Here is a 144,179-nt window from a genome sequence, read left to right on the forward strand (position 1 = left end):
ACTTTCCTACAACTTGTACCCATTTCCAGCATGCAGATGATCCCGGGATAGGAAAGCTGGTGGAGTGTGCGGTGCTGGAAATGTTCTGGAGATCTTGTGGTCCAGGTGGAGCTGAAGGGGTGAGCTGGGCAGGTTTGGACTGACTGTTGGCGTGTCCCCTGATGTCCCTGTCTTGTTGCACCCATGCCCTCCCCCCCAGCAGTGTTGGGAGCACCCTTTATGGAAAGTTGTACATTTAACTCTGCTAAGCTGTGACTGTTCAGTCTTTATAGCTACAAGCTGAGTGTAATCATGGCCACTGCACTCTGTAAACCTACTCTTATGATTTCAAGGGACGATTTATTATTCTGGAATCATCCGCAATTTCTCATGGACTCCCCTTCTTGGAGCATGATTGCTAATTCAACAATTGAGTACATAAAATCCATTACTTCTGTGAAACCTGTGGAGGTGTACTGCAAGAGAGGTAGGAGAGGAGGCGTCCTGGCACGCCTTCGGAGGAGAGGGTTCAGAACAGCTCTTCCTTCACTCCACTTGGCTAATGTCCGTTCCTTATCTAGCAAAATGGAGGATCTGAGCTTACTTTGTAACATGAGATCTGATATGGCCAATTCAGCTGCTCTTTGCTTTACTGAGACCTGGTTGAATGAGACCATCCCTGATTGTAGTCTGGATCTACCTGTTTTTGTTATCTACAGAGCTGACCGTGATTGTGTAGCTTCAGGTAAACAAAGGGGGGGTGGGGTATGTCTCTACATCAACACTAGCTGGTGCTGTGATGTTAACATACTGGGAAAAGGTTGCTCTCCAGATCTAGAGTACCTTGCACTCAATTGTAGACCATTTTACTCTCCAAGAGAGTTTTCATCTATGGTTCTGGTTGCAGTATATATTCCCCCTCAAGCATCTGTTAAAGCTGCTATTGGTGAATTAGCTTGCAAAATATCAGAATGGGAGAAAGGATCTCCAGAAGCATTTGTGATCGTAATGGGGGACTTTAACAAAGGAAAACTCAACCTGGATCTCCCCAAATTTACTCAACATATAAACTGCTTCACGAGAGAGAACAATATGCTTGATCACTGCTATACAGTCATAAAAGGGGCCTACAGGGCAGTGAGGAGAGCAGCAGTGGGCTTTTCAGATCATTGTCTAATTCATTTAATTCCAGCCTACAGGCAAAGGTTGAAAACATCCAAACCTACAGTTTATACAAAGAAGACATGGTCTGAGGAGGCAAAATTGCAACTACAAGCATGCTTTGAATGCACGGACTGGGAGGTATTCCAGGAAACATGCTCGGGTCTGGATGAATGGGTTGATGCAGTGTCCTCATATATCTGTTTTTGTGAAGACACGTTTATTACATCCAAATCTGTCCACTTTCGGGGAAACAACAAGCCGTGGTTTACAAATAAAGTCAGGTTGATCCGTAAAAGAAAAGAGGAGGCTTATAAAGCAGGCGATATTACTGAATTCAAGAAACTTAGGAACTCGCTATCTAAAGAGATCAAGTTAGCCAAACACGAGTATGCAAAGATTCTGGAGGAAAGGTTCTCATCAAAAGATACTAGATCTGCATGGAGAGGATTAAGAGAGGTCACCAATTATATTAAGCCACCCCACTATAGTGAACCCCAGCAGAAGTCTGGCAGCAGAGTTAAATGAATTCTACTGCAGATTTGAGGCAAGCTCTACACACAGTGGCTATTCATCTCTAAGCTCCTCAGTCTGTTCATATAAAGATCATTCATTGTGCAACACCCAAGTAGTGATCTCCGAGGCAGAGGTGACACGCATCCTGAAGGGACTTAAGGTCAAAAAGGCACCTGGCCCTGATGGTGTATCTCCAATGTGTCTGAAAGTATGTGCTACCCAGCTTGCCCCTATACTGACAAATATATACAATGTGTCACTGAAAGAGTGCGTTGTACCTCAGTGTTGGAAAAGTTCCACAATTATCCCTGTCCCCAAGAAAGGGGATCCTCTGAGTTGAACGACTATAGACCAGTAGCACTCACATCTGTAGCTATGAAAGTCTTCGAAAGAATTATGATGTCCCACCTGTTAAAATTCACGTAGAAGCTATGGGACCCGCTTCAGTTTGCCTATAAGGAGAATCGTTCGGCAAACGACACTGTCAATCTGGCACTGAAGTACATTTTGGATCATACAGATGAACTGCACTCATATGCCCGGATTCTTTTCATGGACTTTAGCTCAGCGTTCAATACCATTGATCCGAATTTACTTCATAAGAAAATGGTAGCTCTTGGAGTCCCTCTCAACTTATGCTTGTGGATTTATAACTTCCTGACTGTCAGGATACAGAGTGTAAAAGTTGGACCATTCACTTCGGACACCTTGGTCACAAACATCGGGGCACCTCAGGGGTGTGTTTTGTCCCCGTTACTGTTTTCTCTCTATACGAATGATTGCATCTCTTCAGCAGACTCAGTAAAAATCTTGAAATTTGCCGATGATATGACACTGATTGGTCTCATCAGGGGAAATGCTGAAGACTTGTATCGGAGTGAGGTGAAAAGAATATGTGACTGGTGTAAAGCCAATAATCTTGTACTCAACACTAAAAAAAACTGCTGAGATGGTTGTGGATTTTAGGAAAGATAAGCATGAGATACTTCCAATCTACATCCGTGACGAAGTGGTTCTTAGGGTCACAGAGACCAAATTCCTTGGTGTTATCATCTCTCATGATCTTAAATGGGGGAAAAACGTGGATGCTGTTATAAGAAAAGCACAACAGAGGATGTTCTTCCTGCGTCAGCTGAAAAGGTATGGTTTGTCTAAGAATCTGCTGATCTTATTCTTTATTGCTGTCATCAGATCTGTGATTTGTTCCTCTCTGATAGTCTGGTATGGGGGAGCCACTGCGCATGACAAACTCCGCTTACAAAGGACTTTCAGAACAGCAGAGAGAATTATAGGTTCCCCCTGCCTAAAATCCAGGATCTTTATGATAAGAGTATTCGATCCCACGCATTGAAAATTTCATCCGATCCCTCTCACCCGGGACACTCCTCATTCCAACTACTCCCTTCAGGACGTCGCTTCAGAGTCCCCAAATGCAGCACCAACCGCCATATGAACAGTTTCTATCCACTCTCTGTTCAACAATTAAATCGTCATGTGTAGACTATATACTGTATCTGTCTTGTTAGATGTTACTTGTTGTATCTGTTGTTATATATTATGTTGCCTCTTTGCCACAAAGAATTCCTTGTATATATGTAATATGTACTTGGCGATAATAAATAAATTTGAAATTTGAAATTTGAATTTGATTCAGGAACTGATGCCAGAGGAGCCCCGACCAAGTATTGAGTACATTTACTGAATATACACTTCAGTAGGCCACCTTTTCGGATTTTAAAATAATTTTTTCAAGCTGGTGTCATAAAGTATTCTAATTTACTGAGATAATGACTTCTGGGATTTCATTGGCTGTAAGCCATAATCATCAACATTAACTAGAAATAAACACATGAAATAGATCACTCCGTGTGTAATGACTCTATATAATATATGAGTTTCACTTTTTGTATTGAAGAACTGAAATAAATTAACTTTTTGATGATATTCTAATTTTGTGAGATGCAGCTGTAGATTAGTGACCCACTGACTACTCACCTCCCACTGTTTGGTAGAAATGATTCAATGCCGCATAGTGAAGTCATCACCTGATACAAATACATTAGTGTGAAGATCTCTGTTGAAAAAAAGTATTATATAAGGTTCGATCAAATAATAAAATGCATCCAATGATGGTTTCATTATCAGACTTGTTTCTAATAATCATAAGCAGATATGAAGAAGTCACAGACATTTTATAAAGCACCTTTCTACATGACCAGTCCACCGTGGACTATAATTTACAATCCTTAGATGTTGAAGAGCCACAATTTAAGAAAAGGGTGTCAATACTTTTGTCACACTTGAGCTATTAGCTAACATACCAGCAAGGTCAGAGACATAATGAGAGGGATAATCATGGAGCCTTTAGCACTTTTTACTGCATATGTAGAAACTTAGAGAGTTTACACAACATCCTAAGTGTCTCCTGACAGGTGAGGATACCAGGACCAGTCACCCTCAGCAGTCCCCATTTGTCAGTTAGCCTCTTATCAGTCAAAATCAAAGAAGGAAACTTCCTGACACAACAGGAATGGGATGACCTCACCGGTGATGTTCACATGGGATAGGGAAGGACTTTCTCATCCTTCTGGAAGATTTAGCCTTTTGTGTAAATGAATCTCTGGATTTTGAAATTTTGCACTTCTTCAGATTCTTTTTAATACCATGCCTGATGAAGAGACCCAAATTGTCTCACAAGCTTGCTTTACAACATCAGTTATTTTATTTTTGTTAGCCATTAAAAGGTATTATAACTACAAGATTATTATTATGTTTTTCCAATTTTCAATAGATTTTGAAATAGTTTAATGAATAGTTTGGGGTGGAAAATACATAGATCACTAAATAATAGAAGAAGGGCAGCATGGTGGCTCAGTGGTTAGCACTGCAGCCTTGCAGCGCTGGAGTCCTGGGTTCAAATCCCACCAAAGACAACATCTTCTAGGAGTTTGCATGTTCTCCTAGTGTTTGTGGGTACTGCAGTTTCCTCCCATATTCCAAAGACATACTGATACGGAATTTAGATTGATAGACCCATCGGAGACAGTGATGATAATGTGTGCAAACTGTAAAGCGCTGCGGAATATGTTGGCGTTATATAAAAATAAAGATTATTATTATTAAGAAAACAGCACAAACTCCCCCCAAAAATGTACTGCTCCACATCGTGCTCCCTTGACAGTATTTCTTTCCAGTGGCTCTAGGAAAATTCTGAATTTGGTTCTTAAAATGTCTTATCTGTATAAATTAGAGAGGAACAGAAAAATTCAAGCTCCTCTAGTCCTACATCCTGTCCGGTCCACTATGGTAGCCTGACAAGGGCAATCTTATTTTCTCCTGCTGGCATCCTTGGCCAAGTATTCTGGGTTCTTCTTGTGCTTGCTAGCCTCTGCAATGTCATGATGTCCTGAAGCCCAGAATTGTGAGTTGAGAAGTGAAGACAGCACTTGTCCGGCTGCCAAAGTGATTTGAACGCCGGGCAGTGGCAGTGCAATACTTTTTGATCAACTTTAATAAAAATCATCATTAATATTCTTACTTTTCCAGACTGTTAAGATGTGATTTACTTATTTATTTTACTCATCTGTATAGCGCCATTAATTCCACAATGCTTTACAGACTTCAACATCACTGTCCCCATTGGGGCTCACAATCTAAACTCCCTATAAGGATGTCTTAGGAATGTGGGACTCTGGAGAACCTGGAGGAAACCCAAGAAAACATGAGAAGAACATACAAACTCCTTGCAAGTGTTGTCAGTGGGAGTTAAGGCCCCGTCTCACTAATCAATCTCGGTAGCGAGATCGCTGCTGAGTCACAACTTTTGTGACGTAACAGCGATCTCACCAGCGAGATCGCTGTGTGTGACAGCGATCAGCGAGCGGCCCCCCTGCCGGTATCGCTGATCGCTGGAAGAAACCTCTGGACATTTCTTTGGTCGCTGGTCTCCCGCTGGCCAGCACGCATCGCTGTGTGTGACAGGCGGGAGACCAGCGATCAGGTGTAAAAAACAATAAAAAAATAAAAAAAATAGTTATTCTCCGACGTCGCGTTCAGCCATCCTGCCTCTCTCCACGCTCCGGTCCCAGTGATCCTTTGCACGAATGACCGCGAGACTTTGTTATCCCTCGAGACCGTGACATCTCGCGGTCATTCGTGCAAAGGATCACTGGGACCGGAGCGTGGAGAGAGGCAGGATGGCTGAACGGGACGTCGGAAGGTGAGAATAACTATATTTTTTATTTTGATTCTATTTTTTACAGCGATGGCCAGCGATGCCGGGCGCTCGGCATCGCTGTGCTGATCGCTGGTGAAGCTGTCTGTGTGACAGCTCACCAGCGATCACATAGCGACTTACCAGCGATCCTGGCACCTTGAGATCGGTGTCGGGATCGCTAGTAAGTCGCTTAGTGTGACGGGGCCTTTACACCCAGGAATCCTGTTGGAACAGGTCCTAACCAATGAGACACAATGCTGTCCAACTATGATCCCAAAGTATGTCTTTAGTCCAAATGCTATAAGTTATATTAGTCTCTAAAGCTAATTTATGTTTGATTGGGCTAATATAATATAAACAACACTTTTAGGCTCTCTTTACACATCTGTTTTTTATGTCCGTATGCAATTCATTATTTAAGGACTGCAAATACAGACATAGGCACACAATTGCATTCAATGGTGGTGCGCACACATCCGTGTGTCATCAGTGTGACACATACCATCGCCTGTGAAAAAGTAGTACAGCTCCTGGTGTTTCCAGGGGCCAATTTCTGAATCCAACTCCCATCATCCTCACCTGGTCTCCCTGAGATCAGTGAGCCCAGGCAAGACTGATGACAGTTGTAGTCAGCAAAAGCCATCTGTATCTAGCTGTTACGGTGTGGGAAATAAAGGAGGAACCTGGAGGTGGACCCTCTGGGTCACGGCTCCAGAGCCCCCGAGGGCGAGCCGACCAGGTGAAACCCACCCCCTATACAGGGAGCATTAGGAGCAGGCCCCCGAGGGATGGAACTGTAACAGCCGGAGCCAAAGGGATGACCAGGGCTAGAAATAAGAGAGTCTGTGGCGAGGAGGGACAGAGCCCAGGCGCACGGAGGGACTGCAAGAACTAAGGAGAATAGAGACAAGCAGGACCGGGAGCATTAGGGCCAGACGGAGGCTGGTGACTGTGGGTGAGAGAGGAAGGAGAGCCCGGTACGGACAACACACAGAGCGGACGGATGGATAGCAGAGGGTAATGGACCAGAGAGGCACTAGGAAAAAGACAGAGACACTGGACAAGGCAGGTGAGCCACGGAGCAGAGAAGCTACTGGAGGCAGCGCAAACAGGACAGCAGAGTAGCGCAGAGGATACAGGGACCTGAGGAGAGCGGAAACGCTAGAGCAGGAACAGCGTCACCGCAGAAGATAATCAGGCATCTTACCTGACAAGATGCCTTGCTGAAATAGCCGGTGGGCGCCGCCATGTTGTGGGCGGAGCCACTGCGTCACTGCTCCCAGAGGTCCGAGCGCCAAGAAATAGAATAGACCGGCGCAGGCGCGCAGGAACGACGACGGGGAGTCCGGATGTCTGGAGCGGGGACGCGACGTGGAGCAGGAGCGCGCCGGGAGGCGTGCAGGAGAGCAGCGGGGCCGCGCTGGTAAGTATGGCCGGTAGTGGGCATGACACCGGTAGGGGGCATGACACTAGCGCTAACTACAAGTGTCATCATTGTCGCCTGATATCCCAGCGATCAGCGAGACCAGGCGATACTGATGATAGCTGTAGTCAGTGGCCACCCTCTTTGTCAAGAGTGTATTAAATAAATAATAAAAAAATGGCTTGGGGTACCCTGTCATTTTCATAAGCAGCTGAGGGAAAGCCAACAGCTGGGGGCTGATGTTAATATTCTGGGAAGGGGCCAATAGCCATAAAGGTTCCCAGGCTATTAATATTAGTTCACAGGTGTTTGCTTAGCCTTTACTGGTTATTATAGGAGAGATCCCAGAAAAAATGATGTGGGGGTCTCCCCTATATTTACTACCCAGCAAAGGCTAAACAGACAGCTGTGTGCTGATATTACTAGCCTAGAAAAGTAAAAGAGAAAAATAAAAATTGCAAAGTTATACTCACATTTCTGCTGATAATCCATTAATGCTCATTTCCTACAACGATCTGGAGGGTTTGGTGAGCAGTCACATCAGTGATGTGACCACTCTTCATGCCAACTGAAACACACGGAGCAGCAATGCAGTCCCCGAGTTACAAACTAGATTCGTTTTTTGGGTCTGTTCGTAACCGATATATGTATGTAAGTTGGAACAGGTCCGGGAAAAAAACAACTTATACTCATCCCTCTGAGCTGAGTATTCTTTTTTAACATCGAACATTCCTAACTAGGGGTGTATGTAAGTCTGATGTCTGTAAGGCCGGTTTCACATTAGCGCTTTTTAAGCGCACGCACGGCCGGGGGTAGCTCCGCCCCCGAGCCGGCTCTCTGCCCGGCGTGCCTGCCCCTTGCTTGTATCGCCGCCTACTAGCGGACAGCGGCGCCTGCGATCGGCGCACCCTATCTTTAGCATAGGGTGCGCAGATCGTGCGCAGGCCGTGCGCTAGTTGCGCTTTGACCTGCGCTGCGCACTTTTGACGGTGCGCCGTGCGCGCCAAAATCCGAAAAGTTTGATTTTGGCGCGCACGGCGCACCGTCAAAAGTGCGCAGCGCAGGTCAAAGCGCAACTAGCGCACGGCCTGCGCACGATCTGCGCACCCTATGCTAAAGATAGGGTGCGCCGATCGCAGGCGCCGCTGTGCGATAGGAGGCGGCGCTACAAGCAAGGGGCGGGCACGCCGGGCAGAGAGCCGGCTCGGGGGCGGAGCTACCCCCGGCCGTGCGTGCGCTTAAAAAGCGCTAATGTGAAACCAGCCTAAGTCAGGGACCGTCTGTGTATGCATTGTAAACAGATATAAACTAAAATTACCAGGCAGCTTCAATGCTACAACTGGTGTTTTTTTTTTAATTACATTCTAGGTCATTCTGCCCATGAATTAACTCATAAAAGAAACATCAAAAGATAAGACAGGACAAACAAGGCTTTTGAAGGAAATTCACTATTAGGAAATCTGCAGATTTAACTAATGCATTAATGAAATCAAAGCAACAGACAGACAAAATTGCAAATCAATTAATCTCAAAAACATCGAGAACAATGAGATAGAGAATGCTGAAGAATTTGTCTACAGAGCTGATTTTCCAACTATTCTACACTTTTGGTCACTTAAAATAAATCGAATGGGAATGTAAAAAAACACAGTTGTAGCAGTACAACCAGCAGTATTTAAAGAAGCTCTGAAGCTAGACTTGGCGCTTTCTCGGAGCTCCACGGCCAGCAAACCTGAACAACTTCACAGCTCCAGCTCCCTCTGCCTTTTCTGGATGGCTAGTCAGGTGATGGCGCGCATGCATTGACGTCATCGTGTACGCGCCGTTATGTGAGCACCCCAATGGCCATTGCCTGGAGACTAGAAGTGGAGCTGAGCCTGCAGGGGATCATCAGTGAGGTTCCATAAGTATGAAAATTTTTTTTGAAAATGAATTAAATGGGTGAGGGGGACTGCAAATTTTGAAACGGGGGGGGCAGCAAATGATTGTATTGAGCCTGGGTCATGGGGGACAGTAAATGATGATGAATTAAGGGTGGGGACAAGAAATGATGATTTGGGTGAGGGGAAGCAAATAAAGATAAATTGTGGGTGGGGGAGAGTAAAGGTCCCGTTACATTTATTGATGCACCAGGGATCCCGACCACGATATGGCCCGGTCAGGATTGCTGGTGCATCGCTAAATGGTCGCTAGTGAACTGCCAAACAGGCAGATCTCTCCAGCGATGCAGCAGCGGTCGGCGATCGATACTCCCCTCTCAGACGCGGTGATGATGACCGTCTTCCGCCCGCGTCCAGCAGGAAGCCGATGAAGAGAAATGGACCAGGCCGATCTCCCCCTTCACCCAATCAATAGGAGGATTGTGGCGTTGCAACCAGGGTATACCCAATACCAGTCCTGCAGGCAGATTATTCATAATGAAACAACTTAAATTTTCCACATGAGTGGAACCCACTTTCATAGAAAAAACTTCAGACATAAAACAAATCCCATCCCGGGTAAGAAGAGATGAATCCACAGCCACAATTTTAACAGGGTCTTTTAACCTGACTGTCCCTATCTTATTAAGAGTCACAACTTGGGCATGAATCAGATTAATGGAGGAACCACAGTCAACAAAGGTGGTGGTCATAACAGGACCGCCAGCAATTTCCAATTCAACCTGGAGCACCATTTTTGTACGTGAGAAAAAATGTACCAGGGAGTCTGAACAACCTCCTCGATTGTTGCCCAGACTCAGTCGTTTCTCTGATGGTTTCAATGAAGAAGGGCAGAAGGGGCAATTCCTTTTCCAATGTCCAGAGGCTCCACAGTAAAAGCATAGTACGTTGTCTCTACGGTGCCTTCTCTCTTTCTCCTTCACCTCCCATATACAATCTCTTGCCCGCTCGTGCCGCTTACACCTAAACAACATCTCTAGAATCCGCCCTTTTCTCACCATGGAAACAACAAAAACCCTCACTGTCGCCCTGATCCACTCCCGCCTGGACTACTGTAACGCTCTACTAACTGGCCTCCCCCTCACTCGACTCTCCCCTCTCCAATCCATCCTTAATGCAGCAGCCAGGGTTGTCCATCTGGCTAATCGTTTCTCGGACGCGTCCGCTCTTCGCCAGTCGTTACACTGGCTGCCCATTCATTACAGGATACAATTCAAAGTACTTGTTCTCACCCACAAAGCTATCCACAGGGCGGCACCCCCTTACATTTCCTCCTTCATTTCTGTCTATCGGCCTCACCGACCACTGCGCTCTGCAAATGACTTTCGACTAACCTCTGCCCTAATCCATACCTCCCACTCCCGACTCCAAGACTTCTCCCGTGCTGCGCCAATCCTCTGGAATGCTCTATCCCAAGATATTAGGACCATCCACAATTTGCATAGTTTTGGGCGCTCGCTCAAAACACATTTGTTCAGAGCGGCCTATCACATTCAGTAATCAAAGTCATTTTATGCTTGTGTGTGTGTAGCCCATTCACTATCTCCATCTATCCCCCACCCCCTGAAGATGGCTGGACCATCATTGTAAATACATCATTGTAAATACAAACCTGTGCTTTGTATCGCCCCCACCTCATTGTATATTGTAAGCTCCCACGAGCAGGGTCGTCTTATTTCGCTTTAATTATTGTATTGTTAACGTTATTACTTATGACTGTTGTGTTTGAAACTGTTCAACTGTAAAGCGCTGTGGAATATGTTGGCACTATATAAATAAAGATTATTATTATTCTCCTTAACCGAGACTGTCCCAACCTTCATGCGCTCAGATAGAGGTGCAGTGTCACACAATTTGGGGTACAAGGGAGACTCTTGTTGCATCATTCCTCTAGCACGGAGTCTCCGGTCCATACGGACCACCTGCATCATGGCATCCTCCAGGGTATCAGGAAGCGGATGTAATGCCAGAGCGTCCTGCAGACGGTCAGAAAGGCCCCTGCGAAACAACCCCCTCAGGGCGGCGTCATTCCAGGATACTTCGGCGGTCCAACGTCTAAACTCTGAGCAGAACCATTCTGCAGAGTGCCTCCCCTGTGTCACACTCATCACCATATCCTCAGCCAGACGCACTCTATCAGGCTCGTCATAGATGTGCCCCAGAGCCTCAAAGAACAAGTTCACTGACATACATTCAGGAGCAGAGGAAGACAGAGAGAAAGCCCATGCTTGCGGAGCCCCCCGAAGTAGGGAAATAATGACCTCCTCCATTTGGAACTCATCCCCGGAGGAGCGGGGCCTTAGAGAAAAAAAAAGCTTGCATCCTTCTCTGAAAGACCTGAACTCCTTTTTATCCCCTGAGAAAGGGTCGGGCAATTTGACCGGAGATTCGGGAGACGCTAATGACACATCTCTACCCCCAGAACTAGAAGCCCCTGCATCGACAGCCCCCTGCACAGTAACCACCAACTGTTGCTGGCTATGGGCCATGGTGCGCTGTTCCACATTGAGTTTATGGAACATTTGGGTCAGGTGCTTGACCTGATCAGCCAAAGCTTGTATGGGATCCATGAGGATAATACACACTTTTTTTTTTTTTTCTCTTCAGAGGAAAAAAAACCTGAAACAGTCAGTTATAATGTCAGGAACTTCGCACTGCACTTGCTCACTGAGCCAAAGATACCTGCGGAGCGGGCAGCAGTGGTGACTAGAGTTGAGCGACTTTTGTTTTTTTAGGGTCGCGTTTTGTTTCGTGAAACCCGACTTTTCCAAAAGTCGGGTCGAGCAAGATCGTCCGATTATAGGGAAAAGTCGGGGTCGTCCCGAAACACGAAACCCAATGTAAGTCAATGGGGAATAAAAGTCGGCAGTGAGAGGAGGACAGGAAACACACCTACAGTGCCCATTTGAATGCCAAAAGCATCAATTCTTCTTTCTTAAGCTTGTCAACCTTAATTAACTTCATAATACAAGTTACGCACTGAAAAATGGGGGTTATTTGGCTACAAACTGTGGGGGGGGAGGGCTGGCTCCAGGTTTTCATGTGCCCTGGGCGAAAGAGCGCCCCTTTAACACATACCACAACTCATCATGCTCCGATACGGCAGGGAAATAGCGGTATAGTACAATGAAAAATACCTCACTTTTTACATCTCATGACGAGGCCCATCTATTTCTCCATACAGAATCATTGGTCCCATATAATGTTTGAAACAGTATATGATGAGCTCCACATAATGCTACAGTATATGTTGGTCCCCATGGATGAAGCTCCACTGTCTTATGGGCCCAAATAATGGTCCAAACATAATGGGCCCCATTTCTAATGCTCTAGTGTATAATGGGCCCTGTAAATGCTGCTCCAGTGTCTGATGTCCACCTTTGGAATGTTCCAGTGTATGGTGGGCCCCATCTATCATTCTCCAGAGTATAGTGCTCCCCAAAAATTGCTGTCCCAACATTGAAAACAATCAAATAAGTCTCCTCGCTAGGGAATCCCTGTAAGTAAGTCTGGACAGGTGCTGTAGCTTGCTTAACAGCTCGCCAGCCGTTCTCACGCCCAGTATGGATTACACGTGATTGCACAAAGGTGAGAAAGGGTACCATATCCCCAGATAACATGTATGGATAGCGTACACATTCAAAATATATGTCTCAGGAGGCAGGCTCAGACGGTGTTAGGCCCAGTATGGATTGCACGTGATTGCACAAAGGTTAGAAAGGGTACCGTATCCCCGGATAACATGTATGGATAGCGTACACATTCAAAATATATGTCTATACAGCATGAGGCAGGCTCAGACGGTGTTAGGCCCAGTATGGATTGCACGTGATTGCACAAAGGTTAGAAAGGGTACCATATCCCTGGATAACATGTATGGATAGCGTACACATTCAAAATATATGTCTATACAGCATGAGGCAGGCTCAGACGGTGTTAGGCCCAGTATGGATTGCACGTGATTGCACAAAGGTTAGAAAGGGTACCGTATCCCTGGATAACATGTATGGATAGCGTACACATTCAAAATATATGTCTCAGGAGGCAGGCTCAGACGGTGTCAGGCACAGTATGGATTTGACGGCCCAGATTACACAGCGGAGGAGCAGGGAGAGGTAAAGATTGCAAATGCTGGGGCCCTGCCCAAGCAAGGGGGGCCCACTCGTGGGCGTGGGTACTGGCACTGGGCCCCTCATAGTTCAGCGGTGTGTCTGACGGCGGGTGTGCACCACCACCGTCAGAGACACTTGATTGCACTATGAGGGACCCTGTGCCAGTGCCCGCGCCTAAGAGTCGGCCTACCCACCTGTCCAGGGCAACGGCACTCGCACGGTGTCGTGCGGTAGGTGGTGACCCCGGCCATGGGGGGGAGGCAGCACAGTTAGGGAGTTTTAGAAAGTGGCATATGTTGATTTTGTACATTCAGCTGATGCAAAAGGCGAAATAGGTGAAGTACCAGGAAGAGGTGGACCAAAGCAAGCCATTTTTCTGTCATCAGGGGAAGGTGGGACAAAATCCTTGGAAACCCATGCGTGGTTCATTTTAATGAATGTTAGATCATCCACATTTTGGGTTGACAGACGGGTCCTTTTTTCTGTCAGGATTGATCCAGCTGCACTGAAGACTCTTTCCGATAGCACACTTGCAGCTGGGCAAGCGAGCTCCTGTAAGGCATATTGGGCCAATTCAGGCCAGGTGTCCAGTTTAGCGGCCCAATAGTCAAAGGGGAATGACCTGTGTGGGAGAACATCGATATGGGAGGAAAAGTAGTTTGTTACCATAGTTGACAACTGCTGTCTCCTGTCACTTTCCATCGATGCAGTATTACCAGTTGTGTGAGCGGTATTTGAAAAATCAGTCCACAACATTGTCATGAAACCCCTGTCTCCAACGCCACTTCTGCTGTGTGCACCACGAACACCTCTGCCAAGCTGCCCCCGGCCCGTACGGCTCGTGTGAGAACCATCACCGCTGCTGTGTGCTGGGAATGCCTCAAGCAACCGATTTACCAGAGTTGCTTGTTTATTAGCCAATATTAGGTCAAGGTTCTCCTGTGGCATGATGTTTTGTAATTTGCCTTTATAGCGTGGATCCAGGATGCTGGCCAACCAGTAGTCGTCATCGTTCATCATTTTGGCAATGCGGGGGTCCCTTTTTAGGATCCGCAAGGCATAATCTGACATGTGGGCCAATGTTCCCGGTGTCAATGATGCACTGCGAGTGCTGGGTGGAGGAGCACTTTCTGGCAAATCCACATCCCTCCAGTCACGCACAAACCCTGTACCAGACCTTGCCACGCCAACATTTTCACTTGCCCCACGAGATGCATCCTCCTCCCCTAAGTAATCATCCCCATCATCCTCCTCCTCCTCCTCTTCTTCCTCCACCTCGTCCAGGAGAGGTCCCTGAGCAGACAATGGCTGAATGTCATCAAGGATTCCCTCCTCCTCTTCCTCCTCATCAACATTGGCTGCAGACGCCTGCTCCTTAAGGTGCGTCAAAGTTTGCATGAGCAGACGCATAAGTGGGATGCTCATGCTTAGGATGGCGTCGTCTGCGCTTACCAGCCGTGTGCATTCCTCAAAACACTGAAGGACTTTACAGAGGTCTTTCAGCTTTGACCACTGCACACCTGTCAGCTCCATGTCTGCTCTCAAAGTGCCTGGCCGTGTATCCTCCCACAAATGCATTATGGCCTGCCTCTGCTCGCACAGCCGCTCCACCATGTGCAGGGTGGAGTTCCACCTTGTTGCAATGTCGATAATGAGGCGGTGGTTGGGAAGGTGGAGCAATCGCTGCAGCTTCTGCATACGAACGGAGTGTACAGGCGACCGGCGGATGTGCGCGCACAGTCTTCGCACCTTCTGGAGCAGGGCTGTTAACTCCGGATAATTTTTGACGAAGCACTGCACCACCAGGTTCAAGGTGTGAGCCAAGCAAGGTATGTGGCTGAGTTTTGAAAGGGCTATGGCTGCCACAAAATTACGGCCGTTATCACTAACTACCTTGCCTGCCTCAAGATGTACACTGCCCAGCCATGACTCAGTTTGTCGCTTCAAGTACTCGGCCAGCACCTCGGCGGTGTGTCTGTCGCCCAAACACATCATCTGCAACACAGCCTGCTGACGCTTTCCACTAGCTGCTCGATAGGGGGACACATCGTGTGCAACAGTGGCAGCTGCAGATGGAGTGCTCGTACGACTGCGCTCTGTGGACGAGCTTTCGCTTCTGGAGGAGGTGGAGGAGGAGGAGGGTCGAACGCCTACAGCCAACTGTTTCCTATACCGTGGGCTAGGCAGCACTGTCCCACCACCGCTGTCCCCTGTGGACCCTGCATCCACCACATTAACCCAGTGCGCAGTGATGGACACGTAACGGCCCTGGCCATGCCGACTGGACCATGCATCAGTTGTGAGGTGCCCCTTTCCGCTCACTGACTGCTTGAGTGCATGGACAATGCGGTCTTTCACATGATGGTGGCGGGCTGGGATGGCTTTGCGAGAGAAGAAGTGGCGACTGGGTAGATCATAGCGTGGTACTGCATAGGCCATGAGTTCGCGGAAAGCTGTGCTTTCCACCAACCGAAAGGGCATCATCTCAAACGAGATTAGTTTGGCAATGTGGGCGTTCAAACCCAGTGTACGCGGATGAGAGACTGAGTACTTTCTTGACCTACTCATAGTGTCTGGGAGGGTGAGCTGGACTTGAGAGCTGCATATGGTGGAAGTAGCGGTGGACAGGGCGGACTGAGAGAGGGTTGATGATGGTGATGGAGTTGGTGTTCTTTCTGATGGCCTAGAATCAGTATTTCGTTGATATAACAGTGGGATTCCCTGACTGCTGTGGTCTTGCAACGACACCTCAACATTTGCTGCTGTGCTAACCGGTGGGCTTACAGTGGGGGAAACAATGTAGCGTTGCTGACTACCTTCGTTGTGATCAGTTGCACATGTGGCACTTGAGGTTTGGTGTTGTGTCCACGCTTGCAAGTGCATGCTGGTTAAATGTCTAAGCATGCAACTGGTATTCAAATTTTTCAGATTTTTCCCTCGGCTAAAGGTCTTTGCGCACTTCTTACAGATAACCTTGGCCTGATCATGAGGATTTTGTTCAAAAAAGTGCCACACTGCACTCTTCCTACTTTGGCAGACATTTTGCGGCCTAGCACGCTGTGATCTTTTGACCCTCTGGACAAGCTGTCCAGCAACTCTTTTGATGTTTGGAACCTGTCTTTGGAGTGCTGCGGGCCTGCCAGATAACAGCTGTTGCGATGTCGATGTCTGCTGTGGATGCTCCTCATCTGAGCTATTGGAAGCAGCACCCTCTTCCCCCAATGGATGCCAATCTGGGTCAACAACTGGGTCATCCATCACCTCCTCTTCTATGTCATGTGCACCTTCCTCTGTGTCACCGTGTATGGTGGTATAGTGTGCGGGAAGGGGCACCTGAGTCTCATCAGGGTCAGAATCTGGCTCTGTACACTGCGAGGACAATGTAGTGCTCTGAGTGAATGTACCAGCAGAATCATCCATCAGCGGCTGTGCATCAGTGCAATCCATGTCAGATTCATCTTGGCCTGGGTAATTCACCATTTGACTTGATAATCCAGGCATGGTATGTGAAAACAGCTCCATGGAGTAATCAGTAGTATGGCCTGCGTCATCCTTCAATCTTGGTTGGGGTGAAGGACACAAGGAAAGGTGTGGTTCATGAACATGAGCCTCCAATGACGACTCAGTGCTTTTACTTTTTACAACTGAAGAAGAGGAGGCGATAGAGCTGGAGGCTGAGTCAGCAATGTAAGACAAAACTTTTTCCTGATGCTCTGGCTTTAAAAGCGGTTTGCCAACTCCTACAAAACTAAGCGTTCGAGGCCTTATGTAGCCAGACGATGACGCAGGGTCAGCACCTCCTGCATTCGGTCCTATTTTGCTCTTGCCACTACCATCAGATCCACCACCAACACCATCATTACCAGCTGCCAACCCCCGCCCAATTCCACGGCCTCTTCCACCAGCCTTCCTCATTTTTGGTAGAAATGTAGACAAAATCCAACAAACTATATAGTAATGTAAAACAAGGTACAAGGTGTCTATAGGGCAGGGGAGATTTTGAATTTCTGCACACACTTGTGGACAGTGGACACTTTTGGATTGTGTGAGGCCCACTGATATCTGAGCGCTATGTGACAGGCTCGATGGCACTGCTGTGACAAAAGTGACTAGAGGATAAGGGAGATTTTGAATATCTGCACACACTTTTGGACACTGGACACTTTTGGATTGTGTGAGGCCCACTGATATCTGAGCGCTATGTGACAGGCTCGATGGCACAGCTGTGACAAAAGTGACTAGAGGATAAGGGAGATTTTGAATTTCTGCACACACTTTTGGACAGTGGACACTTTTGGATTGTGTGAGGCCCACTGATATCTGAGCGCTATGTGACAGGCTCGATGGCACTTCTGTGACAAAAGTGACTAGAGGATAAGGGAGATTTTGAATATCTGCACACACTTTTGGACACTGGACACTTTTGGATTGTTTGAGGCCCACTGATATCTGAGCGATATGTGACAGGCTCGATGGCACTGCTGTGACAAAAGTGACTAGAGGATAAGGGAGATTTTGAATATCTGCACACACTTTTGGACACTGGACACTTTTGGATTGTGTGAGGCCCACTGATATCTGAGCGCTATGTGACAGGCTCGATGGCACTGCTGTGACAAAAGTGACTAGAGGATAAGGGAGATTTTGAATATCTGCACACACTTTTGGACACTGGACACTTTTGGATTGTGTGAGGCCCACTGATATCTGAGCGCTATGTGACAGGCTCGATGGCACAGCTGTGACAAAAGTGACTAGAGGATAAGGGAGATTTTGAATATCTGCACACACTTTTGGACACTGGACACTTTTGGATTGTGTGAGGCCCACTGATATCTGAGCGCTATGTGACAGGCTCGATGGCACTGCTGTGACAAAAGTGACTAGAGGATAAGGGAGATTTTGAATATCTGCACACACTTTTGGACACTGGACACTTTTGGATTGTGTGAGGCCCACTGATATCTGAGCGCTATGTGACAGGCTCGATGGCACAGCTGTGACAAAAGTGACTAGAGGATAATGGAGATTTTGAATTTCTGCACACACTTTTGGACACTGGACACTTTTGGATTGTGTGAGGCCCACTGATATCTGAGCGCTATGTGACAGGCTCGATGGCACTGCTGTGACAAAAGTGACTAGAGGATAAGGGAGATTTTGAATATCTGCACACACTTTTGGACACTGGACACTTTTGGATTGTGTGAGGCCCACTGATATCTGAGCGCTATGTGACAGGCTCGATGGCACAGCTGTGACAAAAGTGACTAGAGGATAAGGGAGATTTTGAATTTCTGCACACACTTTTGGACACTGGACACTTTTGGATTGTGTGAGGCCCACTAATATCTGAGCGCTATGTGACAGGCTCGATGGCACTGCTGTGACAAAAGTGACTAGAGGATAAGGGAGATTTTGAATATCTGCACACACTTTTGGACACTGGACACTTTTGGATTGTGTGAGGCCCACTGATATCTGAGCGCTATGTGACAGGCTCGATGGCACTGCTGTGACAAAAGTGACTAGAGGATAAGGGAGATTTTGAATCTCTGCACACACTTTTGGACACTGGACACTTTTGGATTGTGTGAGGCCCACTGATATCTGAGCGCTATGTGACAGGCTCGATGGCACAGCTGTGACAAAAGTGACTAGAGGATAAGGGAGATTTTGAATTTCTGCACACACTTTTGGACACTGGACACTTTTGGATTGTGTGAGGCCCACTGATATCTGAGCGCTATGTGACAGGCTCGATGGCACTGCTGTGCCAAAAGTGACTAGAGGATAAGGGAGATTTTGAATATCTGCACACACTTTTGGACACTGGACACTTTTGGATTGTGTGAGGCCCACTGATATCTGAGCGCTATGTGACAGGCTCGATGGCACAGCTGTGACAAAAGTGACTAGAGGATAAGGGAGATTTTGAATTTCTGCACACACTTGTGGACAGTGGACACTTTTGGATTGTGTGAGGCCCACTGATATCTGAGCGCTATGTGACAGGCTCGATGGCACTGCTGTGACAAAAGTGACTAGAGGATAAGGGAGATTTTGAATATCTGCACACACTTTTGGACACTGGACACTTTTGGATTGTGTGAGGCCCACTGATATCTGAGCGCTATGTGACAGGCTCGATGGCACTGCTGTGACAAAAGTGACTAGAGGATAAGGGAGATTTTGAATATCTGCACACACTTTTGGACACTGGACACTTTTGGATTGTGTGAGGCCCACTGATATCTGAGCGCTATGTGACAGGCTCGATGGCACTGCTGTGACAAAAGTGACTAGAGGATAAGGGAGATTTTGAATATCTGCACACACTTTTGGACACTGGACACTTTTGGATTGTGTGAGGCCCACTGATATCTGAGCGCTATGTGACAGGCTCGATGGCACAGCTGTGACAAAAGTGACTAGAGGATAAGGGAGATTTTGAATATCTGCACACACTTTTGGACACTGGACACTTTTGGATTGTGTGAGGCCCACTGATATCTGAGCGCTATGTGACAGGCTCGATGGCACTGCTGTGACAAAAGTGACTAGAGGATAAGGGAGATTTTGAATATCTGCACACACTTTTGGACACTGGACACTTTTGGATTGTGTGAGGCCCACTGATATCTGAGCGCTATGTGACAGGCTCGATGGCACTGCTGTGACAAAAGTGACTAGAGGATAAGGGAGATTTTGAATATCTGCACACACTTTTGGACACTGGACACTTTTGGATTGTGTGAGGCCCACTGATATCTGAGCGCTATGTGACAGGCTCGATGGCACAGCTGTGACAAAAGTGACTAGAGGATAAGGGAGATTTTGAATATCTGCACACACTTGTGGACAGTGGACACTTTTGGATTGTGTGAGGCCCACTGATATCTGAGCGCTATGTGACAGGCTCGATGGCACTGCTGTGACAAAAGTGACTAGAGGATAAGGGAGATTTTGAATATCTGCACACACTTTTGGACACTGGACACTTTTGGATTGTGTGAGGCCCACTGATATCTGAGCGCTATGTGACAAGCTCGATGGCACTGCTGTGACAAAAGTGACTAGAGGATAAGGGAGATTTTGAATCTCTGCACACACTTTTGGACACTGGACACTTTTGGATTGTGTGAGGCCCAATGAATATCTGAGCGCTATGTGACAGGCTCGATGGCACAGTTGTGACAAAAGTGACTAGAGGATAAGGGAGATTGGATTGCTTTTAAAAAAGCAGTTTGCGGAGCAGTGGTTAAACAGCAATGCCAGCCTGTCAGGAAGCCTTAGAAGGCAGCCCAACAACCAACACCACTGATACACCACTATATAGCCTCCCCTTGCACTGCACACACAGTGACTGGTGTGTTGTGCAGGCCAAATTGCTAGCAGCAGAAGCAGTTTTTTTTTCTTCTCAGCAGGACAAAAAAAAAAATTGGGATTGCTTTTAAAAAAGCAGTTTGCGGAGCAGTGGGTAAACAGCAATGCCAGCCTGTCAGGAAGCCTTAAAAGGCAGCCCAACAACCAACACCACTGATACACCACTATATAGCCTCCCCTTGCACTGCACACACAGTGACTGGTGTGTTGTGCAGGCCAAATCGCTAGCAGCAGAAGCAGTTTTTTTTTCTTCTTCCCTGCCTAACGCTCTCCCTACAGAATCAGCAGCAACCTCTCCCTATACTAAGATCGGCAGAAGTAAGATGGCGGTCGGCGTGCACGCCCTTTTATACCCCCCGTGACGCCCACCAAAGCAAGCCAATCACTTGCATGCCCTTCTGAAAGATGGTGGTGACCCGTGCCTATGTCATCACGTTGCCCACAGTGTCCGTGGATCCTGATTGGCTGAAAAAGAGCGCAAAACAAACTTTTGAAACGCGACTTTGGCGCGTAAGTCGCCGACCTCGTGGCCGACCTCATCCTAGGGTCGGGTTTCGTTTCATGAAACCCGACTTTGCCAAAAGTCGGCGACTTTTGAATTTTTTCGACCCGTTTCGCTCAACTCTAGTGGTGACAATGCATGCTCCAGGACCTGAAGCATGTGACTGCTGGGGGCATGGCCTAAGCTCCACAGAGCTAGGAGCTGCAACTCCTTGAAAGGTAACTACAGGACAATGTTACCAAGGGGCATAGACAGAGACAGAAACCAGATCAAGCCGAGATCAAAGCACGAGATAGCAAAACAGTACCAAAGGATTAGACAGAATGGATAGTCAGGACGTAGCAATAGATCAGAAAACCAGAACGGGCATTAGACGGTACAATAGGGGTAAACTGTAACGGAGTAACAATAGCCAAGCCAAAAGACAATAGTACCAAAACGAGAGACGGAGTACAGAGTAAAGGAACAAGCCGGGTCATACACGGGAAGCAAACAAACAACGCAGAGTACACGCACACCAGGGGTCAGACACACCAGAACAGCAGTATAACTGACAGAGAATGCTAGTTTGGAGTGAGTATAAATACCTCTCCCAGATCCAAAGAGAGGCCGGCAAAAGTTAACCCTGTGAGAACAGGACATTAACCATGTCCTAACCATGACATACAGTTTTTCATTCTGCTTCATAAAACTAAATAACATGTTACCGATGAACCTTTGGCATAAAATCATAAGAGTAATTGTACAGTAACCAGAATGGAGAGCACATGCTCAAAGAGAAAACACTGGATGTACATAGATACTCCATTGACGACTGAAGTCTTCAACACTAAATGTCTCCATGTACATTGGATTAACATAAGCCGAACCCACTAATAACAGAAGGCCACCCCCATATGACAGTCGATGGTCTAATGTGTATAGGGGCTCCAGGTGACTGATAGTCGTGAGAGATGTTGATCATGCATGTCCAATTTTGGATTACTGATCTCATTGTTCTCCCTGATATAAGCCACCAGCCAACTTGTCAACTGGCGGCTTTCTCATAGACAACACAGAAGCGTTTGGCCAAACAAGCACTGCTGTGTATGGCCATGTCAGAAGAGATAGCTGTCGAACGAACGAAATATGAAGCATCCTTTGGCCGAAAGCAACCTAATATATATGGCCAGACTAATATGTATGGTAGTTTCCTGAAAGAAGGATTTCTGATGTGAGTTACCTTTTGTTCTGCTGCAAGAAGAGTCTGGCAACAGTTCTCTCATAGAAAACACAGGAGTGCTTGGCTAAGGTGAAAGTTCCTGATGTGGAAGAGATAGCCATCAGCCGAATGATTAGGTTGTTTACTTCTTTGCTTTTTATATGATGTTGCCCTCCAAACCTCTTAATGGATATATCACTGTTCCCAGTATTTATTCTTTATACCACTTATTGAGATCTACCTACATCAGGCCAAGGCCATGATTGTAAAACAGAAGCCGCGGAGACACCATCACATGTTTCTCAACGCAAGACCTGGCTAGTCATTGCTTGCGTTGAGAAACATGTGATGGTGTCTCCGTGGCTTCTGTTTTGCATGTTTTGCATATTTCCCATAAGGGATGGGGCAGTGCTCTAGAATCACTGCGTTGAGAAACACGCGATGGTGTCTCCGCAGTGTTGGATGTTGATCTCCATGAGTTCATTCATCCTCATTTTCAAAGGCCATGATTGTGACTGTATTACCACAGTTCATTTTTCTGCTTTCTGCACTAAAGCACCAGTAAATCATTGTCTGCCACCAATAATAAACTCTTCTTTCCCTGTGGGCATAGGTGTAAAAGCTTACATGTGTGCATGGCCCTTGCAATATGATGAATTGCTTGTTATAGAGGTTTTTTGGAACGCAAACTCCTGGCTTGTTTTCAGTTGGCCATGTAGTGTCTGAGTTGTATATCCGCTAATATTTTTTTGGCAAAACTAGTTTTCTCTTTTTAATGGCCAGTCTAAACCGTGCTTTAAAAGAAGGTATCAAAATAAATTCTTGTTGACCAAGTACTGAAAGCGAGAAGTGTTCACTTCAGACGCTGGTGCTGGGCGTATGCTATATACTGCACAGCACGTTCTAATACCACTGAGAAGCTCATCGCCCTGCAATGTTTACTAACCTCAACCCTGAGGAAGTTTGCCCACTGTACTAGACAGATGTGAGCTGTCGGGGAAGAGTTATGAGCTTAGTCGGGAAATATTCCATTCTGCCTATCAATTATACAAAGCCCTCTCCTGCCCCCATACTCTTTGCAGGTTTGCATCTACGTCTCTTAATAACTTCAAAGCCAGAGGCAAACTGAGAACAGGTCACTACTTATAAAGCCCCTGTCAAAGCAATAACTGCTTTAACTGTTTGTGTTCTTAAGTGGAAATTTTCTTCCACACATGTTCCAACAAGCCTGGATAATTTCACTGACCAAAAAAAAATGTCTTTGCACATGTAAAGTTGTGATATATCATTGCCAATAAATAGTAAAGATTGAATCCATCATTTAATAATACAGATTGTGACAAAACAGCATTTCTTCTTAATTATGCCAGAGGTAAATTCAGTAGGTCCGGAATCAGAAACTGTTGTCTGAAGTATTGACTGTTCTTGTAGGTTACACTGATATTTCTAAATGGGCGAATGGCTAATGTTTTGCATCTTATATCAGCTCCTACAACTTATTGTCTGCTATCTTTGCAAGACAGTGATACAGAGTCATTACACAATGATGTTTTCTGATATGTTGATTACACATTGTATAGGCCAGTCAGTTTGTTGACTTGCAAAACAGAGGAGGAAAAACTATGCAAATACTATAATCAAACAATAGGAGTTACCGTCATTCACATCTTTCTCTTGACCTCTGGATGCTGGTTGAAGGACAGTTGCGAACTATATAAGGAGACTTTTTCCTTTGTTCCAAGAGACTATACAGGATTTCAGCTTAGGGAACCACAGCCCCAGCCAGAAGTACATGGGACTGCTTCATTGACCATCGCTGAAACCAAAGAGACTTCTTAAAGAATCCAGGTTCGGAGAATCAGGTAACCTGGCCACATACCTCACTGCTCTCAGCTTCCTAAGTTGGTCATTACCTTTTCTCTGTGGGGGCCTGCCAAAAGCGGGGAACCACTGGTGGGGATGGTCGGCCCTGGAAGCAGCTCTAATCTTGGCAAGTCAAGGGTTAGACTCTGTAATCTGCACCATCTTGGGTATTTGCTGGGACTGTTCTATTTGTTATTTACCTGTTTTGTGGTCAATAAATTATTGCCACACTGGTTTACCCTCACTCTGTGTTGTCTGAGTAGTGTTCTGCCCATGGGAAGAGAGAGTGGGCGCTCAGTGGTATGAGCCCTGGTCCATCCCGTCTTTCTAAAGACAGCTGTGCCAGTGTCTGAGAGCACCCACTGACCCTGTGTCTCTACACAGATTAATTAGATACAAAGGCAAAGGCGGAAAACTCAAAATTCTGCACTGTAATTCTGTCCAATATCTATATGGCTACAATTTCAGTACCATCTTTTATATTGTTTGCAGCCAATCTGATACACAAAGACTGGCACAATTTTGCACAAGTCACAAATCACAATTACTTTTTGTAAACATAGTACATAGTACAAAGAGGTTACGCTTAACTTTTCGATCCTGATATTATTTTCCTAAGGACTGAACATTTTGCCTCTCTCATAATAGCAATGACTATGCCACATACAGTATGTTTATAATCAAAATTGTCATTAATAGTGGCTAAAAGTTAATATTATTACTGCCATTGATATGGTCTGCTACTACTTTCCATTGCTTTCTTCTCATAAACCTGGAACTTCATCAAAACAATTTGCAATGTCCCATAATCAACAGATGTTCATCACCTTTTAATCACCTTTGACTTGAACCTGTTAACTTTTTTTTACAACTCTTTAATGGCTTTTTAGAATATTCACGCTGGCCGACTAAGGTGACCATATGTTTTTAATAGCTAATGGCTAAACACTCATAGGGAAGAGTTGATAAGAAAGTTTGCCTGTCCCACTGAAATCCGCTTGTTAGTGCTAAGGGTACGGTTACACTTAAAGATGCACCAGCGATCCCGACAACTATACGACCTTGTCAGGATCGCTGGTGCATCGCTGCATGATCGCTGGTGAGCTGCCAAACAGGCAGCTTCACGAGCGATCAGTACCAGCGAGGACGCTGGTTTCTAAGGTAAATATCAGGTTACTAAGCGGCGCGCGTCACTTAGTTACCAGATGTGTACCCTAGAAACCTGCGTGCTTGCGCCGGGAGCTGCGAGCACGCAGATTTCTAAGGTACACATCGGGTACCTAAGTGACGCGCGCCGCTTAGTAACCTGATATTTACCTTAGATACCAGCTCCCAGCATCTGCTTAGAGCGCTGAGATCCTCGCTGATTGTTGGCTCCCGCTGCCACGCGCAGCGATGCGCGCTGGCGAGCGGGAGAGCAACGATCAAAAAATTGCCCAGGACGATCCTGCACGATTAGCGATATCCGGCGGGGGGGAGGCAGTCGCTGATGTGTGTCACACCCAGCGAGATTGCTGGCGACATCGCTGTTGCGTCACAAAATAAGCGATCTCACTAGCGATCTCGCTGTGTGTGACGGGGCCTTTATGCATATGGGGGCTTCCAAAGGTATTGTCCAGAAAAAACTTGAATCACTTGACATGAACGGGTAGCACCCCCACTGACTACAGGTTGTGTTCGGTATTGCTGCTCTTCAACATTAACTTAAATGGAGTTGAGCTGCAATACCATACATTTTTATTACAATCTGTAGACTGGAATAGGGATGTTTTTGAAAGATGTGGAAAGTGACATGCATGACATGCCAGGGTGAGAAGGCTTATAAGCCATGCAATCCTCTGGGAAATTAAATATGCAAATTATCTCTTCAGAGAGGAAGAGGACTTAAACTCTAGTGCCACCAATAGGACGTACCAATTCTAAAAGTCAATATTGACATTTTAAAGAGCCTTGGCTTATGACTTAGGTTAAAAGCCAAACCAGACACATGTTTCAAGGTGTTGCCCCTCCTCAGTGTAAAGCATGAGATCTGATTTTTTTTGTACGTAAGGCCTCTGACGGGGGTCTAAGAGGTAATATTCCTCCTTATGGAAAGTGATATGCCTGACATGCTAGGGTAAGGAGACTTAGGCCATGTGCACACATTGAGTATTTGGTAATTTTTTTACCCCAGTGATCAAAGGAAAAGCATAATAGAAACATTTTTGGCTAAGTGCACATGTAGATTTTCGTCCTGTGGATTTTTCCGCGCAGATTTTAAGAAATCCGCAGGTCAAATGATTTCTTCCTTTTTTATTGCGGTTTTCCAGCGGTTTTTGTGCTGTTTTCCACTGCGGTTTTCCCCCTGGATTTGGAGAATGGAGCAGGTGGAAAACCCGCACAAAAGAAGTGACATGCTGCTTTTTTTTGGACCGCACAAAAACCGCGTGGAAAAAACCGCAGCGTGTGCACAGCGTTTTTTTTTTCATTGATTTACATTGTACTGTAAGTCACAGTGCGGATCTGCAGCGTTTCTGAGCGGAAAAATCCGCTGCGGATCCGCAGGAAATCTGCATCGTGTGCACATGGCCTTTCACCCACTCCTGGTTTTCGCTTACAAATACTGGGGTAAAAAACTCAGCAAATACTCAATGTGTGCATGTGGCCTAATAGTCATACTCAGTTTATTGTACAACATTTGTCTTTTCTCCTTTGTAGACAACAAATAGGTGGGTTAAATGAGATCTCTATGTGGTTTTTATTTTTTTTATTCACTTTTCCCAATATGCATTATTATGATTAAAAAAAATGTGACTTCTTTGATATTTTGTAGACTTGCTCGCTTTCTGTAGTTCCCCAAGTTATTACTCACACTCAAACAGAAAAATTATTTTACTTGGTCATCATATACAGTATGTGGCCAGACTGATTCACAACCAACTCCATTATGTCTTTTTTTTTTTGGTCAAGGATGAGCACTTGCAAATATAACAGCAGAGACTCCAATAGTGTAAGACATTTTCCTGCATATTTTATTAAAAATAACCTTGATTTCATCAGATTATTATCAGACAGTATGGTGGATATTTGTAGTCCAATTATGTTCCAGCACAGGACCATCTGCCCAATTTCAACTGCAGGAACACAGTGTTGCCTCCACTAGCAGGCACAGAGAATGATTTTAGAGATAGTAAAGAACAGACTTGTCTTGGCCTCCAGATATTTCACTGTGTTGCACAACATGACTTATGAGCGGTAAAAAGATTTTATAGAGCAGTTTAATGTGTCCTATCTTTCTTGTAGAACGATACAAAATCACAATGTTCCTTATACAATTCCTTATATATTCTTCTTAGTGTATAGAAACTTGCTCTATATAAATTGTTCATCTTTCTTTAGATTATTTTGGGTGTTTTGTCATACAAAAGCAAAAAATTATTAAGGTAAGTCAATGATTGTCGACTTCAATGATCGGAATCAAGAAAACAAAATTATATTTAGCATAATATGTAGTAGTGGAGTCTACACAGAATACTCTCGTATGAAAGCATAACTTATTGGAAAGAATCAATGGTTTCCATGAATCACACTGTGATGGGAGGAAACAGCAGTCGATGAGCGGACGGAGAAATTGGCACAAAAATAGACCTCATAAACCAGAAAAGTTTCATAAAGAGAGGTTTCAGCAAGTTGTACAAGAAGGGAGGAACTGTAAAACCTGACCAGGGAGTTGGACAAGATCCAGACACAGAAGCAGAGATAAGTAAGCCAGCAAAATGGTAGGAGGATAGAAATGTTGCAAAAAATCATCAATGGAAGCATTCCTAAACATCCAAGTTATAAAGTAATTCATGATAATCAGTATAAAGCATGCTATTCCTTTCTCAAACGTTGTTTTATGCCGGCCATGCACATTAAAGAAAATTTGGCCAAACTTGCTAATTTCGGAGGGATCCTTTGAATTTCTAAAACTTAACATGGCTAAAACAGAATTAATCATCTTTTCAATGTCTCACTCAACCTCCCCAACAGACTTATCCATCAAATTCAAAGACTTCCCACTCTTCCCAGTCCAGCAAGGTCGCTGCCTTGGGGTAATCCATGACTCTGATCTGTCCTTCAAACAACACATTCAAGCCCTTTCCACTTCCTGCTGACTCAAAGTCAAAAATATCAGTCAGATCCGTACATTCTTCAACCAAGACTCTTCAAAAACACTAGTACATACATGCCCTCATCAGCTCCTGCCTACACTACTGCAACCTCCTGCTTTGTTGCCTCCCCTCTAACACTCTTGCAACCCTCCAATCTATCCTAAACTCCACTGCCCGACTAATCCACCTGTCTCCCCGCTATTCCCCAGCCTCTCCTCTCTGTCAATCCCTTCACTGGCTCTCTACTGCCCAGAGATTACAGTTCAAAACCCTAACCTTAGCATACAAAGCCATCCACCACCTGTCTCCTCCATACATCTGTGACCTTGTCTCCCGGTACTTACCTGCACACAACCTATGATCCTCACAAGATCTCCTTCTCTGCTCCCCTCCTATCTCCTCTTCCCTTAATCGCATACAAGATTTCTCCCGTGCATCCCCCCACTCTGGAACTCCCTACCCCAACATATCAGACTCTTGCCTACCATGAAAAGCTTAAAAAGGAACCTGAAGACTCACCTCTTCCGACAAGCCTACCACCTACCGTAACCTCTGATCCACCATACCGCTGTACGACCTGCTCTTCTGTCACCTTCTGTATCCTCACCCATCCTTTGTAGATTGTGTGCCCTCGTGGGCAGGTGTTGTGGGTTCATTTTCCCCTTCACCATTGAGGTCTGATGAACTCCCTCTTCTGGTGAAGGAAGGTAGTGAGGCTGATTACCAAGCACCTGAGCAGGATGATGATGACTGGGTGACTGGAATTGCTGACTGGATATAAGACAGCCGACGCCCTTCTGCCTTGCTGGTGATTTCTCAGAGGGATTCTAGGAGACCAGTCTGATACCTGCTCCTCAAAAGCTAAGTTTTCTTCTCTGCTTTTTGCATTTGTGTTTTGGTTTTGTTTTGCTTTGTTTTTCTGGATTTCTGCCACTCACTGCTGGGGTGAGCTGAATTCCTTTTTGCTCTGTCGTCAGAAAATACCTGAGTACTGATATAGTCTTTTTGAAGCCTAGCGTCTTCAGGGCTTTTTTCCCTATCAGTCTGTTGGCTCTTGTTTTGATAGGGTTTTGGCAGATTGCAGACAGCAGCTTTTCTATCCTGTCCTATTTAGTTAGCTTGGGCCCCATCATTTGCTCAGCCTATCTTTCTATCTGTGTGAGTGTTTTTTCATCTTGCTTCACCGTCATTATATGTTGGGGGCTGCCTATTGCTTTGGGGTCTGCTCTGGGGCAGTTTAGATGTCCCTTTCTGTCTTTAGGCTATTTAGTTCTCCGGCTGTGATCGAAGGGTCTAGGGCACCGTAGGAACCCCCCACGGCTACTGCTAGTTGTTGTTGATAGGTTCAGGCGTCTGCAATCCGATAGCTGCCAACTTCTCTGGTTTTCTGGACTTAGCTAGTATTTCTGTTTTTGCCTCCTATGGTGACTCATTCATAACAGGCAGGGTCTCCTCCTGTACCAGTCGGTGACTCGTTTTGTTCAAGATTATTGTATTTTTTTGTTATGTATATCCTTTTTCACGTAAAGTGCCATGGAATAAATGGCGCTATAGCAATAAATAACAATAATAATGGACATGTAGGATTTTAACATGTCTGATCCCCTGATCTCAAGGAGATAAGATAGAAATGTCTTATTCCGATCTCCCTACTTAAAACACTTAGCCAAGCCCAAAATGTACTTCGATGATGTAGTCTTTATTAAAAAGGAAACTTTGTTAAAGCAAATATTTCATAGCTTTAAGGCTGTAAGAAGGAACCAGTCCATGAAGTTCAACCTATAACAATCATGGATGTGTTGACTTTGTGCGATGGAAATACACCAACGTTTGTTATAATAAAGCTTCAGTTTTAACAAAGACTATAACATCAAACTGTTTTGATTTTTAAAAGGTTCCATCAGAGAATTTGTGCGATATGTAAATCAGCAACCATTTGCCTTTATTTTTGCACTCTGCAGATAGCACTTTAATAAGCATCAATTTAAATGTCTGTTGCTGCTAAAAAAGATTGGGCATGTTGCATATTGATATATCTGATCCTTTGTTCCCATGTGGGATTAAACACTGTCATAGATGCAGCAGCCTCTTCTTCTCTCTACTTATCGTCAGTGGAACATTCTAATAAAAGATCCAAAAGACAACTTTTAAAGTTTTTTTTTTTCTTAAATATTGAGGGCACAGTTTGAGGAACATCAAGAGAATGAAGTGATGGCTCACCTGACCTCCATTACTGCTTTGTATGTCTGCTGCAAATCAGTAATACTGAGCTCTATCTAATCAGCATTATCAGACGATTGATTCATCAAGACTGGCGTTGTTCATGCCAGTCTTGATGATGAGATGTGCCGCAGTCAGACGCTCCTGATTCATGAAGAGCCTCACCCCTCTTCATGAATCAGGTGCATCAGGTGAGTGTCATGTACCTCTGTGTGTATGCCCGTTTCTGCCGGAGTAAGATTTGTGACTAAAGGTACCGTCACATTTAGCGATGCACCAGCGATCCCGACAACGATACGACCCGGTCAGGATCGCTAAATGGTGCATCGCTAAATGGTCACTAGTGAGCTGCCAAACAGGCAGATCTCACCAGCGACATAGCAGCGGTTGGCGGTCGTTACTTACCTGTCAGACGCGGCGATGAAGACGTCCTCCCGCCCGCTTCCACGCGTCGCTCGTCGGCGCGAGCAGGAAGCCCAGCAGGAAGCGGCCAACGAGAAACGGCCCAGGACGTTCTCGCGCGATCAGCGATAACCAGCGGGGGAGCCGATCGGAGGTAAGTATCACACATAGCGATATCGCTAGCAATATCGCTGCTGCGTCACAAAATCGGTCCTGCTTCGGGGACACGGCTCACTATCAATGTTGCTGTTGTGCCCCCAAGTCTTAGATGGGAGTAGTGCATTTACAGCCCACTACTCCTCTGGGGTCTGCTGTAGGATCATTAGTATCCATAAAACGGGCCCCAGCCTTGCGCTTAGAACTTCTAGGCAGGGTTCTCCTCTAACCCACGTCCTCTGTTCCCTTTTACTCCTCATGTTCCGTACTAGTCTCTCCTTCTTATGGAAAATCAGATTTCTCTTCAATGTCTTTCTCTTTCTTTCCTTTCCCGTGCCAGCAGACCCAGATCACTGTGATCTGCTGCAGCACTTCCTTCTTCCATCCCTCTCTCAGGGATCTTCTCTCCTCCACTCCAAGCTCACACACTCTGAACTGAACACTGAACACTCAACACTGAACACTGAACTGAAATCCTAAACCTTCATGCTCTTTTATGTATTCTAACTCCACCCGCCTCCCAGCATGTTTCGTGTTCCAAGCAGGGAGCCACCAAAGGTGCTCTGCTACACTCCAAGCAGGGAGCCGCAATGTGGCTTTGCTACACTACTTTGTGATGATGGGTGCAGGTGTTGGAGCATGGTCAGGAGCCTCCAACTTACCTGGATGGTGGGGTACCACACCTCAGGAGGAGGTGCAGTACCCCTGTGGCAACCGAACCCTCAGGGGCGCCACACATGCAATTGATTGGCTTGCTTTGTGTGGCATCACAGGGGCTATACAAAGGCGTGCACGTCGACAGCCATCTTACTTCTGCTGATCTCAGAATAGGGAGAGCTGCTGCTGCTGCTGATTCTGTAGGGAGAGCATTAGGCAGGGAAGAAGATACAAAAAACTACTTCTGCTGCTAGCGATTTTGCCTGTACAACACACCAGTTAGTGTGCAGTGCAAGGGGAGGCTATATTTTGGTGCATCAGCTCTGTTGGTTATTAGGCTGCCTTATAAGGCTCCCTGATAGCTGCATTGCTGTTTTCACACTGCTGTGCAAACTGCTTTTTTAAAAGCAAAAATACTTTTGATCCTCTTTTTTGCCCAGTTACCAAGCGTTCATTTTTCCACACTTTTGCGTGCAGCAGTCCTGCTTATTAGGCTGCCTACTGCCATACTTGGGACTGAGAGCATCATTGTCAGCTTGCTAAAATCTCTAGGGAGATTCAAATTCTCCCCAGTCCTACATTTTATACACCATCCTGTTATGAATGAGTCACCGTAGGAGGCAAAAACAGAAATACTATCTAAGTCCAGAAAACCAGAGAAGTTGGCAGCTATCGGATTGCAGACCCCTGAACCTAACAACAACAACTAGCAGTAGCCGTGGGGGGTTCCTACGGTGCCCCAGACCCCTCGATCACAGCCAGAGAACTACATAGCCTAAAGACAGAAAGGGAAATGTAAACTGCCCCAGAGCAGACCCCAAAGCAATAGGCAGCCCCAACATATAATGACGGTGAAGCAAGATGAAAAAACACTCACACAGATAGAAAGTTAGGCTGAGCAAATGATGGGGCCCAAGCTAACTAAATAGGACAGAATAGAAAAGCTGCTGTCTGCAATCCGCCAAAACCCTCTCAAAAACAAGAGCCAACAGACTGATAGGGAAAAAAGCCCTGAAGATGCTAGGCTTCAAAAAGACTATATCAGTACTCAGGTATTATCTGAAGACAGAGCAAAAAGGAATTCAGCTCACCCAGCAGGGAAAGGCAGAAATCCAGAAAAACAAGGTAAAACAAAACCAAAACACAAATGCAAAAAGTAGAGCAGAAAACTTAGCTTTTGAGGAGCAGGAATCAGACTGGTCTCCAAGAATCCCTCAGAGTAATCACCTGCAAGGCAGAAGGGCGTCGGCTGCCTTATATCCAGTGAGCAATCCCAGTCACCCAGTCATCATCATTCTGCTCAGGTGCTTTGTAATCAGCCTCACTACCTTCCTTCACCAGAAGAGGGAGTTCATCAGACCTCAATTGTGAAGGGGAAAATGAACTCACAACACCATCCAATTTCAGCCTGTTATATTGAGGTGTAATCTACACTGGGCCTGAGATAATAGTTCAGTGACCTCAAGTCTGTAGGGAGATTCAAATTCTCCCCAGTCCTATATAGACATTTTATACACCATCCAATTTCAGCCTGTTATATGGAGGTGTAATCTACACTGGGCCTGAGATAATAGTTCAGTGACCTCAAGTCTGTAGGGAGATTCAAATTCTCCCCAGTCCTATATAGACATTTTATGCACCATCCAATTTCAGCCTGTTATATTGAGGTGTAATCTACACTGGGCCTGAGATAATAGTTCAGTGTCCTCAAGTCTGTAGGGAGATTCAAATTCTCCCCAGTCCTATATAGACATTTTATACACCATCCAATTTCAGCCTCTTATATTGAGGTGTTATCTACAGTGGGCCTGAGATAATAGTTCAGTGTCCTCAAGTCTGTAGGGAGATTCAAATTCTCCCCAGTCCTATATAGACATTTTATACACCATCCAATTTCAGCTTGCTATATTGAGGTGTAATCTACACTGGGCCTGAGATAATAGTTCAGTGTCCTCAAGTCTGTAGGGAGATTCAAATTCTCCCCAGTCCTATATAAACATTTTATACACCATCCAATTTCAGCCTGTTATATTGAGGTGTAATCTACACTGGACCTGAGATAATAGTTCAGTGTCCTCAAGTCTGTAGGGAGATTCAAATTCTCCCCAGTCCTATATAGACATTTTATACACCATCCAATTCCAGCTTGCTATATTGAAGTGTAATCTACACTGGGCCTGAGATAATAGTTCAGTGACCTCAAGTCTGTAGGGAGATTCAAATTCTCCCCAGTCCTATATAGACATTTTATAGACCATCCAATTTCAGCCTGTTATATTGAGGTGTAATCTACACTGGACCTGAGATAATAGTTCAGTGACCTCAAGTCTGTAGGGAGATTCAAATTCTCCCCAGTCCTATATAGACATTTTATAGACCATCCAATTTCAGCCTGTTATATTGAGGTGTAATCTACACTGGACCTGAGATAATAGTTCAGTGTCCTCAAGTCTGTAGGGAGATTCAAATTCTCCCCAATACTATATACACCTTGTACCTTGTTTTACAGTACCATATTGCTGGTGGTATTTTGGGTACATTTTCCCAAAAATGAGCAAGTGTGTTGGAAGAGGCCGTGGAAGTGGGCGGGGGTTGCCAGCTGGTAATGATGGTGTTGGTGGTGGTGGTGGATCTGCTGGTAGTGGCAAAAGCACAATAGCACCTAATGCAGGAGGTGTTGAGCCTGCATCATCGTCTGGAGGTGTTGAGCCTGCATCATCGTCTGGCTCCACAAGGCCTCGAAGGCTCTCTTTTCTGGGAGTAGGTAAACACCTTTTAGAGCTGGAGCTTCAGCAACAATTTTTGGCTTACATTGCTGACACAGCCTCGAGCTCTATCACCTCCTCTTCTGAACTTTCAAAAAATAAAAGCACTGAGTCGTCATTGGAGGCTCATGGTCAGGAACCACACCTTTCCTTGTGTCCTTCACCCCTACCAAAAGTAAAGGATGCGGCAGGCCACACTACAGATTAGTCCATGGAGCTCTTTTCACATACCATGCCTGGGTTATCAAGTCAAATCGTGAATTACCCAGTCCAAGAAGAATCTGACATGGAGTGCACTGATGCACAGCCACTGCTATATTTATCTGCTGGTACATTCACTCAGAGCACTACATTGTCCTTGCAGTGTACTGAGCCAGAATCTGACCCTGATGAAACTCAGGTGCCCCTTCCCGCATACTATACTACCTTACATGGTGACACAGAGGAAAGTGCACATGACATTGAAGAGGAGGTGATGGATGACCCAGTTGTTGACCCAGATTGGCATCCATTGGGGGAAGAGGGTGCCGCTGCCAATAGCTCAGAAGAGGAGGAGGAGCATCCGCAGCAGGCATCGACATCGCAACAGCTGTTATCTGGCAGGCCCGGAGCAGTCCAAAAATGGGTTACAAAAACCAAAAGAGTTGCAGGACAGCTAGGCCAGACGGTCAAATTAGCACAGCGTGCAAGGCCTCAAAATGTCTTCCATAGTAGGAAGAGTGCAGTGTGGCACTTTTTTGAACAAAATCCTAATGATCAGGCAAACGTTATCTGTAAGAGCTGTGCAAAGACGTTTAGCTGAGGGAAATATCTGAGAAATTTGAATACCAGTCGCATGCTTAGACATTTAACCACCATGCACTTGCAAGCGTGGACGGACTACCAAACCTCACGTACCACATGTGCAACTGCTCCCAATGAAGGTAGTCAGCAATGCTACATCGTTTTCCCCACTTTAAGCCCACAGGTTAGCACACCACCAGCAGCAAATGTTGAGGTGTCGTCGCAAGGCCAAATCAGTCAGGGAATCCCACTGTTATTGCTACCAAAGATTGAATCTAGGCCATCAGAAAGAACACCAACTCCATCACCATCATCAACCCTCTCTCAGTCCACCATGTCCACCGCTAGTTCCACCATATGCAGCTCTCAAGTCCAGCTCACCCTACCAGAGACTGAGTAGGACAAGAAAGTACTCATCCTCTCATCCGCGTACACTGTGTTTGAACGCCCACATTGCCAAACTAATCTCGTTAGAGATGATGCCCTACCGGTTGGTTGAAAGCAAAGCTTTCTGCGAACTCATGGCCTACACAGTACCACGCTATGACCTACCCAGTCGGCACTTCTTTTCTCGCAAAGCCATCCCAGCCCTCCACCTTCATGTGAAAGACCGCATTGTCCATGCACTCAAGCAATCAGTGAGTGGAAAGGTGCACCTGACAACAGATGCATTGTCCAGTCGGCATGGCCAGGGCCGTTACGTGCACATCACTGCGCACTGGGTTAATGTGGTGGATGCAGGGTCCACAGGGAACAGCAGCGGTGGGACAGTACTGCCTAGCCCACGGTATAGGAAACAGTTGGGTGTAGGCGTTCAACCCTCCTCCTCCTCCTCCAGAAGTGAAAGCTCATCCACAGAGCGCAGTCGCACAAGCACTCCATCCGCAGCTGCCAGTGTTGCACACTCAGTGTCCCACTATCGAACAGCTAGTGGTAAGCATCAGCAGGCTGTGTTGAAGCTGATGTGTTTGGGCGACAGACACACCACGGAGGTACTGGCCGACTATTTGCAGCGACAAACTGAGTCATGGCTGGGCAGTCTACATCTTGAGGAAAGCAAGGTAGTTAGTGATAACGGCCGGAATTTTGTGGCAGCCATAGCCCTTTCAAAACTCCGACACATACCTTGCCTGGCTCACACCTTGAACCTGGTGGTGCAGTGCTTCCTCAATAATTATCTGGTGTTAACAGGGCTGCTCCAGAAGGTCCGAAGACTGTGATCGCACATCCGCCGGTCGCCCATACACTCCAGTCGTATGCAGAAGCTGCAGCGATTGCTCCAACTTCCCAAGCACTGCCTAATTACCGACGTTGCAACAAGGTGGAACTCCACCCTGCACATGGTTGAGAGGCTGTGCGAACAGAGACAGGCTGTAATGCATTTGTGGGAGGATACACGGCCAGGCACTTTGAGGGCAGACATGGAGTTGTCGGGTGTGCAGTGGTCGAAGCTGAAAGACCTCTGTAAAGTCCTTCAGTGTTTTGAGGAATGCACACAACTGGTAAGCGCAGACGACGCCATCTTAAGCATGAGCATCACACTTATGCGTCTGCTCATGCAAACTTTGACGCACATTAAGGAGCAGGCATCTGCAGCTGAGGAGGATGAGGAAGAGGAGGAGGGAAGCCTTGATGACAGTCAGCCATTGTCTGCTCCGGCACCTCTTCTGGACGAGGTGGAGGAAGAAGAGGAAGAGGAGGAGGAGGATGATGGGGATGATTATATAGGGGAGGAGGATGCTTCTCGTGGGGCAAGAGAAAATGTTGGCGTGGCAAGGTCTGGTACAGGGTTTGTGCGTGACTGGAGGGATGTGGATTTGCCAGAAAGTGCTCCTCCACTCAGCACTCGCAGTGCATCATTGACACCGGGAACATTGGCCCACATGTCAGATTATGCCTTGCAGATCCTAAAAAGGGACCCCCGAATTGCCAAAATGATGAACGATGACGACTACTGGTTGGCCAGCATCCTGGATCCACGCTATAAAGGCAAATTCCAAAACATCATGCCACAGGAGAACCTTGACCTAATATTGGCTAACAAACAAGCAACTCTGGTAAACCATTTGTTTGAGGCATTCCCAGCACACAGCAGCGGTGATGGTTCTCCAACGAGCTGTAGGGGGCAACATGGAAGAGGTGTTCGTGGTGCACACATCAGAAGTGGCATTGGAGACAGGGGTTTCATGACCATGTTGTGGACTGATTTTTCAAGTCCCGCTCACACGACTGGTAATACTGCATCGATTGAAAGTGACAGGAGACAGCAGTTGTCAACTATGGTTACAAACTACTTCTAGTCCCATATCGATGTTCTCCCTCACAGGTCATTCCCCTTTGACTATTGTGCCTCTAAACTGGACGCCTGGCCTGAATTGGCACAATATGCCTTACAGGAGTTTGTTTGCCCTGCTGCTTGTGTGCTATCAGAAAGAGTCTTCAGTGCTGCTGGCTCAATCCTGACAGAAAAAAACGACCCGTCTGTCGACCCAAAATGTTGATGATCTAACCTTCATTAAAATGAACCATGCATGGGTTTCAAAGGATTTTGTCCCACCTTCACCTGATGACACATAGGTTGCCAGAAAAATGGCTCGCTTTTGTCCTCCTCTTCCTCGAACTTCTCCAATTCCTCCATTTGCAGCTGCTGAATGTCCAACATCAACATATGCCATTTTTTAAACCTCCCTAACTGGGCTGCCTCACCCCCCCATGGCCGGGGTTACCATCTAGCGCACGCAACCGTGTGAGTGCCATTGCCCTGGACAGGTGGGTGGGCCGACTCTTGGGCGCCGGCACTGGCACAGGGTCCCTCAGTGGGGGTGCACACCCGCCGTCAGACACACCGGCGTACTATGAGGGGCCCAGTGCCAGTACCAACGCCCATGAGTGGGCCCCCCTTGCTTGGGTAGGGCCGCAGCATTTGCAATATTTACCTCTCCCTGCTCCTCCGCTGTGTAGTCTGGGCTGTCAAATCCTTCCCTGGGACTGCCACTACAAATTTGGTGAACTGATAGATGATGGTTAAGACGTAGCTATGCCCTGTCCTGCTGGCCAGGCTCTAGCTTCAGATGATCAATGGCTTCCATTTCTTATGGACGTCGACTCACAATGAGATGCAGTGGTGGTTTATCATCAGCTTTCACAGTTTTCCTACTCACAGACGTGTGACATTCCTGCCCACATTTTTAAATGTGCCCTCTCATGCCAATCCAATAGAATCGCCTACAGCCTGTGGCTTCTGTCTTTTGCACTCCAAAGTTACCTGACAGATCATGATAGGCAGTGAGGACCATGTCTACATCTCTCCCTGTGATCAAAATTTGATGGAGATGAGTAACGGTGATGGGATCAACGGTACTGCGATACAGCAACCCTTTCTTTACAAAGAACTGTTTTCGCTGTCTCCACACACAAAGTAATTGAGGGTCAGCATCGCCTCTGAGAATTCTCCCGAGAGTTTTTCCCCTGATTAGTAATTCCTAAATTTCTGCAATCACTTTTTATGTCTGTACTTTTATCCATCTCGTTTCCTCTTGCGGATAGTCTGGACTGTCTTACTGAGACAGAAATATATATGAAGATTTAAAAATACCCCAACAGTGTATACTGGTGTACGCTTCAAAAACATTTCCTTTTTTCTACTTTTTAGATTGTTGTCTAATCCGTACTGAGGCTGTGAGTGTCTTTGTCGGACTCCGGAAATAAACACGGAGATTTTAAATGTTTAAACTATACTATATGTACCTGTTATCCGGTGATACTGTACCCTTTCTCAACTTTCTGCAATCTTGTCAAATCCAAACTGTGCCTGAGACCGTCTGAGTCTGCCTCCTGATTACAGATGGGTGGTGTTTGAGTGGAACTGTTAGCCAAGTTCAAATTCTAGATGTTTTGGGCGGTGTTAGGTCCGTTCGTCGTACTACAACACTTTGATTAAAATTCGGCTGTTCGAGTTTCCGTTCGAGAATGTTTCGTTAAACAAAAGCGTATCTTTTTTTCACATTAATAATGGTTTTCAATGATAATAGACAGTTTTAGGGCATAGTAGCGGTGTCTGATAGCCAGCGGTGTAGTACACCTGTGAAGGAGCTACACCATGTGTGTTTCTATTAATTTTTTACCGCATATTGACCTGAAAATCCTTTTGGGCCTAGTAACTGTGCCTGCTACTCAGAAGAGGAGCCCACCCGTGAACCGAGCTATGCCGCCTGTTTATGAAAGAACCAGTTTTTGATTGCATTTACACCACTTAATACTTTGGGCCTAGTAATTGTGTATGCTACTCAGCAGAGGAGCCCACCCATGAACCGAGCTATGCCGCCTGTTTATGAAAGAACCAGTTTTTGACTGCATTTACACCACTTAATACTTTGGGCCTAGTAACTGTGTATGCTACTTAGCAGAGTGGGCCACCCGTGAACCAAGCTATGCCGCCTGTTTATGTAAGAACTGTGTGCTACTCAGCAGAAGAGCCCAGCTGTTAAGCAAGCTACAGCACCTGTAGTTTGGACACTTAATTTTTTCACATTCTTTCTGGAATGCCATTTAGGCCTAATTCTGGAATTACGGTTGAACTGTACTTACTGGGAAATGCTTGTTCGCGGGGGAGGAATTGTAATCCCAGATCCCCATCACTAACTGGGTTCAGTGTGTTATCCGCACCTGTAAGCGATACACGCTGGTCCTTTCATTGCAGCACGCGTGCAGCCTCGGACATGTAAGGGCATGACAGACCTGTTATTGGCCGATCTCGTGTGCCAGAGCCTCGCGTGTCCCTCCAGTAAGCTGGACGCGGACCGCGGGGGCATGCCTGAGTCTTGTTCGTTAATGGAATTAAGATTGCAATCTGTGCAGCTTTTTTGTGGATGGCATGGTTGAGGTTGCCCGTGTTGAGTCCAGTTAAGCCGCAGGCTCCACTCCTGGTGGTGCCCTTCTGGACATTCCTTTAAGGTTCAGCATTGCAACCATACTGCCCCCGGAAACCAAACACTTTTCCTGACAGTGACATTCTGGTCAAAGAGCGCGATGACATCACGTCTGTACGCCCTCTGCCTAAACAGTCCAAGTGCAGAGAGATGGAAGATGGGGATGACGAGGAGTCCAGAGTACAGGGATTCCCTAGCGAGGAGACTTATTTAATTGTTTTAAAGGTTGGGAGCAATTTTTGGGGAGCACGATACTCTGGAGAATGATATCTGGGGCCCACCATACACTGGAGCATTCCAAAGGTGGACATCAGTCACTGGAGCAGCATTTACAGGGCCCATTATACACTGGAGCATTAGAAATGGGACCCATTATATATGGAGCATTTTTTGGGCCCATAAGACACTGGAGCTTCATCCATGGTGAACAACATATACTGTAGCATTATGTGGAGCTCATCATATACTGTATCGAACATTATATGGGACCAATGATTCTGTCTGGAGAAATATATGGGCCTCATTACTCTGTATGGTGCACTATGCGGTGGCCATAATACTGTATGGAGTAATATACTGTCTGTTTTTGGAGCTATTGGAGAATTTAAAATGGATATCAGTCATGTGATGTAAGAATTGAAGTATTTTTCCTTGTACTGTACCGCTATTTCTCTGCAGTATCAAAGGATCATGAATTGTGTCATGTGTTAAAGGAGCCCAGTGACACTCTTTGGCCCTGGGCCCACGAAAATCAGGAGCCAGCACTACCCCCCCGCCACAACTTTAGCCAAATAACCCCCAGTTTTCAATGCCTAACTATTATTATAAAGTAAATTAAGGTTGACAAGCTTAAGTAATAATAATTGATGTTTTTGGCATTAAAATGGGCACTGTAGGTGTGTTTCCTGTCCTCCACTCCCTGCGGACCTTGGTTCCCCATTGACTTGCTTTGGGTTTCGTGTTTCAGTCGGCCTTCGACTTTTCACGATAATCGGCCGATTTCGCTCGACCTGACTTTTGCGAATGTCGGGTTTCGTGAAACCCGACTCGACCCGAAAAAAAGCAAAGTCGCTCATCACTAGTTTGAACACAAAAGTCACATACTTTTAACACAGCCTTAAAGTTGCACTAAAATTATGCAACGTTTCAAAGCTTTTTATGCCACAATGCTGGAATGAATGAATGAATGAATCTGGCCCAATGTGTGCACCAAAGTTTTATTCTGCTGATGAGTGGGGGGTACTAGTGGTCCGATCTGTGCAGATCACATTTTTATTGAATATTTTGAAAACATGCCATCCATAATATTTAATATTTTACAATATTCCTCCATCAGCGTTACTATTAATTAGCATACATGCATTTTCAGTGTAAAAATAACTCTCTACACTTCTCAAAATGCATCTATCATGGTGGCAATTTTAAAACCAAAGGAAAGGGATAGTCACCTTTTGTTTTCATATGGTTTGCCAGATCCCTGAAATGTTCCCTTGCATTTGTATATACAGTATATCCTGGATATGACATCACCATTATGTGGGCATCAAAACAAATTTCGTTTTACACAATCACATCATTACCAATGTCAATCATGAGTGCATGGACCACAGTGACATAAATGCCCATATGAACTATTTACACACATCATAATTAGATATTCCCTCAGTGTATTCATTGACAATCCACAAGCTTTAACTGTTTTCCTTTTGGTGATATATTGCCTGTAATGGATGTCACCACTTAATTCTCAGCTCATGTGCCTTGTACTCTTGACATGAAGAAATGGAGTGTAGGCTGGGGTTTCATTGGGTGTATCTCCAGTATTTATTGGCATGTCCTCACATCTGTGGATGAGCGTACGCTTTTCCACACATGAGGGCACACACCACACCCAGTTTTTACTAGTTTCTCCAGAGTTTCTCAAGTACACAGAGAACTTGGTCTGCGAGCATCAGGAAGTAATAACCAGAAAAAATGTTCAAGGGAAAATATTGATATAAATATAGTGGAGCTGCTACCGATGAGGTAGCTGAATTTCATCCCATACCTGACGAATGTAACTGTCTACATATCAGAATCACTGGCTAGATTCTAATGAACATGATTCAGTTCCCATAATTTACCTAAACCAAGGGGTCCATGCTCTATTGTTAAAGCTAATATAGGCATTGTGCTTATGCAGGACTGAAAAAAGCAGCTTATCAGGAGCTAAGAGGGAAGGGAATGGAGGTGAGCAGCCAGCAGCTGTATAGAAATCAATGACCTGGGTGAAAGGAGGCTGGGTTTTATGCGTTACCTCCTCTCCTTGAAAGTAATCCTTGGCCAGGGTCTTGGCAAGGTCTTGAGGTCAATTTACACCGACGAGCAGAAGGGTAAAAATGTTTTGAACTTTTGACTTTCAAGCTCCATATGTCACTATCCACTACAGCTTTGAACTTGAGACTACCATCATTTTATAGACAATCTTCTTTGCCATCTCATACATATATTTGATTTGCAACTATTTAGCATATGATTAGTTACGTAGATTCTTGTCATGTCACTGCATTGTTGTGCTGCTGAAAATATTCAATCAGGATGATTTTTTTTACCAATCATTCTTCCCTAAATGTTGTGCATTAGCGTGTGTAAAATGGGCATTAAGTAATCACTGATTGATTTGTTACATCACCAAATATTAAAAAAAGAAATCAGCTCATGTAAACCCACCAACGTATGGAACAATTACATCACATCTATGAACTAGGCCCAAAGTATTTGTGCAATACATTTATATGTTTCAAGCGAACCCCAAATGGGGCCACAGACTGCTATTACACAGACTGAGTTCAAATGAACTCTGTGTGCGTTTTTCTTTGAAAATGTCTACAAGAACAAGACAATCCAAAATAGGTCGTTATTACTAGTGATGGGCGAATGTGCTCGGAGAACGTGCTCAGATAACGTCTTATCCGAGCACGCTCGGGTGTTATTCAAGCATCTTGGGGGTGCTAGTATATTATGCTTGCATCTCTGCAGATGCTTGATTTATGGCTGTTAGACAACCTCAACACATGTGGGGATTGCATAACAAACAGTCAATCCCCACATGGGTTTAGACTGATTAACAGCCGCAAATCATGCAGCCGCAGAGACTTGAACATTATATACAAGCATGCCGAAGATGCTCAGATAACACCCGAGTGTGCTTGATTAAAACGTTATCTGAGAATGTTCGCCCATCACTAGTGGTTATCCAGACAAAAGCGTTTTGTGGTACTGATGTGATACTTCTCATCTGATATAGTTGTGAGAAAGCACAACTCTTAAAGGGGATCTGTCACCCCATTTTAGCCCTATCAGCTGCTGGCACTGCCATCAGGGGCTTATCTACAGCATTCTGTAATGCTGTAGATAAGCCCCCGATGTAACCTGAAAGATAAGAAAAAAGAGTTAGATTATACTCACCCGGGTGGGCGGTCCGGTCCGATGGGTGTCATGGTCCGGCCCTGCGCCTCCCATCTTCATACGATGCCGTCCTCCTTCTTACTTCTGCCGCGGCTCCGGCGCAGGCGTACTTTATCTGCCCTGTTGAGGGCAGAGTAAAGTACTGCAGTGCGCAGGCGTCGGACCGCTCTGATCTTTCCCAGCGCCTGCGCACTGCAGTACTTTACTCTGGCCTCAACAGGGCAGATAAAATATGCCTGCGCAGGAGCCGAGTGAGCAGTAAGGTGGAGGACATCATCGTATGAAGATGGGAGGGGTGGGATCGGACCGCAACACCCACCGCACCCCTCCCCGCCCCGGTGAGTATAATCTAACTTGTTTTTCTTATCTTTCAGGGTACATCGGGGGGCTTATCTACAGCATTACAAAATGCTGTAGATAAGTCCCTGATGGCAGTGCCGGCAGCTGATAAGGCTAAAATGGGGTGACAGATTCCGTTTAAAGCGCTCAGAACAATAGGTCCAGCTGCTGCTGCTTCCCTGATTGGCAGATCCAACCTGGAAATCTAAATGGTGTCAAGAGGTGGCTATGCTGCATTGCTGGCATTCCAATGTGTAAGAATGTCCACAATACATTTAAAGTTATAGTTGTGGCTTGTGGTTTTGTTGTATTGTGGAACCACAAAAAGATTTTGATTTAATGGTTTTCATGATGAATAACCTGTACTTTGAAACGTGTTTGAAACGGCATTACCCGTTCTATAGCTTTAAATTTATTCTAGTCATTCTAATGCATTGGAAAGCCAGCAACGCAGCATAAACTCCTCTCTATACCATTTTTTTTTATCTGTTCACATGGACATATAAACGCTTCCTAGGTTTCTGTTCTCATTCAAAATGATGGACGCTTTAAAAAAAAAAAAAAAAAGCACAAATGGAGTTCATTTGAACTTGGCTTGTGTCATAGCTCCATCAGAGATTCATCACATTTCTACAGAGATTCAGATGGAACTCATGAAAGCACTGCAGAAACATTGTGAATTGAGCTTAAGAAATAACAAAAAAAAGTTAATTAAGTCAATTACCATGAAAGCAGTGGAACTATCATTTCCCCCAAAGTGTTTCTGGAGCAGTTTTTCAACACAATAAGCCCGCCCTCATATTGTTCATGCTACTATGAGCATATTGCGTGGCCTAAACATGCTACAATGGTCTGCAGCACGTTATGTCTGAGCCCATGTAAAGGTATTGGAAGTGAAGTTCGTTGTATGCAGTGAAGAGACGGAGGCAGAGAAGGGGTTAACAGAATTTACTTAAACATGTTATTGACGTACAAGGGATACTCCGCACAGGGAGGTGAAATCAACAACAAATTGGCACAGGAGCACTGAGCGCAACAACAGAATTTGAACAAAAACACAATATTTGGGGAGAAGAATGTGTACGAAAGAGGTGACTTATTGCTTGAAGTTCTTGTTGGGGAGAGGCTGGAATATCTTCTGCCAGCGTCGTGGATCATGGACACTGTCTCTGGCTCTGTTACGGAGGAATGAAATGCACTGTCTCCAGACCGTGCCAATGTATCCAGACTTTCTTAGTTTGACTATGTTGGAATGTAGAAACTGTCTCTTTTGTTGATTCCTCTGGAATGGCGCAGAACATGAGCAGCATGCAGGCCTGCAGACCACGGAAGTGGGCGAACCTCTAACGGACTCACTATGAACAAAAGCGAGTAAGATTATCTTTCACTGGGAGCGAGAAGGACCTGATTGGTACAGGAACGTCCGGGGACAGCTCAGTCAGGACACACTCCATTGGTAAGTCAATCTGCAGAGAACTAGAGGATGCAGCGTTGGCAGTCTGAGCCAACCTTCTCCTTGTTCTTCTGTCGCCTTCCCGCCAAATCTCACCTGTTCCCGTGCTCAGCCCCTTTTATCTCCCCCATGCTCCCTGCTGTCCAGTGCAAAGGTCCTCCCCACCCAGATGAATCGTTCCCCGGCAACAATGGTGACAGTCCCGATAGTTTTGGCCCCAAAGTGCACAGGGATTCGCTGACTCTGTCCTGGCTCACCTTCTTACACTAACACTCAAATGGGGATGAACAAACCAGGAGAGATATTAAAACTGTGAAGAGCAGGGAATTTCCAAGAGGTCTCCACAGCCCAATGTCTGAACTCAGAGCAGAAATCTTCAGCTCTATTACCTCCCTGAATCAATCTTGGACTCGCCTACAGCAACCTTGTCAGAGTCATCAAAAATTAGATTACGAGCCAAGAGAAATGCCTTTACAGAGGCCAACTCCAGAGATTTCTCAAGCATAGAAAAAGCCCAGGCCTATGGATCTCCATGGAGTAAAGGCAAAATAATAATTACTTGTTGACTCAGAGGATACCGTATGTAAATAAAGTATAATTTACATGAAGCAGAAAAAATGGAGAACTTACTTTTGTTTCCGTCAAAGAAATCCAGCAATTTTACCTTAGGTTCTAACGTGGTATTCAGATGTCCTTGGTCACTAGAAGTGACTGAACATGCATGCTGCGGTTGATCCCTAATTTCTTCAACCTCCAGGGACAAGGCCTGTAGTTGTGCAGTCAAGGCGCAAACCAGATCCATACGGACGCCCCAGAACACTCTAAATGGACTGGCTATATTGTTATGACTGAGCTCTAACACTCACACGGCAATGAACAACACAAGGGAGATGTTAAACATGCACACCACAAGTTAATATAAAGACTAGGTGCTTCCCTAACCTGACTCTGCTTTGTCCCTGCCTAACCGCAAAGGTTGGCACCCTAAACTTATGCAATAGTGCCCATAGTCAACGCTGGTGGACCCTGAGTGCCCTTAACTGCATCATCAACTATACACAGAGTGTAACCCAAAATAACAACAAAATAATGTAGTGCACACAGTCAAAGGGTGAGACACAGGGCTAAAGATGTGTTCACAGTTATATATGAAAGACAGAAGAAAAAGAAAGGAACACATAAAGACCTTTGGTATAAGTGAAACCCCCCTGATCCTGAATGCAACAAAATGGGAAAAGTGCTGAGAAGAAGAACACGCAAACAAACTGCAGGAGAAGCTATAGAGAAAACCTCAGCAAGATAATCCTTCACTGGGGAGCTGGGACTCCAAATATCCATCTAACTTGGAATATAGCCAGCAAAGACTGCATGTGCCAGGAGAGTATAAATAGCTCCATCCCAAGCTGTGATAGTGGGTCGCCCTCCCAGGGCTGTGGGGTACTCCATTAGTATTCCTTGATTCACATCTTCCTGTGCTACCAATTGGTGAAATGTCAACACCGGCACCACTATAGCATCATTTATTTTAGTCCAATTCGCAGGGAATTCCCCAAGTATTGTGCTAACCTTCTCTTCTTCCTCTATGGGTTGGATGTTATCTAGTTCTTCCACTCTTTCCTTCAGCAGGTCAGGACATAGTTTCAGGTGATCTCTTGATATCGCTGCCGAGGTTTCTCCTCCATCTTTGCTAATAAGGCATACCTTGGTATTATCAAAGTTTGAGGGCAGAATGGTATAAGGTCCAGCTTCACATTGATCATCCAATTTGTGCAATCTTCTCTTCCTTTTTAAGACCTGTTCTCCCGGCGACAAAGGAACGGCAGGTGCATTTTGATTGTAAAGCTTTTCCTGCTTTTGTTTTGCCTGGGCTAGACTCTTTTCCACGCATTCTTGAACTCTTCTGTACTGTTGTTGTCTTCCTGTATCCCAGTCAGCATCTGGTGACGTTACTTGGGGCGTAAGGACTCCCATGTCCAAATCAATAGGCAGTTTACCAGGTCTTGCTCTCATTAAGTAGGCTGGGGTACAGTTGGTGGAATTCACTGGAATATGGTTGTAGAGGTCCACCAGATCTGGCAACTTCTCTGGCCACAGATTCATCTCCTCCAAGGGCAAAGTCTTCAGTAGGTCAATCACTACCTTATTCATCTTCTCACACATGCCATTGGTCTGTGGGTGGTACGGTGTTGTCCGGATCTTCTTACAACCATACAAGTTACAGAATTCCTGGAACACTTCTGCCTCGAAAGCTGGACCTTGATCTGTAAGCACTCTTTCAGGATATCCATGTGGTCTACAGAAGTGCTGTTGGAATGCTCTGGCTGCTGTCCTGGCTGTCTGATCTTTGTCAGGCACAACTACCAGGAATCTTGAGTAGTGGTCCACAATGGTAAGATCATAGATGTAGCCTGACCGACTTGGAACGAGCTTCACATGGTCCAGGGCTACCAACTAAAGTGGCTGTTTGGTTATTATGGGCTGTAGAGGAGCTCTCTGGCTGTCTCGATCCTTTCTGCGCAGGTTACATTATCCACACTCCCGGCACCATCTCTCAATGGCTTTCCTCATACTAGCCCAGTAGAACCTCTCTCGGAGCAATGCTTCCAACTTCTTCCATCCGAAGTGTCCAGCTCCATTGTGGTATGCTTCCAGGACCATTGATGCCTCTCTCTTTGGGACTATCACCTGCCAAACCAGCTCATGAGTGCGGGCATTGACAGCTTCCCTTCATAGATGAACAGCCGACCTCTTTCCTTCCACAACTGCTGGGTTTCTTCAGGAGCATCTGACTCTGGGCGTGAGTCAGCTTGCAACAGCAGCTCCTTCACCAGGCGGACTGCAGGGTCACTATCTTGCATTTCTGCCCAGTCATGATGGGGCAATGGATTCAGGGTGACCTCCTTCAAGCCAGACCGTCTGTTTCTCACTCCTTGAGCACACTGGACCGCAAGTGGCCGGTGGAAGGGAGGTAACTCTATTTCTTCAAGAGCCTCAGGCTCTTCTGCATCTGATAGGTTAGGCACTCTGGACAGCGCATCAGCTTTGGCATTCTTGTGCCCTGCCCGGTACTTGATGGTAAACTCATAGTTAGATAGCCAAGCCATCCATCGCTGTTCCAGTGCACCTAGTTTTGCAGTGTCCAAGTGCGTCAATGGGTTGTTGTCCATGAAGATAGTGAACTTGGCGGAGGCTAGGTAATGTTTGAACCTTTCGATGACAGCCCAGACTATGGCAAGGAACTCCTGCTTGAAAGAACTATAATTATCAGGGTTCCTTTCAGTGGGGCGCAGCTTCCTGCTGGCGTAGGAAATCACTCTTTCCCATTCTGTACCTGCGACAGTACTGCTCCTAGTCCCACATTGCTGGCATCAGTGTACAGCACAAAGGGTTTGTCATAATCTGGGTAGACCAGAACTTCATCTCCTATGAGAGCCATCTTCAATCTGGTGAAGGACCTTTCCAACTCTTCAGTCCATTCAAAGGTGGAATTTTTCTGTTTGGTCTTCTTGGACTGCCCCACCAGAAGATTTTACATAGGGGTGGCTATTTCAGTAAAGCCTTTGATGAATCTTCGGTAGTAGCCTACCAATCCAAGGAATTGGTGTACTTCATGAAGGTTGCTGGGTTTCGGCCAGTCCCGGATGACTGTGACCTTATCAGGATCTGGTGCCACACCTTCTGCACTGACTACATGACCGAGGTACTGCACCTTGGGCTTCAGGAGGTGGCACTTGGAGGGCTTCACCTTCAGGCCAAAATTGGACAAAGCTTCAAATACTTCAGCCAGGTGTTCCAGATGATCTTCATAGGTTTTGGAGAAAACAATGACATCATCCAGGTACAACAGGACCGTGTCAAAGTTCATGTGTCCCAGGCAGCATTCCATCAGCCGTTGAAAGGTTCCTGCGGCTGTGCAAAGCCCAAATGGCATATAATTGAACTCACAGAGACCCATTGGAGTGGTAAATGCTGTTTTCTCCTTGTCTGCCTCTGCCACCGGAACCTGCCAATACCCACTAGTGAGATCTAAGAAGGAAAAAGTAGTTAGCAGTTTTAAGTGCAGCTAATGATTCCTCAATTCTAGGTAGTGGGTAGGCGTCTTTATGTGTAATGCTGTTAATTTTCCTGTAATCAACACACATTCTCATGGTACCATCCTTTTTCTTTACAAAAACTATGGGAGCTGCCCATGGGCTACAACTGTCTCTGATAACGCCTGCTTCCTTCATCTCCCTCAACATACTCTTAGCACATTGGTATTGTGTTGGGGGTATAGGTTGGTACCTCTCCTTTATGGGTGGATGGTCTCCAGTGGGGATATGATATTGAACCCCTTTTGCCTGCCCAAAATCTAGTGGGTGTTTGCTGAATACCCGCTCATACGCTTGTGTCACTCTGTATACCCCATTCTTCTGGTAGGAGGGCGTAGAGTCAGTTCCCACCTGCAGTTGTTGGCACCACTCCTCCAGCTGCTTCACAGAGCCATTGTCCTCCACCTGATCGGATGAGACCAAGGGCTCTGCTGCCTGCAAAGAGACGTTATTGACAGTGAGCAGCTTAGCAACTGTGGCGTACCGGGGTATCGTGGCCTCCTTCTCCCCACAATTCAAAAGGCGTACAGGTACTCTCCCCTTTCGTACATCAACCACCCCTCTGGCTGTCAGGACAGTGGGCCTGCTATCGGAGTATACTGGTTCTACCAATGCCTGGTAATCTCTCCCTCTAAGACCTATGGCTGCCCGACACCAAACCAACATTTCACATTTGGGGGGTATTGCAATGGGGAAGGGATCACTCACTTCTGACTCTGCCAATTTCTCCGCCAGAGAGTTCTACCTGTTGTCTTTGCATCAGGGCTCTGATCTCCTTCTGCAGGACTCGTTGTTCACTGGAACCAGCAGTCTCAGCCACCTGTTGCAACAAGACAATAACCTCGGACAGACAGTTTTCAATTACATTGGTACCAAGAGTCATCATGGGATTACATTCATGTCAGTCAATATCAACAACTATCAGACCTTGAGACTCTAGCTCTACCCAACCCACTTTAACAGTAATTTCTTTACATCCTATCTGCGGCAAAGACTGACCATTACTGGCAACTACTGTCAGTTCATCAGTTGGGCCACGGGTAAGTTCTGAATCAGCCCAATACCTCTTTTAAAGAATGTACGGCATAGTGGTCACCTGGAAGCCAGTGTCCAGCAAAGCGTTCATGGGGATGCCGTCAATCACCACAGGAAGGATCGGTCTCCCTCCCACATACTTGGCTCACCATTTCCTTGGGCCTTGTGGTCCTACTCCTGCCCCAGGGGTTGCTCGTTTAAAGGACAAAATCTCGCAAGATTGCCGGCCTTGTAGCAGCGACGACAGATGGGACGTCCGTCCTGGTCAAAGCATTCGTTGTTCCTCCTTCGAAGTGGCGGGGTTCTCCTCCTCTGGAGCCACGGGACATCCTCTGGACTGGAAGCAAGCTGGATCTTTTCCTTGGAGGACACCTGCAGGGACTGCATGGTTTTGGTAAGTGCAGCCATCCCTTTGGTCAACTCCTGGACCTGAAGACGCAGCTCCTCAGTTGGATCTTTATCCAGAGTCTGTGCATCAGCCTCTGCAGGGATGGAAGGGAAAGATGTTGCTTCCCGGTGGTAAGTGATCGCTGGGTGCCTAGGGGGCGCTGGGTGGCTGTCAGTTGATTCCTGCAGTACCCGAATAGCCCTGTCCTTAAAAAATCAGCAAAGTCCAGATCAGGGTTTTGCAGGGTTATGATACGCGACTGTCCTCTGTGGGTACTGGATAGGAGTCCTTCAATGAACTGCTCCTTTAACAGCTTATCCTCCTCCTTCACACTGTCAGGTTCGACTTGCTTAACTGCTCACAGTGCCTCCTGCAGGTTGAGAGCATAGTCCCTTCTACTGTCCTGCGTTCTCTGCTTACACCCAAAGAACCTCATCTTGATTTCAGCTGCAGTGTGGGTGTCAAAGGTGCTTCTCAGCTTGGCCAGGATCTTTACAACAGTCTCTTTTTCAGTGTCCTGCCAGGCTTTCACTTTCTCTGCGTTGCACCCATTAGCTGTCCAATCAGAATATTCACTTTCTGGCTCTCAGACAGATGGTAGACTTTAAACAAACTGCACAGTCTCTCTTTAAATTCACTCAGGGTATGTGACTCACCCGAGTACTGCAGTAACCAGGCCGCTCCCGGTATTTAGGGCATAGACAGCGGCATTATGGAGACTGCTGCGGCGGGTGCTCCTCCTTGCGGCGCTGCGGGGTTGGCGGCGGAATCCGCCGCTGCATTGCCGTGTGGCGCGGACACTCTCTCCCCCCCCCCTAGTGGACATTGGCCAGGGCCGGGGGTTGTGTGAGCTCACCGGCGATCGCTTCGCAGGCCCGATGCTCTGGGCCGTAGGCCTCAGATCCTCCTCTTCTCGCGCACTGTCCTCTCTTCCCGCGCGGCACTTCACTTCTTTGCGCTCTGTGGCAGGCTCCTTCCACAAAGGCCTGCCCCTTTTTATTTGCGCGCGTGCCAAGCGGCGCGGCAATGGCGGCAATTGGCGCCAATTTCACACACAGTCTTTTACACAAACACAGTCTATGGCACACCGGACCCGGAGGTACCAGGCTCCGTAATCCTGTTTGTGACGCCAAGTTGGGTCGCCCTCCCAGGGCTGTGGGGTACTCGGTACCGGGCCGGTATCAGTGGGATGTGTCACAGCAACGGTGACCTGGACCGTGGCCCTGGGCGCCCAAGTAATAGGGAGATGTGAATGGTGGAATGTAGTTAGATGAATAGTTCGTGATGCCACCTGTGGTGTTTGGCAAGGGAGGTGGTAAGCCGACGCTGCAGACAGATCCTCTGGGACTGATGGTATGGTGCAGCAAAGATGTAAAAGCCCCCCACAGGTGAAGCTATAGTGCCAGGGCAGTGTAGATGTGGTCGGCACGGGGATGTAGCGGTGCCGGAAAGGTAGGAAGCAGACAAGACACAGCAGGGTGCAATTTCTGTACCTTTACTTGGTAACTGCAGTCCAGGGTCCTGATTACAGATGGTATTGGAGCAGGCTAGCCTGGAAGCAACTCCGGGATTCTCTCTCAGCAGATGGGCTGTGCTGTCTCCTTACTAGCGCTTATTCAAATGAAGTACTCCCAGTACTGAGTTACACTGGAGTTCCTCCGGACAGATGTTCTCAAGAACCTCACTTGCACGGCAGACAGCTGTAGCCTCTCACGGGGACTCCTCTCTCCTGGACTCTCACTATCCAAGCCGCTGTTGTGCCCTCAAGTCTTAGATGGGAGCAGGGCATTTACAGCCTCCTACTCCTCTGGTGTCTGTTGCAGGACCATTAGTATCCATACAACTGTGGAGAGCAGGCTCCAGTTCATGCGCTCTCTCCCAAGATGAGCCCGTCCTATCTGCTCTATCTCAGCGCTCCTTCCACACGTCTGCACACTTCACCCTCCGCAGACTAACTACTTACTCCTTCCTCTTGGCCCTCAGAGAGCACTCCTCCCCTTAATCCCGGTTCAGAGTTCCCCCTGCTGGCCTGGAGTGGAACTGTGTTGCATGCATAGATTGCCTGCGAGAGAGAGACCCATCACTGTCTCCAAGCCTGGAATTACCCTCCCCTGGAAGAAGGCAAGCCACTGTGGCGACCAAACCCCTGGGGGGGCGCCACAATGGCACAAGCCAAAACGAGAAAGTGAAAACACCTGCATAGAAGCAGCATAGCAAAGTGAAAATGAGCATAATCAGCAATTAGATAGAGACAATACAAACTGTGGTCCAACAGAGAGGTAAACTGACCCACAGCCAGAGGTCACCGAGTCTAGCCATGGCACAGCATATCTGGACTTTTCACCCATTGAGCACATCTGGGATATCTTTTGTCAGCAATTGCAAAGGAAGCTGCCAGCAGCAGAACTTGATGACTTGCCAAAGTGCATTCAGCATGGCAAAACATTCCTTTGAAAAACCATTGATTGCATCTAATGCGTGTAAGTGCGGCTATTCTTGTATATTACGCTTATACTTGATACTGAGTAAATCACATTTTTTTCAAATATTTTCCCTTTTTCATCATTTACATATCATTAACATGTTTATTTATTCTGTGATTTCCATAGCTCGACAACTTTTCCTTCTTTATATTGCAATTTCAGTTTTGCAGAGTGTATAAACATTTCTGAACTTCATTACTATCCTCATAATATAATTTTTTGATGTGTTATGGCAACATTGAGCAAATTATTTATTTAGTCACTCAATGTTTCTACCCAAATCTGTCAATAAAGCTGTATTTTTTTTAAAGCGCAATCACCCTGAAGCAGATGCTCTGTGCTCAGTTCTGACAGTGCTGTAAACTGGGATTGTTCCCTATGACTTTATAAATCTTTCTGACCTCATCTTATCACTGATCACTGTGAAGATTGCTGTTCCCATGTAGCATGTCCTTCACAGCCTTTATCCACATGTACGTCACTTGACAAATGGTAAGATTTTAATATTAAAGGTTAGGCCCATCCTGAATATGGTCACCATGACGTGGTGGGATGGGTTTTAGTTTTCTTTTTTTTAATTATGTTTACTAAGCACCATATATTATTTTCATGCACTATTGCTCTTTATTTATTTACTTCAGGGTATTTGCTTATTATGTTTTTATCTTGGGTTTTGTCTGTTTAGTAGCCAGTGTGAACATGCGCTTACTTGCTGTTTGCACAACAATTTATATTCCAGTTCATCTCTTTAGGTTTCTTTGTCACATGTAGCATAGTATGCATTCCTGTTCTTTTGCTTGAGCTACATTTTCTCATTGCTATGTCAGTGTAAGAGAAAAATGGTTGTATATACAAATATCACCTATTATTTGCAACATGAAGGGGTCCTTTAAAGGGCTTCTCCAGAAATAAAAAAAAGAAAATAACTAAGGGAACTATTATTACAATTAAAATCCAAATTACATTGAATTAGCAAATCACAATAGTTTTGTCTAAAGAAGTAATCACTTTAGAATTAAAATGGCTGCCATCTTGTTACACTTCCTGCCCTAGAATGTTAGGACAGATGCCTGTGAGCATGTGCAGCAGGAAGCCCCACCGCTGTCACTTAGTGATACTAAGAACCGACATGCGGTGCGTCTGTCCAGACTGCAGCATGTCAATTTCTCTTGTGGAGATGAATTACGGAGAGGAATTTCACTAGTGATGAGCAGGGTATACTCGTTGTTCGGGTTTTCCTGAGCATGCTCGGGTGTCCTCCGAGTATTTTGGTGTACTCGGAGATTTAGTTTTCGTCGTCTCAGCGGGAGACGGGTAAGGGGACCCCTAGACTTAGTGCTGGAACACTGGGAAGGGGAGGGCCTCATAGAAGGGGTACCTATTGTACCCTATGTGCTGGAATTCCGGGACCGCCTACAGGAGCTGACTCAGGCTGTACGTGAGAACATGCAGGTGACCCAGTGGCGCCAGCGCCATGATCGGAGGGCCAGAGAGCGCACTTTGGAAATAGGACAGAAGGTCCTGGTGTTAGAGCCCACCAAGCAGAACAAGTTCCAAGCTGCATGGCAGGGGCCCTACCAGGTAGTGGGGAAAATAGCCGACACAACCTATAATGTCGCCGATTGTGACGACCCCAGGGTTATCCGCATGTTCCACGTGAATATGCTGAAGCCCTACCGGGAGCGCCCTGAAGAGGTAGTGGCCATCTGTGCACCTGAAGCAGAGGATTTAGCCGGACTTCCCTTGCCGGATGTCTTAGGGGAAAGGACTCAGTCTAAAACATGGGACCAGGTACACTTGGGTGAAGACCTAGGCCCCCGGGAGAGACAGCAGGTAGAGGCATTGTTGAGGCTGCGACAGAGGATGTTTTCAGAGAGACCGGGGTACACTCGCCTGGCACAACACAAGGTTGAAACCCAGGATCAGACCCCCCTGCGACAAAACCCCTTCCGCGTCCCTGAGTCTGTACGAGAGGGGATGCGACAAGAGATACAAGAGTGCCCAAGAAGGATGGGACTACACGGTTTTTTGTAGACTATCGTAAGCTCAATGAGAAAACAGTGATGGATACATATCCCATGCCGCGTGTGGATGAGTTGTTAGACCGGCTGGCGGGGGCAAAGTATTTGACCACCATCATTCTATGCAAAGGCTATTGGCAGATTCCCCTTAGTCCTGACACTATTCCCAAGTCGGCATTTGTCACCCCGTTCGGCTTATTCCAGTTTTGAGTTATGCCATTCGGGATGAAGAATGCCCTGGCGACCTTCCAAAGGCTGGCTGACCGGCTTCTGGATGGTCTCCAGGTCTATGCTTGTGCCTACCTGGACGACATTGCCATCTACAGTGCGACATGGGAAGAGCATATAAATCACCTAGAGACAGTATTGGACAGGATCCACCAGGTCGGAATCACCTTGAACCCAAACAAGCGTCACGTGGGCAAAGCAGAGGTTCAGTATTTAGGGCATTGGGTGGGAAGTGGGAAACAGCGACCAGAACCAGCCAAGATTGAGGCCATAGCCAAATGGCCCATCCCACGCACTAAAACCCAGGTCATGGCGTTTCTAGGGACAGCGGGGTATTACAGGAAATTCGTTCCCAATTACAGCAGCGTAGCCAAGCCCCTCACTGATTTGACCCATAAGAACCAACCCTGCCAGGTAACCTGGACCTCAGAGTGTGAGGAAGCCTTCCGCCAACTAACGGACGCCCTCACCAATACCCCTGTATTGGCTGCACCCGATCCAACTAAACGTTTCCTGGTTCACACAGACGCTTCTATGTTTGGATTATGGACAGTACTGAGCCAAGTCGGGTCGGACGGCCAAGAACACCCGGTAGCTTACCTGAGTCGGAAACTACTGCCCCGTGAAGTAAGCAATGCGGCCATCGAGAAGGAGTGCCTGACGGTAGTATGGGCACTCAAGAAGTTGCAACCATATTTGTATGGACGACAGTTTTCCCTCCTAACGGACCATAATCCCCTAGTCTGGCTTAATCGGGTCTCCGGAGACAACGCCAGATTGCTGCGGTGGAGTTTAGCCCTACAACCTCTGGACTTCACCATCCACAGACCCGGCAAACAAAATGGTAACGCCGATGGACTAAGTTGACAAACGGAACTTGTACCAACCCCATAAACTTCAGTCATCCCCAAACCGATCCGTTGAGGATCAGACTGTGTATGCCAATCGCGTCGCTGAAAAGGGGAGCAGTGTTACAGAACCACTCAGCACCCAGGATATGTTGTGCAGTTATATGTATATATAATAGGTTCCATGTGAGATGCATGTCCCTAATGTATCAGCAGTGTCCGCCCTCCCCCCACCTTTGTAATTCCCACAGTAAACATCCGCAGGCTCCGGCCACCTGCGGCTTTTGTAATGCATGTCTGGCCTGACGCTTGTCTATTGGTCGGCCCTCTGTATCTGTGTGATATATTCTGTGTCCTGTGAGTAAAGTGTTGTCAGTCTGGAAATACATGGAGAAGCAGTGATCTTTTATATGCGCCCATGCACTCAGAGGAATTCCAGCCAGCGTCCTTAATTCAGACTCCAGCCAACACAGAGCGGACCTCCGAAAACACCGGGTGGTACTGAAAGAGGTACCCCAGCTTGGTAGACCCCGTTACAATTGTCTCTGAAAAAGAAGGGTGTATGGGTGGAAGGCCAACTTGATCACCTAAAACACCTTTTCTTAAAGGGAATCTGTCACCTATTTTTTCGTATATAAGATGCGGCCATCACCATCAGGGGCTTATCTACATTATTCTGTAATGCTGTAGATAAGCCCCAGATGTATCCTGAAAGAGAAGAAAAATGAGTTAGATTATACTCACCCTGGGGTCATCCGGGTCTGGTCCGGGTCCAATGGGTATCGCTGTCCGGTCCAGTGCCTCCCATCTTCTAGCGATGACATCCACTTCTTTGCTTCCCGTTGCGGCTCCGGCACAAGCGCACTGCTCTACCCTGTTGAGGGCAGAGCAGAGTACTGCAGTGCACAGGAGCTGGGAAAGGTTAGAGAGGTCAAGCGACGGCGCACTATAGTACTCTGCTCTGCCCTCAACAGAGCAGAGCAGTGGGTATGCGCCTGAGCCGCGATGGGAAGCAAAGAAGAGGACGTCATCACTAGAAGATGGGAGGCACTGGACCGGACAGCGACACCCATCGGACCCGGACCGGACCCGGACTGCCCCTGGGTGAGTATAATATAACTCGTTTTTCTTCTCTTTCAGGTTACATTTGGGGCTTATCTACAGCATTACAGAATGCTGTAGATAAGCCCCTGATGGTGGTGGCCGCATCTTATATACAAAAAATTAGGTGACAGATTCTTTTTAAGAAGATGGGAGGCGCCAGTCCGGGACGGCGACACCCATTGGACCTGGACCGGACCCAGACCACCCCCGGGTGAGTATAATATAACTTGTTTTTCTTCTCTTTCAGGTTACATTTGGGGTTTATCGACAGCATTACAGAATGCTGTAGATAAGCCCCTGATGGTGGTGGCCGCATCTTATAGTCGAAAAAATAGGTGACAGATTCCCTTTAATATAAAGGCTTCTGAGAAACCATTCACATCTTTAACTAGATACCTACACATGCACAATTCGTATTTCCTAGATTAGCTCCATTAATTGTGTTTTAGTCTTAATGGCCCGTTACACATTGCGATATCGCTAGCAATATCGCTGAAACGTCACCGATCGCTACATGTGATACTTACCTCCGACCGGCTCCCCTGCTGCTCATCGCTGGTCGCGCGAGAACGTCCTGGACCATTTCTCGTCGGGCGCTTCCTGCTGGGCTTCCTGTGGCGACGCGTGGACGCAGGCGGGAGGACGTCAGGATCGCCGCGTCTGACAGGTAAGTAGCGACCCCCGACCCCTGCTATGTCGCTGGTGAGATCTGCCTGTGTGGCAGCTCACTAGCGACCACTTAGCGATGCACCAGCGATCCATATCGTTGTCGGGATCGCTGGTGCATTGCTAAAGCCCCCGTTACACATAGTGATATTGCTAGCAATATCGCTGTAACGTCACCGATTTTGTGATGTAGCAGCGATATTGCTAGCGATATCGCTATGTCTGATACTTACCTCCGACCGGCTCCCCCGCTGGTTATCGTTGATCGCGCGAGAATGACCATTTCTCGTCGGGCCCTTCCTGCTGGGCTTCCTGTGGCGCCAACGAGTGACGCGTGGACGTGGGTGGGAGGACGTCAGGATCGCCGCGTCTGACAGGTAAGTAGGGACCCCCGACCGCTGCTATGTCGCTGGTGACATCTGCCTGTGTGGCATCTCACTAGCGACCACTTAGCGATGCACCAGCGATCCATATCGTTGTCGGGATCGCTGGTGCATTGCTAAGTGTAACGGTACCCTTAGATCACTCTTAACAAGTCTCAAAGCTTTTTATCATGTGAAATCTAATGAACACACGGTGTGGTAGTTCATTCTGCTCTCACACTAGATGAATCTTATAAAGGTAATGGTCAGTAACCCAATATATTGTTTGACGGTCGGCTAGACATTGAAATGAATGTATGGATAAAGTAGGAACAGGTAATATAAACATTTTTTACCAGCTTTACATATCCAGGTTTGTTTGTTTGACCACCGCCTCTAATGTTTGTGGAATGTCTGGCTGTGCCACCTCAGTTTTCCATTTTTAACTAGATGGGAAGGTGAATGTTACCTTGTTTGAAGAAGTCTGCAAGAAACTTAGACCAAGGACGTTATTTTGAGTGAGTAAAGTGTCTGATTTAATTTAAAATCAAAATATTGCTTAGCGGGAATATCTTGTAAGATGTGTGTGGGTGTTGGCCTGACCGTTTAAATATAACATACAGTGGTCGTTGATACATAAGTGGTTTTTCCATACAGGCATAGCAGAAAGAAAGTAGACACACTGGATGCAGTTGAAAAAAAAAAGTCTCACGAAAAGGCAACGAACTTGACGGTTACAAAATCTCTGAAAAGGTCAATGTGCTTGGTGGCTGGAAACATTCTCAAATGAAGCAACAACTGAACAGAGGTAGCTGCTTGGAATAGACATCATCAGTGGTCTTGCAAATTTTCAACACTTTTCTAAATCTGTTGGCAGAGTTTCCGTAACATAAAGTTTAAATTTGCATAGCTTCTGAATTGCAGCACAGCTCACGATCAGTAATTAGTTCAGTCCATCCCTCCTAGTCAACTCAATTGACACAATTATGGCTTATAAGTACCTCAGACTCAGTTAACAGTCTGTCTGCTGTCTTTGCATTGCATTAGCATATAGACTTGCTATGGTATGGCCCTTTTCTTGTCCCTTGTGGGTAACTAATCTTCTCGTACCTGGTGAGTGCATTCTTCACTTACTGGAATAAGCCTCTCTGCTCCCTTCTGTGTTGCGTATCCTCACTCTCTCTGTCATAATACCAGGTATAAGAACACTCATTTTATTGCTGACCTAAAGGTACTGTCACACTTAGCGATATACCAGCGATCCCGACCAGCGATATGACGCGGTCAGGATCGCTGGTACATCGCTAAGTGGTCACTAGTGAGCTGCCACACAGGCAGATCTCACCAGCGACATCGCTGGGGACGGGGGTCGCTACTTACCTGTCACACTAGGCGATCCTGACGTCCTCCCGCCCGGCTCCACGCTCGTCGCTCATCTCTCCACAAGAAGCGCTGCAGGAAGCTGACGACGAGAAACAGTCCTGGACGTTCTCGCGCGATCAGCGATAAGCAGCGGGGGAGCCGGTCGTAGGTAAGTATCAGACATAGCGATGTCGCTAGCAATATCGCTATAACGTCACAAGTTATTGCTAGCAATATCGCTTAGTGTGACAGTACCTTAACACTGCTCTCTGGACCAGCGTGTCAACAGCAACTCAGTGCATTAAAAGAATTGTCCAGTTAAAACACGTTATCACTTATTCACTGGCACCTGCACCGATCTGCAGAATGGGAATCTTTTATCCCAGTTAGAATGGAGAAGCAGTGCCAAAGCTCAACCGGCATTCCATTCATTCCCTGTGGGAAAGCTGAACACTGCACTCACTTTTTTCAAGTATCCCCAAGGAGTATGAATGGAGCAGCAGTGGGCGTTCAACCTGCTGTGCCATTTTGTTATGGGGAGAAACGTTCTCCGATCCACCAATAGGTGTCAGTTCCAGTAGTACGACACCCACCGATCCTGCAGATAGATGATCATTTGTTTTACTGGACAACCCCTTTAACTATTATAAGGACACAGTGCAACCTTCAATATGTTCGAAACATTAGGACCTCTAATTCAATATTAGTGGGATCTGGTTGAGCACAAATAAATCGGGGCATTTTTCCAACTAATTAACACTCTTGCACCACCCATGAGAAATTCACACTATTTGTGGCACATATCTGATGCTCTTCAGCCCCTCACCACACTCCACACTGAAAGAAATGTATGTAATAATTTATATTAGCATAGCATATATACAGTATAGATCCATACATTAGACAGTCTTGGTGTAGCTAGCTGAATGAGCATGGTAGTAATAGGAATTATTATGAGCCCAGCCATTTGAAAAAGCACAGTGCTGTTTGCTGTTAGGAACAGTGTCCAGATATGGATTTGCAGAAGGCAAATGCCCAACATAATTAAGCATACAAAAGCCAACCTGGTAGCCACATGGTATGTCCACAACAGAGTCAATGGTTAAAGTGCACCTGTCACCTGTTTTGGCCGCTATAAGATGCGGCCACCGCCTTTCAGGGCTTATCTACAGCATTCTATAATGCTGTAGATAAGCCCCCAGTCCGACCTGAAAGATAAGAAAAATATGTTTTATTATATTCACCCAGGGAGAAGTCCGATGCGGTCCGATCCAATGGGTGTCGCAGGTCCGGGTCCGGCACCTCTCATCTTCTTGCGATGCCGCCCTCCTGCTTGCTTCACTGCTCCTGGCATCATGCTTCTGCGCAGGCGTACTTCTCTGCCCTGTTGAGGGCAGAGCAAAGTACCACAGTGTGCAGGCTCCGGGAAAGGTCAGAGAGGCCCAGCGCCTGCGCACTGCAGTGCTTTGGTCTGCCCTCAAGAGGACAGATAAGTACGCCTGCGCAGGAGTGCGATGCAGGGAGTGATGAAGCAAGCAGGAAGACGGCATCGCAGGAAGATGGGAGGAGCCAGAACCAGACCTGCGGCACCCATCGGACCGGACCGCATCGGTCCGCTCCCCCAGGTGAGTATAGTAGAACCTATTTTTCTTATCTTGCAGGTTGGACCAGGAGCTTATCAAACAGCATTATTGAATGCTGTAGATAAGCCCTGAAAGGCAGTGGCCGCATCTTATAGCGACCAATACAGGTAACAGGTTTCCTTTAACTTGTGACAACAGAAAGGGATATGAAAGTCCTTGGCAGACCAGGATATAACAGTGGGGTATGGGTAGCACAAGTTTTTTATCTTTGAAGATTAAAAAAATGTTTTTATAGCTACAATTGCAACAAGTAATACATTTGTATGGGTAATGCTGAAGAAGAGCTCTGTGACTCTAAACAAGCTTTACAGTATGTCTACTTTTCTACTTTTCCGTAAGTCAGTTTGTGAAATTTTGTATAAGCTAAATCTCTCTTTGGTCAACTAACAACAGTCTGACCATAGAATGGTTGACTACACAAATCCACAGAGAACGTGTTACGTGCACGCCACTAGGTTCAGATAGGGGTGGAACAGGTCTCATGAATTCTTTGGAACTCTGGGGGAAACGTTACTCAGGGTGACTATATACTGCAGCTTCCTCAAGCACAAGATGGATCCACTTACTCACACAGATACAACTCTCAGATGCCTCATGAACATGAACAGTGTAGTTTAATGTCTCAGCACATTCAGTACAATTCAAGTCTCTTAGGCACAGGCTTTATAACAGTACAGCTGCATCTTAAGGCCCCGTCACACATAGCGATCTGCATAGCGATCTCGCTGAGTGAGATCACTGTGTGTGTGACAGCGATCAGCGACCGGCCCCCCTACCGGTATCGCTGATCGCTGTAGGAAAGCCCTGGACATTTTTTTTGGTCGCTGGTCTCCCGCTGGCCAGCACGCATCGCTGCGTGTGCCAGGCAGGAGACCAGCGATCAGCTGGTAACTAAGGTAAACGCAGGGTTTCTAAGCACGGCGCTGTGCTTAGGAACCCGATGTGTACCTTAGTTACCAGCGCGCTGATGCAGCGTGCTGGTAACTAAGGTACACATTGGGTTTCTAAGGGACGCACATCCCTTAGAAACCTGATGTGCACCTTAGTTACCTGCTCCCTGCGTCAGCGACGCCGCACGCTGGGCGTCGCTGGTGCTTGGTCGCTGGTGAAGCTGTCTGTCTGACAGCTCACCAGCGATCATGTAGCAACTCACCAGTGATCCTGACACATTGATATCATTGTCGGGATCGCTGGTGAGTCTCTATGTGTGACGGGGCCCTTAGAGACACATTGACTAACAGTCTCTTTTGTTAGCACAGTTCAGCACAGATCAAGACTTTACAAAGGCACAGCAGTACACAGCATTTCTTCTATCACAGTGAGATGGAGGAGGGGGAGGGTTTGCTGAGGGAGATTATCCCTGTAACACAACTTCTTATCATACTTATCTTTCTGCTCCTGATAGCCTTTCTCCAGTAGCAGTATAGGGATTAGCCTACTTCTACTCTGTAATGGAATCCTGTGTCCCTATGGTTCACTTGCCTGAACGTATTTTAGAGACAGAGCATACACCACTCATCCCTTTAGGCTGCAGCCAGAATGTAAACAAGTTTACCATAATCCCCCTGGGATTCTGCTAACCACTCCCTGTCTCCTGTGACTGTGTTAACCCCTCTAGTTGCTGGATGCTTTTGAAGCAACAGCAGTTAGCACTATTTCTGCATGCCACAAACGGCTGCCAAGTGGGGAAGAATTTAGTGAATAAAAATCGTCTGTTGTCAACATTCACTACAAAGTTCCTCACTGCCCCTGAAAGTTACATCTCTACAAAAACTGTACATATGGAGCTTCAGAATATGGGTTTCTATAATTGAGTAGCTGCATACAAGCCTAAGATCAAAATGCAAATTGCCAAGTGTTGATTGGCAACATCACAAAACAGGCATCTGATTTTAAATTTTGTATTCTATTCGGGGTATGTTCGGATACATGATCTATGGGAAGCACCGTCAGAGACACAGAATCATGTATCCGAACATACCCCGAATAGAATACAAAATTTAAAAAGAAAGGAAACTTATTGGATATATAGATTGAATACACTCCAACCAATGGGTGTAAATGAAATTAGTGACCTTTTTTAGACATATTCTGGTGAAATAATAAAATGAGTGGGGTATTTGTTAATTACATATGAGGAACTGAGGCAGTATTTGGATTTGGTGTGGTTTAGTGGTCTAGTGGGCTAAGACGTATGAACCACATTTTTGAGTTGTTCTGAAGTGGTGGGTTCGAGTTTATATATTTTTTTTTTTGCATTTTATTTTATAGTATATATTTTTTGTTATTTTGGTGTATAATATTTCCATGATATTGATAGAAATGGTATTGGATTTTAATCACAATATTTAAGCATTTTATTTATATACATGGTTTTATATGATATATGGGCGTTTCCACAGGAAATGATGTCAAAGAAAGGTGTATTGAAACAGTTTGTGATTGTATTTATATCCTGAATTTGTGATTGTTCTTTATGCCCTGATGAAGTGGCTGGTTTTGCCACAAAACGCGTAGGCTTATTAAAGAAGGTTTTTATTATATGGACTGCCGAAGGTGCGTTTTTTTCTGGTCAGCGCGGTTTATTCAGGCCGGGTCTTTTTTTCCACTTTGGATTTTTTCCATTTTGGATTTGTTTTATTCATTACCAGCGACGACCGGACCTTTATGAGTGATTCCCAGTTTGTTGTGACTCACACAACTTCAGCAGGTGAGTCTAACTGATTGGGCTTGCTTGCTATTGTGGTTCTTCCAGACGATACACCCTATGTGCGCCTGCCATCTTTGTTTTTTCTTCATCATAAAAAGAACAAGGAGCCCTGGAAGCGATGATATGGCCTTAACAGAGCCCTGATGTGAAAATCATCAAGTCTCATGATTTGACAGGCCTACAAATGTATTATGTAACACTATCATATTCCACAGTATTTTACATACATTACTATAGTTGTCCCCAATGGGGCTTGCAATCTAAATTTCCTATAGTATGTCTTGAGAGTTAACCCACACAAACAACCTCCCCACAGATGTTGTCCTTCATGGGATTTGAAAACAGGACTCCAGTGCTGCAAAGCAAGAGAGCTACTGTGCTGCCCATACATAGACCATCTATGGTTAGTTCTTCAAGATACATAGTAACATAGTAACATAGTTATTAAGGTTGAAGGGAGACTTTAAGTCCATCTAGTTCAACCCATATCCTATCCTAACTTGCCCTAACATGTTGATCCAGAGGAAGGCAAAAAAAACCCATGTGGCAACAGTAAGCTTCACATTGGGGAAAAAAATTCCTTCCCGACTCCACATACGGCAATCAGACTAGCTCCCTGGATCAACCCAATATTAAGGAGACTAGTGTATATACCCTGTAATATTATACTTTTCAAGAAAGGCATCCAGTCCCTTCTTAAATTTTAGTAGTGAATCACTCATTACAACATCATATGGCAGAGAGTTCCATAGTCTCACTGCTCTTACAGTAAAGAATCCGCGTCTGTGAGTATGCTTAAACCTTCTTTCCTCCAGACGTAGAGGATGCCCCCTTGTCCCCGTCACAGGTCTAAGAGTAAAAAGATCATTAGAAAGGTCTTTGTATTGTCCCCACATATATTTATACATTGTAATAAGATCACCCCTAAGCCTTTGATTCTCCAAACTAAATAACCCCAAGTGTAATAACCTGTCTTGGTATTGCAGACCCCCTAGTTCCCTAATAACCTTGGTCGCTCTTCTCTGCACCCGCTCCAGTTCAGCTATGTCTTTCTTATACACCGGAGACCAGAACTGTACACAGTATTCTAAGTGTGGTCGCACTAGTGACTTATATAGAGGTAAAATTATGTTCTCCTCATGAGCATCTATGCCTCTTTTAATGCATCCCATTATTTTATTTGCCTTTGCAGCAGCTGCTTGACTCTGGCCACTAAATGTGAGTTTGTCGTCCACCCATACACCCAGGTCTTTTTCAGTGACTGTTTTGCCCAGTGTTTTACAATTAAGCACATAATTATACAACTTGTTCGTTCTACCCAAGTGCATGACCTTACATTTATCCCCATTAAAGCTCATTTGCCATTTATCAGCCCAAGCTTCTAGCTTAGATAAATCCTCCTGTAATATAAAATTGTCCTCCTCTGTATTAATTACCCTGCAGAGTTTAGTGTCATCTGCAAATATTGAAATTCTACTCTCTATGCCCCCTACAAGGTCATTAATAAATATGTTAAAAAGAAGCGGGCCCAAAACTGACCCCTGTGGTACCCCACTGCTAACCGTGACCCAGTCCGAGTGTGCTCCATTAATAACCACCCTTTGTTTCCAATCCCTGAGCCAGCTCTTAACCCACCTACACATATTTTCCCCTATCCCCATTGTTCTCATTTTATGTATCAACCTTTTGTGTGGCACCGTATCAAAAGCTTTTGAAAAGTCCATGTACACCACGTCCACTGCATTCCCTTGGTCCAGTCCGGAACTTACCTCTTCATAAAAGCTTATCAGATTAGTCTGACAGGAACGGTCCCTTGTAAACCCATGTTGATATTGGGTCATGAGGTTATTCTTCTTCAGATACTCCAGTATAGTATCTCTTAGAAAACCCTCCAGGATTTTACCCACAGTTGAGGTTAAACTTACTGGCCTATAATTTCCAAGTTCAGTTTTTGTCCCCTTTTTGAATATTGGCACCACATTTGCTATACGCCAGTCCTGTGGTACAGACCCTGTTATTATGGAATCTTTAAAGATTAAAAATAGTGGTCTATCTATGACTGTGCTTAATTCCTGCAGTACTCGGGGGTGTATCCCATCCGGGCCCGGGGATTTGTCAATTTTAGTGATTTGTAGATGCCGCCGTACTTCCTGCTGGGTTAAGCAGGTGACATTTAATGGAGAATTTTTATCCCTGATCATGTTATCCGTCATGGGATTTTCTTGTGTAAATACTGTTGAAAAAAAGTCATTTAGCATATTGGCTTTTTCCTCATCCTCATCCACCATTTCACCCAGACTATTTTTAAGGGGGCCAACACTATCATTTTTTAGCTTCTTACTATTTATGTAGTTAAAGAATATTTTGGGATTATTTTTACTTTCTCTGGCAATGAGTCTCTCTGTCTCAATCTTTGCTGTCTTGATTTGCTTTTTACAGAATTTATTTAATCTTCTGTACTGATTTAATGCCTCATCACTACCTACTTGCTTTAATTCTCTAAATGCTTTATTTTTATCTCTTATTGTGCCCCTTACAGCTCTATTTAGCCATAGTGGTTTCCTCCTATTTCTCGCATGTTTATTCCCATACGGTATATATTGTGCACAGGTCCTATTCAGGATGCTAATAAACGTCTCCCATTTTCTTTGTGTTTTTTTATGTCTCAGAATATCGTCCCAGTTAATTGCACCAAGATCATCTCTCATCCTTTGGAAATTTGCCTTCCTGAAGTTTAGTGTCCTTGTAACCCCTCTACTACACATCTTATTAAGGGATACATGAAAACTTATTAATTTGTGGTCACTATTACCCAAGTGACCCTCAACCCTTACATTTGATATGCAGTCTGGCCTGTTGGTTAATATTAGGTCTAGCAGTGCCCCCCCTCTTGTTGGGTCCTGAACCAGTTGTGAAAGGTAATTGTCTCTCATCGTTGTCAGAAACCTATTACCTTTGCTGGAACTGCAGGTTTCGGTTCCCCAATGTATTTCAGGGTAGTTGAAGTCCCCCATAATAATGACTTCTCCTTGAGTCGCTGCTTCATCTATTTGCTTTATGAGGATATTCTCTGTAGCTTCCATTATTTTTGGAGATTTATAACAAACCCCTATCAGTAATTTATTATTTTTCCCCCCTCCCCTTATCTCTACCCACAGGGACTCTACATTTTCATTAGATTCATATATATTATCACGAAGGATGGGTTTTAAGGATGATTTTACATATAAACACACGCCTCCCCCTTGCTTATTTGTTCGGTCATTTCTGAACAGACTATAGCCCTGTAAATTAACCGCCCAGTCATGGCTCTCATCCAGCCATGTCTCAGATATCCCCACCATGTCATAATTATGCTCCAACAACATTAACTCCAATTCCTCCATTTTGTTGGCGAGACTTCTGGCATTAGTATACATGCACTTTATGTATCTCTCTGTACCTCTATTCTTTCTTAAATTATTAACTGTTCTAACCCCACCCCCCATGCCACCTCCACCCCCAATGTCATTATTTGTGCCCAGGTCTCTATCTGCACTGTCTTCCCCTCCTATAAAAGGAATACCCTCCCCCCCGTCCCTAGTTTAAACACTCCTCCAACCTTCTAGCCATTTTCTCCCCCAGCACAGCTGCACCCTCCCCATTGAGGTGCAGCCCGTCCCTAGCGTAGAACCTGTAGCCAACTGAGAAGTCGTCCCAGTTCTGCAGGAACCCAAACCCCTCCTTCCTACACCAATTCCTGAGCCATGTTTGGAACAACCTCCCTGCAGCGTTCCTTCAAAAACTGTGTGCACATGTACCTAGAAGTAGTAATGCTTTCATGCTGTTTTGACTGAAAAAAAGTGGTTACAGCAAATATTGATTTGATTTAGATTTATCTTTACTTAATGGATAGAGATGAGCAGATCGATCTGCAGAAGATCGACTTTGAGTTAACTTTCTTAAAATTTGCAGTTGCACGCAAATTCAAACACTTTAACATATCAATTTCCGATTTGGAGAACAAAAAAACGTGCCTGCGATTATTCCCCATACTGGAAACGTATCAGGAATGGGTTTATATAGTTTTTCATAGCAGATCAGGCTTCCCCATGATGCCTTGCAGCTATGACATCGCATTCTAGTTTATCACGTTACGGTAATTATCATACTACATACAGTGGTTGTTTGTCCACCACTGGGTCATCAGAGATCAGCCGTTCTCAATGGAGAACAGTTGTGTAGAGGACTGGTGATACATATGACAAAGGTGGATTCCATCTCCAGATTCACCTTGTAAGACATATTGAAAAGATGTGTAATGTTCTTGTGGGTGGTCTCTCTCTTTCTCTTTCCTCCCCTTACCAGTATTGTGATTTCAACAAATATATGCACCACGTGTCAAATTTTTTGGGAAAATTCAGCAAAGCCAGTGAATTCAAATTTCAAATGATCTTTAAAAGCATTCTTACTTAGCAGCATTTTTTCCACACATCTCAAATTTTTGAACAGTACTGTAAATAAGTGTACACTAAGAATCACATACAAACATATACTCTGTAGTTATATTCATGGTTATCTATCCCACTCTTTTTGATCAGTGCAAGCGGCAGTGATCACAAGATATGGTGAGGACCAGACAAGTGACGGTGAGGAGCAAGGGATCCGGAGAGATGAGTAGTAAGGTGAATATAAGGATTTTTCTTATTTTTTACATCTTACAATTATTATGCTGTGAAGTTTATAGACCCCAGGACATAATAAGTGACATTAAATTCGCATTTCCTGAGAAAATTCAAACGAATAGGCAAATTAAAATTTTGTCTGATCCGCTCATCTCTAGAGCAGAGACTTCGGGGATCATTCCAGTCATGAGGCCCATAACATAATGCATCATATTTCCTCCAACTAATCGAAGATTTCATTAGTAAAGCAATTTGATAGCATGTGCATGACTCTCTCTATTTCTACTTTTTCAACACATACTAAAGTCTTTGGGCCTAATTCATCAAAGCTTCTAAGCCAGAATTCTGATGCAAACAGCTTTTAAAGGTCACAAAATTGTGGTACAATGTGAGACTGTGCTACAAAATTTTAACTAAGCTTTGCCAAAGTGGACAGAGATATGACAGAATGGGAGCATGATAACCCCTATTCCTCAAATTCTTGACAATTAATTCAGGAGCACCAGGTTCCAGCACGCCCCCATATATCAGGACTTTTGTTTTTTTTGTAAAATCACCAGTGAGATTGAGAACCTTTATGGTTGGCCATTTCATTCTAATGCTAATACAGGCTGAAACCATTGGAATAAGCGATGCACAACAAATACCCTAACCTGAGTTTTAAGGTAAGAGGTGTGCGCCCCCATGTGATTTAGTTTATTCGGAGGACATACGTTTCTGAACAAATAGCTCAATTTCACTTTTGACCTGTGGTATTTGTGTTGCAAACATAAAGAGGACATGTGTTCATTGTACCTCCGTTGTATTAGATATTTTGATGAGATAATTTGGCAAGCACAAAGAAGAGGCCGTAAGAGTTGGGTTTTTTAAGGATAACAAACTGTAATTGTAACCCTGGTCTCAATACATCTGTTTCTATAATTAATGTGAAAAACAACACAATAGAAATTCCTTGCGGTAATTAGGAAGAAAGAAATCATATTACAGCTTATTGTTGACTTAAGACAATTTTTTATGTATACTATACTGTACTCCATGGCATGAAACAGAAAGATTTATATTACTTTTTTATATATTGTACCTAAAATAGATATCTATGTACGGTATTTAGTTTGTTGAACAGAATGTAGAGCTGATCAGTAAGAAAAAACATAGACATTATTACGACCAAAATATGAAAGAATGGAACTTAAAAATGCAAATAACATACATATAAGGTGCAATACATTCAGTCATTCATCAGAATAGTTGTCATGGTGTAAGGTGCCAGAGCGAGGTAGTGGTAGACGAGCTGCTGCATTTGCACGCTCTGGCACCCTAAACCAAAAAATTGTGCCCCAGTACTGGTGTGCTGTCAGGTGTGGGGTGCATCACACTCACTTGTTTGCCCTATGCCTCTGCTGGTTCCAGGTTTTGATCCTTCGGAACAGCCGCACACAATCCAGGGTACACCAAGGGCTTTACGACAGTAAAACATTTACTGAACAGTTCGTGGTCATTACAGTGAATTATGTGGGATAGGGAACAACAGGTTACAGTCTTTCCCTCAGGTACCGGACATAATGTCAGCTCTAGTGTAACAGTTCCACCCCTCAGTGTGTCTGGGACACAGTAATTGACAGCTCAGCCATCCAATCTGGTACAGAGGCGTGCTGAAGCTGCCAGTACTTTGATTGTCAGCTCTGTCATCCAGTCTGGCACAGAGTCATGCTGAGCTGTCTGTGTGTTGATTGACAGCTCGACTGTCCTATCTGAGACTGGGATGTACTGGCTGTCTCCAGGTATTCATTATCCCAGGTGATTGCCATGCTATATAACTAAGCTGTTTCTCCCAGACCTCTGCCAGACGTACATTCAGCTAAGTGTTGTTTGCTCCTCTTTGCCTTGCGTTATGCATGTTGATCTTTCGTTGCCTGATCATGGACCTCGTTCTGACCTTCCATCTGTTTAACTCCTTCTGCTCTGATCGCTATCCTCCTGATATTCTGACCTCGGAAAATTACCTGACTATGCCTTTGTCTTTTCCTTCTGTTTATAATGTACCCTCCTGGTTTCTGACCTTGGACTCCTTGACTATCCTGACTCATGGCTTGGCAGTGAGAAGTGACTATCATCACACCTAGCACTTGTTCCAAATAGAGCATTCCTTTTCCTGTTGTCTACACTACCACTAGGGATCCCTGTCTACTGATGGCAGTACATCTTTCTGTGTATTATACTGTATGGAGCACCATGGGGTGTGTATTATACTATATGGAGGACTATGGGGTGTGCATTGTACTGTATAGAGCACTATGAGGCACATTATTCTAAACAAGCAAAATGCTGCTTATTTATCGCGTGATTGGATTGTTTATACCGGAACAGAAAACATTGTTCTCAGCAGCACATCACCCGGTGAAAACTGCAGATATGCTGTTGATAACATGACAGTGAATGGGGACAGATTGATGCATTAGTGATTGTTCTGCCCCCATCATTCTTCAGCAGCCAGTGTAAAGAGGACGGGAAAAAAGCGTTGAACAACTTCATTGTTGTCGATCGCGCTCATTTAACGGTCAGAACTCAGAGCATGTAAATACAACCAAAATGTTTGTGTGATGGTGCAATATTTGGGGATCTACTTTAAACTTTTGCCCAGGGCCCCACTTTGTCTAAAACTGGCCCTGCTAATGTGTATAGGGTTCTTAAAGTGTCTATACATGATTGCTCTCTGGCGCTGAAATATACATGTCTAATATCTTTGGGTACATTCACAAGTTGTATTTTTGTTGTGTGTTTCTCCTCTTTTTATTTACGTGTGACTTTTGCCATGAAAAATGCAACATTTTACTGTCTCAGCAAATTGAATTACATTTCTGAAATCTCATGTATGTATATATTTTTTCCTCCAGAGTTGAATCACTGTTTTTGCAGTGTTATTTATCTATTCTAATCAATGGGAAAAAGGCATAATAATAACGCATCAATGCATTAAAAATACAGTTTTGCAGTGTTTTTCCTGCCAAAAGACACCTTTATGGTGCAGAAATGACTGCAGCAAATACTTAAGGTGTACACATTCCCTTTAGATAGACTAAGTAGAATGTTGGTCTTCAATTTTTTGTATATGACAGTTTTTATAATTCAAAGTCTATTGCAACGAATCTTTGTTGAAAAAGTTGATATTTTAAATGTTAAATGATAAAAAATTAAGAGCATAAGATCATCATTATGCCTTGTATACAACCCAATGATAGTGGCATATTAATGATCTGAAAATGAGAATGATTCTGGTCCTCCAAAATGTTAACAACACTGGAGCAATAGGAGAACCCATTACTGTACCCTTAAGTATCAATTAGGCTAGGTTCCCATTGCGTTAGTGGCATCCATTTAACGCATCCATTACAAAGAGGCACTAACGCTATGTAATGGATGCATTAACGCACCCATTGTCAGCAATTATAGTAACGCATCCTAACGCATGTCAAATTTGGCATGAGTTAGCGATGTTCCTTTACTTTGTGACGCACCCTCGAACGCGTTCTACTGCATTTTCGGGTGCATTGGGTCTAATGCACAGCGAACGGATGCATTAGCTGTGCATAGACCTCCATTGCTAATGCATGCCGACGCAAGGGTACCTTGCGTTAGCGCATGCGTTAGCGTGATTGATGAAAAATAGTCAATTTTGCCCATCAGCTTTCCGTTTAACAGATGCGTTAAACGGATGCCACTAACACAATGGGAACCTAGCCGTAGGCTAAAAGATTAAGAGGAGAATTTATTACAAAGTGAGATTTTTTCTGTGCCTTTATCAAAGTATTACATAATGTTTACAAAAATTAGATGCACCAAAGCTGTTTGTTCACTCTTCACACCAATCCTCTATAAGAGTACAGCATAATTCCTCCTACTGTATGTTAAATTGTTGCCCTTTAGTTTGAGTTTTTCAAAGAATATTTTGGCTTCACTCACTTCCACATTGGAGCTGGTGACATCTACTTATACCTGTCGGGACATGTTCACAATCAGCAGCCATCACCCACCTGACCTATTCTAACAGAATTTGGGAATATTTGTAGAAATCTCAACAGTGAGTTGACTTAGGTGATAAATGCTATTGTAGTCTCAGCTCAAGTACTGCATTCCCCAATTGGTGTAAAATCTCTTTTTTATGGGATTGTTCTCAGCTAGTTGCAGGTTATTCTTTGTGTCAGTCACTGCACATTACGTCCCTGTGTCACATAAAAGACCTAGGGTCTATTAAAACAGACCAACCAGTGAACTAATAATACCGTCAATCACTTTACCTTTACAGATTGGTGATCATTTAGTAGCTTGTATTGCTCATTCATCAGGTGATTGGAAACCTCTTTACACTGCAGCATTATCATAAAATAGGCATTTTTAAGAATGCTTAATCATTAATATTTTTCAGTGTAGATTGTAAATACAGCTTTAAATTCCCTTTCACATTAAATTCCATCATCCAGCTGTCACTACTGACACGTGTAATTCCAGCGTATGACACAACCAACGCCAACAATGGGATGGAAAAAGGGAGAGGAAGACCCTAACAGTAGGGAGTTAGGAATGAGGCACCTTCTGACCACAACCTGTGCCTAACCCTAAGCTTCCCTAATGCCCTATGCGGGTCCTTCCCCCCACCGCCAACACGTGCCTAGTCCCTAGCTTTCACCTCACTACACCACTGCTAGTGCACTGGCCGGCAAGGACACTAGCATCACCACTGCAGATGGTATAAACACAGAGGATAGTGACAAGCAAGAGACAGACAAGGAAAGGGAACAAGAAACTTAGCTCCAGGCTCCACTGCCAAGCTCCACACAGCAGAGACCCGGAATCAGGAAGCTGAACTCCACAGAATTAGTAGATAAACCTCTGGCACCAGAGAGCTTCAAACTCCTAGGCTGGTCTTCATAGATTAACTCTATTATCAACAGTCAGCTGATGTGTCATGTGACTATTTAAAGGATGGTTGGGAGTGGTTACCACACACATCAGCTGACCAGCAAAAAAACAATGGCCAGCAAGGAAACTGACATTAACCCTTGCTGGCCCAAAAAGGAAAAAAAAGCCATATTTAAATTATAGCAGAACCAGAGCTGCCACGAAACCAAAAATGAATCATGACACCAGCTGTCCTACAAAGTAATCTATAATATAACGGGCTAAGCGTCACTCTGTCTGAAGACTTTATAGACTGTGCAAGCATGACGCGCCTGTGCAGTCTGGCTCCAGACAGAATGAGGCATCCAGCGGTGAAGAGTGTGTATGGCGTCGGAGATGGTGGTACGCATACACACTGCATACTGCTATCTCGGGCGCCATACTTACATACTTACCTGACCAGGAAGAGCGTTGCCGTGGCGCATCTCTTCGGCCGGAGACCGGGGCAAGAGTGCGGCCGGAATCATGCATGCGCATAGCGCGATCCGGCGCCATTTTACTGAAGACACATTTGCAGTGTGTCTTCAGCAATATGGCGCCGGACAGCGCTATGGGCATGCCCGTACTCCGGCGCCAGACTCCTCCCCTGGCCTCCAGCAGAACGTGACAGCGCTGGAGCACAGGAAAGAAGGGTGAGTATAAATGTTTTTTTTTCGTATGTGTGTAGTTTAATAGGGGTGAGGGGGACCATGTATGCCAGGAAAGGGGGAGAGGTGACCATGCATAACAGTATTGGGGGGAGAGGGGACCATGCATACCACGAAAGGGGAGTGAGGGGACCATGCATACCATGAAAGGGGGGTGAGGGGACCATGTATACCAGGATAGGGGGGTGAGGGGACCACGCACACCAAAAAAGGGGGGTGAGGGGACCACGCATACCAGGAAAGGGGGGTGAGGGGACCATGCATACCAGGATAGGGGGGTGAGGGGACCACGCATACCAGGAAAGGGGGGGTGAGGGGACCACGCATACCACAAAAGCAGGGTGAGGGGACCATGCATACCACAAAAGGGGGGTGAGGAGACCATGTACACCATGAAAGGAGGGTGAGGAGACCTTGCATACCACGAAAGGGGGTGAGGGGACCATGCATACCAGGAAAGGGGGGTGAGGGGACCACGCATGCCAGGAAAGGGGGATGAGGGGACCACGCTTACCAGAAAAGGGGGGTGAGGGGACGACGCATACCAGGATAGAGGGGTGAGGGGACCACGTTTACCAGGAAAGGGGGGTGAGGGGACCACGCATACCACGAAAGGAGGGTGAGGGGACCATGCATACCGCGAAAGGAGGGTGAGGGGACCATGCATACCACGAAAGGGAGGTGAGGGGACCATGCAAACCAGGATTGGGGGATGAGAGGACCATGCATACCAGGATTGGGGGGTGAGGTGGCCATGCATACCAGGATACGGGGGTGAGGGGACCATGCATACCAGGATGAGGAATAGGGTGCCATGCTTGCCAGGATTGGGGGGGTGAGGGCACCATGCATACCAGGATAGGGATGAGGGGTGCCATGCACACCAGGATAGGAGGGGGACAGCACATACCAGGATGGGAGACAATATACCAATAAAAATGCTCGCCACCCGGGCGTAGAACGGGTTCATAGCTAGCAATAATATAATAATTTTTAAAAATATAGCGCCAACATATTCCGCAGCACTTTACAATTACAAAATAAATTATTTACACTAAAACAAAACATATAGAAAGTACAACCAATAGCATCTGATTAGTTTCTAAGTATCCTACAGTTGTGGCCAAAAGTATTGACACCCCTGCAATTCTGTCAGATAATACTGAGTTTCTTCCTGAAAATGATTGCAAACACAAATTCTTTGGTATTATTATCTTCATTTAATTTAATTTTCTCTAATTTGTGTAATTAGCAGCACCTGTAACTTACCTGTGGCACCTAACAGGTGTTGGCAATAACTAAATCACACTTGCAGCCAGTTGACATGGATTAAAGTTGACTCAACCTCTGTCCTGTGTCCTTGTGTGTACCACATTGAGCATGGAGAAAAGAAAGAAGACCAAAGAACTGTCTGAGGACTTGAGAAACCAAATTGTGAGGAAGCATGAGCAATCTCAAGGCTACAAGTCCATCTCCAAAGACCTGAATGTTCCTGTGTCTACCGTGCGCAGTGTCATCAAGAAGTTTAAAGCCCATGGCACTGTGGCTAACCTCCCTAGATGTGGACGGAAAAGAAAAATTGACAAGAGATTTCAACGCAAGATTGTGCGGATGTTGGATAAAGAACCTCGACTAACATCCAAACAAGTTCAAGCTGCCCTGCAGTCCGAGGGTACAACAGTGTCAACCCGTACTATCCATCGGCGTCTGAATGAAAAGGGACTGTATGGTAGGAGACCCAGGAAGACCCCACTTCTTACCCCGAGACATAAAAAAGCCAGGCTGGAGTTTGCAAAAACTTACCTGAAAAAGCCTAAAACGTTTTGGAAGAATGTTCTCTGGTCAGATGAGACAAAAGTAGTGCTTTTTGGGCAAAGGCATCAACATAAAGTTTACAGGAGAAAAAAAGTGGCTTTCAAAGAAAAGAACACGGTCCCTACAGTCAAACATGGCGGAGGTTCCCTGATGTTTTGGGGTTGCTTTGCTGCCTCTGGCACTGGACTGCTTGACCGTGTGCATTTCATTATGAAGTCAGAAGACTACCAACAAATTTTGCAGCATAATGTAGGGCCCAGTGTGAGAAAGCTGGGTCTCCCTCAGAGGTCATGGGTCTTCCAGCAGGACAATGACCCAAAACACACTTCAAAAAGCACTAGAAAATGGTTTGAGAGAAAGCACTGGAGACTTCTAAGGTGGCCAGCAATGAGTCCAGACCTGAATCCCATAGAACACCTGTGGAGAGATCTACAAATGGCAGTTTGGAAAAGGCACCCTTCAAATATCAGGGACCTGGAGCAGTTTTCCAAAGAAGAATGGTCTAAAATTCCAGCAGAGCATTGTAAGAAACTCATTGATGGTTACCGGAAGCGGTTGGTCGCAGTTATTTTGGCTAAAGGTTGTGCAATCAAGTATTAGGCTGAGGGTGCCAATACTTTTGTCTGGCCCATTTTTGGAGTTTTGTGTGAAATGATCAATGTTTTGCTTTTTGCTTCATTCTCTTTTGTGTTTTTTCATTTAAGACAAATTAAATGAAGATAATAATACCTAAGAATTTGTGTTTGCAATCATTTTCAGGAAGAAACTGAGTATTATCTGACAGAATTGCAGGGGTGTCAATACTTTTGGCCACAACTGTATATCCATAAAAACAAAAACAACAGTAAAGAGGATACATGGGCATTTCAAATGCTGCAAATTGGCATTGCACAGTTCATCCTGCTTACTTTACGATGGGCGCCGGAAAACTTCGAGGCCCACCCATGAAATCTTTTTTGCATGGTCTTGTTTTGCAATGCAATATGTTATTTATTTAGTTAGTTGAATGGTCTCATGAGCAATCTGGATTTATTTTGACTTTTTTGTTTCCGTTACAGCATTTGTGGGAATAGGTGATAGTCCGAGGGAGCCAAATCAGGGGAATAGGGTGGGTGCTGAAGCAGTTGGAAACCACAGGAGTGAATTGCAGCAGCCGATGTGTGAACTTTGCCAACTTCTCCATTTCCATATTTCAGCCTTGCGACCCAACTTTAAAATGCTGTAACGGAAACAAAAAAAATCAAAATAAATCCAGATTTCTCATGAGACCATTCAACTAACTAACTAAATAACATATTGCATTGCAAAACAAGACCATGCAGAAAAGATTTCATGGGTGGGCCTCGAAGTTTTCAGGCGCCCCTCGTATGTGTCATTCTAAAGGAAATGTATTATTCTAAAGGAAATGTATTCATAGCATCCACTAGACCTTCGTCAAATAAAAAATGAAAGCCCACAAGATAACTTAAATCCCATCAACCTACAATGGTGTTTTCACAAAGATGGCAGAGTGATGGGAATAATCTCCTTAGTAAGATGGAAATATTTAGTCATAACATTTATTGCTCCATATTGTCACCAATTTTTATTTTGATGGTACGTTGTAGATGCACATTCAGAAAACTTTAATGCACTGTCAAACAATCCCTTATATATATTCCGTGAGTCAAAAAGTCTGAGCATTGGGTTATCCAAACAATTATATGGAGCATTAATTGGTATTTATTTACTTTTTTACGTTCTCTTTAGAGATGTACTAGCCCGGGAGGAATTTTCCTTCAGATGTTTTCTCCAAGGATACAGACAGTTTGTGTTCTGTAGGTTCAGATCTTATACTGCTTACACTGCATAAGTAACAACATCCAAAACTTAGAGCCTAAAAGCTCAATCAGATCATATAAAAAGCCAAAAATGACATAACTAAAAATTGGATTTTATGTGTTTGCCACAAACATTTGTATATTTGCTTTCATTATGAAGGTTTACATGTGTGTAAAAGATCTGTTTTTTTGTTAAGACAAACTTTTGAGAACTCCAATCTCCATTTTCCATTAATCTGGTTTGTTTTGCAAAGGTTAAAAAGTTAAAAACCTCTACAAAAACAAAAGTGCAAATAAAGATAACAATCCAAATAGCTTAAGTGAGATCCAGTGCAAGCCATAAAACACTGATTACAGTGTAGACAAATGATGGAGTATACCAAGAGTGACTATTCTATGGCAAGAAAAAAAACGGGTCAGACACTAGAAATAAATCAATGTCATCTTTTTCCTAAGTGCAAACATGTTTTGTTACTTCACAAATTTTATTTTCTGTGTGATACTAAAGGTCAACTACAAAACATTCTTAACTGACAAATAATGGAAAAAAGTGCAATAAATGGCATCATCATTGTTCTCTAAGCTTTGCCTTTCTGTAGCATATGAAATATACCTAGCTTGTGGCCTGTTATACTTATATATTTTTTGTACAGGAAAGATATATATCTTTGTACCGGGTTAGCCAGTAGATAGAAAAATATTTAGAATTGAGAGTCCTCAGTGGTTGATACCTTTTAATGGCTAGCTAAAAAGATGGTAACAGATTGCAAGCTTTCGAGACTACTCAGGTCTCTTCATCAGGCTAAACTAATACATCTGAAGAATCACATATTTATACACAACACAGCACAGAAAGAAATAATGCAATAGATTAGACTAGTGGTGTGAAGCTGAAATATCATTATGGGAGAGTGCTAAACAGTTGTGGCTATAAATATTGCAGCAGTTTGTAGATAAGAAGTGAAAGTTTTATTGTCCTCTGATTGGGGTCTGGTTCTATGTTGTGTGATGCCTCCACAAGGACTGAGGAGCAAATTCCTTAATTGATGTAAAAAGACCTGAATTCATGCAACACATTAATTCCTGCACTGAGTACGTCAAAGGTTGTCACAAGTTTATACTCCCAGACCCTCCTGTCTCTCTGAGATTTGAAGTTACCTTTCAATACAAGTAATTTCATGTCCATAGTGCGGTGATCAGGCATACAAAAATGTTTGGCCACAGGTTTTTTCTTTTATTGTGTGGCGATGAGAATTCATCCTTGTTATAAGCTTTTACCCTGTCTCCCCCACATATAGACCCCAGTTGGACATTTAGTACAAATAATTAAGTACACCACATTAGATGTGATGCAGCTGAAAGTACCTGGGATCTTGTAGCCCTGATGTGAGTTGGGGATCTTTATCTTGTCCGTGGTCATTATATATGGACAGATTTTACATTTTTTTCTGGTTGCAAGGAAAGGTTCCTGCAGCTGTTAGAGAGGACAGGGAGCTTCTGACAATGATGCTTCTTAGATTTGGGGCTGCCTAAAACACAGTAGTGGGGGGGGGGGGGGTCTGGAAAAATGGATTATAATTGGCCATCTTTTTGTAGTAAAGGTTGTAATTTCTGTGCAGCACCCCTTAGCACCTCCAGATTTGGATTATAGGTGACCACTAGAGGCACCTGGTTATTCTCTTCTTTAGATTTGTAATGTATCTGCTGATTCGTTGATATTCTGGTGGCTCTTGTAATCTGGTTTTGAATTGTTCTTGGATGGTAGCCCTGATTCAAAAAGGTCTTGCTGAGGCGACCAATGTGTTCATCTCTATCCATAGGGTTGGAACATATACGATTGTATCTGATGGCTTGGCTGTAGACAATAGAGTTTTTTGTGTGTTTTGGAAGGAAACTGTCCCATTTAAGGTATGTTGGACTGTCGATTGACTTCTGATACAGGTATGTCTCTATTTACATTAACCTAATCTATCCCTGTGTGGCAGAGCCAAAAGTTTTACCATAACCAGGTTCCCCGCATCATTCTCCCACATGCTTTATGCATCCATTAGCCCTCTGTGTCCGTACTGTCACACACCTAACATTATGGCTGGTCCATACAATCAGGGCAACTGTTACCACCCACCTTTCGTGTCTACCTCTTTCCTCATAGACTGTAAGCTTGCGAGCAGGGCCCTCTTTCCTCTTGGTATTTGTTATAATCTACTGTATGTGATTATTGTTATGCTGTAATGTCTATTGTCTGTACAAATCCCCTCTGAAATGTAAAGTGCTGCGGAATATGTCGGCGCTATAAAAATAAAATTTATTATTATTATTATTATTATTTATTGTTCTGTAGCTTAATGATGGTGTCCAAAAAGTAAATTTCAGTGCTGGAGTAGTTGAGTGTTAAGCTGATGGTAGGATGAAATTGATTAAACTGTTCATGGAATGTCTTTAGCTGTGGCTCAGACTTATGACTTATCCCAATCAGAGGACAATAAAACTTTCACACTCGTTATCTACGAACTGCTCCAATATTTATGGCCACAACTGTTTAGCACTTTCCCATAATGATAGTTCAGCTTCACGTCACTTTTATCTATTGCATTATTTCTTTCTGTGCTGTGTTGTGTATAAATATGTGATTCTTCACATTTTGTATTAGTCTATATGCCTGATGAAGAGACCTGAGTCATCTCGAAAGCTTGCAATTTGTTAACATCTTTTCAGTTAGCCATTAAAAGGTATCAATCATTGAGGACTCTCAATTCTAAATATTTTTCTATATTTTCTATAGTCATTCAAACATGCTTTATAGATGGAACATAATGTGCTCTTAATCTAAAAACATTGAGAGAACATTGAGAACCAGATTAATTCATGGACCAAAAAAGCGTAGTTCAAATGCCCCATTTTACTATGCATGCTTAACTAAATATACATGTTTACGCAGTTCAATGAAATCATAATAGACATGGGCAAACCCGAATAGTAAAGGTCCATGTTACTCTTCGGGTTCAGCAGCCCAAACAAAGCTTGTTGAAAGGCTTTCCTTAATGACATCACTGCCGTTCACATGCAGCTGCATTATCATGCTCAGTTCATTTGTGAGCTGGTTGACGGGCTGAGCAGTAACGTTTGTCACGGCTCAGCAATGCAACCAGATGTAGCAGAGTTGGAGCTCGTCTTGGGATATATGGATTATCTGTGGACAGATGAGTATAACTTTGGTTTTTTATTTTTATTTTGATCTTAATAAATGGGATAAAGAGGATCTGGGAATGTTTGTTTCAATTAAAGGACTTTTCTCTATGTGTCTTTATTAAATGTGACTGCTGAGTTAGTAATGGGGGTGTCTGATAGATGCCTTTCCATTACTAACCCCTGGGGTTCATGTCAGCTGACATTACAAAGCTCACATCAACACCAAAAATATTACCCCACTAGCCACTGCACCAGGGTGGCAAAGAGCCAGAATTGCCGCATCCATTAAATGCTCCTTTTCTGGGGCGACTGTGAGCTTCTATTTTTAGGCTGGGGATGGCCAATATTCTTCCCTTCCCATTCTGAGAATAGCAGCCCCTAGCTGTCTGCTTTAGTTTGTCTGGTTATCAAAAATAGGGGGGGGACTCCATGCTGTTTTTTTAAGCATTTATTTAAGTAATTAAAAAAGGGGTGGGGACTAGTGATGAGCGAGCGTGCTTGGTTAAGGTGTTATCTAAACACGCTCATGTCCTAGTCAAGTATTTATGGAATGCTCGAAAAATATGCTCGAGTCACCGCCATTGCATGTCTCATGGCTGTTTCACAGCTGCAACACATGCAGGGATTGCCTGTTTGTTAGACATGCAGCCACAGCGACTTGAGCATTTTTTTTCGAGCACAGCAAGAATACAAGATAAGAACAAGCGCATGCTTGGATAGCACCTCTATTTTTGATAACCAATCAAGGTAAAATTGACAGTTGGGCGCTGCAGCCCGCAGCTGTCAGCTTTACCTGCACTGGTTATCAAGAATAGAGGGGACCCCATGCCATTCTTTTCTTTTATTTAGTTGTTATCTTATTTCACAGGTGCCAGCTGGTTAATACTCTCATCATTATACTCCTGCTCTCGCTGCTGTAAGCAAGACCTGGTGTACGATGATGAGAGTAATAGTCTCTTCAGCAGACACATGTGGCTGGTGCTAAATTTTCACTGCTCATCACAGCTGCTGGCTCACACACTGTCATCTGTGTGAAAGAGTGGGAACGGCAGCGCTGTGATCGTCAATAATGTGTAACGTTACCGTTGATCAGAGCTAGTGTTTCTCACGCTGTCATACAGATGACAGCATGGGAAAAAATTGGATGTTCGGGCACCCCATTCATTTGAAAGAGGTCTGAATTCAGTTTTGGGTACTGTTCTCATACTCAAACCAAACTTTTTTTTAAAGTTCGCCCGAACCCGACGGATCTGAACATCCATGGGTCTTCCCATCACTACTAATTAACATCTTCTGTGGTAAAAAAAAAGTCCTATGTAATTTTTTTCTTTAGCCTGACCCCCCCTAGACCATGGTTTTGTTATCTTACTTCAATGATGATTTTCTGATTTTATTCTATCCATCCCATCATGTTTGACCATATGTTACTCTATAGTTGAGTTCTCGTCTGCTTCCTGCACTGCAATGGGAGCCACCAGCCAATCAGAGGCTGGCAGCTGATGTTGGCAGAGTATGACGTCACTGTTATGGGTCGGTGCATCAAATGTTTGAGAAAGAGGATGCTGTTAGACCATGGCAAGGTAAGGAAAAACTTTTTCTTTTGTACTGAAATCCACAATATGGGGGGCGGCAGAATGGAGACATATGGAGGTAGGATGGAGACATATGGGGGGTAAGATGGAGACTTATGGGGCCAGGGTGGAGACATGTGGGTCTGGGATGGAGATATGTGGGAGCCAGGATGGAAGGACATACAGTGGGGCAAAAAAGTATTTAGTCAGTCAGCAATAGTGCAAGTTCCACCACTTTAAAAGATGAGAGGCGTCTGTAATTTACATCATAGGTAGACCTCAACTATGGGAGACAAGCTGAGAAAAAAAAATCCAGAAAATCACATTGTCTGTTTTTTTTTCATTTTATTTGCATATTATGGTGGAAAATAAGTATTTGGTCAGAAACAAGCAATCAAGATTTCTGGCTCTCACAGACCTGTAACTTCTTCTTTAAGAGTCTCCTCTTTCCTCCACTCATTACCTGTAGTAATGGCACCTGTTTAAACTTGTTATCAGTATAAAAAGACACCTGTGCACACCCTCAAACAGTCTGACTCCAAACTCCACTATGGTGAAGACCAAAGAGCGGTCAAAGGACACCAGAAACAAAATTGTAGCCCTGCACCAGGCTGGGAAGACTGAATCTGCAATAGCCAACCAGCTTGGAGTGAAGAAATCAACTGTGGGAGCAATAATTAGAAAATGGAAGACATACAAGACCACTGATAATCTCCCTCGATCTGGTGCTCCACGCAAAATCCCACCCCGTGGGGTCAGAATGATCACAAGAACGGTGAGCAAAAATCCCAGAACCACGCGGGGGGACCTAGTGAATGAACTGCAGAGAGCTGGGACCAATGTAACAAGGCCTACCATAAGTAACACACTACGCCACCATGGACTCAGATCCTGCAGTGCCAGACGTGTCCCACTGCTTAAGCCTGTACATGTCCGGGCCCGTCTGAAGTTTGCTAGAGAGCATTTGGATGATCCAGAGGAGTTTTGGGAGAATGTCCTATGGTCTGATGAAACCAAACTGGAACTGTTTGGTAGAAACACAACTTGTCGTGTTTGAAGGAAAAAGAATACTGAGTTGCATCCATCAAACACCATACCTACTGTAAAGCATGGTGGTGGAAACATCATGCTTTGGGGCTGTTTCTCTGCAAAGGGGCCAGGACGACTGATCCGGGTACATGAAAGAATGAATGGGGCCATGTATCGTGAGATTTTGAGTGCAAACCTCCTTCCATCAGCAAGGGCATTGAAGATGAAACGTGGCTGGGTCTTTCAACATGACAATGATCCAAAGCACACCGCCAGGGCAACGAAGGAGTGGCTTCGTAAGAAGCATTTCAAGGTCCTGGAGTGGCCTAGCCAGTCTCCAGATCTGAACCCTATAGAAAACCTTTGGAGGGAGTTGAAAGTCCGTGTTGCCTAGCGAAAAGCCAAAAACATCACTGCTCTAGAGGAGATCTGCATGGAGGAATGGGCAAACATACCAACAACAGTGTGTGGCAACCTTGTGAAGACTTACAGAAAACGTTTGACCTCTGTCATTGCCAACAAAGGATATATCACAAAGTATTGAGATGAAATTTTGTTTCTGACCAAATACTTATTTTCCACCATAATATGCAAATAAAATGAAAAAAAAACAGACAATGTGATTTTCTGGATTTTTTTTTCTCAGTTTGTCTCCCATAGTTGAGGTCTACCTATGATGTAAATTACAGACGCCTCTCATCTTTTTAAGTGGTGGAACTTGCACTATTGCTGACTGACTAAATACTTTTTTGCCCCACTGTATATGGGGCCAGGATGGGAGAACATATGGGAGCAGGATGGATACACATGGTTGGCAGGATGGAGACATATGGGAGCAGGATGGAGAAATATGGGTCCATAATGGGAGAACTTATAGAAGCAAGATGGAGTGGGGGGTTCTGTTACTGTGCAGAGCAACATTGTCGCTTTTTTCTTCATCTGGCATAGTTAAAATTGATGGGGAAAAATGGGGAATGTGCTCTAGATAACAGTTATTTTCTACAGAAATTAGTCCTGCCTAGAAGAAGTGATGGTGGTGTGCACTGCATGAAGAAGCAAAGCGAAGATGAATATCTTCAACTAGGGACATCACTGGTAAGTCAGTATGTTACTGTTAGGCATCGGGTTCCTGCAGCTGCACAGCGTGAATCGAGAGCCTTGCATCCAGTGGTCTCCCATTCTCCACCGACCGCTCAGGAGCCTGCACAGCAATCTCGGCATCCCAGACGCTCTGCTCAGACCACCTCTGTAGGATTGGTTGTTGCTGCCACCTCTGGGTCAGCAATAGCAGTGCAGGCTGTCCTGCAGCAAGCCACTCCAGAGGCTAAGTCCTCTCGCCCCGCTACTGGGCATGCTCACGAGACGATCTCCCATTGGAGATCGGGAGTCACGTGCTCAGGTCCTTCTTCTGATCTGATTGGTCTATCTCAGAGATCTGGAAGGTCCTGGCAGCGCACAGCTATAAAAGGCCCGCATTGCGCCTTGGCCATGCGCTAGTATAGACTCTTCTTGCTAGATGTGTGAATGGTAGAGTTGAGCGAAACGGGTCGAAAAAATTCAAAAGTCGCCGACTTTTGGCAAAGTCGGGTTTCATGAAACGAAACCCGACCCTAGGATGAGGTCGGCCACGAGGTCGGCGACTTACGCACCAAAGTCGCGTTTCAAAAGTTTGTTTTGCGCTCTTTTTCAGCCAATCAGGATCCACGGACACTGTGGGCAACGTGATGACATAGGCACGGGTCACCACCATCTTTCAGAAGGGCATGCAAGTGATTGGCTTGCTTTGGTGGGCATCACAGGGGGTATAAAAGGGCGTGCACGCCGACCGCCATCTTACTTCTGCCGATCTTAGCATAGGGAGAGGTTGCTGCTGATTCTGTAGGGAGAGCGTTAGGCAGGGAAGAAGACAAAAAAACTGCTTCTGCTGCTAGCGATTTGGCCTGCACAACACACCAGTCACTGTGTGTGCAGTGCAAGGGGAGGCTATATAGTGGTGTATCAGTGGTGTTGGTTGTTGGGCTGCCTTCTAAGGCTTCCTGACAGGCTGGCATTGCTGTTTACCCACTGCTCCGCAAACTGCTTTTTTAAAAGCAATCCAATCTCCCTTATCCTCTAGTCACTTTGGTCACAGCTGCGCCATCGAGCCTGTCACATAGCGCTCAGATATTCATTGGGCCTCAAACTGCTTTTTTAAAAGCAATCCCAATTTTTTTTTTGTCCTGCTGAGAAGAAAAAAAAACTGCTTCTGCTGCTGATAGCAATTTGGCCTGCACAACACACCAGTCACTGTGTGTGCAGTGCAAGGGGAGGCTATATTGTGGTGTATCAGTAGTGTTGGTTGTTGGGCTGCCTTTTAAGGCTTCCTGACAGCCTGGCATTGCTGTTTACCCACTGCTCCGCAAACTGCTTTTTTAAAAGCAATCCAATCTCCCTTATCCTCTAGTCACTTTGGTCACAGCTGTGCCATCGAGCCTGTCACATAGCGCTCAGATATTCATTGGGCCTCACACAATCCAAAAGTGTCCAGTGTCCAAAAGTGTGTGCAGAGATTCAAAATCTCACTTATCCTCTAGTCACTTAGGTCACAGCTGTGCCATCGAGCCTGTCACATAGCGCTCAGATATTCATTGGGCCTCACACAATCCAAAAGTGTCCAGTGTCCAAAAGTGTGTGCAGAAATTCAAAATCTCACTTATCCTCTAGTCACTTAGGTCACAGCTGTGCCATCGAGCCTGTCTCATAGTGCTCAGATATTCATTGGGCCTCACACAATCCAAAAGTGTCCTAGTGTCCAAAAGTTTGTGCAGAGATTCAAAATCTCCCTTATCCTCTAGTCACTTAGGTCACAGCTGTGCCATCGAGCCTGTCACATAGCGCTCAGACATTCATTGGGCCTCACACAATCCAAAAGTGTCCAGTGTCCAAAAGTGTGTGCAGAGATTCAAAATCTCACTTATCTTCTAGTCACTTAGGTCACAGCTGTGCCATCGAGCCTGTCACATAGCGCTCAGATATCAGTGGGCCTCACACAATCCAAAAGTGTCCAGTGTCCAAAAGTGTGTGCAGAGATTCAAAATCTCACTTATCCTCTAGTCACTTAGGTCACAGCTGTGCCATCGAGCCTGTCACATAGCGCTCAGATATCAGTGGGCCTCACACAATCAAAAAGTGTCCAGTGTCCAAAAGTGTGTGCAGAGATTCAAAATCTCACTTATCCTCTAGTCACTTAGGTCACAGCTGTGCCATCGAGCCTGTCACATAGCGCTCAGATATCAGTGGGCCTCACACAATCCAAAAGTGTCCAGTGTCCAAAAGAGTGTGCAGAGATTCAAAATCTCACTTATCCTCTAGTCACTTAGGTCACAGCTGTGCCATCGAGCCTGTCACATAGCGCTCAGATATCAGTGGGCCTCACACAATCCAAAAGTGTCCAGTGTCCAAAAGTGTGTGCAGAGATTCAAAATCTCACTTATCCTCTAGTCACTTAGGTCACAGCTGTGCCATCGAGCCTGTCACATAGCGCTCGGATATTCATTGGGCCTCACACAATCCAAAAGTGTCCAGTGTCCAAAAGTGTGTGCAGAGATTCAAAATCTCACTTATCCTCTAGTCACTTAGGTCACAGCTGTGCCATCGAGCCTGTCTCATAGTGCTCAGATATTCATTGGGCCTCACACAATCCAAAAGTGTCCAGTGTCCAAAAGTGTGTGCAGAGATTCAAAATCTCCCTTATCCTCTAGTCACTTAGGTCACAGCTGTGCCATCGAGCCTGTCACATAGCGCTCAGATATTCATTGGGCCTCACACAATCCAAAAGTGTCCAGTGTCCAAAAGTGTGTGCAGAGATTCAAAATCTCACTTATCCTCTAGTCACTTAGGTCACAGCTGTGCCATCGAGCCTGTCACATAGCGCTCAGATATCAGTGGGCCTCACACAATCCAAAAGTGTCCAGTGTCCAAAAGTGTGTGCAGAGATTCAAAATCTCACTTATCCTCTAGTCACTTAGGTCACAGCTGTGCCATCGAGCCTGTCACATAGCGCTCAGATATCAGTGGGCCTCACACAATCCAAAAGTGTCCAGTGTCTAAAAGTGTGTGCAGAGATTCAAAATCTCACTTATCCTCTAGTCACTTAGGTCACAGCTGTGCCATCGAGCCTGTCACATAGCGCTCAGATATCAGTGGGCCTCACTCAATCCAAAAGTGTCCAGTGTCCAAAAGTGTGTGCAGAGATTCAAAATCTCACTTATCCTCTAGTCACTTAGGTCACAGCTGTGCCATCGAGCCTGTCACATAGCGCTCAGATATCAGTGGGCCTCACACAATCCAAAAGTGTCCAGTGTCCAAAAGTGTGTGCAGAGATTCAAAATCTCACTTATCCTCTAGTCACTTAGGTCACAGCTGTGCCATCGAGCCTGTCACATAGCGCTCGGATATTCATTGGGCCTCACACAATCCAAAAGTGTCCAGTGTCCAAAAGTGTGTGCAGAGATTCAAAATCTCACTTATCCTCTAGTCACTTAGGTCACAGCTGTGCCATCGAGCCTGTCTCATAGTGCTCAGATATTCATTGGGCCTCACACAATCCAAAAGTGTCCAGTGTCCAAAAGTGTGTGCAGAGATTCAAAATCTCACTTATCCTCTAGTCACTTAGGTCACAGCTGTGCCATCGAGCCTGTCACATAGCGCTCAGATATCAGTGGGCCTCACTCAATCCAAAAGTGTCCAGTGTCCAAAAGTGTGTGCAGAGATTCAAAATCTCACTTATCCTCTAGTCACTTAGGTCACAGCTGTGCCATCGAGCCTGTCTCATAGCGCTCAGATATTCATTGGGCCTCACACAATCCAAAAGTGTCCAGTGTCCAAAAGTGTGTGCAGAGATTCAAAATCTCACTTATCCTCTAGTCACTTAGGTCACAGCTGTGCCATCGAGCCTGTCACATAGCGCTCAGATATCAGTGGGCCTCACACAATCCAAAAGTGTCCAGTGTCCAAAAGTGTGTGCAGAGATTCAAAATCTCACTTATCCTCTAGTCACTTAGGTCACAGCTGTGCCATCGAGCCTGTCACATAGCGCTCAGATATCAGTGGGCCTCACACAATCCAAAAGTGTCCAGTGTCCAAAAGTGTGTGCAGAGATTCAAAATCTCACTTATCCTCTAGTCACTTAGGTCACAGCTGTGCCATCGAGCCTGTCACATAGCGCTCAGATATCAGTGGGCCTCACACAATCCAAAAGTGTCCAGTGTCCAAAAGTGTGTGCAGAGATTCAAAATCTCACTTATCCTCTAGTCACTTAGGTCACAGTTGTGCCATCGAGCCTGTCACATAGCGCTCAGATATTCATTGGGCCTCACACAATCCAAAAGTGTCCAGTGTCCAAAAGTGTGTGCAGAGATTCAAAATCTCACTTATCCTCTAGTCACTTAGGTCACAGCTGTGCCATCGAGCCTGTCTCATAGTGCTCAGATATTCATTGGGCCTCACACAATCCAAAAGTGTCCAGTGTCCAAAAGTGTGTGCAGAGATTCAAAATCTCACTTATCCTCTAGTCACTTAGGTCACAGCTGTGCCATCGAGCCTGTCACATAGCGCTCAGATATCAGTGGGCCTCACACAATCCAAAAGTGTCCAGTGTCCAAAAGTGTGTGCAGAGATTCAAAATCTCACTTATCCTCTAGTCACTTAGGTCACAGCTGTGCCATCGAGCCTGTCACATAGCGCTCAGATATCAGTGGGCCTCACTCAATCCAAAAGTGTCCAGTGTCCAAAAGTGTGTGCAGAAATTCAAAATCTCCCCTGTCCTATAGACACCTTGTACCTTGTTTTACATACTATATAGTTTGTTGGATTTTGTCTACATTTCTACCAAAAATGAGGAAGGCTGGTGGAAGAGGCCGTGGAATTGGGTGGGGGTTGGCAGCTGGTAATGATGGTGTTGGTGGTGGATCTGATGTAGTGGCAAGAGCAAAATAGGACCGAATGCAGGAGGTGTTAAGCCTGCGTCATCGTCTGGCTACATAAGGCCTCGAACGCTTAGTTTTCTAGGAGTTGGCAAACCGCTTTTAAAGCCAGAGCATCAGGAAAAAGTTTTGTCTTACTTTGCTGACTCAGCCTCCAGCTCTATCGCCTCCTCTTCTTCAGTTGTAAAAAGTAAAAGCACTGAGTCGTCATTGGAGGCTCATGTTCATGAACCACACCTTTCCTTGTGTCCTTCACCCCAACCAAGATTGAAGGATGACGCAGGCCATACTACTGATTACTCCATGGAGCTGTTTTCACATACCATGCCTGGATTATCAAGTCAAATGGTGAATTACCCAGGCCAAGATGAATCTGACATGGAGTGCACTGATGCACAGCTGCTGATGGATGATTCTGCTGGTACATTCACTCAGAGCACTACATTGTCCTCGCAGTGTACAGAGCCAGATTCTGACCCTGATGAGACTCAGGTGCCCCTTCCCGCACACTATACCACCATACACGGTGACACAGAGGAAGGTGCACATGACATAGAAGAGGAGGTGATGGATGACCCAGTTGTTGACCCAGATTGGCATCCATTGGGGGAAGAGGGTCTGCTTCCAATAGCTCAGATGAGGAGCATCCACAGCAGACATCGACATCGCAACAGCTGTTATCTGGCCGGCCCGGAGCACTCCAAAGACAGGTTCCAAACATCAAAAGAGTTGCTGGACAGCTTGTCCAGAGGGTCAAAAGATCACAGCATGCTAGGCCGCAAAATGTCTGCCAAAGTAGGAAGAGTGCAGTGTGGCACTTTTTTGAACAAAATCCTCATGATCAGGCCAAGGTTATCTGTAAGAAGTGCGCAAAGACCTTTAGCCGAGGGAAAAATCTGAAAAATTTGAATACCAGTTGCATGCTTAGACATTTAACCAGCATGCACTTGCAAGCGTGGACACAACACCAAACCTCAAGTGCCACATGTGCAACTGATCACAACGAAGGTAGTCAGCAACGCTACATTGTTTCCCCCACTGTAAGCCCACCGGTTAGCACAGCAGCAAATGTTGAGGTGTCGTTGCAAGGCCACAGCAGTCAGGGAATCCCACTGTTATATCAACGAAAGACTGATTCTAGGCCATCAGAAAGAACACCAACTCCATCACCATCATCAACCCTCTCTCAGTCCGCCCTGTCCACCGCTACTTCCACCATATGCAGCTCTCAAGTCCAGCTCACCCTCCCAGACACTATGAGTAGGTCAAGAAAGTACTCAGTCTCTCATCCGCGTACACTGGGTTTGAACGCCCACATTGCCAAACTAATCTCGTTTGAGATGATGCCCTTTCGGTTGGTGGAAAGCACATCTTTCCGCGAACTCATGGCCTATGCAGAACCACGCTATGACCTACCCAGTCGCCACTTCTTCTCTCGCAAAGCCATCCCAGCCCTCCACCATCATGTGAAAGACCGCATTGTCCATGCACTCAAGCAGTCAGTGAGCGGAAAGGTGCACCTCACTACTGATGCATGGTCCAGTCGGCATGGCCAGGGCCGTTACGTGTCCATCACTGCGCACTGGGTTAATGTGGTGGATGCAGGGTCCACAGGGGACAGCGGTGGTGGGACAGTGCTGCCTAGCCCACGGTATAGGAAACAGTTGGCTGTAGGCGTTCCACCCTCCTCCTCCTCCTCCTCCTCCTCCTCCAGAAGCGAAAGCTCGTCCACAGAGCGCAGTCGTACGAGCACTCCATCTGCAGCTGCCACTGTTGCACACGATGTATCCCCCTATCGAGCAGCTAGTGGAAAGCGTCAGCAGGCTGTGTTGCAGATGATGTGTTTGGGCGACAGACATACCGCGGAGGTGCTGGCCGAGTACTTGAAGCGACAAACTGAGTCATGGCTGGGCAGTGTACATCTTGAGGCAGGCAAGGTAGTTAGTGATAACGGCCGTAATTTTGTGGCAGCCATAGCCCTTTCAAAACTCAGCCACATACCTTGCTTGGCTCACACCTTGAACCTGGTGGTGCAGTGCTTCCTCAAAAATTATCCGGAGTTAACAGCCCTGCTCCAGAAGGTGCGAAGACTGTGCGCGCACATCCGCCGGTCGCCTGTACACTCCGTTCGTATGCAGAAGCTGCAGCGATTGCTCCACCTTCCCAACCACCGCCTCATTATCGACATTGCAACAAGGTGGAACTCCACCCTGCACATGGTGGAGCGGCTGTGCGAGCAGAGGCAGGCCATAATGCATTTGTGGGAGGATACACGGCCAGGCACTTTGAGAGCAGACATGGAGTTGACAGGTGTGCAGTGGTCGAAGCTGAAAGACCTCTGTAAAGTCCTTCAGTGTTTTGAGGAATGCACACGGCTGGTAAGCGCAGATGACGCCATCCTAAGCATGAGCATCCCACTTATGCGTCTGCTCATGCAAACTTTGACGCACCTTAAGGAGCAGGCGTCTGCAGCCAATGTTGATGAGGAGGAAGAGGAGGAGGGAATCCTTGATGACATTCAGCCATTGTCTGCTCAGGGACCTCTCCTGGACGAGGTGGAGGAAGAAGAGGAGGAGGAGGATGATGATGGGGACGATTACTTAGGGGAGGAGGATGCATCTCGTGGGGCAAGTGAAAATATTGGCGTGGCAAGGTCTGGTACAGGGTTTGTGCGTGACTGGAGGGATGTGGATTTGCCAGAAAGTGCTCCTCCAACCAGCACTCGCAGTGCATCATTGACACCGGGAACATTGGCCCACATGTCAGATTATGCCTTGCGGATCCTAAAAAGGGACCCCCGCATTGCCAAAATGATGAACGATGACGACTACTGGTTGGCCAGCATCCTGGATCCACTCTATAAAGGCAAATTACAAAACATCATGCCACAGGAGAACCTTGACCTAATATTGGCTAATAAACAAGCAACTCTGGTAAATCGGTTGCTTGAGGCATTCCCAGCACACAGCAGCGGTGATGGTTCTCACACGAGCCGTACGGGCTGGGGGCAGCTTGGCAGAGGTGTTCGTGGTGCACACAGAAGAAGTGGCGTTGGAGACAGGGGTTTCATGACAATGTTGTGGACTGATTTTTCAAATACCGCTCACACAACTGGTAATACTGCATCGATGGAAAGTGACAGGAGACAGCAGTTGTCCACCATGGTTACAAACTACTTTTCCTCCCATATCGATGTTCTCCCACACAGGTCATTCCCCTTTGACTATTGGGCCGCTAAACTGGAGACCTGGCCTGAATTGGCCCAATATGCCTTACAGGAGCTCGCTTGCCCAGCTGCAAGTGTGCTATCGGAAAGAGTCTTCAGTGCAGCTGGATCAATCCTGACAGAAAAAAGGACCCGTCTGTCAACCCAAAATGTGGATGATCTAACCTTCATTAAAATGAACCACGCATGGGTTTCCAAGGATTTTGTCCCACCTTCCCCTGATGACACATAGGGTGACAGAAAAATGGCTTCCTTTGGTCCACGTCTTCCTGGGACTTGACCTATTTCGCCTTTTGCATCAGCTGAATGTCCAACATCAACATATGCCACTTTCTAAAACTCCCTAACTGTGCTGCCTCCCCCCCCATGGCCGGGGTCACCACCTAGCGCACGACACCGTGCGAGTGCCGTTGCCCTGGACAGGTGGGTAGGCCGACTCTTGGGCGCGGGCACTGGCACAGGGTCCCTCATAGTGCAATCAAGTGTCTCTGATGGTGGTGGTGCACACCCGCCGTCAGACACACCGCTGTACTATGAGGGGCCCAGTGCCAGTACCGACGCCCACGAGTGGGCCCCCCTTGCTTGGGCAGGGCCCCAGCATTTGCAATCTTTACCTCTCCCTGCTCCTCCGCTGTGTAATCTGGGCCGTCAAATCCATACTGTGCCTGACACCGTCTGAGCCTGCCTCCTGAGACATATATTTTGAATGTGTACGCTATCCATACATGTTATCCGGGGATACGGTACCCTTTCTAACCTTTGTGCAATCACGTGCAATCCATACTGGGCCTAACACCGTCTGAGCCTGCCTCCTGAGACATATATTTTGAATGTGTACGCTATCCATACATGTTATCCGGGGATACGGTACCCTTTCTAACCTTTGTGCAATCACGTGCAATCCATACTGGGCCTAACACCGTCTGAGCCTGCCTCCTGAGACATATATTTTGAATGTGTACGCTATCCATACATGTTATCCGGGGATACGGTACCCTTTCTAACCTTTGTGCAATCACGTGCAATCCATACTGGGCCTAACACCGTCTGAGCCTGCCTCCTGAGACATATATTTTGAATGTGTACGCTATCCATACATGTTATCCGGGGATACGGTACCCTTTCTAACCTTTGTGCAATCACTTGCAATCCATACTGGGCCTAACACCGTCTGAGCCTGCCTCCTGAGACATATATTTTGAATGTGTACGCTATCCATACATGTTATCCGGGGATACGGTACCCTTTCTAACCTTTGTGCAATCACGTGCAATCCATACTGGGCCTAACACCGTCTGAGCCTGGCTCCTGAGACATATATTTTGAATGTGTACGCTATCCATACATGTTATCCGGGGATACGGTACCCTTTCTAACCTTTGTGCAATCACGTGCAATCCATACTGGGCCTAACACCGTCTGAGCCTGCCTCCTGAGACATATATTTTGAATGTGTACGCTATCCATACATGTTATCCGGGGATACGGTACCCTTTCTAACCTTTGTGCAATCACGTGCAATCCATACTGGGCCTAACACCGTCTGAGCCTGCCTCCTGAGACATATATTTTGAATGTGTACGCTATCCATACATGTTATCCGGGGATACGGTACCCTTTCTAACCTTTGTGCAATCACGTGCAATCCATACTGGGCCTAACACCGTCTGAGCCTGCCTCCTGAGACATATATTTTGAATGTGTACGCTATCCATACATGTTATCTGGGGATACGGTACCCTTTCTAACCTTTGTGCAATCACGTGTAATCCATACTGGGCGTGAGAACGGCTGGCGAGCTGTTAAGCAAGCTACAGCACCTGTGGTTTGCACACGTAAGTTTTTCATTTTTTCAGGAATGACGGTTAGGCCTAATTCCGGAACTGCAGTTGACCTGCACTTACTGGGAAATCATTGTTCGCGGGTAATAATTGTAATCAGTGATCCCCATCACTAACGTTGTTCAGCGGGTTATCTGCACCTGTAAGCGACAAACGCTGGCCTTTTCAGTGTAGCGCACATGCAGCCACGGACATGTAAGGGCATGACACACCAGTTATTGGCCAATCTCATGTTCCAGAGCCTCACGTGTCCCTCTAGTAAGCCGGACTCGGACCGCGGGGCATGACGGAGTCTCGTTCGTTAACGGAATTAAGCTTGCAATGTGTGCATCTGTTCTGTAGCTGGCATGGTTGAGGTTTCCCAGGTGGAGTCGAATTTAACCGTAGGCTCCACTCCTGGTGGTGCCCTTCTGGACATTCCTTTAAGGTTCAGCTTTGCAACCATACTGCCCACGTAAAACAAACAATTTGCCTTCATGAACGCTGTTTGGAGGGTCATGACTCGTGGGAATAACGCTACCCAATCAGTTAACCTGCTAGAGAGATCCTTCTTTGCTCCCAAGCATGACATCACACTCCCTAGGAGGAAGGTAATGCCACTGTGGCGACCGTACTCCTGGGGGCGACACAAGTGCTCTGATGCCCAGCCACTGCTCGATGAATCTGCTGGTACATTGACCCAGACCACTACATTCCCCTCGCACGCTACACGGCCTGAATCTGACCCTGATGAAACTCAGGTTACCCTTCCCATATACAGTTCCATCTTACACGGTGACAAAGAGGAAGCTGCAGATGAAAGTGCAGGTTCGGCCCACCCGCCATCAGACACACCACCGTACTATCAGGGGCCCTGTGCCAGTGCCGTCGCCAACGAGTGGGCCCCCCCTGCTTGCTCAGGATCACAGCACTTGCAAGGTTGAAATACTGTGCAGTGAGATGGAAGATGGGGACGACGAGGAGTCCAGACTAGTACAGGGATTCCTAGCGAGGAGACTTATTTGATTGTTTTCAATGTTGGGACAGCAATTTTTGGGGAGCACGTTACTCTGGAGAATGATAGATGGGGCCCACCATACACTGGAACATTCCAAAGGTGGACATCAGACACTGGAGCAGCATTTACAGGGCCCATTATACACTAGAGCATTAGAAATGGGGCCCATTATGTTTGGAGCATTATTTGGGCCCATAAGACAGTGGAGCTTCATCCATGGGGACCAACATATGCTGTAGCATTATGTGGAGCTCATCATATACTGTTTCAAACATTATATGGGACCAATGATTCTGTATGGAGAAATAGATGGGCCTCGTCATGAGATGTAAAAAGTGAAGTATTTTTCATTGTACTATACCGCTATTTCTCTGCCGTATCGGAGCATGATGAGTTGTGGTATGTGTTAAAGGGGCGCTCTTTCGCCCAGGGCACATGAAAACCTGGAGCCAGCCCCCCCCCCCACAACTTTAGCCAAATAACCCCCATTTTTCAGTGCGTAACTTGTATTATGAAGTTAATTAAGGTTGACAAGCTTAAGTAAGAAGAATTGATGCTTTTGGCATTCAAATGGGCACTGTAGGTGTGTTTCCTGTCCTCCTCTCACTGCCGACTTTTATTCCCCATTGACTTACATTGGGTTTCGTGTTTCGGGACGACCCCGACTTTTCCCTATAATTGGACGATCTTGCTCGACCCGACTTTTGGAAAAGTCGGGTTTCACGAAACGAAACGCGACCCTAAAAAACCAAAAGTCGCTCAACTCTAGTGAATGGTGATGGATGTATGATTCTGGTGCCTGACTTATTATGATTCCCCTCCCTCTGATATTACGCATGTGGATAGGGAACTATAGAAAGAGTCAGCGCCAGTCAGTGGCAAAACTTAGGCCACTGTGCAAATCGCACCTCTACACTAGCGTCCGGTGGTGTCACGTCTCTCATGGCACTATCGTATACGGCTGTGTCTGCCGCTGCGTTGCATTCAGCAGCATTTACTGGCGTCCGCAGTAGCGACGCCGCACGCACGGTAGGTCTAGACGGATACCATCCCCTGTCTTGGACCCGTGTTGTTATGAATGGGTCACTGTTGTGAGTTCATTTTCCCCTTCACCGTCGATGTCTGATGAACTCCCTCTTCTGGTGAAGGAAGGTAGTGAGGCTGATTACCAAACACCTGATCTGGTAGATGATGACTGGGTAACAGGAATTTCTGACTGGATATAAGGCAGCCGACGCCCTCCTGAGTCGCTGGTGATTTCTCTGCTGGATTCTTGGAGACCAGTCTGATTCCTGCTTCCCAAAGATAAGTTTTTGCTCTGCTATTGAACTTATTAGTTTTGTTTTGTTTACCTTGTTTTTTGGAGTTCAGCCATCACCAGTCGGGGGTATGCTGAGTTCCATTTTTGTCTCTGATCAGTTTGTGTTTTTTTGCTCTGTCTTCAGAACTTACCTGAGTGCTGATATAGTCTTTTTGAAGTCCTAGCGACTTCAGGGCCTGTTTTTCCTATCAGACGGTTGGGACATTTTTTGGTAGGGTTTTTTACGGATTGCAGACAGCAGCTTTTCTATCCTGTCCTTTTTAGTTAGCTTGGGCCCCATCGTTTGCTCATCCTATCTTTCTATCTGTGTTAGTGTTTTCCTCTTGCTTCACCATCATTATATGTTGGGGGCTGCCTATTGCTTTGGGGTCTGCTCTGGGGCAGTTTAGAATTCCCCTTTCTTTCTTTAGGCCTATTTATTTCTCCGGCTGTGATCGAGGGGTCTAGGGCATCGAAGGAACCCCCCACGGCTACTGTTAGTTGTTGTGGATAGGATCAGGGGTCTGCAATCCGATAGCTACCAACCTCTCCGGTTTTCTGGACTTAGCTTGTATTTTTGTTTTTTCCTCCTTCGGTGACTCATTCATAACAGGTCACCGAGGAGGAAAAAAGCAAAACATGCTAAGTCTCAGAAAACCTGAGAGGTTGGTAACTATGCAGACTGCAGAGCCCTGATCTTAACACACAACAAGAAGCAGTCGTGGAGCGTGCCTACAGTGGTCCTGGACGCCTTGTCACAACTGGAGAGCTAAATAAGCCTAATGTAAGGAAAGAGGAAAACTAACTCCCAGAGCAGACCCCAAAGGAAAGACAGCCCCACCCACATGTATTGAAGGTGAAGCAAGATGAAAACAAAAACAAAGGCAGAAAAATAGGCTGAGCAAACGATGGGGCCAAACTAACTTGAAAGGACAGGAAAGGAAAGATACTGTCTGCAATCTGCCAAAAAACCCTACCAAAAATAATGTCCAATGCTTCTGATAACAAAATTAACCCTGAAATCACTAGACTTCTCCCATTACATCAGCACTCTGGAATATTCTGAGACAGAGCAAAAAGAGGCCAATCTAATAAAGGACAAAAAAGCAAATTGACAAATACAGATAAATAAGAGTGGAAATTCAGCACAGCCCAGTCGGGCTGGCTGACCACACAAAAACTGAGTTGACCAACAAGAGCAAGTGTGAACATTAGCAAAAAACAAACTTAACTTGAGATGACTGGAGCAGATATGAAGTCCAAGACCTGAGAAACAGACTGAATCACCAGCAACAGGATAGGGCGTTGGCTGTCTTATATCCAGTCTGATACTCCGGAGATCCAATCACTATCATCCACGTCAGGTGGCAGACCATTACCAATTAAACTAACCTCACTACCTCCTGTCACTACCAGAGGGAGAACGGAAGGAGAACTCCCAGCTGGTGGAGCAGAAAATGAGCTCATAACAGTACCCCCCCTTGAGGAGGGGTCACCGAACCCTCATCCACGCCACCAGGCCAATCAGGATGGGCCCGGTGAAAAGCACGAACCAATCTATCGGCATGAATATCCGAGGCAGAGACCCAAGAATTATCCTCCTGGCCATAACCCTTCCATTTGACCAAATACTGGAGTCCCCGTCTGGTCAAGCGAGAATCCAATATTTTCTCTACCTCATATTCCACATTGCCTTTAACCAAAACAGGGCCAGGAGGAGCCGCCACAGGAACTACTGGCTCAACAAACCTCTTCAACAGTGATTTGTGAAATACGTTATGGATTTTGAACGTAACTGGAAGAGCCAACCGAAAAGAGACAGGATTAAGAATCTCCAAAATCTTATAAGGTCCAATAAATCTTGGCTTAAATTTTGGAGATGCAGCTTTCATAGGAATATTCTTAGACGACAACCAAACCATATCACACACTTTAAACCGGGGACCAATGGTCCTATGCCGGTTGGAAAAACGCTGGGCCTTTTCCTGAGAGAGTGACAACTTATCCACCACTTGGTCCCATATCTGCTGCATTCTCACAACCACAGTGTCCACACCTGGGCAGGATGAAGATTCCATTTGTCCTGAAGAGAATCGAGGATGAAACCGAAAATTACAGAAAAAGGGTGACATCAAAGTGGCAGAACTAGCTCTATTGTTCAGCGCAAATTCGGCCAAGGGCAAAAATGAGACCCAATCATCTTGATCAGCAGATATAAAACATCTTAAATAAGACTCCAAGGTCTGGTTTGTTCTCTCAGTCTGCCCATTGGTCTGAGGATGAAACGCGGAGAAGGATAACTGAATTCCCAGATTGGAACAAAAGGCTTTCCAAAATCTGGAAACGAACTGGACCCCTCTATCGGACACAATGTTCTCAGGAATCCCGTGTAACCGAACCACCTGTTGTAAAAACAAGGGTAACAACTCAGCGGAAGATGGCAACTTTGGGAGTGGTACAAGATGGACCATCTTCGAAAATCTATCACAAATCACCCAGATAACAGTCATTCTCTGAGAGACAGGAAGATCAGAAATAAAATCCATTGAGATATGGGTCCATGGCCTCCTGGGCACCGGGAGGGGCATCAGCAACCCACTAGAACGAGAACAGGGTTTAGACCGAGAACAAGTCCCACAGGACTGTACAAAATTCCTGACATCACGAGACAAGGCAGGCCACCAAACCGACCGACTCACCAAATCTCTGGTACCAAAAATACCTGGATGACCAGCCAATGCGGAACAATGGACTTCAGATATCACTCTCTTTCTCCACTGGTCAGGAACATACAATCTTCCCATAGGGCAATGCTCAGGTTTATCCTCCTGAAATTCCTCCAGGGCGCGTCTTAAATTGGGCAAAATGGCAGAAAGAACTATCCCCTCACCTAGGATAGTAGTAGGCTCAGTCACATTAAGAGAATCAGCAAAGAAACTCCTAGAAAGGGCGTCTACCTTAACATTCTTAGTGCCCGGAAGAAAAGAGACCACAAAATTAAAACGCGTGAAAAACAAGGCCCATCTAGCCTGTCTAGGATTCAAGCGTTTAGCCGACTCCAGATAAATCAGATTCTTGTGATCAGTGAGGACCACAAATTGATGTCTAGCTCCCTCCAACCAATGTCTCCACTCCTCAAATGCCCATTTCATGGCCAACAGTTCCCGATTCCCCACGTCATAGTTGAGTTCAGATGGGGAAAACGTTCAAGAAAAGAAGGCACAGGGATTCATCTTAGAAGTCACAGGATCTTTTTGGGACAAAACAGCTCCTGCACCAATCTCAGAAGCGTCTACCTCCACTTGAAATGGAAGTGAGACATCAGGTTGCCATAGAACTGGAGCTGAAGTAAATCTCCGCTTAAGCTCCTGAAATGCTGAGACAGCCTCAGGAGACCAATTCAGCACATCAGCTCCCTTCTTGGTCAGATCAGTCAGTGGTTTGACAATACTAGAATAATTACCTATAAATTTACGATAGAAATTAGCAAAACCCAAAAACTTCTGGAGAGCCTTCAAAGAAGTAGGCTGAACCCAATCATAAATGGCCTGTACCTTGGCCGGGTCCATTTCAATAGTCGATGGAGACAAGACAAATCCCAAAAATGAAATCCTCTGTACACCAAAGAGGCATTTCGATCCCTTAACAAACAGGGAATTCTCCCTCAAAATCCGGAATACAGTCCGGACATGTTCCACATGGGAATCCCAAGCACTAGAAAAGATCAAAATATCATCCAGATAGATGATCAAAAACGTATCTACAAAGTCTCGAAAAATATCATTCATAAAGGACTGGAAGACAGAAGGGGCATTGGAGAGCCCAAAAGGCATCACCAGGTACTCAAAATGTCCCTCCGGAGAATTAAACGCCGTCTTCCATTCATCCCCGTGCTTGATGCGAATAAGATTATATGCCCCCCTGAGGTCAAGCTTAGTAAACCAGCAGGCACTCTTAACTCTGGAGAATAAATCAGACATCAGAGGTAAAGGGTACTGATATTTAACCGTAATCTTGTTAAGGGAACGATAATCAATTCACGGTCTTAATGAACCATGTTTCTTGGCCACAAAAAAAAAACCAGCGCCCAAAGGCGACGAGGATGGTCTAATATGACCCTTCTCCAACAACTCCTTAATATAGGATCGCATAGCATCACGTTCGGGTACAGATAAGTTGGAAAGCCGACCCTTGGGAAATTTACACCAAGGCATCAACTCAATTGCACAGTCATAACTTCTATGAGGAGGCAAAGACGCAGACTTACTCTCACTAAATACATCAGAGAAATCAGCCAGATAATCAGGAATATCATGAGACTGAGGAGAGGTGGAGAAAACAGGATCGTCCCTAAGAACACACTGACAACCCCAACTCACCACAGACACAGATTTCCATTCCCAAACTGGGTTATGAGTTTGCAACCAGGGGAAACCCAGAACAATAGTATCATGTAAATTATGCAGAACCAAAAATTTACAATTTTCTTGGTGGTCTGGGGCAACTCGCATTATCACCTGGGTCCAAAACTGAGGTTTATTCTCTGCCAAAGGAGTGGCATCAATACCCCTCAAAGGAATAGGCGTCCGCAGAGGTGTCATGGACAAGCCACAACGTTTAGCAAAGTCCAAATCCATCAGATTCAGAGCTGCTCCTGAATCCACAAAAGCCTTTGTGGAAAATGTGGACAAGGAGCAGATCAAAGTAATTGTCAAAAGGATCTTAGGTTGTACACTGCCCACAGCAAATGTGTGTGCAAAACGTTTCTCTTGTTTAGGGCAGACAGAAATAGTATGAGAGGTGTCTCCACAGAAAAAACACCGCTTATTACGCCTTCTAAACTCCTGACGTTGCGCCCTAGACAACACCCCATCACATTGCATAGGTTCAGACATTTGTTCAGAAAGTGGCAGCGCCTCCCGTGTAGTCTTATGTTCACGTAAACACCGATCAACTTGAATGGCTAATGACATAGAGCCATCCAGACCAGAGGGAACAGGAAATCCCACCATAACATCCTTTACGGTCTCTGATAAACCTTTCAGAAAGAGAGCTGCCAGTGCACTATCATTCCATGTAGTAAGGACCGCCCACTTTCGGAATCTTTGACAGTATAACTCTGCAGGATCCTGACCCTGGCTTAATGCCAACAGGGTTCTCTCAACTTGATCAACGGCATTAGGTTCATCATACAACAACCCCAAAGCCTGAAAAAATACATCCACATTAGTCAGAATAGGATTTTCAGGTGTCAGAGAAAACGCCCAATCCTGGGGATTGCCGCGCAGCAAGGAGATGACAATTTTAACCTGCTGCACAGAGCTCCCCGATGAGTTAGGCTTCAAGGCAAGAAATAATTTACAATTATTCTTAAAGTTCAGAAATTTAGACCGATCCCTAGAAAACACATCAGGAGTAGGGATCTTGGGTTCAGCAACATATGACTGAATGAGGTAGGTAGAAATTCCCTGCACTTCAGCAGCAAGTTGCTCCACACGATCAGACAATTGCTTACTCTCAATAAGGAGAAAAAAAAAACCTCCTACGGCCCCAGAGAAAAAGAGGAAAACTATAAAAAAAAAAAATTTCTGACACTTTTTTTTTTCTTTCCCTTTTTTTTCTTAAACAATTCCTTCCTGCTTTTGAGTACCCTAGAATCTGCGGTATGGCTGGTGATTCTTTTATGAATGGGTCACCGAGGAGGAAAAAAACAAAACACGCTAAGTCTCAGAAAACCAGAGAGGTTGGTAACTATGCAGACTGCAGAGCACTGATCTTAACACACAACTATAAGCAGTCGTGGAGCGTGCCTACAGTGGTCCTGGGTGCCTCGTCACAACCGGAGAGCTAAATAAGCCTAAAGTAAGGAAAGAGGAAAACTAACTCCCCAGAGCAGACCCCAAAGGAAAGACAGCCCCACCCACATGTATTGACGGTGAAGCAAGATGAAAACAAAAACAAAGGCAGAAAAATAGGCTGAGCAAACGATGGGGCCAAACTAACTTGAAAGGACAGGAAAGGAAAGATACTGTCTGCAATCTGCCAAAAAACCCTACCAAAAATAATGTCCAATGCTTCTGATAACAAAATTAACCCTGAAATCACTAGACTTCTCCCATTACATCAGCACTCTGGAATATTCTGAGACAGAGCAAAAAGAGGCCAATCTAATAAAGGACAAAAAGGCAAATTGACAAATACAGATAAATAAGAGTGGAAATTCAGCACAGCCCAGCCGGGCTGGCTGACCACACAAAAACTGAGTTGACCAACAAGAGCAAGTGTGAACATTAGCAAAAAAACAAACTTAACTTGAGATGACTGGAGCAGAGCTGAAGTCCAAGACCTGAGAAACAGACTGAATCACCAGCAACAGGATAGGGCGTTGGCTGTCTTATATCCAGTCTGATACCCTGGAGATCCAATCACTATCCTCCACGTCAGGTGGCAGACCATTACCAATTAAACTAACCTCACTACCTCCTGTCACTACCAGAGGGAGAACGGAAGGAGAACTCCCAGCTGGTGGAGCAGAAAATGAGCTCATAACACCGTGTCCTGTGACCTGATACCGTGCGTGTAATTTCGCTGAGACCTGTGAGTCTAACAGGCTCAGAGTATATGTTTATTTTATAGCGCCTCTGTGAGTTAACAGAGTCCACTCTGCGCACATTGGGTGACGTTGAACCTGTGCGCATTATTCCGCCATATAGTGCGTCTGCCATTGTCTAGCAGCGGTTTTAACACCTATTGCATGGTGGACCCCGGGCGGCGAACGCACTTTCTATTATTTAATATTTAGTGCGTTCCGCCATCCCTAACAGTTACTTATACCCTTACACTATATAGTATATACAGAGCTCCTGATTATAATGTCACCAGTGATCCCTGTATTACCTGTACACTGACACTATATACAGACCTCCTGTGTATATAGTTACTGGTGAGTCACTATTACCTGTTTAGTGACACTATACAGTGTATTATGACACTAATGGTAATATTAGTGTTGTGCTTTTTTATTACTGATCAATATTATAATATTCAGTCACTATGTCATGATAATATGTGGTCTGGTCATGGTGTGATGGTATTTGTCCCTCATATGTGGTATTAGTCGGTCACTATGTGGTGGTAATATGTGGTCTGGTTATGGTGTGACACTGTTTGTGCCTTGTATGTGTTATTATTCTGTCACTATGTGGTGCTCTTATGGGGTCTGGTCAGGGTGTGATGGTATTTGTCCCTGTATGTGGTATTATTCGGTCACTATGTGCTAGTAATATGTGGCCTGATCATGGTGTGAAGGTGTTTGTTCCTTGTATGTGGTATTATTTTTTCACTATGTGGTGATAATATGTGGTCCATCTGACCATTGTGTGTTGGTATTTGTCTTCTTAGAGATTAACTCCACAACTTTACCATATTAAAATTTAAGTTGCTAGGGATGGTCAATAATATGATGTGATACAACATTCTCCTTACATCATATGACTTGTTCACTGGAACTGTACCCACTATGTAGGAAACTTGGGCTTAAACTGGCCATGTATAATATCTTATGATTCATGTCAATATCAATTACAATAGGTGTGGTCGACCGAGTATAATTTTCAAAATTATAAATAATAATCGCAGCCAGTAATGTAAATGTCAAAGTGGTAAATTTGAAATAATTCTGTTTTTAGCAATTAATGGCAAATGATTCTCAGGGTATATCATTTTTATTACATTTATTTAAAAAAGGGAAACAAATCTATTTTGATATCTTCCAAAATTTTGTTTTCATATATGTAAGGAAGGCAGGGCAGTTTTTCTGCTCGTAAAGCCTCAAAGCTGAAGTCTTTGGAATTTAGAGGTCTTATTTAAATTTCTCTCAATTCAAAACAATCAATAGCCAAATCTAAAACAAAATCTTACTACCATTCCACTATGTTAAAATGAATATTTATAATTTTATCATGAAAGAAATGCATATTTCTTAGCGTAGCACTAAGAATGTACAAACGAAGAGTAATGTTGGTAAGTCTTATATGGTAAATTTAATAGGAAATCATCAAATAGAGAACATGGATAAAAACAATGCATTCCAAATTCTGAATAAAATAGGATATGTATTAGATAATACAAATAGACGTGTTAAAAATGAATATCATGTATTCATTGAAGACAATTATAATAACACTAGTAGGCTTGCACTTAAGATATTATGGCCATGACAAAAAAACAGAACTATAGAAATCTACATGGCAACTCAAGGGATAAGGAACAAATGATAAATAAATAAAGCCAATATGTTATAAAGGGTTATTTATGTATGTTTGTGCTGGAGAAGGAGTCTGTGAACTCTGAAACGCATTGACAATAAGCCTAAAATGTTATTATACCCCTAATTGTGCTGTATTCCAGAGGGCACAGAAACACTTCCAATCCTTATACTTAAAAATACTATAGATAATATTTGTAGACGGGATCCCATTGTCAACTTGGCCTGACGTGTGTTTCACACAGCGTACTCTTTCAGGGGCTTACTGAAAGGCATCAATCTTAAATGCGAAAAATATTTGAACATTTGCAATTACGTCATGCAACTTTTGCTAGCTCTCATATGCCTTAATTTTTTAGTCAAGTCTAAAAAGTCTAGAACCCAATTATTGACTTTCCACTTCTTTTTTTTCTACCTTCTTTCGCCACCTTTGTTAACCCATTCCAACCTAGCTCTTGCTATCTTTCATAACATTTTAGTCTTGTATTTTGGTTATTATTTTACAATTTCCTTCTTTACTACTTTAATTTACTTCACTTTTCCAATTTTCCTGAGCTTTTACTGATTGACTGAATAGTTTAGGAATCTACACTTATAGTCCTTGTTCATTATAATCTTTCTTTTTACTTTAGACCTAGAAACAATTTGAACTAGAGAAAAAGAGCAACACAGCGTTGTTTCAACAAGATTGTAAGAGGAGGGTAGGATGGTAGTCGCAGCCGAGCACACCGGTGCTCTGGTGTCCTGACCTCCTCCCACAGAAATACCATCAGCATCTACCGGTGTACCTGTTCTGGTTGCTGGTCCACGGTCAGGGATTCCACTGCGGTGTGACCTAGCTCCTGCACACTTGCTTCCAGTGCATAAAGATGAAATAACAGACGCAGTTACCAGTTCTGATGCAGAATCAACGCTTTTACTTTCTTCTTCAATGGTCCTGGGCACATCAGTTACATCACAGTCCACACAGCATTCCTCTTGCACTTTCCCTTTACTAGCGCCCTTGGCGGTACCACAGCTTCACTACTGTAGGACCTCAGTACATAGGGGATCCGCTTATCCATTTCGCTCAGACTTGCCAGCTTCAGCCCTATTGAGAATCTGCCACATCATGAACATTCTGCACCCTGCACGACTTTTGGACCACGTTTCCTTCTCCGTTCCTGCTGCTGACGTGAACTGTAACTTTCCCTGGTGCTCCGGTCTTATCCAGCACCCGTCTGACTGTTCCTGCGCTTCTTCACTTAAACAGCATTACGTAGTTGCTATGATGTCCTGGGTTTAGAGCCCTTGTGGACCTGTCGGGCATGCTCACCCTTCTGCCTAATTCCTACAACCTACAGTAGCTTAACCCATAGCAGCTCCTCCTACAGTTAACCCTAAGCAATCTTCCTAACAGCTATACCTAATAAGGCCCACTAGTATGCCTCCATCTAGTGGCCTGTTCCAGAACTACGCTTACCCATTGTATGAACTCTATACTACAAGTGCCCTCCTCTAATGTTCCCAAAGGGAGCGCTATCTTACCCTAATCTGTACAGAAATACAATACAATATAAAAGTCATAATAAAGCATAATATCTTACAGTATGTACAGAATGGTAACACATAACGTGGCAATACCAATAAGTCAGTCAATAATACACAGCCGTGTAGCAGTACCGAAGCATAACAGTGTATTTACATTAAAGCTCTTAAAGGGGAGGAGGCAATAAAGGGGTGTTCTATTCCAATCCCCTACAAGATTGACTTTTACCTTTTAAACCCATGCATGTCGATTGTTTCTTTCATTAGTAGCAAACGCAGCTGCTACAAGCATGATAGTAGAAAAAATGAGAAAAATTCAAAATGAGGTTACAACAAACAAGTCCTGCTCAATATATGCTGAAGTAAGTCAGATGAGACAGGTGTCCAGAAATCTAAGCAGCAGGGGCTTTATAAACTTATCAGATAGTCACAAAGCTAAGAACCCATCAAGCCAATACATACAGTATGGCTGAAACTGTAGGCTGAAAACAAGAAGCCCGCTTGAAAATTATGCACAGAAAAAAACACTGTTGTATTGTGGTGGGACTTTTCCTGCTCTTTCCTATCTAGTAAAAATAAAGCTTGCCAGTGCGTACCTCAGCAATAAAGGTCAAGAGTACACGCTCTCAATGAATGAAGGCCTATGGTTACATTAGGCATTTGCACCAGATGCCTTCCGGTCGAATACTCAACATATTCATCAGAAACTGGTGTATAAATAGTCATATAATAAAAGACCTTGACAACAAGATCAGAATATATGGTCATAAAGTTGCATCCAGTTGTGGCAATATAGTTTTTTTGCATTATTCTGGAAAAAATGAAAATAATAAGAAAAACTTAGCTGTATCCCCAAGATGTATGAAGTTCACCAAATTTCAAAGATCTACCGGTCTTTTCTGCAAGTTTTACAGGTCAGATCTGTTTACTCAACATTGATGCTATGTGAATATAGATAGCGCTTTCTCTGGTAAATACTCCGCAATAACCACTTTAGGAATTTGTCTGATTTTTTTAAGTGTTTGCCCAAAATGCCGCAGATTATATTCCTAGAACTTATTAAAATTGTCCGTTTACACATATCTTAAGTTTCTCTCTTTGATAACATGAAAAGATGTATGTTGTGTGGTAGAAGAAAGCTAGTAAGGGCATTCCGTTCCTTCTTAGCTATTCTTACAGTTTGATAGCATACCACTTGTACCTCTTGGTAGTGCTTCTTAAAGATTCACAAAGGTCTCAGACAATTGCTCATAAGGCATTGTTGAAGCATTTTACAAATAATTTCTTCTAATGCCACTCCACATGACTTTTCTAAAAGATTTGTTCAATCATTAAGAATTAGTGAAAAATGTTACTACTAAAATTACCCAAAAAGTACGTCATCTATAGGACACCAAGAGATTCTTAGGTAATAAAGAACGATATGTAAACTAATAAAAGCAAATGTATGATTGAAGAACGAAAACATTTCCTGGGCTCGTGGGCAGCCTAGGAATGACTTGTCAAGAAGAGATACAGAAGCTTAACTGAAGTGCTTTAAACCTAGTTTTGGGTAATTATACCATAGAACTAACAATTATGAAATACGGTACTAAAATATTTATTTCTACTGTTAATACTGTAATAAATAATTATAAAAAGCAAAAGTTTCATCTTCAGTTTTTTGATCATTAACCCCTTCCTAAAATTGAGATTTTCTGTTTTTGTGCTTTTGATTTTTTACTTACCGTAGATACTTGAGTATAAGCCGACCCGAGTATAAGCCGAGGCCCCTAATTTTGCCACGGAAAACTGGGTAAGCTTAATGACCCGAGTATAAGCCGGGTGTACATTGTCCCATCATCCCTGTCCTGCTCTGTGTGGCTCTCCCCCCTCCTAGTACACGTGGCTCAGCTCCCCCTTCTATGCATGGCTCAACTGCCTGTCCTCCCCCGTGCTCCCCTCATCCTCCTCCGTGCTACACCGTCCTCCTCCGTGCTGCCACCGTCCTCCTCCGTGCTGCCACCGTCCTCCTCCGTGCTGCACCCATCCTCCGTGTAGCCCTGTCCTCCTCCATGCTGCACCAGTCCTCCGTGCTTCCAATGCCCTCTGTGCAGCCCCCGTCCTCCACCGTGCTGCCACCATCCTCTTCCGTGCTCCACCCGTCCTCCTCCGTGCTTCCAATGCCCTCTGTGCAGCCCCGTCCTCCTCCATGCTTCCCCTGTCCTTCCCCAGTCCTCCTCTGAGCTGCCCTTGTCCTCCTCCATGCTGCCCCCCCGTCCTCCCCGTGCTGCCCCCATCCTCCCCCGTGCTGCCCCCGTCCTCCTCCTTCATACTCACCCTGCTGCGCCGTTGCTGAACGTCCCTGCATCCTCCGTTGTCCAGCACTGACAGCTTCTTCCTGCCTTCAGCGGTCACATGGTACCGCTCATTAAGCTCATGAAAATGCTTCCACGCCCATAGGCGTCCATATTCATATGCTTAATGAGCTGTACCATGTGACCTGATGTGGCGCCCCTGAGGGTCCAGTCACCACAGAAGTACTGCACCTCTTCCAGAGGTGTGGTATCCCACCCTCAGGTAAGGCGGGAGCACCACCTAGGACTCCAAAACTTGCATCCAACACATGCTAGTTCAGTCAGGGCATCTGAGTGTACCCTTTGGGAGGATGGTCTCATCCCAGGCTGGCTAGGAAAGGGTGTTGGGGAGTCAGTAGAGAAAGGTAGGTAGAAGGGGAGGAGCTTAGGAGGTGGTGTGAGAGAGGGTATCCAATCGGTGACAGTTGATAGGCGGAGTTAAGGCTGAGGTAAAAGATAGATCATTCTAGAAAGAGTCAGTTGGTGACAGGATAGCAGAGGAGTCCGTAAGGCGCAGAGAAGAGAGAAGGAGTGAGGAGAGCTGAAGGAAGCTCCTAGTATAATAGAAGGGGTCCTTGGGGCACGGGTAGTGCGGAAAGCCACCTGTGGGGCCCGTATCCAGATATGGCAGGACCAGGCCACAGTGGTGGAGCCGGCCCCTAAGTCTAGAATAACAAACGAGGCTCAGCTAGCAAGCCGGAGGCTGAGGTAACTTCAAGTGCGTCAGCCGCAACCACAATTATTCCCCAAAAAGGCAGCCAGATAGGAGTAAGGGGAATCTGAGAATGTCGCCCAACAAGGTCCGCGACTGCTGGCTCGGGGACACTGCTTGTGAAGGTTCAGGGCAGGGGAGGTGGAGATCAGCGCAGTGTGGTGGACTAGAGAGGTGAACATCAAGGGGAGTCCTGAAAAGGTGCTCCTAATCTACCTGGGAGTTTGCTGGATCCCTCACCCGGAGGACACAGTACCAAGTGTGTCACTGTGTACACAAGAATCGTGAGTAAAAGCTCTGAAACTGCACCCAACTGCGTCCCTATTGTCATTTGCGTCTCGCTTGCCTTACACCGCACGCACCATCACAGTCACTGACTCAACCGTTACCATCTTAACTGCCCTGGGACACAGCTCTATCCGTGGAGAGCTTAACCATCTTTGCTGCCCTAACACCATCCCAGAGGATCTGCATTACAGCATTGGCTACCCTTGCCAAATACCACTGGTGGCGTCACGATTCCATTTTCCCTACCATTTTCCCATCGCCTTCCCCCATTATCATTCATCATCCTTCATTAAACATCCATCTTTACTGGACGCCCAGGGCCACTGACCGGGTCACTGCCATGTGACACATCCCTTTTAAAGAACCTGACCAGCCCGGTACCGAATTACCCACAATCCTGCAGGGCGCTCCACTGACACCTGCTGGCTTTTTCCTACTCGCTAAGCTAGACTGCCAAGTTTCTTCCTGTGTGTCTGTATAGGGAGAAACCTGTCAGTTTTGCTAACAGGGTGGAAAGAAGTCAGCGGGTGCCTGCCTTTTGGACTGGTCACTTAGTCCTCCATTGCGCTGTCAGCTAAGTTTTCCTATGAAACAGAAGTATTTCAAATTAAAACATGGACTTTTAAAATGTAAAAGCTGGCCTCTAATTCATGCTATCCTTGGTTTGAACAACATAGGTCAGCTTTAATGTTTAAGCACTGGCGTTTTGAATTACTACAAAACATTTTGATATAGGAAAAATCTATCTTTGAATCATGTTAGCCAATATGTAGAAAAATATTAAAAATTGAGAGTCCTCAGTGGTTGATACTTCTTATGGCTAACTGAAAAGATGGTAACAAATAGAAAGTCTTCATTAGTATTACTTACTATGCTTAGAATACTAGGTCTCTTCATCAGGCAGTATTACAATGCCTGATTTGACCTGATTAGTCTCGAAAGCTTGCTATTTATTGACATCTTTTCAGTTAACCATTTAAAGGTGTCAATCACCAAGGACTCTCAATTTGTAATATTTTTCTACATAACATTTGTATTGCTGTTGTAGGAGCTATACAACCATACCACATGTATAGGATGGCACAGGAGAGATCACGTAGAATCCCAGCGCTGCCACCACATGTGACGAACTCGCACCTCTCCTCCCTGACTGACGTCACTATTATGTCCGAGGAATCATGTGGTATGCTCTTCTCACTTGCACCAACTCGATGATCCGCATACCCTGGGGACAAACGTGAGCTTGGCATGGTTTTACACAGACGCGCAATCGCTGATGTGGGACTCTGACAGGCTGAGAGGCCTATTTCACTAGCAGCATTAAAACAGCGCCTGGTCAGCCAGGTACGACTTTCACCAGTTCCTTGTTAGATATAGGTCCGGTCCATTAAAAATATTATATTGGGCCAGAAACCAGCCTACATTCTTTACATGAGTATTAAACCCTTTGGGGTCACGCCCATCCTGCCCCCTGTGCTGAATTTAAATCCTCACCTCTTCCATCTTGTTTCTAGCAGCTAAAAATTCCAAAATCTAAGATAGGTCATAACTCCTTAATGGATGTTCCTAGGGAGGCGGTTTTGGCACCATCAGATTCGGCTGGGTTCCTACTAAGCATTCAGACCAAGCACAGCTTTGCTATCTGGCTCCTACTAGCCACTCTACAAATCTCCCCACCGTGGGGTGCTAGAATGTATCGAGACCCTGGAGGCCTATTTCAGAGATCTTGAAAATGTAACCGGTGTGTGGCTAGGACAAACGATAACTTCATATTTTCCTTATAAAGTATATTTCTAGAATGTTCAAGAAACTTTCCTTGGCAGCTGCGATTGAGCATGACTCTATATTGCAAGCAAGCCCTTATCCTGACCTTAGCTGATTCAGGGCATGAGATCTGTCACTCACAGCCTTTTGAGGCTTGCCCACCAGCTGAGCCAGGTGCCAGCTTTCTTCTTTCAAGCTGAGAAGGCTGGGCCATCTGCTGAGCCAGGTGTCTTGTTACAGCTACAGACAAAGAAGGAGGACTGTAGTACGATATGATACAGTTGATGGTCATTACTTAAATCCCCCCCATATTTGTCACACCATATTTAAAACAACTGATCATGCAACTGATCTTCTGTCTTTCTTTTTGTTTAACAAACAGAAGATTTTTCCATCCAATTCTTGATTAAACTATTTATAAAATTTGATAATTTTTTTAGTCTGAAATGGGTAGGAAACTACATCATGCTTGTATTTATTGTAAGTGCCAATTTTTACAATATGGATTTAAAGTTTTTGAAATATTTTAATCAAGAATCGCCTGGAAAATTTGTTATGAAGTCTTTGGCCACGAGCTACATGAGTGGCATTTCCATGCTGAAAATCATTGAAAGACTCAACCAAGGTGAGCTGGACTACACCTGTTTCATTTTTTCACATACCTAGTGCCTTTCAGCATATAAATCACATAATTTCAGGATGTCCCTTGCATGACAGAGATGCCGAATCTTTACATACCCAAGTGAAGTATGACTGAGGGTTACTTTTACCTCACACTGGGGTCTAATAACTGATGACGTAAAATATTCTAAATTGATAGTCCTCACTTGTTAATACCTTTATAAAGGAAATCAGTTGGCTTTTCCTATGTAACCTAAGGCCAGCTTAAGGTAGGGGTTAAAACACTGAACTGGATGTGTGACATGTACAGCTATATGGTGTTGTTTATTTAGACTGAAGGATTAATCACCTGGTTATTAACATTGCTGTGTAGGGGGTATGATATATTCCTCTGCTCTCCTCTTTTTTCTCTTTCGTCCCAGGGCCGTATGTTATCAGTATATGCATATTTGTAAATACATTGTGGTATTGCTACACTACTAAGTGTATTACCATGTCTATATAATGGTACTGCTACACTGTAACGTGTATTACCGTTCCTTGCTAACTGTATATACATATACACTCACTGGCCACTTTATTAGGTACACCTGTCCAACTGTGTGTTAAGACTTAATTTCTAATCAGCCAATCACATGGCGGCAACTCAGTGCATTTAGGCATGTAGACATGGTCAAGACAATCTCCTGCAGTTCAAACCGAGCATCAGTATGGGGAAGAAAGGTGATTTGAGTGCCTTTGAACGTGGCATGATTGTTGGTGCCAGAAGGGCTGGTCTGAGAATTTCAGAAACTGCTGATCTACTGGGATTTTCACGCACAACCATCTCTAGGGTTTACAGAGAATGGTCCGAAAAAGAAAAAAAATCCAGTGAGCGGCAGTTCTGTGGCCGGAAATGCCATGTTGATGCCAGAGGTCAGAGGAGAATGGGCAGACTGGTTCGAGCTGATAGAAAGGCAACAGTGACTCAAATTGCCACCCGTTACAACCAAGGTAGGCAGAAGAGCATCTCTGAACGCACAGTGCGTCGAACTTTGAGGCAGATGGGCTACAGCAGCAGAAGACCACACTGGGTACCACTCCTCTCAGCTAAGAACAGGAAACTGAGGCTACAATTTGCACAAGCTCATCGAAATTGGACAGTAGAAGATTGGAAAAACGTTGCCTGGTCTGATGAGTATCGATTTCTGCTGCGACATTCGGATGGTAGGGTCAGAATTTGGCGTAAACAACATGAAAGCATGGATCCATCCTGCCTTGTATCAACGGTTCAGGCTGGTGGTGGTGGTGTCATGGTGTGGGGAATTTTTTCTGGGCACTCTTTGGGCCCCTTGGTACCAATTGAGCATCGTTGCAACGCCACAGCCTACCTGAGTATTGTTGCTGACCATGTCCATCCCTTTATGAGCACAATGTACCCAACATCTGATGGCTACTTTCAGCAGGATAATGCGCCATGTCATAAAGCTCGAATCATCTCAGATTGGTTTCTTGAACATGACAATGAGTTTACTGTACTCAAATGGCCTCCTCAGTCACCAGATCTCAATCCAATAGAGCATCTTTGGGATGTGGTGGAACAGGAGATTCGCATCAGGGATGTGCAGCCGACAAATCTGCGCCAACTGTGTGATGCCATCATGTCAATATGGTCCAAAATCTCTGAGGAATGCTTCCAGCACCTTGTTGAATCTCTGCCACGAAGAATTGAGGCAGTTCTGAAGGCAAAAGGGGGTCCAACCCCTTACTAGCATGGTGTACCTAATAAAGTGGCCAGTGAGTGTATATATATATATACAGTGGTGAAAAAAGTATTTAGTCAGTCAGCAATAGTGCAAGTTCCACCACTTAAAAAGATGAGAGGCGTCTGTAATTTACATCATAGGTAGACCTCAACTATGGGAGACAAACTGAGAAAAAAAAATCCAGAAAATCACATTGTCTGTTTTTTTTTTCATTTTATTTGCATATTATGGTGGAAAATAAGTATTTGGTCAGAAACAAAATTTCATCTCAATACTTTGTGATATATCCTTTGTTAGCAATGACAGAGGTCAAACGTTTTCTGTAAGTCTTCACAAGGTTGCCACACACTGTTGTTGGTATGTTGGCCCATTCCTCCATGCAGATCTCCTCTAGAGCAGTGATGTTTTTGGCTTTTCGCTTGGCAACATGGACTTTCAACTCCCTCCAAAGGTTTTCTATAGGGTTGAGATCTGGAGACTGGCTAGGCCACTCCAGGACCTTGAAATGCTTCTTACGAAGCCACTCCTTCGTTGCCCTGGTGGTGTGCTTTGGATCATTGTCATGTTGAAAGACCCAACCACGTTTCATCTTCAATGCCCTTGCTGATGGAAGGAGGTTTGCACTCAAAATCTCACGAGACATGGCCCCATTCATTCTTTCATGTACCCGGATCAGTCATCCTGGCCCCTTTGCAGAGAAACAGCCCCAAAGCATGATGTTTCCACCACCATGCTTTACAGTAGGTATGGTGTTTGATGGATGCAACTCAGTATTCTTTTTCCTCCAAACACGACAAGTTGTGTTTCTACCAAACAGGTCCAGTTTGGTTTCATCAGACCATAGGACATTCTCCCAAAACTCCTCTGGATCATCCAAATGCTCTCTAGCAAACTTCAGACGGGCCCGGACATGTACAAGCTTAAGCAGTGGGACACGTCTGGCACTGCAGGATCTGAGTCCATGGTGGCGTAGTGTGTTACTTATGGTAGGCCTTGTTACATTGGTCCCAGCTCTCTGCAGTTCATTCACTAGGTCCCCCCGCGTGGTTCTGGGATTTTTGCTCACCGTTCTTGTGATCATTCTGACCCCACGGGGTGGGATTTTGCGTGGAGCACCAGATCGAGGGAGATTATCAGTGGTCTTGTATGTCTTCCATTTTCTAATTATTGCTCCCACAGTTGATTTCTTCACTCCAAGCTGGTTGGCTATTGCAGATTCAGTCTTCCCAGCCTGGTGCAGAGCTACAATTTTGTTTCTGGTGTCCTTTGACAGCTCTTTGGTCTTCACCATAGTGGAGTTTGGAGTCAGACTGTTTGAGGGTGTGCACAGGTGTCTTTTTATACTGATAACAAGTTTAAACAGGTGCCATTACTACAGGTAATGAGTGGAGGAAAGAGGAGATTCTTAAAGAAGAAGTTACAGGTCTGTGAGAGCCAGAAATCTTGATTGCTTGTTTCTGACCAAATACTTATTTTCCACCATAATATGCAAATAAAATGAAAAAAAAACAGACAATGTGATTTTCTGGATTTTTTTTTCTCAGTTTGTCTCCCATAGTTGAGGTCTACCTATGATGTAAATTACAGACGCCTCTCATCTTTTTAAGTGGTGGAACTTGCTGCACTATTGCTGACTGACTAAATACTTTTTTTCCCCACTGTGTATATATATATATATATATATATATATATATATATAGATTTTTTTTTTTTTATATTGTTATACTGTTATAATGTTGCTATATATAGTGTATAGGGTAAGCGTAGTTACTGGATTGGCCAGTAGATGGGGGCATTATAGTGTACAGAGCTCTCAGCTAGTGAATAGGATAGGATAGAGTTAACTATAGGAGGGATTCTGTGTGGTGAGATAGGAACATTTCCAGCATTCTACTCAGTCAGGGCCAGGGAGGCATTAGAGCCTGAAGGGCCTAGTGCCCTGGCGCGATGCAGTGACAAGTAGTGACAGTGGTAGCAGAAGCTGGAGCTACAGTGGAAGTCACAGCAGTACTGAGAAGGGCAGGAGAGCCCAAAGGGACCACATGGGCTATAGGCCCAGGACACCACAGCAGCCATGTAACGTTTAAGCAAGAAGCCCAACCATCCACAGCACCAGGCCAGTACAGCAGGGATCACAGTGAACTGTGAACAAAGACTTGAGACAGAAGTAGCGACAACGTGGGGAGACAGGTGGCTCCAGAATGTGGAAACTTATCACTTGGGCTGATAACCGCAGATCCGGGGGCGAAACAGCTGAGGGAACTTCCAGAAACATTGGGTTTGACCCAGAAGGATGCTGTGTCATCGCAAGGGACAGTACAGCAAGGCAGGTCACTCGCCATGTGACAACTGACTTCGGGAGCTGATGATCTTATGTCTGGGGTGAAACAGATAGGTGAATGTCTCCCCATAGCAGAGCTGAACAGGGAGGATGCTGAGGACTTGTCTGGGACGGTCCAACCCGGGTACGTGCTGTGCAACCGTGAGAAAAGTGCAGGGAAAGAGAAGGAACAATGCAGTGTGAAGCCTGTTGTTAATGTTGTGAAGACTATGGATGTGATGTGTAGATAACCTAGTAAAGATGTTCCTGTTAAAGTTGAAATGAACTGTGTCTCAGTTAAAGCAAATCTACCTGGAAAGGGTCCCCTGTGGCATAGGGAAGATCCTGAAAGAGCTGTAGCTGAAGACACAGGTATGTTGACTAGTGAAGATTATTTTCCTGTGACAGGAGGCCAGGACACTAATGCCCAGGTGTCCTCGGCCATGACTACTGTCCTGCCTGAACCTTACAGTTGTAACTTCCAGGCCCACACTTCCAAGTCTGACTCCTCCCCCTTCTGTGATAAGCAGCTCCTTGTTTATAGTTGCGTACATACAGAGGCTGGTGTGGGCGGAGGCAGCTTTTCAGCTCTGCTGCATTGCTAAATTAAAAACTCTGTGAGAGAACAGCTACACCCAGTAAACTAAGTGACATATCACTGGATTCAGCTTCTGTTTGCCTACATCAGGCTGTTAGCAGATGATTTAGCAAAAACTTGCTGACAGATTCCCTTTAAATGTCTAACTGAAAAGATGGTAACAAATAGCAAGCTATGGAGACTATTTAGGACTTTTCATTAGGTATAGCTGATGAACTTTATGTTGTCTTTAATTACGCAGGAATGGTAAATAAACATGTTTAATAAAAAGTCATCTTGACCTCCATCTCTTAAACCTTAAATTAGGCTAAACTTCAAAAGACTGGGGCTGATGTATTACAGCTGTCTAACTTTTAGAGAGTGGAAACTTTAAAACAGACTGTCTTAACGTGCCCAAAATTTATCAAAGTGGCTTACACTTTTTCAGAAATTTGGTGCATCTTTATAGCAACTTGTTTAAGTTTGCAAAATCTATGAGCTGGTCACGTGAACTATAGTTGTGACGTTACTGCTGCAGCTTGATGACAAAGACCACAACAGTGGTGCAGAAACGATACTTTAAGTGGGGCAGGTGAGTAATGGTAAATTTAGATGTGCCGAATTTGTCCTCTTAATGGACCTTAATGAGTACCCAATTGACTTCCAATGATGGAAAATGAACGATTGCTAATGCAATCCTACCTTATTATCTACTTGCCTAAATGCACACCAGGAAAAGGCCTTTAATTGTAGCATACAAGCTCATTCTTTGTAGACTTGAAGGTTATGTTCACACATTGCTGATTTAATGTGGACACTATTCGCCGCTAATCCACAAAGGTGTCTGCTTATATTGTTCACGGAGAGCTGGTTCTTTTGATGGACATATGAGTTTGGTGTGCTTTTCATCATTATACAGTGTGCAGAAAAGTCAAGTTCTGGTCTTGTCAGATGATTCAGCAAAATATACAAAGACAAAAAGCATACAACCACATATTAAAATGATTCTGTAATTCTCCAAAATCTGGAGTGATCAATTAGCCCAGAGATTACATAATTCTGCCAAGGAATAATTGAAATATAAATGTACTGCATGATCAAGACCAATGAATTTCCCATGTAATGTTTCAGTTGGGAAAAGTCTTTTATATTCGAAGGAGAACAACAAAAAATGAAAATGCAATTTACGGTAATGATAAACAACATGACAAAATTCAATTTGCCACCCGGATTGCATTTGGCCATTTATAGCTGGTTGTATTATTCTTTAGATGTATATGTAACAGGAACTATCGGATTAACATCTCAGGTCGTCCAAAATCTTCTCAGATCAGATTGGGCAAATGGGTCCAACCAGTGGCAAACAGTACAGCTAATAGCCATATGTTGCCTGTGAGTCAGGGTGCTCGCCAGTTGTCACAATTTCAATGGTATCTACTGTATATCCTCTGGATGCCGTTACAGTCGAATACAATGATGGAACAGGGAGCCAGGGATGCTTTACACCAGAAGAGATGCTGTGATGTTGCATGATGTCCTTAATATGGAGACAAAAGATTTGATTTCTAAAGTAACTCATTCTGATTGAGGACTGGTGTTGACCTGATTTTTATTACATAGTCATAGGGGGGAGAGTAAAAATCTTTTCACCAGAAAACTGTCATAAAACACTTTGAAACATTGCTAAATTTTTTCATAAAAATATTGCGAAATTTGGCGATCTCAATAAAATTTCAAGCAGCACCGCCTTTGTGGGCAGAGCTGGGGAGAAGTCGGGGCAGGTACGGAGTGGCAAGACTGCCTGTGAAATTCAGCAAAAGTGTTATAGTCTCTTATGGCAAAAGTAATAATCTTCTTATTCCTGACTGGAGCAGCATCCCTAGTAATTCACTCTGAAGCACATGCCAAGGAGAATGTTTGCCAAATTAATTAAAGGGGCTGTACGCTACTTGGACTTCCCTGCATGTGGACAAATCACATGCATACAAAAGAAGAGAGATCAGGTTCTCTCTTACTTCATCCGGATTTATTTGATTCGTGGCTGCAGGGAAATGTCACGCCATCCCCAGGATAGTCAATGCCAACATTGCTGGAATGGCGTTTGCATTGGAGGTAAGTATAGGTGTTAATATTTTAGAGTCAGGAAATTTAAGGATTCAGAAGGGGTGGTCTGACACCTTCATACTCCAGCGATTGCAATGCCGGACTGCCAGATTTAATTAATTGATCCCATAGTGTTTGCCTCCAATCACCTCTTTGGGGAACTGAAACACACAGAACTTTCCAGCCTCTGTGGGTTATTTCCACAATCTAAAACATGACTCAATTTCCGCTGTGTGTAAAATAAATATTAGTGGCAAATAAAATATATCACCCCCACATTTCCTCCCCAAAAAACAAAATAATGCAGGTATCTTCTGATGTTCCCTCCCCCAAAGTAACTTTTGTATATTTGTAACTCGCTTTGTAAATATGGTCAGTAGTTTCCAGGTCAAGCATTCTCTATCTTTCCAAAGTGGATCTCTCTCTCCATCTGTGCATTGATCCCACAGGTGCATTTTTGCCAGTGTCACTAGACAGAGCCGGTATGCACGGTGTAGACCACTGTACAAAGTGTCGGGAGAGGTTTTAAAAGTGCAGATCGTTACTAACAAAAAGTAATTTCCCAGTAGTAACTGATGGTCACATGCTGAGCGGCATTGTTTTGTTGGCTGAATAACAATTAAACTTCGACGAAGGTTGCGTATTATGTATATTAGGACATATGGCATTATGTTCTCAGCAAGTAAGAAGCTAGTAGTCTTTAAAAAGAAAAAAAATAATTTTGGTCCATATGCAGTTAACTCCCCTGAAAAGCTGCTGCATGACGCCAGAATTTTATTGTTTGGCTTTATGTTGCACTGAACTCTGAAGATATGCGATAGAATTGTAGTGAACATTAACAATCACAACTAGATTTCAATAGATATTGACTATAATGTGTACGTGTGTGCCAGAAAGTGAGATAAGTTTCCTTTTATTAATGGAACAGTCTAGGGATCCATCCGAATGAGGTCACTAATGTAGCAGCTGGACACACACAATCTGATAACAATATGAGCACATTTATTCCACAGAATATATTGACATGTAAGTATATACAATAGACAGGCTACCCAGTGATGAGATAATCTGGTATAAAAGTGAAGTTTACCAAGATTTATTGTTTACGCCAATGACATTTTTATGAAATACCATTAAATAATGTTTTGGGCAATTATAATGTTTTGATCAATGGTTGTAAAACATTCTGATGTATCATAACTGCTTACAATGAGCAATCTGTTATTACAAGATATGTTTTATCTATCATTATCCAAATTGTAAGAGATTTAATTGTGGAACCTACATGATGGAAATGGGACTCTTAGGTTATGTGCGCACAACATCTTTTTCAGGTGGATTCCAAGCTGAATCTGCCTGAAAAAACACACCATAAGTGCCTCCCAAAATAAGCATAATTATTGAGGACATGTCCCGCCTTCAGTCACTTCTTTTAACTTGAAGCAGTTGTAGGGATTCAACTCGCTCAGGAGCAACGGGAGACAATCAGGAGGCATGCTCCTTTAAAAGTTCAAAGGGTTTATTGCTCCATAACTAGAGTTGAGCGATACCGTCCGATACTTCAAAGTATCGTATCGGATGGTATCGGCCGATCTTTAAAAAAAGTATCGGTATCGCCGATTCCGATACCGGAAGTCCCATTCAAGTCTATGGGACTTCCGGTATCGGAATAAGAAAAACCCTTTCCTGCCCTTGTACAGCCTCTCTGGGGTCTGTACGGGCCTTTCGGGGGGCTGTGCCGGCCTGCCAGGGGGTCTGTGCAGGCTCCGGTGGGCTGTGCCGGCCTGCCGGGGGGCTGTGCAGGCTCCGGTGGGCTGTGCCGGCCTGCCGGGGGGCTGTGCCGGCCTGCCGGGGGGCTGTGCAGGCTCCGGGGGGCTGTGCCGGCCTGCCGGGGGGCTGTGCAGGCTTCGGGGGTCTGTGCAGGCATCGTCCGATGGGACTACAAGTCCCATCGGGCGATGCCTGCTACCATGACAGTGATTGACACATTAGCCAATGATGGGACAGTAGTAGTCCCATCATCCGGCTAATGTGTTAAATGTAAAAAAAAAAAAAAAAAAAAAAAAATTACATGCTACATACATACAACATGCATACTACATACATGCTACATTCATACTACATACTACATACATGCTACATTCATACTACATAAATACTACATGCAACATACATACTACATATATACTACATACATACTACATATATGCTACATACATACTACATGCTACATACTACATACATACTACATGCATGCTACATACATACTACATGCTACATACATACTACATACATACTACATACATACTACATGCATGCTACATACATACTACATGCATGCTACATACATACTACATGCTACATACATACCACATACATACTACATACATACTACATATATACTACATGCATGCTACATACATACTACATGCATGCTACATACATACTACATGCATGCTACATACATACTACATGCTACATACATACATACATACTACATATATACTACATGCATGCTACATACATACTACATGCTACATACATACCACATACATACATGCTACATACATACTACATATATACTACATGCATGCTACATACATACTACATGCTACATACATACCACATACATACTACATGCTACATACATACCACATACATACATGCTACATACATACTACATATATACTACATGCATGCTACATACATACTACATATATACTACATGCATGCTACATACATACTGCATGCTACATACATACTACATACATACTACATACATACCACATATATACTACATACATACAATACATTCATACAATACATACATAGACATACAGTACATATAACATAGAGTAACATACTTACCAATACTTGTCACATTGTTCCCCGAAGCCATTGTCGTCTACGGAATAAATATTAACATAACAAACCACAAAAATACTCACCCACGATCCGAAGCAGTCCACGAGTGTGTCCCACGACGATCTTGGGTAGAGAACTGCAGCATCAGATGATGCTGCCGTTCTCTACGGGCTGCAGGAATCCAATGACGGAAGGTAGGTATCCTTCCGCACTGTATTCCTCCGCCACTTAAAAAAAAAAAAAAGTCCCTAGTCTCACTTTATGCCATTGCTGTGTGGGAATTTCCCACGCAGCAATGGCATAAAGTGAGACTAGGGACTTTTTTTTTTTAAGTGGCGGAGGAATACAGTGCAGAAGGATACCTACCTTCCGTCATTGGATTCCTGCAGCCCGTAGAGAACGGCAGCATCATCTGATGCTGCAGTTCTCTACCCAAGATCGTCGTGGGACACACTCGTGGACTGCTTCGGATCGTGGGTGAGTATTTTTGTGGTTTGTTATGTTAATATTTATTCCGTAGACGACAATGGCTTCGGGGAACAATGTGACAAGTATTGGTAAGTATGTTACTCTATGTTATATGTACTGTATGTCTATGTATGTATTGTATGAATGTATTGTATGTATGTAGTATATATGTGGTATGTATGTAGTATGTATGTAGTATGTATGTAGCATGCAGTATGTATGTAGCATGCATGTAGTATATATGTAGTATGTATGTAGCATGCATGTAGTATATATGTAGTATGTATGTAGCATGTATGTATGTGGTATGTATGTAGCATGTAGTATGTATGTGGTATGTATGTAGCATGTAGTATGTATGTAGCATGCATGTAGTATATATGTAGTATGTATGTAGCATGTATGTATGTGGTATGTATGTAGCATGTAGTATGTATGTAGCATGCATGTAGTATATATGTAGTATGTATGTATGTATGTAGCATGCATGTAGTATGTATGTAGCATGCATGTAGTATGTATGTAGCATGCATGTAGTATGTATGTAGTATGTATGTAGTATGTATGTGGTATGTATGTAGCATGTAGTATGTATGTAGCATGCATGTAGTATGTATGTAGCATGCATGTAGTATGTATGTAGTATGTATGTAGCACGCATGTAGCATGCATGTAGCATGTATGTAGTATGTATGTAGTATGTATGTAGTATGTAGCATGTATGTAGTATGTATGTGGTATGTATGTAGCATGTAGTATGTATGTAGCATGCATGTAGTATATATGTAGTATGTAGTATGTATGTGGTATGTATGTAGCATGCAGTATGTATGTAGCATGTATGTAGTATGTATGTAGTATATATGTAGTATGTATGTAGCATGTAGTATGTATGTAGCATGCATGTAGTATGTATGTAGTATGTATGTAGCATGCAGTATGTATGTAGCATGTAGTATGTATGTAGCATGTATGTAGTATGTATGTAGTATTTTTTTTTTTTTTTTTTTAACATTTAACACATTAGCCGGATGATGGGACTACTACTGTCCCATCATTGGCTAATGTGTCAATCACTGTCATGGTAGCAGGCATCGCCCGATGGGACTTGTAGTCCCATCGGACGATGCCTGCACAGACCCCCGAAGCCTGCACAGCCCCCCGGAGCCTGCACAGCCCCCCGGCAGGCCGGCACAGCCCCCCGGCAGGCCGGCACAGACCCCCACAGGGTGCACAGACCACCGGCAGGCCGGCACAGCCCCCCGGCAGGCCGGTACAGACCCCGGGCAGTCCACACAGCCCCCCCGGCAGGCCGGCAGAGACCCCCGGAAGGCCCGAAATGACGGCGCATCATGATGCGCACACACCGCGCATCATGATGACGTCAGTCTGTCAATCAACTTTGAACTTCCGATTCCGATGCCGAATTCCGATATTGAAAAAATATCGGAAGTCGGTATCGGAATTCCGATACAGCAAGTATCGGCCGATACCCGATACTTGCGGTATCGGAATGCTCAACACTATCCATAACCCATAAACCAGCACATAACATAAGGAATAGCCTTTAGCTCAGGCGAAAGTAAGTAGAAGTGTGCATTGTTTCAGGCTCAGTCCTGGAGCCTCAGCAAACACAGGAGGCTTATCCCTCCTCACTTACAGCCAATATCCACAGGCCTCACCGGGTCAGCAGCTTCAGCACATGGTCTTCAGGAAGGTAGCACACCTTCCTCCACATAGGCCTGCCGGGACCTTCCACATGGCCCAATCAGATCCATGTGCTCTCTCTCATGTGACCGACCTCAGGTACCTTATATGGTCCATAGCCACACCCACAGGTGATCACATGGCTATGACCTCATTAAAGGTCCTATTACACACATCCATACATATACTTTATTATGACACTCTTAAACACACCCCTGGCTGGGTTTGTAGGTAACCAGGCCCGCCCATCTCTCTAGTTACCTGGAGACTTCTCCCTTATACATTGAAGCAACACCTCAGCAATATCAATGCTGAACAACAGATAAGTCTCCATCCCAAAGCCACCCACTTTGGGATACATAACGGCCATTCCGTATTCTGCCATTCATCCTTTCTCCTGGGACATCCATACAGCGCCCCCTAGCGGACTCAGTGGTTACTACTCAACATACTTCCCCCCTCTGTTCAAACTTGTGGGGTTGAACACACAACATCACACCAGGGTCTCGCGGCCAGGCACTCACTACACCTTGCCCCACAGGTCGAGAGAATCATCTCCATCTGTCATATGGCCTCGTTCCTACGTTAGACCTCCCCCGTCTCCAGCGGTCAGAATATCGGTCATTGGCTTTGACCCTCCAGTCACGGTCTGTCTGCATCGTCAGACACTGGTTAGTCACCATCCTTTCTCTATCTACGCGTCTTGTAACAAATGGTACCCCACAACATCTAAGTTTACTTTTCAGTGCATTAACCTCACAGTTCTTTGCCTCTGCTGTCTCTGTAGCAACCTCCAGTACACACTGTAATCTACAGTGCAATGTATTGGTACGTTGAGCCTCTTTCTCTGCTTCTTCCACCTGGCGTTTCAACTGCTTCAGATGCACATCATTTCCCTCCACCAGGTCTTGGTACTGCTCAGAATTACGCCTTTCATCATCCATTTGCCTTAGTACAACCTTCAGTTTTTTCTCCGTACGATGTACTTGTTTGCTAGCAGTTTGTCGCACTTTAATTTCTGCATCAAGCTGTTCCTCCAGTAGAGCAACCTTTGCTTCTAAGTCCTTATTCTGGCGAACTAATTGCTGACGGGCATTCTCATTCTTCTGAGCATTACTACGTTCTGTCTTCAGATCAGCATCCATCTGGTCAACCTGAAGTGTGGGCTTTCTCAGCTTGTCATTGGCTAATTCAATGTTGCCGTGTTCTTCCTCCACTTCTTCTTCAAGCTGAACAATGCGAGACTCTAACCGCCTCTTTTCTTCTAAAGCCAGAGCACCTTCACCTCTGTTGTTGGCAATCACATCAGCCAGTTCATCTTTTTCCTGCTGTGCTTGTCTTTCAGCACACTCTGCAGCAGCAAGCTCCATCTGCAAACGAATCACCTCTGCTTCCATACTTTTCAGCTTCTTTTTGTCTTCACACTGTTCCTCACTCAGGCCTGGCTGCTGTAAGTCTTCGTCCCACTTCTTCTCCCGCAGAAGACCTCTTACAGTTTTTGTTAGTACTCGTACCTCTTCTCTGAGGGACTTATTCAGACCTTGCCATGATGCCAGGTGACCTTTGAGCTTGAAGACTTTTTTCTCTAGCTCATTCAGTCTGTGCTCCCTTTCTCTCTCAGAGCCACAGTCACCCCTAGAGTCTGAGTCACGCCGATCATCCGAGTCAACCCTCCAGTTACCTTCTGACTTTGTATCCACTGAAGTCACCTCATCTCCCAGCCCACCATCTGTCTTGTCACGAGACGTCAGGTCTGTCAGTTGGGCAGATGTACTTCTTTTCCCGGTCAGTTCTACCTCTGACCTGTCCACGTCAGGAGCCGTCACTGTCTCAGTCTCTGCTGGCCCCACAGTCGAAACGCCTCCATCATCCAACCATGCGTCATCAAACAAAACAAAGTCCCGGCCCCTCTCCAAGGCATAGACTAAGTCCCGTGGTATCCCGCCCCCTTGGCACTCACCACCTTTGGTCCCCCCGAACATTACTCTGTCTTCGGCATAGTTCAGCGTGACCCCATGTTTACAGCGAACCCTGGTGTTTTTCTCGGTCAGAGATAAAACGAGAGGAGTTCCTGTCAGTCACCTGACTCTCTTAGTCCAGACTACCAGAGACTCCTTCCCAGTGCAGCATCACGGTACACACCTGTGGCCCATCATTATCCGGAAAATACATGCCGCACTCCTCAAAACTCATACAGACACACTGCGGTTCCCCAGACATACCCACTGAGGCAACCAGTGCTGCCATTTCCTGCACCACCCCAATTTGGGTCACCGCCCCCTCCCAGGACTCCTCCCCTTTTTGGGTTACCACCCCAATTTGGGTCACCGCCCCCCTCTGGGACTCCACCCCTTTCTGGGCCACCACCCCGATTTGGGCCACTGCCCCCTTTCGTGATTTACCCATGTCCGTTCTGCAGAACTTCTTATGCCACAGTTCACACAGTACAGTTTATGTCTTTTTGGGCTGGTACTGGCCCTTTAAGCATGACACCACACCAGTTCCTTCTGGCGCTGCCACAACTCCTGCTGTCACAAATCACCGACACCACCGGCTGCTGTTCACACACAGCGGCTGGTGTCCTCTTCGTAACCCCGCTGAGTTACAGGAAGCCGCTTATCCCCTTTGTAACCCCGCCGAGTTACCGGAAGCCGATTGTCCCCTTCGTAACCCCGCCGAGTTACAGGAAGCCGCTTGTCACCTTCTTGACTCCCACTGAGCCACTGCAGGCTGAGTCAAGAACAGAAGAGAAAAAAAACACACCACAAAAAAACTCACGCGTCCTGACTGTGTTCTATTCAGGACGTACCATCTCCACCTGAGACCGTCCAACACACAGGGCGCACTGGGTGCTATTCAGGGAGCCGACCCTCCTCCCAGGGTTTCCCAACACACCGGCCTCACCAGGTCAAGGGGCTCGGCGGGTGCTATTCAGGACATCTGTCTCCACCTGAGACTGCCCAACACTCACGCCTCACCAGATCCAAGGTCATACCACGTGCTCCAGGGATCCGATTCTTCTCCTAGAACCTCCCAACACTGACCCTCCAGGACCTTGCTCACTGAACTCTCTAGGTACACAGTCTTACTCTCTGACCCTGATCAGTGGAACATGGATTCCTGTCCGTTACCTGCTGGTGTCAGCCACACAGGTTCTCGGGTACCTCTTCTCTGCAGAGGCACCCTAGCACAATTCACAGTCTCTTTCTCACTGACCCCGGTCAGCATACCACAGACTCCTGTCTATTACCTGCTGGTGACGGCCACACAGGTTCCTGGACGCCTCATCTCCTCAGAGGTATCCCACAAATATCAAAACAGTCACTTTCTCTGACCCTGGTCAGTATTACTCACGATTTTCCAGATCGTCTGCTCTCCTGGCTCAGAGCCGCCAGTAAGGCAACATGTGCTTCTTGGAACCGCTGCCCGCATTCTCCACCAATTGTAGGGATTCAACTCGCTCAGGAGCAACGGGAGACAATCAGGAGGCACATTCCTTTAAAAGTTCATAGGGTTTATTGCTCCATAACCCATAAACCAGCACATAACATAAGGAATAACTTTTAGCTCAGGCAAATGTAAGTAGAAGTGTCCATTGTTTCAGGCTCAGTCCTGGAGCCTCAGCAAACACAGGAGGCTTATCCCTCCTCACATACAGCCAATATCCACAGGCCTCACCGGGTCAGCAGGCTCAGCACGTGGTCTTCAGGAAGGTAGCACACCTTCCTCCACATAGGCCTGCCGGGACCTTCCACATGGCCCAATCAGATCCATGTGCTCTCTCTCATGTGACCGACCTCAGGTACCTTATATGGTCCATAGCCACACCCACAGGTGATCACATGGCTATGACCTCACTAAAGGTCCTATTACACACATCCATACATATACTTTATTATGACACTCTTAAACACACCCCTGGCTGGGTTTGTAGGTAACCAGGCCCGCACATCTCTCTAGTTACCTGGAGACTTTTCCCTTATACATTGAAGCAACACCTCAGCAATATCAATGCTGAACAACAGATAAGTCTCCATCCCAAAGCCACCCACTTTGGGATACATAACGGCCATTCCGTATTCTGTCATTCATCCTTTCTCCTGGGACATCCACACAGCGCCCCCTAGCGATCTCAGTGGTTACTACACCACACAGTTAAAAGAAGTAACCTGCTCATCCTTCAGATGACTTCCATGCCAAAGCCACCCATTCTTTATATTTCACAGAATAGAGTAAAAGATGCCAGCAGTGGATGGCAAGCGCAAGAATGATGGCAAAACATCCGGCGAAACCACTTCAGGAAAATAACCACTGACATTTTCCTGAAGCAGCATCACATTGGAGAACTTGACAGCTTCAACAGCATCTAAAAGATGGTATATGCACATGGCCTCAGTGTGGTCAATACTGGAAGCTTGATCTCTTGTATTCTGACCTGTAAGAAAGAGGATTGTCGAAATATAGATTGGCCATGAAATGGAGACCAAAAGTAAAATAAAAAGATTTTGTGGGTATATCAAAAACAAAAGAAAATTCAAAGATCCTATAGGATTTTTACAGAATGAAAAGTGTGAAGTGGTCAAAAATGATGTTCAGAAGGCCAAACTTTTAAATTCCTATTTTGCATGTGTTTTCTAAGAAAGCAAATGCAACACCAACTGATCTTCATGGTGCCATTGAAGGAATAAAATAATCCACAAGATCTATAAACAGAAAGATGGTGAGGGAATGTTTAGCTAATTTAAATGAATTTAAATCTCCTGGTTCAGATGAATTACATCCTAGGGTAATAAGAAGTATTGTTTCTCCTTGCTTAGAGTGACATGTTAAGCATGCCGAGATGAGGAGACTTTATCTTAAGTCATGTGACATGGCTCATTAAAGGGTCGACATTGACTTTTAGGATTGATACTTACAATAGGTGGCACTAGAATTCTAGTCATCTTCCTCTCTGAAGAGACAATTTGCATACATCCTAGGGTACTGAAAGAGTTAGCAGAGGAAATTGCAGAACCAGTAGCCAGAATCTTTGAAAAATACTGGAAAATAGGAGAAGTCCCACAAGATTGGAGAAGGGCAAATGTTGTCCCTATCTTCAAAAAAGGGAAAGAAGACAGAGCCAGGAAATTACAGGCCAGTGAGCTTTACCTCTATACCAGGAAAGATCTTTGAACAAATTATTAAACAGCATGTATGTAAGTACTTGGAAAAGAATGCAGTAATTAACCAGGACCAGCATGGCTTTGTGGCAAACAAGTCATGCTAGACTAATCTAATTTCCTTCTATGATGGAATCACTGACTGCGTGCACAAGGCAAATGCGGTAGATATAGTATATCTCGACTTCAGCAAAGGTTTTTTTAAAGTATCTCATACTATCCCTATTGAAAAAGTGACCAAGCATGGGATTGACAAGGCTACGGTTAGGTGGATTCACAACTGTCTCAGTGATCGTACTCAATGAGTGGTAATAAATGGTTGCACATCCAATTGGAAAAGTGTTTTAAGTGGAGTACTACAAGGCTCTGTCCTGGTCCCATTGTGGTTCAACATTTCTATAAATGAGCTAGATAAAGGAACTGAAGGTAAAATATTCAAATTAGCAGACGATACAAAGCTAGGAGGGATAGCTAACACTAGAGAAGATAAAGAAAAGATTCTAGAAGGATCTAGATAAGCTTAAACAATGAACAGTAACTAACAGAAATGGTATTTAACAGGGAGAAATGCAATATTCTACATCTGGGCAAGAAGAACAAAAATTACATCTATAGAATGGGAGGAATAGAAGTAAGCAACAGCAAGTGTGAAAAAGACTTGGGTATACTAATAGATCATAAACTGAGCATGTGGTGCCCCTGCGGTCTCATTCGCCACAGGGTACTGAACTTCATTCAGAGGTGTGGTACTCAGCTCCCAGGTAAGGAAGGGGCATTGCCAGGACTCACACACTTACATCTAACACCAGACCTCTCAGGGCCCGGGAGGGACTAGGTAGAAGGTGTGGGTGGAGGAAGTTAGAGGAGGAGGAAGAGGAGTCAGAGTGTGGTAAGCAGAGAGCTATTGGACTTGAGGAACAGTCTAGAAGGGGAGCTGAAGATGAGTGCAGGTCGTTCCCAGACTACAGAAAGAGAAGCAAAAGAGAAGGAAAGGCTCCAGTAGTGGAGAGGAAGAAGAGATCTCCGGAGCACGGATAGTGAGAATCCATCCGTGGGGCCCATATCCACCTGTCCTCACCAGGTGGGGGGACCAGGTCACAGTAAATGGACCGGCCCCAAAACAGTGCAGAAACAAGGGACTCGGCTAGGAAACCGGAGGCTGCAGTATTTGCAGGTGCTGTAGCCACAACCATACATATTCGCTGAAAAAGCAGACATATTGGATCCAGGGGTCTGACTAACGTCGTCCGACAAGATCCGAGTCTGCTCGCTCGGGACACTGTGTATGAAGATGCGGGGCAGGAGAAGCGGTAGTCAGCATAGTGAGACGGCCAGGAAAGGAACATCAAAGGGATCCCTGGCAAAGTGCACCCCAAGCTACCTGAGAGCAGTATACCTGAGGACACAGCACCCCTGGCTGGGGTTTGTATCATCTTAACTGTGAGTAAAACTTGTGAAGACTGCACCTTGCTGTGACCTCTGAATTATTCCTGTGTCACCTCAGCCCTGCACTACAGCCACCATCATCACCATCATCCTACACTATAATCTGCCCTGAGGAATAGCTCTGCCTGTGGAGAGCTGAACCAACTCTGCCTTTCTTTAACATGTACCCCAGTGGACTGACTCTGCAGCATCGGCCAACACCTTTACTTGCCGAATACCACAGGTGGCGTCACGAGCTATCTTTCATAAACCCTTATCATTTTTTTCATTGCACGCCCAGGGCTACGGATTGTGTCACTGCTGCCGTGACTTCCCCTTAAGAACTGACCGGCCCAGTACCAAGTACCTCACGGCCCTAGCGGGTGTTGCAAACATGAGTCAACAGTCTGATGCAGCAGCAAATAAGGCAAACACAATTCTAGGATGTATTAAGAGAAGCATAGAGACTAGATCACGTGAAGTAATTATCCCCCTCTACTCCTCCTTGGTCAGGCCTCATCTGGAATACTGTGTCAATTACTGGGCACTACATTTTAAAAAAGACATTGAAAAACTAGAGCAAGTTTAGAGAAGAATAAATTTTTAAATTTTTAACAGCCAATGGCGCTGTGCAGGGGTATAGCAGCTGCAAATTAACAGACTACGCCACCTATCCGTCTGAATGTTAAAACCATTAAAAATACAACAGGAATTTGCGCTAATAATACCCGCATAAAAAAACTCTCTCTGTAGGGAAAGCAAAGATAGATGCCAAAGAATATTAATATGCTTCTGTGCAAAACGATAATAATGACCCCCTTACTCACGTGGGGGGTGTGCTATAAATATATGTCTCACTATAAAAAGTGAGTAACAGTTTGTAAAATACAACCAGTCTCACTGCCCAATAAACATGAATGAGTCTGTCACTAGGAAGAAAAAATCATACTGACCGTCCAGATTACTGTTCATGTCATGGGCAATGGTAACAGTCTTGAGTTCAGAACATAGCAACTCCTCTCCTGATGGACTTTGATGAATTCCAGTAGTGGTGTAATGCTCAGTCCAAAAAAAGTTAGCAGGCTAGTAGTGGGTAGACTCCAAAAGAAGGGGGTCACCTCTGCTATAATCGCGGGCGATGCTCCGGCCGGTAGCAATCGCCCAATTCCCCCGATAATGCACTGCCCGTTAACAGTGGGACATGCAGCGGGAGACGCGGTGAATGCCGGCAAGGTACAGGACCTTGCGTGACGTCACAGTCACGTGTTGAGTCACGTGACCGGCTTAGAATGACTGACAGGATCAACAACCAATCCTACGCGTTTCGGAGGCTTACTGCTTCCTTCCTCAGGGATGGAAGGAAGCAGTAAGCCTCCGAAACGCGTAGGATTGGTTGTTGATCCTGTCAGTCATTCTAAGCCGGTCACGTGACTCAACACGTGACTGTGACGTCACGCAAGGTCCTGTACCTTGCCGGCATTCACCGCGTCTCCCGCTGCATGTCCCACTGTTAACGGGCAGTGCATTATCGGGGGAATTGGGCGATTGCTACCGGCCGGAGCATCGCCCGCGATTATAGCAGAGGTGACCCCCTTCTTTTGGAGTCTACCCACTACTAGCCTGCTAACTTTTTTTGGACTGAGCATTACACCACTACTGGAATTCATCAAAGTCCATCAGGAGAGGAGTTGCTATGTTCTGAACTCAAGACTGTTACCATTGCCCATGACATGAACAGTAATCTGGACGGTCAGTATGATTTTTTCTTCCTAGTGACAGACTCATTCATGTTTATTGGGCAGTGAGACTGGTTGTATTTTACAAACTGTTACTCACTTTTTATAGTGAGACATATATTTATAGCACACCCCCCACGTGAGTAAGGGGGTCATTATTATCGTTTTGCACAGAAGCATATTAATATTCTTTGGCATCTATCTTTGCTTTCCCTACAGAGAGAGTTTTTTTATGCAAGTTTAGAGAAGAGCTACCAGGATGGTGAGTGGACTATAAAGTATGTCCTACGAGGAATGATTAAAGGATCTGGGAATGTTTAGTTTGCAAAAAAGAAGGCTAAGAGGAGGCTTAATAGCTGTCTACAAATATCTGAAGCGCTGTCATAGTGTAGAGGGATCATCCTTATTCTCATTTGCACATGGAAGCAATGTAATGAAACAGAAAGGGAGAAGACACAGATTAGATATTTGAAAAAACTTTTTGACAGTGAGGGTAATCAATGTGTGGAACAGGCTGCCACGAGAGAGGGTGAGTTCTCCTTCAAAGGAAGTCTTCAAACAGAGGCTTGGCAGACATCTGTCTCATATGGTTTAGTGAATCCTGCATTGAACAGGCAGTTGGACACGATGATCCTCAAGTTCATATCCAACTCTAACATTCTATGATTCTATGTATTGGATGGGGAATTCATGAAGGGTATTCTAGAGAAGAAGAGACATTGCCCACAAGAATTTGTCTAATTCTCGAGGAAGGTGGGATCCAGACTCTATTTATTCTATGTACTGAAGATGATATCTAACAATAGAATTCATGGAATATTTCAAATGAAATATCTTCTGATAAAGTTCTAATGCACTTTCCATGATTTATGACCCCCCCACACACTAGTTCTGTGGTATTAGCCAAAGGTTTATGGTTCTGTAACTGAGAAGAACGTGTTTAACAGCTAAACATATATAGCACATACATACTACATATGTAGTAAGTACCACCCAATTGTTAATCAATCAATTGCTTGGGTCACATTTTAAGCTGTGGAAGGCAAATTATAAAATGCTAAAGATCAAGAGGGTATAAGTTTGCGGGTGAATGGCAACAATAAGAAGAGGTAGAAATAGGCCATAAACTGAAGTTTACTGTAGGCTGGCAGATTCGGGGGTGTAACAAGTACATGAGTAAAATATACTGTATACTGTATATACGGTAGCAGTCAAAAGTTTGGACACACCTGTTCGCGCAATGGTCTTTCTTGTGTTTATTGGAGCATTCACATTGGAGATTTAGATTGAAGGCGTCAAAACCACAAAAGACACAAATGGAAAGAAAAAGTAAAGAAACTGTCAAGGCCCCCGTTGCGCCTCCTTATACTTACCTCCCTGCTCCTGCACCGCAGCCTTTCGCTGGCCGACAGCCGCGGTGTCCTCCTCTGACTGGTCTCCCTCCTCCTCCTTGTGCTTGACCAATGAGAGGCAATGCCTGGGATTATCAGGCCGCCCTCCTGTAATGGAGGCGCCTGATCTTTGTGTTACGTATGCACGTTAGGCACGCTAATCATTTGTCTCTGGTGATCACTCTCCCTTGCTTGTGTCCCTGCAGTCCCTGCTTCAGTCCGGTCTCCTGTGTCCCTACTCCGTCCTGCTGCCCGTGCTTCCCTTCTGCAGTCCTACTCTAGTCCTGCCTCCTTTTGTCCCGTGGTCCACTCCTGCACTCCTGCTCCGGTCCTGCCTCCTATTTTCCAATGGTCCACTCCTGCAGTCCTGCTCCAGTCCTGTCTCCCGTGTCCTGCTCCATCCTGTTGTGTCTTGAACCTCTCCTGCAGTCCTCCTCCAGTCCTGTCTCCCGTGTCCTGCACTGTCCTGTTGTTCCGTGGTCCTCGCCCAAAGTCCTACTACAGTCCTTTCAGAGCCACCCCTCTTGGTACCGGCTATCGTGGTATTCGAACCTCTGGGCGTGCTCCTAATGATCCCTGTATAGGGGTCAACTTCACCTGGTTGCTCGCCCAGGGACACCTCGGTGCTACGATCCAGTGGGTCCACTCCTGGAGGCTTGCCTCGCCGAGCCAGGACATTAACAGAAACTCATTAAACAAAACAGAAAGTGTTAAATTTTAGATTGCTCAAAGCACCTGCCTCTTACTCTAATGACAGCTTTACATCACCTTAGCATTCTCTCAAGCAGCTTCATTAGATAGTCACCTGGAATGTCTTTCTAACAGTTTTGCAGGTTTTTCATAGATGCTGAACACATGTTGGCTGCTTTCCTTCGCTCTGAGTCTAAAGCATTCCAAACTATGTCAGCTGGGTTGAGGTTGGGTGATTGTGGAGGCCATGTCATCTGACGCAGCCTCCATTCCTCTCCTTCTTTGTCACATATCTCTTTTGTAGCCTGGAAATGTGTTTTGGGTAATTGTTTTATTGCAACACAAAGGCTAATACCACTAAGCGCAGACAGTATGGGATGGCATGTTGTTGCAGAATGTTGTGGTAGTCATGTTGGTAAAGTGCACATTGAATTTGGAAGAAATCACCAACTGTGAAATGAACAAAGCACCCCCCCCCCCCGCACAGTCACAACTCCCCCTATATGCTTCACTGGGGGCATTGCACATACACCATCCACTCACCTTTTTGTGTCCCACAAAGACATATCATTTTGTGCCAAAAATCTCAATTTTTGACTCCTCAGACCACAGTACAGATTTTCCCTGATTTAATGTCCAGGCTTTGTGTTGCTTGGCCCAAACAAGTCTCTTCACCATATTTGTGATCCTCACTAACAGCTTCTTTTTCCTAAAACAATTGTATTGGTTCAGTCTATGATCAGTCTTGCACAATTATTTGGCTTGTATGACTGCATTGGACCATCTGCAAGAGCCCTGGGTATGTGACACATGTAAGATTTTAAGGGGCCTTCATTTTCCTAGACACTCATTATTGTTGTCCGCGATTACATGACTAATAGTGCTAAATGATTTCTTCATGATTATAATGATTTCATTATACGTTCGGAGCACTTGACAGAAAGGCACTAGACTAGACACACAAGGAAATGGTTGATTCATTTTGCCCTGGGCACCAAAAGAACTTTTCCCATTTTCCTTCACAGACCTTAATGGAAACAACATATTAAGTTATTTCGTGTATTTTTGTTAGTTAACATAACCAAAGCTCAAGGTACTGATAGTTTTCTACTCGAGTTGGTATTTGTTCTCTGATTTGGCATACCATAAACATGTAAACCAATCTACACCCAAATTCCAGGTTCGGGTGGGTTTATTCAACAAATTAGTATCAAGTGAGGCATACAGTACATGTTTAATAATTCAATTTCATTACGTTGCATCCTGTTATTCACTTTTTTCATGCTCTAGGCTTTTACGTTAACATTTGCAACATTTTAGCCCAGTGACATGAAGGTAATTACAAACGGTGCTTGCTATGGACTAATTATTCAACCAGGCACTCTTTACACAGCAAGTTCACCAGTGAAAACGGATCCAGGCAAAGTTCAATACAGTGATCTAACAATCTAACACATTAAATACAAAATAAATGATTAAATATAACGGTACAGCATATTTGATCTTTAGAGCATAATTTATTTAATCTAATAAAAAACAAATGTCCAAAAAAGTCATATATCTGGTATTACCGTGTCCATAATGACCACCATCATAAAAGAATATAATTATCTAGCATAGAAAATTATGCAAAAAATATAATAAAAAATTACAAATCTGGCATAGTTTTTCATTTTGGCTCACATAAAATGGAATAAAAATATGATCAAAAAGTTGTATAGACCCCAGAGTGGTACCCATAAAAAAACTACAATTTGTTATGCCCAAAACAAGCACTCTTGGATCTCTGTACCTAGGAAAATGAAAAAAAAAAATATTGCTTTCAGAACAGAGAGAATAGGGCAGCATGTTGGCTCAGTGGTTAGCACTGTTGCTGGGCCGCACTGGGGTCCTGGGTTTAATCCTACCAAGGAGAACATGTGTAAGGCATTTGTATGTTCTCCCCGTGTTTGCGTGGGTTTCCTCAGGGTTCTCTGGTTTCCACCCACACTCCAAAGACATACTGATGGTGAATTTAGATTGTGAGTTCACTGGGGAAAATGATGTCCCTAAAACGCTGTAGAATTAACGGCACTATATTAGTGAGTATAATAAATAAATATGATGCAAAGTTTGTCTCTCACTGTTATCGTATGGACTCATGTAATAGAACTGTATCTTTACATGGGGAATGCAAAAAAGGGCAAAAAACAATGCCAGAATTGCTTTTTGTTCAGCCATCCCCAAAAAAATGTAAAACAAAATGATCAAAAAGTCTTTAAGGGAATTTGCGAGAGGGATGATCTGCCTTCTTCCATGTATGACGCTGTGTGGATTCCAGCATACGGCTTAGGCTGTGTGCCCACCATGCGGGAAGTTAAGCGTCTCATGTGCGGTTGGTACCCACGGTGTGCAGGAGAGGAGACTGTCCTCCAGGCCCTGGGTACCATACCCCTGTAAAAAAAGAATACAATATAAAAAGTCGGGGTATATTTACCTTCCGACGTCCCGCGCTGCATTCCCGGCCTAAGCGTTCCCAGTAATGCCTTGCGGCACGGTCCTGTGAGACGTAGTCTCGCGTGACTCTAGCGGTCTCGCAAGATCGCTATAGCCACGCGAGACTACGTCATCACAGGTCTCGCAAGACATTACTGGGAACGCTGAGGCCCGGGATGGCAGCGCGGGATGCCGGAAGGTAAATATACACCGATTTTTTTTATTTTTTTTAGCATTTTAACATTCTATCTTTTACTATTGAGGCCGCATAGGCAGCCTCAATAGTAAAAACCTGGTCACACTTGTCAAACACTATGTTTGACGAGTGTGACCAACCTGTTAATCACTTTCCAAGCGATGCTTCAAATCGCTTGGAAAGTGCTTGAATATCGCACACGAAAATCGCGGCAAAATCGCCATCATAATCGTGGTAAAATCTCAGTGAAATTGCGTGGAAAAAAACGCGCGATTTCTGGGAAGGAGTCCGGTTTTTGGTGTGCGTTTTAACACGCAACGTGAGCACATAGCCTTAACCTTTTATCCACTCCCAGAAACAAGACTGTATGGGTGCTTAATTATTATTTATTGGGATGATATGGACAACGATGGGAGATGATAACAGATGGATAATTCAGCAGATTGTTGTACGAAATGTGGATGATTCAGGTAAAAACTACAATAGACAGATAATACAGCATGTCAGTACTTAGACAGTGTACTATACACGAATACTGGCAGGTAATAGCAATGCAGGGTATTATCACAACAGTAGCAATGACAGGATGCTGTCATCATGCTTCACACAAGAGCTGAGCAATACAACATACACAGCAGCAAAGGAGAAGGAAATATCCAGCACAACTAGTGGCTGCTAGCCTTACAATAACTGAACAGAGGATGCATAACTAGAGGATGCTTATAACAAACATGCAGTGAAATAACATCACAGGAGCTGAGCATGCATTGCAAACATCATGGAGGCTGCATTATGGCTTCTAACACAGACGCATAACTCATAATTGCATTATCCTTACCGGAATCCGCTTGTTATAGCAATGGTTTTGCAAAGAGCTGAGCTAAACACATGTGGGCGGCTCACGAGATGCTGGAGAATGGTTACATGTTGTTGACCAAGGCTAGAAGAAGGGACGGTTAGGAACAATTAACCATTCAGGGAACAGAAAATTCCAAACACAGGAATAAAAGAGAAGGGCAAATTATGACACCTAATGGCCATAGCTGTAACAACACTTAAAAATATCTAGCTGCACAAAATGGGCAGAACATAGCTCTTTCAAAGTCCAGCAATACCTTTACATGTCTAGTCTGTTCCATTGTTGCTGAGAAATCAGCACTTGAATTGATTTGCAAATGAGGCTGAAGATCTGAATCCCCTGTCACTCCAGCTATATTCCAAACCAGTAACACCTCATTCTGCTTGTTTGTCAGCTACTTTGCAAGAAGACAGACAACATAAAGGTTTTAATTCAAGCAGGAGAAGGAGGCAGGGGACAAGTAATAGATCTGGAGTGACGGAGGCTTCAGATCTACAAATATCTCTTCAGCCTCATTTGCAAATCAATTCAAATGATGATTTCTCTTTAATGAAGGAACATACTGTCCAGTAAAGGTAATGCTGGACTTGACTTTGAAAGAATTACATGCGCAAATAAATAGCTTTTATGGTGAAACTCTGCTAACAAATTCCCTTTAAGTATCGTAAAATGGGACCAAAAATTACTACATCCCACAAAAATATAAACCCTCCCACATCTCAGTTAATGGAAAAATGTGTAACTTGACACAAACACAAATTCCTTTTTTTCCAGAGTATTTATTGTAACAGTAACAAATAAAACTACATAAATTTAACACTCTGGCAGATGATGGCTGATTTAATGAGCCATCATGTTCCTTTACCAGCCACAGGTAGAGCGGAGCTGTTGATGCACTGCTATGCATAGCGCAAGCGATCAGATGATTGTAGCTTCAAGTACTGTCAAATACAGTAAAAAGTGGAAAATGGTTTTAAAAATATAAAAAAAAATGGAAAAGAAACACAAAAGTTCAAATCACCCACCTTTTGCCCCATTTAAAAATAAACAATAAAAAACACATTTGGTATCGCTGTGTAAAAATACAAGCAAAATATAAAGTAAATTTTGTTGATGATGAGTAAACGGCGCAATAAGAAAAAAAATAAAAATGCCAGAATTAAGTTTTTTCGGCCGCCGCAACATTGCAATAAGAGGCGATCAAAACATCATATCTACCCCAAAATTGTATCAGTAAAAACATCAGCTCAGGTGCAAAAAAACAAAGCTTCACACAGCCAAATATTCTGAAAATTGAAGTAGTTACGGATCTCTGAAAATGGCAGCACAAAGAATATATATATATATATATATATATTTTACAAGTTTCCGATTTTCTTCCACCACTTAAATAAAAAAACTGAACATTTAGTATCTGCGTAATCGTTAAAAAAAAAAACTTTTGTGGAATTGATTTTTATTTACTAAAAAGAATGATGTAATTTACAAGTACAACTCGTCCCACAAAAAACAAGCACTCTTACGGTTATGTGGATGCGCAAAATGAAAATGCTGTGGCTCTTGGAAGAAGGGGAGGAAAAAAATGGAAACGTGGAAAATCGTCCTGGAGTTTAACCTGCAGATTAACCCTTCATCTGCAGGCTAATTTGCGTTATCTCACCTGACAGATTCCCTTTCATTTCTAGAATCAATGTTAAGTAAAAAGTGGAGGCCCCTTTGGATTTTCATCTATTCATAGGCCACTTTTCAGTTTTTGTAGCACTGTTGTGCACTGATACATTCATTTAAATAGAACTTTGCTAGAAAACAAGATTAAACGTCTGGTAGGGAACAGTGATGTGACGGAAAACAGCTGGAGGGGTCATTGCATTTTTATTTTTGTTTATGATATATACTTGTAAAATAGCGTCATTCCTAATAATTATTTATGCTTGTTATTGCTAAAAGTGAACTTGAACAGTAATCGTTCTAAAGAAAAGGGAACCTTATATGATGCACTGTGTTAAAAAATTTCTATGGGTGAAAAATGTATTGTGATGACTAATTTTTCATGGAACTCACCATTGTATATTTTCACTTCTTCCAAAATAACCCAGTACTTGACCAACAATTTCCCTTTTTTGTGTTGTTGCATTTACAAAGAAAAAGGATTAATGGAAACATGACAGTATCGCTTATTTGTTTTCCTGCTTTATTAAACAATGTTAGTAAGTTCATTTGTATTACTACCTTCATAATATAAGGTGAAAAAAGCTTCATGAATGCTATTTGAAAGTAAGTTTTAAAGTTTGAAGTGTGGAAAATGTCATAATCTCTAATATCTCTGTAATCAATGCAGAAGAAGAAACTGTGAAATGAAAAGTTTGTGGTAGAAGTGAATTGGGTCTTAAAGTGGTTTCCCAGGATTTTAAAAGAATGAAAGAAGTACTATATAGTGTTTTTACAGTCACCATTAAAGGGATCCTGTCATATAACTTTTTTTATTAACCTGCAGATATGGGGTTAATCTGCAGGTTAATATTGTTCTGAACCTGCCTGGCAGAAATTAACTTTATTCCTCCCACTACCCTCGGTAACCAGTGTATAGCCAGGCACCTAGTTCCATTTGGTTGCACTGCTGAGCTGGCTGTCAGTCAGTGCTGGGGGCGTGGTTACAGCTGCCACTTACAATCCACTGAGCGGTGGCTAAAGTCACATCGGCCCACCCCTATGACTGAAAGCCCAAGGCTGCCAGTAGGAATAAAGTTCATTTCCTTACACAGCGGGGCTTTCTCTGCAGGTGAGCAACTTCAAGATGCCATTAACCTGCAGATTAACACCACACCTGCTGGTCTATAGTGTTTTTTTTACATGATAAGTTCCTTTTAGCGATACTTCTTCTGATATGTTATCTTTTTACAACAAAACTTGGTCCCTGATTATTTCACTTATTTAATGCTACTGAAACCAGATTCTAAAGTGTTTGACAGAGGGAAACGGACCTCTGTCTCAGCGCATCCAACTCTACAACACAATTGCAGGGGGTCAAAGCTTTGCTATATCCACTGGGGACCTAACAAAGGCTGTTAGATCCACCAAATTAATCTGACTATTGTAAGCCTATGGTTTTGGCAAGACCTTTTAGACAACCTGCCGATATAACACTGACAGCCAATAATACTTGAAAACATCATGTATTTGAACATCACAGAAGTGATCAAACAATCTCTGCTTCAAGACCCCTATGTGGACAAAAAATATATAGTTACAGTAACAAACAAAAAAGGAAGCTATTTTTAAATACAGTAGTTTACCATGAAAATGCATAAATGACACCATCTCAATCACAATGACCCACACTGAAAAGCAAGGAAAATAATGCAAAATAAATTGTTGTTTTTTTCACTCACATCCAAAACTATATAATTATTAATTAGTACACAGTGCCTTGCGAAAGTATTCGGCCCCCTGGAACTTTTCAACCTTTTCCCACATATCATGCTTCAAACATAAAGATACCAAATGTACATTTTTGGTGAAGAATCAACAACAAGTGGGACACAATTGTGAAATTGAATGCAATTTATTGGTTATTTTAAATTTTTGTGGAAATTCAACAACAGAAAAGTGGGGCGTGCAATATTATTCGGCCCCTTTAACTTAATACTTTGTTGCACCAGCTTTTGCTGCGATTACAGCTGCAAGTCGCTTAGGGTATGTCTCTATCAGTTTTGTACATCGAGAGATTGAAATTTTCATCAATTCTTCCTTAGCAAACAGCTCGAGCTCAGTGACGTTTGATGGAGATTGTGAACAGCAGTTTTCAGCTGTTTCCACAGATTCTCGATTGATTCAGGTCTGGACTTTGACTTGGCCATTCTAACACCTGGATACGTTTATTTGTGAACCATTCCATTGTAGATTTTGCTTTGTGTTTGGGATCATTGTCTTGTTGGAAGACAAATCTCCATCCCAGTCTCAGTTTTTTTGCAGACTTCAACAGGTTTTCTTTAAGAATGGTCCTGTATTTGGCTCCATCCATCTTCCCATCAATTTTAACCATCTTTCCTGTCCCTGTTGAAGAAAATCAGGCCCAAACCATGATGCTGCCACCACCATGTTTGACAGTGAGGATGGTGTGTTCAGGGTGATGAGCTGTGTTGCCTTTACACCAAACTTATCGTTTGGCATTGTTGTCAAAAAGTTCGATTTTGGTTTCATCTGACCACAGCACCTTCTTCCACATGTTTGGTGTGTCTCCCAGGTGGCTTGTTGCAAACTTTAAACCGCAGCTCTCTGAAAGGCAGGGGTGATTTCACCGCCAATCAGAAGCGGTGTTTACCGCGCTGTCATGCACATGACAGTGTGACAAACACCCGTTATTCCGTTATTTGAGCAGCTGGACCCGAACACTAACACAGACCTCATGATGAAGGACCCGTTTCATGTACATGCACGAACAGTAGGTGTTCGGTACGGACACCGAACTTTACTGTTTGGGCTCACTCATCTCTTCTCAGGAATATTCCAGAAATCTTTGTGAAAACAGTTTTCTGTGCAATTTAGATATGCAAGATAAAGTTTCAGAGGTTTTAGAACAGAATATGCTCTCAACCAGACAATGTCTATTCCAGGGAAGACCTTGCATATTTCAGCAAAATAATGCTGAACCACACTCTGCATCCATCACAACAGCTTGGCTTCACAAAAGAAGATTTCAGGTGATGAACCGACGACCTGCAGTTCAGACCTTTCACAGGTAGAAAACTTTTGGTGCATTATGAAGTAAAATATCTGTGAAAGAAGACCGAAGACTGGGGCTCCGTCAATCCTACATCAGACAAGAGATAATATTCTTCTCCCAAAACTCCAGCAATTGGTCTGTTTGCTTTCCTGATGGTAACAGTCTATTGTAAAAATAGTATGGGTTGCTACACAACGGTGGACATGATTAAGAGCTTTTTTGAGATGTGCTGCTGCCACCAATTTCTAAATGAGTTATTTTTATCAAATGAAATCTAAAAATGTCTAATGTTCAACTTCTGCTGTGAATAGAATATGGCTGTAAGAAATGTCAAAATTATTATATTCTTGTTTTCTTTACATTTTACACAATGTCCCAGCTTTTTGGGAATTGGCAGGTTGTATGTATTTTAGAGGGTTATTTGTAAGTCTTTAATAGAAAAATCTAAAAAGTGACATTTTGGAATGAATGACGATTGCTTGATGATACAACTCCTCATTCTACACATTAAGTTTGAAACTATGCAACTATGTGAAGCAACTTTCATGTGTTGTATCCAATGTTGTGCAATGTGTTCAGTGTAAATGGCTGTTTGCCTGAGATACCTCTCCAAGTGTTCTCCTAGACCAAAAGCTGCAGTTATTTATCTACTGACTGCTCACACAGGATAAAGTAATGATCTCAT

The sequence above is a fragment of the Dendrobates tinctorius genome, unplaced genomic scaffold (assembly GCF_039654945.1).
Source record: "Dendrobates tinctorius isolate UK_male_01 unplaced genomic scaffold, ASM3965494v1 ptg000199l, whole genome shotgun sequence".
Lineage (NCBI taxonomy): Eukaryota > Metazoa > Chordata > Amphibia > Anura > Dendrobatidae > Dendrobates > Dendrobates tinctorius.